The sequence below is a fragment of the Artibeus jamaicensis genome, unplaced genomic scaffold (genome assembly GCF_021234435.1).
Source record: "Artibeus jamaicensis isolate MK-2021 breed Jamaican fruit bat unplaced genomic scaffold, CSHL_Jam_final contig_391, whole genome shotgun sequence".
NCBI classification, from domain to species: domain Eukaryota; kingdom Metazoa; phylum Chordata; class Mammalia; order Chiroptera; family Phyllostomidae; genus Artibeus; species Artibeus jamaicensis.
The window spans coordinates 23,479,242-23,603,262 of record NW_026521814.1 but is presented as its reverse complement, the minus strand read 5'-3'; the positions used below and the strand labels follow the sequence as shown (position 1 = coordinate 23,603,262).

The following is a 124,021-nucleotide window of genomic DNA, read 5'->3' as shown; positions in this document are numbered from 1 at the left end:
ACACAGTAATATTTTTGCTGGTGTATCTGCTAGGGAAAGGGAAACAAAGGAAAAATAAACAAATGGGACTACATCAAATTAAGAAGCTTCTGCATGGCTAAAGAAACATAAACAAAATGAAAAGGGAACTGATTGTATGGGAAAACATACTTGCCAATGATACATTGGACAAAGTTTTATCTCCAAAATATATAAAGAACTCATACAACTCAACACCAGAAAGAGACAATCCAATTAAAAAATGGACAAAGGACCTGAATAGACACTTGCCCAAGGAGGACATACAGATGGGCCATAGACATATGAAAAATATGTTCAAAATGATTAGCCATTTCACACCTGCCAAAATGGCAATCATTAATAAATCAACAAACAAGTGCTGGCAAGGATGTGGAGAAAAGAGCCCTATTCTAAGATATTTAAGTAAAGATATTACATGGAAGGAAACTAACATTTAAACATCTTTTATTTCTTAGCACTTTATTCATTTAATATTCACCATAACTCATTGAGAAAGGTATTATATGAGCCTTATAGAGGAGAAAACTGAGTCTTAGAAAAGGTATCTTGTGCTCACACAGTTGTGAAGTGGTAGACAGATTCTCAAACCATTTCTGTCTTCTTTCCTCCAGACCAGACAATCTTAGCATGAGCTTTTTCTAATGGGCAGTTTCAGAAAATACTAAGGGCAGACTGCTTAATATCCTTAAGAGGTCTATTTGTTCATGGAAAACATTTCAACCTTATACGGTGAAATGGGCATACGTTTATTAACTGATTTGTTGAACACGAGGATTTCTAGTCATGTTTCCAGACAGCTATTTTTCCCAATATTTATAGATGTCACAAGTTTTAAATGTCTTGGCTGCTCCTTGTTCAGAATGTACAATACTTTGGTGTCTCCATAATGCTTGTGTGAGTTGGAAGAGGGAAATGGTTAGGAGGAGCAGAGAAACCTGGGTCCAAATGTTGATCTGGCCAATTACTAGCTTTTGTGCTCTTGGGCCAATTGTTTAGTTTTCTGGAATTTCTTCATTTGTGCAGTAGGAATATTAATACCTATCTCATAGGAGAATAGCATTCTTAGCCCAGTACTTGATATAAAGCCTCTAATAAAGTATTTTTAAAATTCGTATGAAGAAAAATTGAGGATATTACTTATTTTAACAATTTATTATGACCTATATTATGCTTATGCAAATGTGTTATGTTGAATGAATTAGTCAGTTGAATTTACCGATTAATTTTACCTGTTAAGTTTTTTAAAAAGTGACATATTCACTTTGATAATAGAAGTCAACAAAGAGACCTGTCCAGAAGAAAAAGGCAGTGAATTAAGTTTAGTTCCAGTTCTTTAGAAAACAAATAGCTGAGATTTCCATTGTGGACATAATAAAGAACCGCTATGAGAAGAAAAGGAGGAAAATTATCATCACCATTTTAAATTCTAATATCATTTCCTAGACTTCTATGTCTTTATCTAGAAGAGAAAAACAGAGGAGCAGAAGGATAGAGAGGGGAAAGGAGAGAGGAAGGAAGGAAGAGTATTGGGGAGAATAGAGAGGAAATTCACAAGTGTTCACTCATGTATAGTCAGCTGAGTACATACTTATCCATTCTTCCTCTTCAAACGCCACTGAAATGACAGAAAAAGAGTACCCAAAACCTCAGCTTGTTACTTTGAAAACAGGCTAGGGTAGAATCATTAACCAATCAAGGATAAATTTCTGGTATAAAGAAAGCAAATGATAACATATTTACATACAAGGCCTAGCACAAAAGGCTAGAGCACAGATGAGCTACTTTTCCTGGAAGAGCTCGGGCTCACAGGAATAGCTTGAGGACCAGTGAGGGAAGGGGGCAGAGGACAGCATGAAGAACAGCTGCTCCTTCCCACCCAAGCAGAGCATGTATACAGTGTTCATTAGTCCTGGAGAAGGCCAAGGCTTCAAGTGAGGGTGTGTGCTCCAGAAAAAAAGTCTTTGTGTTTTGATGTTGGGGGTGAAACCCTGATTACTTTGTTTTCTGCCCATGATTCTTAAAGATGACCACCAATTGATATGGCTTGCTCACTTTCCCAGACATCCTCCGAGTCAGAGTGACATCTTTTGGGAAAAAAACAATCTACCCAATGGTAGAGGAAATCCACATAATCTTCTTCAATTCATTAACTTAGTCTTTCTTTTATAAATATGAATAGGTAACTAATGATAACCAGATGCTAGGGAAAACCAACAGCACCAAGAAATAGGGCTCAGATGAATAAATAAAGTGATGGACCAAAAAGAACCCAGATAATTAAGGTAAGACACAATCGTTTTTAATTCTAGCTAATATCCTCAAAGATATTAGGAAAAAAGGAATATCTATAAAGTAACTACAAGAATTTATGCAAGAAAGGAACATGAGGAACTTTGATTCCTAAGTCATTTTTTCTGAGTGGCAAAGTTTTTCTTACATAGGATTACATTTCTTTTTCCCGAGGTCCAATCTTAATTCTTGACTCTGCAATGAATGGTATAAACTAATAATAATGTTTATATGTTATTTGTTTTTATTAAGCCATAAGCAAAGCTCAGAGTCTTTTAGTAAAGTTATAAAACAAGGATAAGGGGGGCCGTGAGGGTAAATGCTATAAATGCTAGTAATGGAAAAGTCCTGGTGCGGTTAACAGCTGGGAGCTGGGGGCAGTGAAGGGTAGTGGATGGTTCTTACTTCCTCATTTTATACAAAGAATTAAGATACTGTCTAAAATGATGTAACAATTAAGATAATTTAAACACAAAATTTGAAATTATATGAATTATATTATTTAAAAATATGTTAATTTATTAAATAGTTCATATGAATTATATAACCAATAAAAGAGCTAAAAACTATAGAGCAACCAACAAAACCTGGGAGAAGAATTGGGCAAAAAATAAGTAATGTGAAATGAATTACTGATCTGTCACAGTGAGTTACGAAGGGCTATAGTCGTAGGATGCTAAATCAAGAAAGAGAGAGACAGTAGTTGTACTGAGAATTAGGTGCGGCTGGCTTAACATCAGCCACTCTAGTAGATCCTAATATTTACCCAAGTCTTTTACCTACACATTTATTAACAAGCTCATTCTTCTCAAATACAATTCCAAATGAACTCAATGATTGAATTATTGGGAAAAATTACATTGTTCATTTGGAAATACAAGTTTAGAAAGTCAGGAGCAGACTTTATAAAAAATTATGATGATGATATTAATGGTCACTGACTTGACCAAATGTGGAGCAGATTGCCTTCTTTTGAAAGTAAAAGGTATATTTGTGTGAAGTGGAAGGGAAAGACTGTGTGGTCTTAGAATTCTAAGTTAATTGCAGTGTTTATAATGTAAATATATGTCACAAAGTAGTCTAAATTATTATATTATTTTCATCATATGCAATTGTGTTGACTATAGCTTGTAGCTTATTTGTATCTGGTGCTTCTTTTTACTCTCCCCATTTCTAATCATCTCTTCTTTAATTTTCACTCCCCCTTTTTTCCTGGCAGTTATTTTATTTATATTCTCAATGTCTTACATTTCTTAAAACTTTTGGACTGTTGATTTTAAGTAAGTGAATGCGTACAAGTCTTATAAACAGTTTCATGTTCAAAATGATGACACGTGCTTAATGTAACACATTGCAGAAATTCTAAGCTTAATTCCTAAAAGATTAAGTAAATAAACACTCTGAAAGACACTGACTGACCTTTCAGTGTCAATATTTACAAAGCAAGAGCCACAGCTTTCACGTGATTAGGGAAAGCTGGTGCTCTCATAGGCTGGAAGAGAGTGTAAAAATCACATCTGCCTAAACAGAGGCAGAGTCTAAGGATGAGTTTACTACCTAAAGAACCAAGAATAATGCAAAGTGATTATCTCTAGTTGGTGTAACAGTGGGTATAAATATAACTTTTCATTTGCTATCATTTTGTTCTGTTTAAATTTTTTAAAGATATATTTTATGGATTATACTATTACGGTTGCCCCAATTTTCCCCCTTTGCCCCCTCTGCTTGTTACCCCCTCTCCCTCCAAGAATTCTCCTCCTTAGTTCATGGACATGGGCTGTGCATATAAGTTCTTTGGCTTTTCCATTTCCTACACTGTCCTTAACCTCCCCCTGTCTATTTTGTAGCTACCAGTTATGCTTCTTAATCCCTTCACCTTTCCCCTCATTCTCCCCCCACCCCCTCCCAGCTGATAACCCTCCAAATGATCTCCATATCTATGATTTTGCTCCTGTTCTGGTTGTTTGCTTAGTTTGTGTTTTTAGATTCAGTTGTTGATAGTTGTAAATTTGTTGCCATTTTAATGTTCATAGTTTTGATCTTCTTCTTTTCCTTAAGTAAGTCCCTTAACATTTCATGTAATAATGGCTTGGTGATGATGAACTCCTTTAGTTTTACCTTGTCTGGGAAGCACTTTATCTGCCCTCCCATTCTAAATGATAGCTTTGCTGGATAGAGTAATCTAGGTTGTAAGTCCTTGCTTTTCATCACTTTGAATAGTTCTTGCCAGTCTGTTCTTGCATGCAAAGTTTCTTTTGAGAAATCAGTTGTCAGATTTATGGGAACTTTTTTGTAGGGAACTCTCTTGCTTTTCTCTTGCTGCTTTTAAGATTTGCTCTTTATTTTTAACCTGTGCCATTTTAATTATAATGTGTCTTGTTGTGGTCCTCTTTGGGTCCAACTTGTCTGGGACTCTGTACTTCCTGGATTTGTATGTCTATTTTCTTTGCCATATTAGGGAAGTTCTTTCATTATTTTTTCAAATACATTTTCAATTTCTGGCTCTTCCTCTTCTCCTTTTGGCAACCCTCTGATTTGGATGTTGGTACATTTGGAGATGTCACAGAGGGTCCTTATAGTATCCTCATTTTTAAAAATTCTTTTTTTCTTTCTGTTCTGGTTGAATGCTTACTTCTTCCTTATGTTCTAAATCATTGACCTGAATCCCAGCTTCCTCCCCTCCATTGATGGTTCTCTGGAGATTTGTCTTTATTTCATTTAGTGTAACCTTAATTTCTTCTTTTATGTCGTTGACGTACTCAATGAGTTCTTTGAGCATCCTGATCATCGGTGTTTTGAACTCTGCATCTGAAGTTGGTTATTTCTGTCTCATTTAGTTCTTTTTGGGGGTTTATTTTCTGCTCTTTCATTTGGGCCATATTTCTTTGTCTCTTCAATTTGGCAGCCTCCCTGTGTTTGTTTCTGTGTATTAGGTAGAGCTGCTTTGACTCCCTGTCTTAGTTGCATGGCCTATTGTAGAAAAGGCATCTGTAAATTGTGTGGGGTGGAGCCTTAGGTAATTGCCAGGGTAGGCAACCCACTTCACCCCTTTGTGGTTCTGTGTTGGGGGAGGGGACAGTTGCACTGCCTGGCTTCTGGAGGTTTGCCCAGCATTTGCTCCCTTTCTAGTCACTTCACCCACTTCCTGTATGTAACCTGATCTCCCAGCTATTGCCCTGGTGATGAATCCCAGGGTGACTGAGTTTGTATAGGTTCTAAGACCATGCAGGCCCTTTAAATGGCGTCTCCTGAAAATCTGGCAGTTTATTCCATTACCCCAACCCCCACTGGTTTTTACAGGCAGAATTATTGGGATTTATCTTCCTGGAACTGGAACCTTGGCTGTGCAGTCTGGTCTAGGACTGGGATCACTTGCTCCCAAGGTATCTCTCCCAATTTTTATCAACCACACCTGAATGTGAGACTGTTCGTTCCAATATTGCTGCTGTCTCTCCGCACCACAGCACATCTCCTTGCTCTCTGCCAGTCTCCATATCTCTACCTCTTCACCTGGATGAGTGTGGCTTCTTTACACTCTTGGTTATCAGACTTCCATATGGCTGGATTTTCTGACAGTTCTGATAGTTATTTGTTTTGAATTTAAGTTGTAAGTCACTCTCTGGTTGTGTGAGGAGGTGAAATGTATCTACCTACACCTCCATCTTAACCATAAGTCTTCTGTTTGAATTTTCATAAGCAGCTGTGTCACCGTCAACACCATAAAACCAACACCATCCTCTAGAGAATGTTTATGAACACATGTACAGTTTGGATATGTAATTTAAGTCTTTCAGATTTTAACTTATTTCAGTTAGAGGACTCTTTTTTACTTTGGGGCATCTGATATGTGATCCACTCCCCATTTCCTGTATTTTATATTTCATGTTAATATCTAATAATAGTTACTAGACAGAGAATAGATGTGAATTTCTACCTGAAATTCACATCTACTACTATAGTTCAAATGTACTAACCCCAGAATATAATTTGAAATATGGCTAACAGAAAACCTCACATAATGAAGTCAACAAAATGATAAGAGGAGCTTGTTGCAAAACATTTGTAAATGTAACTCAGTGCCAAAACATTGTTTTTCAAAGTCAAAGTAGAGGCAGACAGAGTTCACAGGAAATTGTGGGATTGAAACATGCCTGAAGCAAAGATCTAGAGCAAACATCATGAGCCATTCCTCATCACCACAGTCATTGGAGATAGATGCTTGTGGCTTGGGGAATTATTCTCATTTCCAGTTTGTGGGTGCAGGCAGTGAGAGTTCCAGAAAAGAAGACATGTTTTCATGACAAATCAGTGTCAGTCATTGTCAAGACTTACACAGCAGTCCTCACAAGAAGGATTCTGAAGTACATTAATTTATTGAGACCCTGTATCTTCCTTGAAGGTAGACAGAGATCTTCACTATCAAGTGGATTGCTGTGGTCGAGGTGCACACTGGGTGCCATGGGAGATCAGAGGGCAATGCTCATACCAACTGGAGTTAAGGGAGGCTTCCTGGTAAAGGTAATGTTTCACTTGTGTCTGTCCTATTTCTTTGTTTAGTGGCATTTGCTCATATAAAACTTCTGAATAACACATGAAGACATAAACAGAGTAACTCTCACCCAAATCTCTTTACCCTGAGATAATCACAATTGACATGTTGGTGAGTCCCCTTCCAGGTGTGTATGTATGTGTAGACATAATTTTATACAAATGTGGCCATATTCCATGTGTTATTTGGTATCTTGACTTGTTTTTTATTCAACATTATATTCTGGATATCTTTCCTGATCAATGAATGTAGAATTCTATCACTATTTCATGGCTACATAGTATTTCATTATATTTCATGCCTCAATTTGTTTAGCTAGTCCTTTATTAAAGTATAATTAAGTTGTTTCCAATTTTTTCACTGTTTTGAATAATGCCATACTTAATATCATTATACATACACCTACACCTTTGGATACTCAGGCAATTATTCCACAGATGATTCTCTGGAAGAATGGCTAGATCATGTCATGCACACTTGATATGTTCATTCACACAAATGCCAAACTGTTCTCCAGAAGAGTTTACCAATACAAATTCCATGTTTTCCTATGCCTTTGTCAACATTAAATTTTATCTATTATGTGTTTGCCAATCTAATAAATGAAAAGTTGTTTTTTATTCTAATGTGCATTTCATCAATTATTAATAAGTTTAAACATCTTTTTACTTTTTTGCCTACTTTATTTGTTTTTGTAAATTACATGTGTATGTTTTTTATTGGGACTTTTCTCAACATCTGGTTGATTTGTAAAAGATCTTTTCATTCTAGGGATGTTAATGTTTGCCTGTCATAGGTACTGCAATTATTATTTTTTGTATTTGACTTTAATTATGGTTTGAAAATATTTGAGTCAGGTCTATGAGTCTTTTCTATTTCCATTTTGACCTTTGTGTGGTGTGTGGGCTGTCAAAAGGCCTCTCCACATCACGATTTCTAAAAACCCATAGCTTCCTCTATTACTTTTAGAGTTTTGTTTTCATGTTTATATATTTATAAGCTATCTAGAATTAGCTGTGATATAAAATGTGAGATAGAGTCTGTTAGTCACCTATGTGAGTGATCTCTCTTCCTTAATTTAAAATGCTGTGTAGTAATATAGTGATTAAGAAAGTAGGTCTTGGAGTGAGGCTGTCTGGGTTCAAATTCTGGCTTCAGTGCTTACATTTTGGGGAAACCTGACTTCTCCTATACAGAATGGGGATAATAACAATACCTATCTTTTGGAATTGTCAGGGCTTCTTCATACGTTGGTATCTGTAAAGCACTTAGTAAAATACATGGCACATAATAAAACCTCACTAAATAGCTATTATTGGATATCGATTCACATGTTATGTGAGATAATGATACTAGACTGTTCTGTTATACTCAGTAAAGTCTAGAAATTTATAGGACAAGTTCTCTTATTCTTTTTCAGATTTTTCCTGATTCTTCTAACATTTTTATTTTTCTAGATGAGCTTTAGGATTAGTATTTCAATTCCCAACAAGCTTATTCAGGTTTTGATTGTCATTATAGAGAATAGTTCCTACTAGGAAAAAATGATTTCTTAACTTTCAGTTTTTCTTCCCATTAAAAATAGGTATGTTTTCTACTTATTCCAGTGTTTCTTTATGTTACTTATAAAAGTTTATGGTTTTATTCACACAGAGCCTTCTCATTTCTTGATACTGGATATTCTGAGCTCAGACTCAAAGGATGAACAGGAGTAGTATCTCATTAGGTACCAGGGGTCGTAGTTATGCTTAGAACACTCATAGAAATAATATTCGTTAGTCAATACACAGGAGATATGAGCAGTAAGCTCAGCTGGGAAAAAAATGTGGTCTTTCCTGCAAAGAAGTGGAGTGGGGCAGACTGCCAATGTAAGAAATATTTATGCAGCTGTTGCCTGAACTAGTGCAAGAAACTTCTGGAGACTGGCAACAATATGCATGTTCAGCTTCTTCTGAACCTACTGACTTGTTTAAAAAATATCAAAGTCCAATATGCTTTTAATCTGTCTGTATAAAAAGATTTCGAATATAGATTGATGCGTGTTTGTGGGTGTTTTGAACAGAGCAAGACCTAGGCAGGTTTGTGAAGTGGTTCCAGTTTTCCTTCCTTTGCCATTTGATCTCATTTTCAGCCCATCCTACCTCAATTTCAGAACCATGACCTTGAAATACCATCTCTAGGGTTTAATTCCCTGCCCAGGTACTCATATTCTGTGTCCCGTTCAGCCTAACACTAAACAGAACCCTCTCCCTCAAATGCCTCGACATAACTAGCTGGTTTTAGTCAACCTAGCCAAGTGAAGAAATAGGCAACATTATTCTTACTTCTTCTAACAGAATATACCACAAAACACTTTTAATCCAGAGTTGTCTATCAGATCTCATAATTTTAAACAGATTTATGATTGTTCATCATGTGACATATGATTACTGGTCTCTACACCACCTAGGACTAAAGGGTTGAATTCTCCCCTTCACCAAGCCCTTTGAAAATATTATGTATGTTTGGAGCAGGGCATGACTCCAGGGCATGAACACAGGCAGGAGTCTAGGTCAGGAGTCTAAGGGCCTGAGTCCAACCTACAACCCAACTGTTGAAAAAAACAGTAACTAGGCCATTGCTTTTCTCTGTCTAACCAGTTTAATCGATCTTAAACCTCCTATGAGACAGCCAGGAAGACAGAGTTCATCCAGTGCTGCCCTCGCATTAGTTAAAATTTATACACCTCTTCAACTGAAAAAAACCCTGGCGGTTCTGTTAATAAAGTGGTTTCCTCTATTATTCAACATGGCCTACAAGGACTGTAGAAAGAATTATTTTTTAAAAAAAGCAAATAAAGACAGAAAACTGTACCTGAATAATAATTAAAATAAAAATTTCATTAAAAAGCAAATAGAGTACAATAACTTTAAAGAGCGAACTAATTTATTGTGCAGAAAAACAGATAAAATGTTCTAAAATTAAATTGTGGGGATGGTTGGCAGTTCCGTGGATATACTAAAAACCCTTTCATTGTACACTTTAAATAGTATGATGTGTGAATTCTGTTCAAATAAAGCTGTTTTTAAAAAGCTATGGAAATCCAGATACTTTAAAACCAAAAAGTCACACACACACACACACATCAACACAATTATCAGTTATCTTAATTTGGCAGAGTAACTGACTGCTATAAATAATAACAGCTAAAGTAGCTGGAGTGGATTCTTTGGAGTTCATGTTAAGTCTCATCTAATGTTCACAATAAACATATGAGTACAGAAACACTATTATCACCTTCATTTCAAACATAAGAATTTGATGCTCAAAGGGGTTAAGTACCTTGGTTAAAGCTATGCAGTTAGAGATGAAGTTGGTATTTAAGCCTCAGCATCTGTCTCCAGAGCTCAGCTCTGAATCACTGAGCTACTCCAAGGACTCAGGGCTGGCTTGGTTTTGACTGCCCTTTGCTGTGTAAACGGCAATTATCCTGAATGCTAGTTTCATCTCCAGAAGACCTAAACAAGTTGTTTTATCTAACTTGGCCTAGTTGTGGCTTGATTTTTTTAAATAGTATATATAAAACAGTTATTTACATTTAATAAATTCTCAATGATCTTTACTTAGTTTAATAGACATTTTCTGAGAAAAAAGTCTATCAGATTTTGCAATGCGAATTATATTTCCAAGTACCCAGAGCTAGAGTAGCTTGCTGTGGAAAGGGATCCCCATGTGTCTTACATAAATAAACAAAAATGGCAAATATTTTCCATATCTCTAAACCCATATTTGTTTCTAGAAAGGTACTCTGAAAACAGTCATGGAGTCAGATTTCTCTGCATTTTTAGGAACTCCAACATCATTATCAATGAATATGTATCTCACTAGCTCAGAGGAAAGAAATGAAGGTTTATCACATTGGAGAAGAATGCATGAACTCATTCCTCTGTAAATGAACTCAGCCTCCAAATAAGTAAAAAATAGACTTGGATTTTACTGTTAGCTTACACAAAGAAGAATAACTTATTATTATTGAATGTTCAATTTAAGTATTCTAAAGGCAAAACCAAGCCTTTGTCTCTTGCAAGAAATCCTGTACTAAGAGCAAGAAGAATGGCTACTTATGAAAAGTTTGACATAGGTACATTCCTAAGACTAAAATTTGAGATTATTTCTCTCCCTTCACTTTCAACAGGGCTCAAGGGTGTGTGAAGTGTCCTTCTGCTATTCACAATCCCTCTCCTCCAATTCCCTGGCCATGAGCAGCCCATGGAACATCCGTGAAAGAGTTGCCATGATGTTCCAAATATAAAGCTACATAATCTAGTTATTATTATAAATTTAACAAAGTAGATATTTAGATAAAACAATAATTTCAACCTTCTGCTTGTTGATTGGCTGGGAAGTTTATAACACAATTTCTTGGTGTGGCAGGTTGATTTTATAGTACCATTTTTAGTTTAAAGAAGTAGGCTTTAATTGGTTGTCTATTCAAAGCCCCAAACAAACCACTGGAAGGAAGGTCATATAGCACACAGAGAGAGGAATAAAATAAAATCCTCTCATTCTAGGAACTTGCAGCCTGGTAGACAGGATAAGACAGGCATGTCAGTAACTCCAAAGCAAGGTGTACTCGGACCGGCAGTCAGTTATGATGTTTGTTAAGTGTATACAATGAGTCCATCACTTTGTTAGGGATTGTGTTAAGTGGGACAATAGAGATTTCAAATAAAACATCAGAGATCCTGTTGGGTTTCAGAAAATGACTTCATGGAGAACATGGAATAAGTAAGTCTTTGGACATATAAAATGCATAGTTTGGAAGAATCAATTTATGTCAAATCTATTTTTTTCCCAAAAGAAAGTAGTCTAGTGTGACCAAAAAGTGAGTACCTGTACAACACTGGCAGGTGGTGGGAAACCAGGAGAGTCCATCCATAGTGCAGAGGTCACAAATGCCAGTTTAGTAATTATGTCTTAGTTTAAAATTTATAGGTAATGAAAGAATCAATTATGTTTTTTGTCTTAACTTTTGGAAGTAGAAGAAGCAAGGTATACTTTGGAAGGGAGCATAAATAGGCTAAAATAACAACACGTGATTTAAATCACTAGGTTGAAAAAAAGACAATATAGAGAACAAATTAAGACATGTATGATGATCTCAAGTTTCAAAGCCTGGTTAAATGAAACAGTAATAAATTAACAAAGACGATGTAATAGAAAGAAGATGGCTCATGGAGGAAGATGACGTGATGTTTTCCATAGCAAAGTAGAGAAGTCAGGTGCCTGAAAGTGATCGCTGGAGCCACGGAGTGAGCACAGTCACGTGGATAGAGCAGGGACAGAGGAGAGAGTGGGAGGAGAAATGCACAGAAATGCTACATTTAGCGGCTGGAAAGAGAAGTGAGACACACTGAAAATGGTGAAGAGTAAGAAGAAGGCAGGAGAAAATTCAAAAATCAAGAGCTAGGTGTGGAAGTCAAGGAGTTTTAAGGAGGAAGGCCAAAAATGGCAAAAGACACATGATAGTAGGAGAGAAGCACTCTCAGATTGTGCAAAAACTACCCCTGAGCCAATTTCAGAAATAATTTTAACTTCCTTACCTGAAATCCTCTCATACTTTGATTTTAGCTCTTAGAATAAAGCCTAATAGTATTACTTTACCCATTTCCAGTTCTTGGAAATTTTCTCCAGTATAAATTTTCTCCATATAAAATCTAATTATAATGTGTAAATCTTTAATACAATTTTCCATATCTTTTATCCTGAGAAAGGCCTCTCATTCATAAATATGCATCCTTTTTTCCAGTGCTGAGAACAGAGAGGATGGCATATGTGCTACCTAAAAGAGAAAAGTTAAAGAAAAGCATCAGTGTACAACTCCTCCCTTTTTCTTTCGGTATGATTTTCTAGGAGATTGCTCCAATGGATACAGAATGTGGACTTGGTCCTGTTATGGTTCAATAATATCCCCTCAAAGTTTGTATGTTGTAGTCCCAACCCACAGTGGTTCAGAGTGTGGCCTTAGTTGGAAAGAGGGTTGTTGCAGACGTAATTAGTTAACTGAGGTCCTACTGGAGTAGGGTGGGCTCCCAGGGTAGACGCCCACAGGAGCAACACCATGTGAAGACGAAGGCAGAAATAGGGGTGATGCAGACAAACTCAAGGAATAATAAAAATTACAAGCAAACCATCAGAAGCTGGAAAGAGGCATGGAGTGGCCTCTCTTTCACAGCCCTCAGAAGAAACCAAGCTTGCTGACAATTTGATCTTGTAATCCCTGCTTCTAGAACTCTTAAAACAATGAATTTCTGTTGTTGAAGTCACCCAGTGAGTGGCACTTTGTAATGACAGTCCTCGCAAACCAATACAGGTCCACATACAGGTGAGTCAACAATGTGGTGGTGCACATTGAAATCATGTGCCACAGACAGAACAGAGTGACTTACTTCATTCTGAAGAAAAATGTTACTTGTTACTGTCAGTTTGTTTTGCATGGGCAGGGGAGTAAAGGGAGAAAGCAGGGGAACAGTCATCAAGGAACGTGATAAAGGACCCGTGGACAAAGACAATGGGGTGGGGGAGGGTTGGATGTGGGCAGTGGAGGTGGGTAGGGCAGGGGAGAGTCATGGGGGGGAGAGGGGAATGGGGACAACTGTAACTGAACAACAGTAAAAATGTATTTATATAAGATTCATTTAAAACTGCTTCATTTTCCAAATCCACTTTATTTCCCAGAGACAGCAGTTCTTTGAGTAGAGTTTACATTGGGAGAGAGCAGCCAGTTTTGGAGAATATAAATCTTTTCCACTATTTGAGACTGTGGACTCTTCTAAACCAATCTAATAATAGAACTGGCCTGCTCGAAATGATTGGCCATTGCACAGCTGAGCCATCAGAGGTGTTATAAAAATAAAGCCAGATGAGGTTGCCTGTTAACAAGTAAAAGCTCTGAATAGGTGTTTTTTAACATAGGCAATGGTTATAATTTCTGGAAATGTACTATTGGTGCTGTCATTTGATATTCAGTGTTATTGGAAAAAATACTGATCTCTATTTTATAAAGTAGCCTTTTGTATAACTTGAGACATTTACAGCTCATCATGGTTGCACCTGGTTTGGCAAAAGATTCTCACTATACAGTGGAAACACTTTTCAGTGGTCCAGTGGCTGAGTGGGTGGCTTCCCGGGCGGAGATTTGTTCTTACTTTTGGTGCCTGTTTATGTGCATCCCACATTATGGTTTATTTACAAGACCTTTAGAAATTGTCCAGTGGCCAAGGCCTTTCTTCCTAGAGGAAAGAAAATTACCCAGATTCTGGCTAACATCCATAGGATTTAAAATGTGATTTCATAAACCATGATACAAATACATCACTAGCCAACATTGCTGAAATCTGTTAGGCTCCTTGTCTTTCAAACTAAAGAAGAGCCAGGGCTTTCAAATGATCATAATCTGCAGAATGTATGTCCGTGATAGCTACAAGTCACCCATGAAATTAATTGTCAGAATAAACCTCTCCGAATCTAAGACCAAGAGGATAGATAAGGTGCCTCATTGCTGACGCCATGATGATCCTGTCTCTCCTTCCAACCTGCCTGTGGACATACTTCCCCCCTTTTTCTGATTCATTCCAATTCTCTGTCCAGTGCTTTTCAGAGATGAAGATAAAATTACAAGCAGAAGCTAGCACTGTCAGAAGGTTTTTATACTTTAAATGGCTATCCAGTTAGGCAATTGTTCAAGTCAGTAAAAAGTAGGGGAAGAAGGATCTGACCACCAACGTGACTGAGCATTGCGTGAAGTGGGTCAGCCATGATCACAATGGCCTACCCCCGATGATACTGATCTATCCCCGGTTCTCGGTCTCAGCATTTGGAGACACAGGGAAGGTAGAGATGAGGGATAATGGGGTCTATAGTTTGCCATACCCTCCTTCCCTGTGTTTCCCATCGTTGGAGAACTGGAGATTATTCTCCTTCTAAAAGACACAGCTGCTACTCAGCCGATTTCCGACATGGCAAGTGGGCCAACTTTGGACAGATTTCCTCATTTTCCAAGAGGGGCCAGGTAGACTTTTTAAAATGTCAAATCTTTTTTTTTAAATGTTGGAAACTGTGTTAGCTCCCTATTGCTGTTGTAATAAAATTTCCATGAGTCAGTGGCTTAATCAATATAAAGTAACGATCTTACAGTTTTGGAGGGCAGAAGTTTTCAGTGGGGTCCACTGGGTCAAAATCAGGGTGTTGGCAAGGCTCTGCTCCCTCTAGTAGCTTTAGAAAAGAATCCATTTCCTTATCTTTTCTGGTTCCCAGAGGCTGCCCACAGGCTTTGGTGTGTAGCCTCGTCCTCCATCTTCAAAGCTGAGAGCATAGCATCTGCTAAGCTCTCTCTGACTCTGACTTTTTCCTTTCTTCATCACATCTCCTTTTCTGACTCTGACTCTCCTGCTGCCCTCTTTCCCTTGTAAGAATCATTGTGATTATATTGAGCCTCCTTGAATAATCAAAGATGTCACCTCAAGATTCTTAACTTAATCACATCTGCAAAGTCCCTTTTGCCTTGGATGGTAACAAGTTCTGGGTATTAGGACATGGATATCTTGTGTGGGGGTGGGGAGGGGCATTATTCAGTCTACTCCAAAACTGACTCCTTTTTTTTAAGTGAAAGCCCAGATAAAACATTTCTGTGGCCACTGTTTGTAATTTCTAGTTAAACTCTGGCTCTCCCATCTCTGAGAGTGGTTGTTTGTCCATTAGAGATGTGTGTATTTGATCCAGCAGTATTCTCTGGATATCTGAAGAGAAAGGAACGTTTGTAGCTCACATTGATGGCAAGTTCTCTGAAGGGACCTGGACATGATAATTCACAACCACTTCAGACTGCTTTGCATGATGAAGAATTCTACACACTGCTCTGAACTACCCAGCTGCAGCACCTCAGGAATTTAGCCCAAAGGGAATAACTTCAGGGTGATGAGCAGCAAGAGAAAGGGAACCATTGCGGAACAAGAGTGGTTTTTCCCAGAGATGGAGATTTTCATGGCAGAGATGATAAGTAAAGTACAGAGATTACACCAGAAAAAGTGCAGGCAGGGCAGCAGGGTTAGGAGTTGGGGAGGAACTGCTGCGAGGGCTTACACTTGTTGGGTGCTTTGGCCCTGGACTATTCCTCTTGAAATAAATGACTCCTTTCTTGGTCCAGTTCTTTTTTCACCTTGGCGATTTAGAAAAGGCTGGCACATCATGCAGCTTAGTAGGGTGATGCTGTGGAAAACAAATGGGTCGAGCAGAAGAAACAATGGCTTGTCGTGTCTGCTGGTCTCACATGAAGGAGTGGCAGCCTTCCTCAAAAGAGGCATGGTTGCAGGGTCTATTCTGGATGGTTCTTCTCATTCAAAATGAGCTATGCTGGATGCCAGAGCTCAGGGAAGTGGCTATATAGTTCAGGATAGACATAGGATGCAGAGCCCATTCTAGAATCTACCCGAGGAAGCATCTCAGTGAGAGAAGTGGGCAGGCAGAGGCGTGAAGCTGGACAGAAGATGTAGCCATTTGTTACATTTTACAGGCTTGCTGGGATAACTCTCCTCTCATCCGACCATTAACTTTTGTCTTTTGGCCAACAATTTGAAAGTTTTATATTTGTTTTTCTGACAATATTTCAGTGAAATTTAAGGGACAACAGAGTGAGTACTAGTTCATGTCACTATATCTCATTTCAGATATCAACAGAATAATTTTTTATGTCTGAGCTATGGTCATCCATGTCCATCTCAGGGAACGATTTCCTCTGTGGTTATGCAACTTCCAGAGCCACTTTTCCCTGGGGAGGAGTTTGGGCACAGATGCAACCTGGCACAATAAATGTAACATTGTCCGTGGAACAACATCTGATGTTTCTGGTCGCTTTTCAACCTTGTTGGCAGCTTGTAAGGCTCTGGTAGAGAGAGAGTCGGCACAATGACTAAGCAATCTTCTTACCATGATTCACAATCTGTCCAGGTCAAAGCTGAAGCAGGACAGGTAGGTTAAATTGGAATCATTTCCAGCTGGAGATTTTTTTTTTGACTGCCGGAAAAAATCCAGCTTACTAGCTCATTCTAGAAAGTATTAGACATTTTACTGAGAACATGAGTGCACACACTTCAAACACAGGTGAAGAATGACTCAGCCTTATTCATTGTTGCAACCTGAGCACCTCACATAATACAGGCACCAGGTTTGTCTTCAGCAGAGGAATAAATACATAAATGGAGTTGACTTTGGTCATGTGGCATCTGTGTCACCTCAGGCAAGTTACTAATCTTGTTAAAGAAGAGAACAGCATTTGTCTCACAAGAATCTTATAAGGATTAAGTGGAGCAAATAAGGCACTCTGTAATTCTGAAGAATCACATAAATACACTGAGTTATTATTTGGGCAATTTGGATTGGATTTTATCTTTTTTGTGTGCTGTCTTCTTTAGGAGAAAACACAAATCATCTCACTGATTATCTGTTCTAGACACCTTCTAAATGATTATAGTCCTTACTTAAGGCCATCTCGACTAATTAAAATTTTTTTGGTGCAAACACTGTTAGTTTAAGTAAATTGTTTTTGAACTTTTTTTCTTGGGAAAAAAAGCCACAACTAAGTCCACATCCATTTCAAATAGAATGTGTCACATGAAGAAGGACAAGTTCATAAACATTGACTGGAGTCTCAATGAAAGGATGGGGACTTGGGGTCTTTTTATAAACGGAAGGATTACTCTTATTAATCTTATTGAAGAAACTTTGGACAAACTTCTTTTTATTGCAACAGAGTTAATTGGTTTGAAGAAAACGAGTTGATGAGATTTGTTAGAGACAGAAGCAAAACTGATTATTAACAAAATATTTCCTGTGCACAATGGCACCAGTCTACCAGTTGCTGAAAACAACTGGAACACTTCAAATTCTACCTTATTTACGAACTAGAACAGCAGAGCTGTATAAAACTCCTCCAACTGATCACAGAGCCGGTGAAACACTATCTGTCTGAGTCATGGGCTCTCCTTGAGTTTGGTAGAATTTAGAACATTGTTTCTTCACTCAATTTTGGTTTCTTTGTCAATGTTTTACAATTAATTTATGTTCTCTTCAGGTCACGCACCTCTCTACCTTTTGTTAAATTGGTCATTTGACTAATTCAATTGAATGATTTTTTTTACTCATCTTTTTCCCCTGTATTTTCTATTTCCTTAATTTTTTATTTTTCATTAAATGTCTTGGGGTGACTGGTTGATAAGGTCATATAGGTTTTAAGCACACATTTCAATGACAGATGATCATTATATTGCATTGTGTTTCCACCAGCTGCCGTCAAATTGTCTTCAGTCACCAAATACTTGGCCCCTTTTCCCTTTACTTCCACCTGCCCCCTTCCCTCTGGTAACCACCATACTGTTGTCTGTGTCTATGAGTTTCAGTTTTATATCCCACATACGAGTGAAATCAAATGGTTCTTAGGTTTTCCTAGACTGACTTATTTCACTGAGCATAATATTCTTAAGGTCCATCCACGTTGTGGCAAATGTCAGTATTTTGTTTTTCTTTATGGCTGAGTAGTATTCCATAATATGTACATACCCAGTCCTCTATCAAGGGACTCTTTGGTTGTCTGCATGTCTTGGCCACCATGAATAATGCTGCAACGAGCACAGGAGTGCTTATATCTTTGTAGATAAATGTTTTTGAGTTACTCAGGTAAATACCCAGAAGAGGGATTGCTGGCTCACCTAGTAACTCTATTCTAAATGTTTTGAGGAACCACCATAATGTTTTCCATAGTGGCTGTACCAGTTTACAGGCCTACCGTCAGCAAATGAGGGTTCCATTTTCTCTACAACTTCTCCAGCACTTTAATTGTCTCATTCTGTTGGTTGTCAGGGAAAAGTTAGCTTTGTAACCTGCTGGGGACAAAGAGGAAATAAACCTCTTTGTTGATTGCCTGACCTTCCCAGAATCCTTGATCTGCCTAAAGCACAGTCTCCTGCCAGGAGAGGTGCACTCTTCCTTAAGGACCCTCAGGTTAGGTGGAGACCACAGTTACTGCTGGAGTTCTGTCCCCAGTGTTAGAGAAAGCTCAATATTTGGCTAACAGAGAGTATGAATTGTGGAGTCCAGAAAAATGGTCTTGAATCCCAGTTTGCCATTTTCTTCCTGGTTAATACTGTCACATTTGTCACCTTATAATTTGTTAAGATTATAATAGACACTTGAAGTACTAAAAGGATAATCTTGAAATATGGGATCTTTAAATGTAAAAATCCTACTGGATGACCTTTGGAGAGCTACAATAGATCGGAGAGAGAGGTGAGGAAAGCCCACTCAAGTTGACACAGAGATGTTTGCTAATAATCCCATCTCGCTCACTGGTTAATTGCTTGCTCCACTGCTTCAGAGAACAACACCTTCAAGTAAATGCTGTGGAAAAATTACAAGTATTATACTTTTAGGGATACTGGCAAATAGTCAAAACATCCTTTGTTAAATCTTCAAATGACGAGAGTCTACTATAATAGCTATTTCTTAGGTTTGTTGTAACCATGAAAAAATGTAGCAGGTGAAAGAGTTAGAGTTAGGTAACTGAAGTGACTAAGAAAGAATTGGGGGCCATAAAGGTCGAGTTAGAAGATTTTATCTGAGATGGGACACTGCGATCAGGTGGGCTGTGTCTGAGCAGGCTGCAGCAGCCAGGGAGAGGACAGCAGGGTTTTAAAAGGTGTGTAGCAGACCCCCAGGGAGGGTGAGTCACCCTGCTGATCTGCCTCAGGTATCCTGGGTATAGGTGTTTGCAAAATAATGTCCTCTGATCAGATATGGCTGATCTGCTGACAGAAAGTCTGGGAGATTTACAGACCTTGTTTCTGGGAAAAGCTCAAGAGACAGAGGAGGGGCAGTGAGGATTTACCTGGTTTCCAACAGGATGCTGGTGGCTATGCCTCAGTTGCTTTTGCAACTGAGATAACAGGAAATCTCATGGTCAGGTATTTAGCATACATTCTTTGTTCCAGCATAGACAGTGGCTTACATCCTCCATGTCCCAGAAAGTTCTAATAGTTAGAATATGGCATGATTAATAAATGTGTGACTCCTTCCCTCCAAAACAATGTTTCTTACATGAGTGAATAAATTTGTTAAGAGAATTGCTGCTCTTTGGGTTGAAGTGTGATAAACATAGTTCATCTTTGCATATTTTTTTTCTAGAATTCTTTATGCTGATCCCCTTTTGGGAAATATTTATTTGCTGTGTCACAATTGGCTTTGTGCCCTTATGATGAGGAAGTCAGATCATAGGTGCTCAATCACTCTTCTTCCTTCTTTTCTGTTTTTTATGCGGTAGTAATTGTGCTGATTCATGGTGTATGGGGGAAAGTGGAAAGAAATAGGGTGGTATTTTGAAAAATGTACTTTCTTATTTTTCTGTGCATTTTGGTAAAATAAAAAGATTTTAGTGTGGCTTAAAAGATGTACTACAGAATTAACATAAATCTCAAAATTAAATTAAAAATAACAAAGAAAAGAGAACCAATAATCATATATTGATTATATTACAGTTCATGTGGAAAGGCAGACTTAGAGCAGGAAAGGATAAAGAAGCTGTCTACACAAATCATGTGTATCCTATAACTCCTTTCACTTAATACAAGTTAAATAAAACATTTTAATTTTGGTTTAAGATGGCAAACAAGGTGCAAGTTTTCATTTTAACATCTGAAATAAAAGTAGAGAAGCAGAAAGAGAACTAAACCAATAATATTAAATAAAATTAAATTAAGAGGAAACAACAAATAATTTTAACATATTTCTGGGAGGTTGAAAATGAACCAGAATGACCTGGTGAATGAAACAGGGTGAAAAAGCCACAGTTTTATAGATGATAAGAAGCTACAAGGAGGGCTCTGCAGAAATCCAGAAAGTCTCTGACTTCAGGGTCAACATCAAGAGAGAACTGAAGTTGAACTCAGAGGATTGACATGAGGCCTGATGAAGCCACTGCCCTCAGTGGGCACCTTACCACCCTCTTCCCCGAACCAACACGAAGGCAGATGGCATTTATACCCAGGCAAAAAAACACCAGAAGTCTCCTCTCTAAAAAAACCAAACAAACCCAAATAATGTTTGTGGGAAGCAAAGGCATCTAGCCTCAAGTCACCTATACAAAACACAGAAGGCTTTGCTGTGATTGCAGGATAATATATAAGTGTTAATTACTTTACAATGTGAAAATGTAAGAGTGTAGCCAATAGAAGGAAGAAGAGAACATGTAGAAGAACAGGTCAGAATGCTAATAACACAGACACCATTAGTGTAGTCATCTGTGCGTTCACTGCTGTTCTAGACACTTGGGATACAGAGAAAAGAGAAAACCAGACAGAACTGCTTATCTTCATGGATCTTACATGACACTATGCAATTAGTAAGTGAGGCTGCAAGAGATACTGCAGAAGCTGATGGAATTATAGAAGTTTAAATATAGTATTATTTAAAGATGTAAAGACAACTAATAGAAAAACTATATATACACTGAGAAGAATACAAATGAGTAAGTGACCTGAATTTTAAGCTTTCATAAATGGGATGCATTGAATACTATCTAAAGTGGATTAATCAAAACAGATAAAATCTCGACGTGTAGAACTGGGAAGGCAGCCATCAAAGCTGGAAACAGACACACCTGAGGCTTTGCCTCTGGGACGTGGCGCAGAGGGCGAGAAGGGCGAGAATGTTAATTTTGCTTTCATCCTGAGTCCCATTTGCTCTGCTACTTCCTGTGTGTATTATACTGATTAATGTATACACTTGAAATTAAGTGACTTCTTAGTGCAGTTATAATCAAAGAATGAGACTCATTTTTCATCTACCAAGTGTCATGGGATTAGGCACGAAATCATTAGAAACAGATTTTCCTTTCTGAATCTTTTAATAAGTGTTTAAAAATAGATACTCCATTATCTTCTCTTGGCTCTCATGAGTGGTGGAGTCCAAAGAACAGGTTTGTGAAGGTAAGTGCTGGAAATGAAAGATAACAAACAATTTGAAGAGTATTATTATTAGAACAGCTTGGGTGCAGTTCATTTGAACAAAATCACGCTTTTATTTCCCATTGTTTATTTGAGCTTAGCCAGCAGTGTTTGGGAAAGTGGAAGTAACATTTATTGAATGCTTGTTTGGTATAAAGCACTGTGGTATGGTAAATCACTTAACGCATTGAACAACCAGGTAACATTGGCATTAATTTTCTCATTTGATGGTTAATGAAAGTGAAGATTAGACACATGGTGAAGCTTGCTAATGGCAATTCAGTGTGCAAGTGGAGAGATGGACTTACAGACTAGGTCTGTCTGGCTCAAAAGTTGTACTTTTTCTTCTCTGACTCTTGGTCTTTCCAGGCATACTTAAAAAAGGCCAGATTTTGGTAAAATTCCACTGTAAATTATATTTTCTATTATAAGCTCTGGCTGGTATGGCTCAGTGAACTGAGTGGTGGCCTGCAAACCAAAACTAATTCTTTCTACAGATTTATGGGACAGATACTGCAATCAATATTTTGCAAATAGAAACAATAACCCAGAGGGTTTAAGAAACTTGCTCAAACTTGTCACAAATCAAGGAATTATAGAACTGGGATTGGAACACTAGGTTTAAGTGTATGCTTGTCATATTTCTAAAGTTGCCTGATCTGTAAATAATATTACAAATTCTCTCATGCTGTCCTTGGGAGACAAGGTGAAACACTGGATAGGAAAGTTGGACAGACTTAACTGTTTCTGCGACTGATTTGAACTGCATTTGACTCTAGCAATGCTGCTCTGAAGAATGGTCCCAAGTGGGGTACAAAGGACAACATTTTCTATCTTGTTTGGCTCCATGTTGTAATTAATGGATTAGTTAGAAATGTTCATGGCATGCTACTGTAATTGATATAATAATAATTATTATTATTACAGGATACAAAGCTGGAAAGAAAAGAGGGAAAATAAGTGATAATGAGAACCTCAAAAATTATAACAAGAGACAGCAATAATCTGATTCTCTAATAAAATGAAATTAGACAAGAATAAAATTATAATTGGGCTCTTTCCTCAAAAACAATCTGTGTGAATACAGAGGTGGAAAGATATGGCTCAGCTGAGACTCAAACAAAAATTCGGCCATCTCGTCAACCTTAAACCTTCATTGCCCTCTTTATAGCAAGAGCTCCCCAGTACTTGTGTCCAGCCCAGACCTTTACACGGCTTCAGTCCTGTACATCCAATAGCCTCCATCAATTCCTCTCCTTGGATTTGGATGTTTTGAAAGGCTCCTCAGACTCAGCAGGTCCAAGATTAAACTTTAAAATTGTCCCCTCTAAACCATATTCTCTCCCAATACTCCCTAATCAGTGATTATTACTACCACAAGTAATATGGTACATACTTCACTGATACCTCTCTCTTCCTTATCTCCTCCTTCTTATCTTAAACTCCTCAGAGACTCCCAGAATCTCAGAATTTGTTACTGTTTTATCTCTACCACTACCTTATTAGCCCATGGGACCAGCATTTCCCCCCCATCCATCTGGTCTCAATGTTTATACTGTGGCTCTCTCCAGTCCATTTAACACATCGGCCCAAGTGACATTTTAATCACACAAATATGACTAGGTTGTACACACATCTACCCCAGATTAAGTTCCTCTGTTAATGTATTTTTATTCTTCCGTGCAGATAAAAATCATGCCTCCTCAGCTGTTCTCAGCATTCTCCTCCTTGCTCTCTCTATTCCAGTCATATGAGCTTTCTTTCAGTTCCTTCAACACACTATAGAGCCTCCTGCCACAAGGCTTTGTGCACAGGTTGTTTCCCCTATCTGAAATACTTTTTCCTCCTCCTCATCTGGTTAATGTCTACCTGTCCCTCATGTCTCTCAGGAAGCCTTCCCTAGCTCTGCAGGCTGACATTCTTTTGTTTCATGTTCTTATAGTTACATGTTCTCCTCCTGCCTTTGGAGGTCTCATATCAATTTTTAATTTATTCAGTGGTTTGTGTAACACATATTTGTGTTATACAGGCTGTGGCCTAAGTGCTGAGTGGTGAATAAAATAGTTCCCTCCTAAGGATCTTTATTTGTTGATGGAGAAGGTAGACAATAATCAAATCAACAAGTAAATATAAATTATGTCCATTGGTGATAAGTGCCATGGAGAAAAAATACATCAGAGAAAGTGAATACAAAGTACCTGTATGTGTAAAGTGCATGCTATTTTTAAACAGTCAGGAAAGAACTGATGAGCCAACGTTTGAACCAAATGAGAGGGTGGAGCTTGTATTATACCTGAAGAAAGGCTTCTCCAGATGGAGGGAAGAGTAAAAGCAAAAGCCCCGAGATAGAAGTATGTTCCTCGTGAAGAGCACCAGGAAGGCCAGCACATTTGGAGCAGAGTAATTGGAAGTGAAAACTGCAGGAGATGAGGACAGAGAGTGGAGTCAAGTGGGGTAGAACCTGGAAGGTCAAAGTAAGAGCTTAGACTTTCAGTCTGAGTAAGTGGGAAATAATTTTGAAATTTAATAAAAAATGTGATCTGACATGTTTTTTAATTTAAAAAATTATTGTTGATACCATTACAGATATCTCTCATTTCCCCCCTGTTACCACTCCCATCAAGACCCTCCCCACTGGTCTTGACCACTCTGTTTTCTATGTCTATGGGCTTTTCATATATGCACATATGCTCTTTGGCTAACAGACATGTAGTCAAAAGATTGCATTGGCTATTGGGTGGGGAGTAAACTCTGTGTGGATAGGGGACAGTGGGGAGGGTGGAAGTAGGGATGTCAGTGAAGAACTTGCCTGCACTAATCCAGACAAGATATGATGGCTTGATCAAGGTGGCAATAGCAGGAGTAAGGGAAGCGGTCAGATTCTGGGTATATTTGAAGGCAAATCAACAGACTATGTTGACAGGTTGGGTATAGGTTATAAGAGAAAGAAAAAATCAAGGATTAAATTAAGGTCTATGGTATAAATAACTGGAAGAATGCTGTCACCATTTACTGAGATGGGCAAGTCCATGAGTAAAACAGATTTGAGGGGAAAGGTCAGGCGTCAGTCTATACATGTTAACTTCAAGATGACTACTACATATCCAAGTGCAGTTAGAAGGCAGTTAGTAGAATTTATAAATCTAGAATTTTGGGGAGAAGTCTGGGTAGGGTGACTACTTTCCTCATATGCATGGGACTGGGGTGGTCCTGGGACATGGGATTTCTGTAGCTAAAACCAAGACAGTCTCAGATGTTGGGATGAGTTGGTTATCCTAGGTCTGGGCTATAGAAATGAATGTGTGAGTCTTTGGCATATAAATGCTATTTAAGGTAAAAAGATTAGTTGAAATAATCCAAAGAGAGGTGAATTAGAAGAGATAATGGATCTGAGGTGACTGAAGCATTTAGAATGAGGAAGTTGAGAAAGAATTACCAGAAGATAGTAAGGACAGTTCAGTCAAGTAGAAGAAAAACCAGGGCAGTGTAATATTCTGGAAGTCGAATGAAAGAAACGTTTCATGTGGAAAATAGTGGTCAACTGTGCTAAATATTGATGATACATAAAATGAAATAAGGACTATGAACTGACCATTGGATTCAGCACTGTGTCAGTCATCAGTGATCCTGAAAAGGACTGCTATGAAGAAATGGGGGGTGGGAAAACCTTGATTGGAATTCAAGCAAGACAGAAGTTAGATGTATATACAGTGCAAAGGAGGATGGAGAATGAAGTAGCTAGAGCGGGAAGTAAGGTCAAGAGAGGAGTTTAAAGATGAGAAAAAGCATAGCAGTTTATAATTGCCACAAAATATCTTCAGAATAAATGCTTTAGGGAAGAAATGGAAGAATTGCTGGAGCAAAGTCCTTGAGAGGACACTTAAATAGTTTCAGATTAGAGCACAGTTCATTCACAGCGACAAGAATAAACTCAGTATACAAGTATGATTCAGATGTAATCAGGGAGGTAGATAGGAAGAACTTGTCTGAATTCTCTTCTGATTGCTCCCATTTTCTCAGTGAAAAGGGGAGTTAGGTCATCTGCCAAGTGGCAGTTGTTGGGCTGGTAAAGGTGTTGGAAGAAGTTGAAAGGGGGGAAGAAAAAGGGCAGATGAGCAAATGACTCCTACGGGGGAGGCAATGAACAGTCTGATGACAAAAGGTCCAAAGCTGGAGCAGGAGGGTAGGGCTTGTCGAGTGTAGAGGGAAAAACATTTAGAGAAGGAGCAAGGAGGAAACATTCCCCACCTCCAGACTCAGGGAGATAGAAGAGCCACCACCTGAGAGGCCTGGAGGGAGAGCAGAATCCTCAGGGACAGGCAGCTCCAGGCTGGAACCTAAGGGTAACAGGAACATTCTGGTAATGTGCAGGCCATTGGGGATTTTAATGACGAGGGAGTGGGCACTTGTGAGGAGAGTTTGAGGAGTTGGAGATGGGGTGGCGCTGAAGTCCCCACTTAAGGAGATTAGGGTTTGGGTTTGTGGGGGTGCCTGAGAGACCTGGGCCTTTTGTGCTGACTGAAGTAAATAGGAGTGAAGCGTAGATGGTGGTGAAGAGGCTGGGAGTCTCTCTTCGGGTGGAGCTCTGGAGCTCCCTTTCTTTTCCTGCCAATGAATGTGAGTGGTTCCTGGCCACCTCCTCACTGGCATATGATGAATGATACTGTCACAAGTGTGGTTATTTGCTCAGTGTTTGTCTCCCCCACTGTACAAGAGTTTGGTTGTCTTCTCAGCTTTAGGCTTTATGTTGACTTTGTACAGTTATTTCTCTACTTCATCTGTGGCTTTAGGAAAATGCTACATAAAGGTAGGGGACTGTGTCTGCTTTCGCTTTCTTTACTTCTCCAGTGCCTTGGACTGTGTGTAGCACATAACAGGAGCTCAATAAATGTCTTTGTGATGAGTAATAAATGACGAAGGAACTGGGCATTTTAATTGACAGAAAGGTGGATATAAGCAGTGTGATGAAGCTGCCAGTAAAAGAGAATGACATTGAAAGGAGAGAGGGTGAAATTTCGCTCTACTCCTCTCTGAACTGTATGGCCTACAGGTTTTCATTCATTTCCAGTTACTACACATAAGAAAGATGAGTTAATGCTCTACAAATGTTGGAGAGCTGTGTTAGGCAATTTTAGCTGCCAGATAAAAAGAGAAGAATATCATCTCAGACTACCCCAAATATTGAGGGGCTCATTATAAATATATTTTTTACAAAGAGGGCAATAGAAATTTCAAAAAAAAAAAAAAAAAAGAAACACAGGAAAAGCCCTATCATTGGGCCTCATGGGAGATGAAACACACTTTGGAAACTGGGTTATTCCATGGCTCCTTCAGTGCCAAAAGATTGAAAATCAATTCTCCTTAATGGTGATTCAACTCTTTTCTGTTTCTGCTCGTACTGATCTTGTCATTACCAATCAAGTATGGTATTTCTAACCCTATATTTTATACTTCATACTTGCCTGTAGTTTCTGCTTATTCATTGTTTTGACCTAGTCACCTAAAAGTTTTCTGAGCATCTTAGGTGAATTTTCCTCATCTTCTCCCATCATAGATGTCCTGATATTCTGTAAGCACTTGGTACACTTTTGTCAATATTAAAAAGTATCTAATTAATATTTTTTCCCTGTGGCTGTAAGAAGATACTTCTAGTTTCCTGCCCTCCCCAATTATGTCTCTTCTGTTTCAGGAGGTCACAATTTCTGATCTGATAGCAACTGACCCATCTTCCCCTGTTCTAAAACCCTTGAAAGAGTTGTTAGATGTGGAAACATTATTTCTTTTAAAGTTTCTCCTGGATCTCAAGACATTTTTTTCCATCTTCCTAGGCATCCACTAAGATAGATCTTTTGTCTCTGGAAATCTTTCTCATCCCCCAGGTTAATCAACATGCCCTCTCAATTTTGTTTCCAGTCTTCTTGTTTCTGTTTTGATAGTAACATGCAAACATGCTTTCTAAACCACCACGGTTCCTACTTGGTTTCTGTCCCTAGTAGAGGTAGAGAATGTCAGACAATTTTGGGGTTTCCTTCTTAACTTTACATGTTATATTGATCTCATTCAGTTATTTCTCTACTTTAACTGAAAAATCTGTATATGTGTCCAAGCACTTATTGGACAGCACCAAGTTAGTGTCCTGTAAGAACTTCATAGTGGCTTATTTCATTTAGCATAATGTCTTCAAGGTTCATCCATGTTTCCACATATTACAGAATTTCCTTCTTATTGAAGGCTGAATAATATTCCATTGTGTGTATATACTATGTTTTCTTTATCCATTCATCTGTCTGTGGATATTTAAGTTGTTTCCACCTTTTGACTATTGTGAATAATGCTACAATAGAGATAGGAGGGATAATATTTCTTCAAGATCTTGCTTCAATTAGTGTGTAGTTTTTATTTAAATGAAATATTCAAAATAGTCAAATGCATTGAATTAAAAAGTGAAATCATTGTTGTCAGGGGCTGGAAAGAGGGAGAAATGGGGAATTACTAATCAAAGAGCATAGAGTTTCTCTTAAGCAAGATGAATAAGCCCTAGAGATAAGCTTAATTATCTAGTATCTCTAATCAACAATAATATATTTTACACTTAAAATTTTATTAAGACATCAGCTCTCAGGTTATATTCTTACCACAACAAAACAAAAATAATATAAACTTTTTATAAGTTTAAAAGCTTAGAAGTTGGATCCATCAACATCCTCTCATGTTTCTACTTCAGCTAAAGCCCCAGAATCTAGTGTTCATCTTTCATTACTTCTCCCTTGCTTTCATTCTACACATTTAATTAGTTGGCTAATCTTAAATATTTTTGAAATATGCCTCCTCTCCTCCATTCCCATTGTCCTTCCTCCAGCTCAGGTTCCTACCATCACTCACATGAACCAATACTATGACTTTTGCACTAGAAATCTTACCCCTGCTCTCCACCCCCTTTAATCCTCCCTCCACACTGCTGAGGATGACCTTTCTAATGTTCTAATCTAGTTATTCACTTCCTGGATTAATGCCTTTCAATGGGTACCTATTACCTTCAGGATAAAGTTGAAAGTCATTATTGTGCCATATCAAACCCTTCATAATTTAGCCTCTGGATTTACCTCCCTAGTCCTACTCTATTGCATTGCACCCTCATTCCATCAGTAACAAACCATCAGCAAAGACCTAAATTTACCGGGTCGTTTTATCTTTCCCTGTGTTTGTTGTTACATCTGCCATTATGCTCTTTCCCTGTGATTACCTGGCAAAGTCCTGTTTCTTCATCTTAACTAACTCAAAACAGCTGTCATTCATGAATGTTTTCTTGATCTACCTCTAGGTAGAATGAACCTCTTTTAATCCACGCTCACCTCTTTCATTCAACTTGTTACACTGCAGTGCAAAGACTGGTTTTCATGATTCTCTTCCTACTACACTGAAAGTAACTCAGTCTAATTACTCTGTGTCTTATCTTTGTGTCCCATGTGTCCACTCTAGAACACCTGACCTACTTCAGGTATTAAATGACTAGTTGGAAAGTGAATAAAACTCATCTGTGTTTTCTAATTCCTTCATATTAGAGTTTCTTAAACAGAAAATGGGAGGAGGGGTTATAGAGGGTCTGGCAGAAATAATGCCCCCTTTTTATTACAGACTCTTTTATTACAAAGTCATAAGCATGTAATTCTGTAATATAACAAAATTTCACTCAAGCACACCATTTGACATTTTAGGTGAACTGTTCAAATTAAAACTATAAATTATTATACCAATATTATTACACTACCTACCACACTCAATCAGGCCTTACTTCTGCTACATCCTGCTCATAGAGGGTTTCATTTTTGACCTCATCTTGTAATATCAGGGCTTAGAACATGGTAGAATGGGAAATGTGAAGAGGAATAGTATGTGGTATGACTTTGGCAAGTAAAAATATTTTGAGACTTACTATCAAAAAGATGTGGAGAGCTTTGTTTACCTTTGTTTCTGCCTTTCTGTTTCAAAAGATAGAGAAGTTAGCAAATATTAGGGAAGGAAAGAAGCAGCAGTGAAACCAAGTTCAAATTCCTCATGTACACCCTGTTTATGGCTTCTTCTGCGAGAAACTCTGCTGTCTTCCTGGGGCAGTTGGAGTGAACCGAGTCATGTGAAGGTTTACAGAACTAGTCCCATGGCTACTTCAAGCAAATCTTTGTTTCTTTTTTTCCCTTTAAAGGCCACACAGTCAAAAAAAGTGCTTACTCTTCCTGTCTTACTATTTACATTGGAATGAACTCAAAATAATTTTCAGGCTACAGACATTAATAATTACAAGAGAACTTTATGGCTTTCCAGCCAGAGCATGTTTGTGTGTGTGTGTTTGAGAGAATAACACATTGCTTGACAGCTTCTTCCTCTACTTCACCTGTTTGAATTATCTTACCTTTGATTGCATTTACTTCTGAGACAGACACCACACCTGCCCCACTAATCCATCACATGTCCTTTTCTTATTAGCTAAAGACCCCACCAAGTCAAATCAGACTCTTGACCTTTGGTTTCTGAGCTATTGACTGACTAGTTTGTTATCAGCTTTCCAGGAATTAGCAAGTCAGTCTGAAATTGGAAAGACAGAGAATAAGTCTGTAAAATAGACTATTGTCCACTTCCAGATTCTCTGGGGTGTCTTGAGAGTAATTGTCTGGGTGTATATCATTGAATACACTCAACTTGTGTCTGTGGGGGTCTGTCCTGTATTCTTGTTAGAAGGAATAAAGAAAACAAAATTTAGGTGTCACCTCTGTGTCAAGCAATCTATTAATCATGTCCATATATACTAACTTATTTGAGCTTCAAAAGTCAGTAAGGCATTATTATTAGGTTTTACAGATACATAAAAGAATTTTGACTTATTGTACAACTAGTGAATGGCAGAATAAGGATATGAACCTGACTGGGCTTCTGTCAAAATCTATGACTTTTGCAATATGCATGTGTGGGCATGGGAAGGTTTACAGTTGTGAGAAAGAACCAGTTTATTCTTGTATTATTATTTATTAATTATTATTACATTGTTTACATGTATTACAACTGTAAACCTACTTTTGCCCACCCCGTGTGTGCCACGTTGTGAGTTCATGGTGATATGCACCAGGAGGGAAGAAATGTGTGGAGATGCAGGTACCACCACCTACCCTTTGTTCCTGTCTTAATTCTCAACCTTCAGTTTGTGGTCCACCATCAAAAAATGGTCATCTCTAATGACACTTTGGCATTTGATGACCTGTCCTCTTTCTGGTCTTTCACTCTTTGGTTGCCTCAGCCTTTTGTTTAACATTCAAGAAAGAAATATTCAATAGTGTCATAGTACCAGATGCTAAAACTTAGATTTGCTCTAGTCTTTGCTGCTTTTTCAAAGCATGAAATCAGATAAGTTATTGATCTCCTTGGGACTCAGTTCTCTTACATGTAGAATGAGTAGATTGGATAAGATTGTCTAAAACTCCTTTCTGCTTTGATAAATTTTAACCTTAATTGACAGTTTGTGATATTTTTATATTAAGATGTAGTTTTATGTAAATTCTCATTCAAAAAAGTTAAAAATAAAATCTCTCGCTGAAGAAATTAAACCCCTGAGAGTTTATGAAACTTGGCTGTCAGTCATAGAATTTGTAGATGGTTGAGCTTAGATTTGAACCCAGACAGTATAAAGTCAGATCTTCCTAACATGGTGCACAAACTCTACAAGAGCATGACCTGTCTTTGTCAACAGACTAAATTATTACATTTCAACTTTATATTCTAGTAGCTGATGTGTTTGAGCAAATCATGGGCAGTGTGTATTTAGAATTTTAATTGTGTTCACATTTCTGGGTCTTGGTTTATGTTCATAGTTCCCTCCATGGTATGTCTTTATTTCCTTTCCACACCCAGCTGATTCCTGTTTGTTCTTTCATAGTGTAGTTCATGTGTCTTCATTCCCAGAAAGTTTCTCCCATTGCCCAGTTGGAGTAAATGTTTCTCTTCCTTGCTCTCACAGTATACTTTTATCTTCAGATTTACTGCATTTGCTTGAATTTATATGTTTTATTCTGTCTCCTCCATTAAATCCTAAACTCTTAGTGAGAATGCATCTTGTCCTATTCATCTCTGTGTACCAGGATCTAGCATGTGCTCACTAAAAACTATTTGAACTTAACTAAATGGAATGCTGCCCAAAACAGGGCTTTAGCCTTGTATTTCTCAAGTTATTTTCTGAATATGATTATATTTCATGTCCTTGTTTTATAAATAGAGAAATGCAGGCCATGCAACCTCAAAATTCTGCTAATGATAAAGTTTCTAAAGTTATTTATGCACATTTCCTCATGCTTTCACTTCCCTTCCACTATCAAACTCTCGGGCCCACAATTCCACTCAAACTGTCCTGGCAAGATTGCAGTACTAGCCACATTGCTAAATTCAATGTATACCTTCAGTCCTTCCCTTAGTTAATTTTCCCAAATATTCAGCCCTCTCCATGTGAAATTCTCTTTCCTTGGTTTCTGTAATATACAACCTAGTGTAACACACCATCTAGTGTTCTTTCTAACCCATCTGCCCAACCCTTTTACTCACCTTTAGAAGTGCCTGTTCCTCTACTAAGCAACTGGAATCCTTCAAAGATCAGTCTTGAACTCTTACTTCTTTCTTATCCTCTATTCTTTTCTTACAACTTCTCATTCACTCCCACAGCTTATATCAAAATACTATGTATACACTAATGACTCAGAGATTGGTCTCTAACACAGATCTTCCTTCTGAGCTACAAACTCATAATAGAACATTTGCTTGGTTGCTTCTCACACATCTGCATTGAAATATATTTGAACCTGAACTAATTTATTCTCCACAAGTCTACTCCTCATCTAGTATTTTCAATCTCTCCGTCCCCATCCACCAATTTGTTCATGACAGAAATGTTGATGTTACCCTTGACCATTGTCTCTTTTTAAACTATCTGTCAACGCCACCTTATAAATGAGTCTCAAACCTGTCCTTTGCTCCGTATATGTGCTGCCACTCTTTTGGCTCAATGGCCACCATGTCTTAGCTGCACTACAGCAGTAGCCTTCCAACTTGCACATTTACTCTCACCCACTCTTGCTATAATCTTGGTTTGCTCATCTCCTCCAATCCCTTTTACTTATAGATCGCTAGAGTCTTTTTTTTCAAAATGAAAAAAATTAATCATGTTATATTCCTGCTCTAAACCTTAAAAAGTTTCCCACTTCTTTAGGATAAAACAGAAAATCCTAACCTAGTTTAAAAGGCCCTGCACAACAAGGTTTTATCTTTCTTTTTCTCCAAACTCTTTCCATTTGGGCCCTAATTACAACCATAACTGTATCACATAACTGTACTCATTTTTCACTTTTCTTTTTAAAATGTATTTACCCTAGAATGTAAATTCCATGAGATTTGTGTCCAACTCTGTTTTGTCGATCACCGAATCACAGAAACCTAGCACAATATCTACTATGCAAAGAGTCAATTCTTTATTTTTAAAAATTAGATACAGCCATATTCCATACCAAATTTTTCACCTTAATTTCTATCATTTATTTATTCAAGCAAAAAATTCAGCTATTTGCCAAACACCAAGGTAATAGAAGTAAAAGAACAGTAAAATATAGTTTAAAAAAACCATAACCATACCTAAAATAATTTTGAATGCTTTCAAACAAATATTTACTAATTTGAGTATCAGTGTACTGGGGTCTCCCTCTGAGATTTGAAGGGTGATTTGGGGGGCTAATGCAATAAAGGAAGGAGATGGGTCTGTCCAGGTTTTTCTGGTGTGCGCTCCAAAATGTTTTGGTTATGATGCTGTCTTGGTTTGCTCATGCCTTCAGTGACATTGATGAATGTTAGTCCACTATTATTGTGATGGCTCTAAGAAACACCCTTTTGGCAAAGTGTTACCATGTTGGTTATTGCCTTCAGCATTGGTATCTTGGCTATTTCTTACAAACTTTTTGCAATGCTGTAAGGCCTGGCCTAATATTTTAGAAAATCTGACCTATATTTGTGAAGCCAAATTGTTTCCCATATAGTCCTACAGAACTCAACTCAGGAATGGAGTGAAAGGTAGCCATTTAGTAGTGGACTAAATTCCACATTGGTCATCATTTAGCTAACCATCATTGAGCTGTCTCTATTAGATAATTCTAAGCAGGAGATTGCATAGTATCTTATATCATTTTGATTCAGCATTTTCAGTGGGCACCATTGCACTAAGTCAAGTGAGGAATGGCCAGGGTGATGATCTTAGGTATAAAAAAATGAAGAAATACATAATTAACTGAAAATGTTAATATGTCATAAATTTTAGAACTATCAGAGATTCCCAAGATTTGGTTATTATTTGTATGCTGTTGGTTTTTTTTTTTCTCCCCATAGAGAAATCCCAATACCTGGTACTCGAATAGTACAAGGAAGCTAGTAAATGACATGTGTGAAAAAATATATTGGGGACTCTGGTCAAGATGGTAGTATACACAGACATGGCTCACCTCTTTGTACAACCACATCAGAATTACAACTACAATATAGAACAACCATCACTCAGAACAGTCAGAAACTGAGTTGAATGGAAGTCTAGCAACTACAGAAGTAAATAAACCACATTCATCCAGACCAATAGGAGGGGTGCAGATGTGGAGTGGGCTGATCCCACACCCATGTGTACTAGATAACAATTTGGGAGGGATATCTTAGGAGCAAGGAGTCCCAAGCCTACACCAGGCCCTCTAGCCCAAGATTCTAGTGCCAAGAAGATAAGTCCCCACAACTTCAGGCTGCAAAAACCAGCAGGGACTGAGTTGGCGGAAAAAACTACTGGAGCCCCAAGCAGTTTCTATTAAAAAACCTACAAACAAACTCACCTACTCAGACTCATTCCCTTTGAGCTCTAACACTGGGGTAGCAGCTTGAAAGGCACAAGTGGCATGAAGGGAGAAACTGAAGGTTCTGGCATCAGGGAGAGCAGAGGCTATTGTCCTTTTTCTAAACCCTCCCCTCTCCCCATAGAGCCACAGAGCCATAGAGCAACAGAGCTGGCAAGCTGGTGCCATAATTGAGACTCCATTGACCTGGCTAACACTGTTTGACCCACTTTGGAGATCCCCAGAGACTCCACCCACCCAACTTACAGGCTTACCCAAGCTGCTTTTCCAAATGAATGGCTGGTCTTGGTTCATACTGCACAACTTCCTAGATCCTCTCAAACAAGCAACAGCTAGACTCAGTGAGCCCCAGGCCTGGCACTAGTAGCAGTCCACCTAGATTCAGAGCTTGGCATTGCCTGGGAATCTCCAGGGCCACCACAAGTAGCAGCCATCTCAGATTGCTTTACAACTCAGGCGGGGTGGCCCTGGATAAAACACAGATGGGGACTGACCTTGGCCTGCACCACCTAAGAAACCCTAAGGCCAGTGAATGCAGTGGAGAGCTAAAGACCATGTCAGATTACCACCAATCTGCCCCCGCACAGCTGATCCTCCACAGAGGGTAGAAGTTGGTGGTAAGTGGTCACAGCCAATAGTTGCAGCTTACTGGCCTGGGTAAGTTCTTTCCATTAATCTACCAACAGCAACCAAGACTCCACTACAAGAGGAGGCTCAAACACTTGAAGGGCACACCTCAAGCACCCAGCTTGGGTGTCAGGGGAGGTTGTACCACTGGACCCTATAGGACACCTATTTCATTAGACCATACTAACAAGACACGGTGTCAAAGCAGCTCTACCCAATACATAGAAACAAACATAGGGAGGCTGCCAAAATGAGAAAACAAAGAAACATGGCCCAAATGAAAGAATAGATCAATACTCCAAAAAAATATCTAAATGAAATGAAAAATATCTAAAAGCAATCTATCAGATACAGAGTTCAAAACACTTTATACACGGAGGGGGAGGGTGGGCTGGGATAGGAGTAAAAGACAGAATACTGTAATTGAAAAATAATTAAATAAAAAAACACTGTTTATAAGGATGCTCAAGGAACTTAGTGAGGATCTCAGCAGCAAAAAAAAAAAAGATCCAGTCAGAAACAAAGGATACACTAATTGAAATAAAAAACAATGTATAGGGAAACAACAGTAGAGTGGATGAAGTGGAGAATTGAATCAATAATTTGGAACATAAGGAAGAAAAAACAACCAACCAGAACAAGAAGAAGAAGAAAAAAGAACCCCTCAATATAAGGATAGTATAGGCAGCCTGTGGGGCAACTTCAAGAGGTCCAACATTCACATCCTAAGGGTGCCAGGAGAACAGAAAGAGCAATTTATTGGAAATCTATTTGAAAAAATGAAAGAAAACTTCCCTAATTCGATGAAGAAAATAGACATGCCAGTCCAGGAAGCACAGAGAGTCCCAAACGAGATGGATGCAAAGAGGCTCCAAGACACATAATAATTAAAATGCCAAAGGTCAAACATAAAGAGAAAATCTTAAAAGCAGCAAGTGAAAAGTAGTTACCTACAGGAAAGTTCCCATAAGATTGTCAGCTGTTTTCTAAAAAGATATTTTGCAGACTATAAGAGATTGGCAAGAAATATTTCAAGTCATGAAAAACAGGGACAAAATTTCTCTACCCAGCAAAGTTATCATTTAGAATTGAAGGGAAGATAAAAAGCTTCCCAAACAAGAAAAAAAAAGGAGTTCATCATCAATAAACCAGTATTGTACAAAATCTTAAAGGGACTTATTTAAGAAAAATAAGATGAAAACTATGCACAATAAAATGGCACAAATACATATCTATCAACAATTAAATCTAAAAAGCAAACTAAGCAAACAAGAAGAAAAGAAACAGAATCATGGGTATAGAGAGCATTTTGATGGTTGCCAGATGGGAGGGAGGTGTAGGGCAATGGGTGAAAAGGTGAGGGGATTAAGGAGTTCAAATAGGTAGTTACAGAATGGCCACGGGAATGAAAAGTACCACATAGGAAATGGAGTAGCCAAAAAACTTATACTCATGACCTGTGGACATGAACAATGGTGGTGGGATTGCCTGAGGGAGTAAGAGTTCTGGGTGGAGTGGGGCAAAGGGGGAGCAATCAGGACAACTATAATAGCATAATCAAGATAATATAATTAAAAATAAATAAAAGTCAGTGAAAACATAAAAAATACAGGACCAGAAATTTACCTATAATTCATTTATTTTAATACTAATTCTTTCGTACCCAAGAAATCAGCACAGTTTTTTTGAATATATAAAATGTTGTAAGTTTAGCGGAGTATACATGCTTCATTGTACTAAGAATATTTAGTGAGAAGTTGACTCTCATAGACTTTCATAAACATTGTTGGATTTTTGTAGTTTGAAAAATACATGTGGTGTTAAAGTACTACAAATTACTAGACTGAAATCTAGAGCAAAGTTCAAATTCTTTTCTCTTTTTTGGCAGACTTTCTGCATTTCTATTTAACTACAAGCTTTATTAAAATCTGACTTTAACTGTTAGAAGGGTTTTGGGGGAGAAAAATTAAGATATTGTAGCATTATAACATTTTCAAAAATTTCTTGAATCACTAATTTAGTGGTAATTAATCCAGAAAAAAACATGATAACTGAAATCTTTTTTATTGAGATAGTCTACTTAACTATACCTCTGTACAAACTTCTAAGTACTACAGTTCGTTGAACTTAAGCCTGCATTATTGAATCTTTGTAAAATGAAACCTCCCCCATTCCTACATTGCATGGGTAGAGCAGACACAGTCCAATCTTTATTGCACAGCTGAATTCCTGAAATCAATCTCAACTAACACTTCTGACCCGGGTTCTATGGTTGTGTGCATGTGTATAAACAGAGACCGCAAATGATGCCCATCCCCAGATAGCCTTTCTGCCTACCTCAGTCTGGCTTTAGAACTCCAAGTGCACTAAACCACAGTTCATGGGAGGAAAAACTTTGGTGCTTGTTTTTTTTGTGTGTTCCAGTGTCTACTCTGACAATATTTCCTACAATGGGGGAAAGTATTGCCCCCCAGGTTTGGCCCAGGGCCAATTGCCACAAATCTTCTCCCCTCCCATCTTTCTGGTTCACTCATGCCCAAGGGCTAGGTAAAAAGCCATTTTCAGCTTTTTCTTTTGGCTAAGGAATGGAAAGTTAGAGGAGAGAAGCCACTACATGAGATCATAACTGCTGGAAAGTGCTGAGTGTACTCAAAAGCAGCAGGAAAAGGTTCTGAGGAGCAGGGGAAGGGAGGACGACTGGAATGAGAGGGCGGAACTGGAAGGGGGCTGGGGAGCCCCAGAGTAGAGGTTGAGTTCTCCAAGGCTGAGACCCTTCACCAAGGTTGAAGAAGATGAGGAGAAATGGTACATGGAAGAACATTTAGAGAGAAAGGGAATAACTGGAAACTTTCCTGACACTCTGAGTCTTCCTTAGGAAGACATTCTCTGTGAGGAGACAGTCACCAGGAAGATAGCTGAGAAGAGAGCAAGGAACAGCTGAAGCTCAAAGACTAAGTGCTGGTGGAGAAGGATCAAAAGACAAAGAGGAGGGATATTAATGGCCTTGCAGTAGTTAGCAAGACATGATGCTAACCTAATAATGGGCCATACGCAGGAGTGGTCCACATCTCATATTTAAGAAAAAGAATATAAAATTAGCAATATAGAGTATATACAAAAGTAAATATTTAGAACAAAAAATAAATCACAACAATCCACAATTTGCATTTGCTATTTGACAAAAACATATAACCACAGGAACCTATTGCCAGGGTTTCTCTTAAGGCTTGGAAAGAACCTTTGCAAGAGAAGTGATTAAAGCTTCATTAGCTCATGGCGAATCCATCTCTGGTCATTAGGATATAAACGGCACTAGAGCAAACACAACACAACATTGATTTCAGACAGCATCTCAAAGGAGCTTTTGTGGAAGAAGAGGATGGATGCCTTTACAATACTGGCCTCAAAATATTCAGAATGTACTAGAACAGTTTTAATTTCTGTATTAGAACAGCCTTAATAAGAACAGTTTTTACTTAAGTTTTGCAAAATTTAAATAAGAACATGCATATAAATTTGCTTTAAAAACTTATAAATTTCTTCCCAAATGTTAAATTTTTCCCCTTACACTATGAAAAACTCATTATATCTCAATCATTTGTCAAATTTATTTAAGACTTCAATGAACCTTTTTGTTTTTACACTATATAAGCTCCTTAAAATTTTGTTTTATAATTGCTATGTAGAATTACGTTTTATTTTTCCTAAAATATCATTTGTTTGGCTATGTTTTCCATATTTGAGAAAACAATATTATTTTACTCATTATTTTAAAACGATTCACCTTCAGCTTTTATTTTTCTACACTGAAGCTTTACTTTTAATCTTTACTTTTATTTTCTTTTGGTAACTCCTAATTTCCTTAATAATGTATATATCCCATCTTTGTGCTTTTTTCTAGATTTACCCTTGTGTTTCTTAAGGTACCTGACTAGAACTACAGCCAATGTTGAATGAAAGAAAATGTCATAGTTTTATCAACTATTTGTGTGTGTGTATAATTTTTAATTCCCTTGTTTATATATGCTTAGCATTTGGTTAGTTGTTGGCAATAATTGTCAGATTTTTTTCAGTTTGGTATCTCTTTCGTTTTATTTTTAAAAATTTAATCTTTACTGTATTTTTTCCATTACCATTTAGTCCCCTTATATGACCCCCTCACCCTCTGGCAATCCATGTCCATGAGTCCTTTTTCCTTTTTGCTCAATCCCTCCACCCCCTAAAACCTCCTGTCTCCCAGTAGCTGTCATCTGCTCTCCATCTGAGTCAGTTAGATATCTCTTTTGTATTCCCTTTGAAAGCAGTTAGTTAGGATCATAGGAAAATTTAATTAGAATAATCCAGGATGTAGAGGAAGTTTGGAATAGTGGGAAAAGGTATTCAAAGTACTAGAGAGAATTGATGAATACAGCAGACAAAAGTTGATAAAAAGAAATAGGCTTACAAGTTGAAAGATGCATTTAAGAAACCACACAATGGTTAGTAAGATCCCAGAACATGGAGCATTGGAGCATTGGTTAATTGACAAGATAAGAAGTTATGGTTGTAGAAAAAGAAGCAGGAAGTTAGGACATCAGGTTAACATACATAATGGGGTGGAGCCGTACCTTGTAATTAGGTCCAAGGTTTTCTCATTTGATGAGTGACAAGTGTGGAAAGGAATGGGTCTGGTTGAGATCATCAACTAGAAAGAACTGGAGGAGCCGTTCCCACCCCTGTCTACACATTACAGTTACCTGGAGGGTTTTAAAACATGTTGCCACCCTGGTCTCCCAGGACAACTGAATCAGAATCTGGAGGTGGACCTAGGCATTGGTGGGTTTTGAAAAATTATCAGGTGATTTTTGCATGCATTCAGAATTGAGAATTATGAATAAGAGCGATGGTTCTAAACTGGAGAAGTTTTTTATAATCCTGGTGGTCCAAGTAACCTCTTTCCTTACCAATTAAATCTACTTGGGGGCAAGAGCTGCACATTATCAGTTGGTAAAATTTCTTAGGTGTTTACAATGTGCAAACAAGTTCAGGAGTCATTGGATGAGAGAGACCATGTCCTGTGATACACTATCCTTCACTCATAGAGTGAAATTGTGTTGTGTGATAGCCATTGTATATTAAAACCATACTTTCAGCCTTGAAGTTTAAATCACTGAAAGGAATCCAGATACTATTGTTTGTCTTTGTTCTGAAGTGCACACTTCTAATTTAACAAAATTAGAATAACAGAAGTTTGAAAACTGGAAGAGACTTTAGAGAGGAAGTAACCCATTTCCTCTTTTTATACCTGAGAAAAAAAGAGGTCTGGAAAGAACAGTGGAGTTTTTCGTGATCACTTGGGTAGTTAATCACAAAGAGAGTTTCTCTAACAAATTGTTTTTCATCTTTTGCTACAGTATTGGCTACATTAAGACTCTTCCTTTTAAGGTTCCAAGATGGCTGCAGAATGGGTGGAAGCTGCACTCACCTCCTGCCAGGGCCAGACCAGATTTACAACTAAATTACAGAGCAATCAACCTGGATAACCAATTTATGTCTAGCTGAACAGAAGTATTATAACCAATGATTTACAGAAGAAGCCACAAATAGACTGGTACAAAGGGTGGAGACACGAAAAATTCTGGCCTCCACAGCTGAAAAACCAGAGATATCTCAGGTGCAAAAGCCCCTCCCCCTAGGAGTGTGGGGCCTCAATCCCATGCTAGGATCCCCAACCCAGAGCAGCAGAGGACATACAGATGGCTTATAGACATATGAAAAAATGCTAACGTCACTAATCATCAGAGAAATGCAAATTAAAACCACAATGAGATACCACCTTCTACCTGTCAGAATGGCCCTTATCAGTAAATCCACCAATGACAAGTATATGTGAGGGTGTGGGGAAAAGGGCACCCTTGTGCATTGTTGTTGGGAATGCAGGTTGGTGTAGCCACTGTGGCAAACGATATGAGAGTTCCCTCAAAAAAGAAACTGCCTTATGACTCAGCAATTCTACTTCTGAGAATATGTCCATAGAAACTCAAAACACTAATTTGAAAGACAATATGCACCTTTTTGTTTGCTGCAGCATTATTTACAATAGCTAAGATTTGGAAGCAGCTCAAGTGCTCATCAGTAGATGAGTGGATAGAAAAGCTGTGGTAAATTCAAAGTGGATAAAAGACTTAAATATAAGTCATGACACTATAAAAATCCTAGAGGAAAACAGGCGGGAAAATCTCAGACATTTCACATAGCAATATTTTCACCAATATGTGGGGCATAAAAGAAAGAATAAACACATGCACCTCACCAAATTAAAAAGCTTCCGAATGGCTAAAGAAAACACCATTACAATGAAAAGAGAGCCAACTATATAGGAGAACATATTTGTCAATGATACCTTGGACAAGGGCTTGGTCTCCAAATATATATAAAGAACTCACACAACTCCACTCCAGGAAGACAAACAACACAATTAAAAAATGAGCAAAAGACTTGAACAGACACTTCTTCAAGGAGGACATACAGAGGGCCCAGAGACATATGAAAAGATGCTCAGCATCACTAGCCATCAGAAAGATGCAAATTAAAACCACAATGAGATACCACTACACACTAGTCAGAATGGCCATCATTAACAAATCAACAAACAACAAGTGTTAGAATATGGAGAAAAGGGAACCCTAGTGAACTGTTGGTGGGAATACAGACTGGTGCAGCCACTGTGGAAAGCAGTATGAAATTTCCTCAGAAAACTAAAAATGGATCTGCCTTTTGACCCAGCAATTCCTCTGCTGGAATTATATCCTAAGAACACTGAAACAGCAATCCAAAAGAACCTATGCACCTCAGTGTTCACAGCAGCACAATTTACAATAGCCAAGTGCTGGAAACAACCTAAATGCTCATCAGTAAATGAGTGGATCAAAAAACCATGGGACATTTACATAATGGAATACTACACAGCAAAAAGAATGAAGGAGCTCCTACCCTTTGTGACAGCATGGATGGTACTGGAGAACATCATGCTAAGTGAAATAAGCCGGGTGGTGAAAGACAAATACCATATGATCTCACCTTTAAGTGGAACCTAACCAACAAAACAAACAAGCAAGCAAAATATAATGAGAGACATTGAAATTAAGAACAATCTGACAGTAACCAAAGGGGAAGTGGGAGGAGATAATGGGGGGAAAGGAGGAAGGATTTTCAGGAACAACTATAAAGGATACATGGACAATACCAAGAGAGGCTGCATCAGGAGAGGGAGGTGGGGATGGCTGGGGTGGGGGGAATGATAGGGGGTAAATGCAGACAACTGTACTTGAACAACAATAAAATATAAAAAATAAAAAGGGAAAGACAAATGCCATATGATTTCACTTATCTGTGGAATCTAATGAACAAAATGAACTAACAGACATACTCATAGTTGTTGAGAACAGACTGACAGTTGTCAGAGGGGAGAGGGGTTGGGTGGCTAGGTGAAAAATGTGAAGTGATTAAAAAAAAGAAAACACAGACAACAGTAATAGTGATTTCCAGAGGAAAAAATGGGTGGGGGAAGGTGGAAGGGGTGAAAGGAGGGATAAATTGTGGCAGAAAGAGACTTGACTTTGGGTGGTGAGCACATGGTGCAGTGTGCAGATAATGTGCTATAGAGTTGCGCACTTGAAGCCTGCATGGTTTTGTTAACCGATGTCGCCCCAATGAATTCAGTAACAAAAAAAGAAAAAAACTCTTAGTTCTGAAATGATAAACACTATAAGAGATATGACTTAATTTATAAAATCTATAACCCATATGGACATGGTTAATGTGAACTTGCCCACAAAGCTCTAGAACACTAGATGCACAAGTTACCCTTGAGGCATGATAGAATTTATTTTAAAGCAGATAAATTAAACCATTTTTAAAGAAAAGGTTAATATCCAAAATGGCATTTGTAAAGTTACTGGCCATGAGAATTCTTCAAAGCAAGGACACAGCTATTCTGTTTAATTTAGAGCTGGGGATAGAGGATTAGACCTGAGAGAATACTTAGGTTTCATAAGGTCACAAGCTAAACTGTTGAGAGGAAGTTTTGCAATCAGTACTTAGACCCTCAATTATGTGGCTCTCACATGTTTTCATATCCTCTGAGTTGGTCAGTCCAACTTCTGACCTAACCCAACTTTGAAGAAATCAGAACAAAAGCAGGTCTCTTTGAGCAATGAAGTTAACTGCATATAATTATATTGTGTTGGTTAAATGTGCATACTTCCCTGTGTGTTCACAAACTTATGTTCCAGTATATGATTTTTAGAAAAAATATACTCCCCTCACCCCAATCCCAGGTGAGAATCTTTGGTTGGTACTCTGTTTCCAGCTGTTATCTGGCTAATATTTTTTACCAGTGGCTATGGTGAAAACACTGGAGCGTGTCGATCAAACAGAACAGTGACTTGAAGGAGGAAAAATGAATAGGTTAGATCATAAAATTGGGATTCAGAAATGTCTCCATGGGTTGAAATGAATGACCAAAATCTAAGCAGATGCAATTCAGAGAGGAGAGAAGAATGCAAGTCCTGTTCTTGGACAAAGGGCACAGATGGGAAGAACACTCCTCCCTTTAAAGCATTTGAATGGTTGTTATTGAAGAGGGTTTCTGAGTTTGAGGCCCAGACACCATTTGTAGGCCTTAGGGATCTCTAATGCTCCAGAAATTGATTGTAAGCCTTTTGTGCATGCCTACAGTCTACTTTGTTTTCCTGGTGATAGCGCCTGTAATATTTATTAGATTCTCAAAATAAGAAAAATCAGAGTAGACCTAAAGGTTGTAATTGGGCAAAATAAAAGAAGGCTTCAGACAGATTTTATCTTAATGTGAGTCTCAGTTAAAGCTGTCCAAAAATGGGGTGAACTCTCCTAGGAGGTTTCAAATTTCCAGACCTTTTGGCAAGAATATCATAGACTGGATTTAAGCAACAGATGGGTAGTTGAAATGTTTTGATGTTCCCATAAAACAAGGCACTGTGCACGTGGAGAGCGTGCCTGAGTACAACTGATGTGAATACTGCTGGAGTTAGGAGGTCTCAGCCTTGAGGTCTCAGACCATACAGGCTGTGAAAGGAATTGCAGGCAATGGGGGTACCTCCTCTAGGCAAATCCTCGGCCACAGATTATTAGATGAAAAGGCACCTTTGTGGGTTTGTTTTGCTTTTGAGTCTAGAGGAAGGACTTCTTGCACACAAAGTTGATTTACGGCGCTTGGTAGATGAAATGACCACTAAGTGTTACTACAAAAAAGAAGGCAGAGAAATAAAGGGTGAAAACATAGTGGTTAAAGCATGGACTGTGGAGTCCAAGACTGACTTTTTCTCCAGAGTCCACATTTACTAGTTGTGTGTGGCCTTAGAGAAATTACATAGCCAAACTGTCCTTAGTGTCCTTGTATATATAATGAAAATGACAGTAATACCTACATTATAGGTTATAGAATCAAGTAAACGTGAAAAGTCATGTAAAGAATGAAAAGCCATGATTTTTAAAAGTTAGCTATATGATTGTTGTTATTTCTATTTATTGGATGAAGGTATTTGAATGGTATTAAAAAACTGTCATTTAATCACAGCTTTTTTTATTCACTAATGGGCACTTGGGCTATTTACAGATCTTGGCTATGGTAAATAGCACTGCGATGAACATAGAGGTGCATAATGGAATACTACATGGCCATAAAAAGAAAGTAAACCTTTTGGGATGGCATGGATGGACCTGGAGATTATTATGCTGAGTGAAATCAGCCAATCAGAGAAAGACAAATACCATATGATCTCACTTATATGTGGAATCTAACAAACAAAATAGAAACAGAGACATGGATACATGGTTCAGACTGATAGCAGGCAGAGAGGAGTCTGGAGGGGAGGACTGAATGAAAGAAGGTGAAGGGATTAGCCAAAAACCATATACGCATAACCTATAGACAAAGACAATAGTGTGATGATGGCCAGAAGGAGAGGGGGGGCAGGGGCTGGTTGGGAGTGGGAAAGGGGGGTAACATGGGGACATTTGTAATAGTATCAACAATAAAAATAAAGTTGAGGAAACTGTCATTTATTCACTGTGTACTGTAAGAAAAATGCTTTAACCTCCTGCTTCATGCTTCCTAACTATAGGATGGTGACCACATTTACTTTAGATAAAGATAACATCCTGTCAAATACTGCCCTTGTGAACTAAAAGAGTCAAAGTACTCTGAAAGGTTTTACTTAGGAAGCAGAGTTCAACAATAATTTACAAATTCGAGGGTGTATTAGTATATGAGTTCTTCCTTTGGGAGCAATGCTTTAGATTGTCTCGCTGTCACTGGCAAAGTGTAATGACCTGCCACATCATCAGGCTTTGTTAGAGCCTCACCCACATTTTGAGCCTGCTGAGTCTAGAACTCCACCCAAAACATCAAACTCAGACTATGCAGGAAGTATTATCTTTTGTATCTGTAGTTTCAAGGACTTTATAATAATTCCCGATTTAGCCCCCGGCCAGAGTTGGGATACTAGAGAGGAGCTCTGCCTCCCACGCTTGCAGAGCCTTGAACACATCCTAACAGATGACAGATTCCTCTGCTGGGATGCTTTTCACCAGGGAGCACCCTGCCAGCTGGCTAGGGAGATTCATCGCGCATTATAGTCTATTTATAAAGTTTTCCTTCTGTCTTAAAAAGAGGCCTTGTGTGTATGTATTTAATGTGTAAGAATGTATATCCTTTAATTATAACTGATGAAGCCTCATATGAAAGGTAATGAGTATTTGCTTTTAAATGTAGCTTCAAATGCTAAATTAGAAGCATGGGCAAACACCCATCAGTGTAGCCACATTGGTTTGGACTCTACCACTGAGATGTTAGTGATCGTTGGTGCCAATGTGCACATGTGCAAACTAAGTCATCTTCTTCATAAAATAAATTAATTGGATACCCAACCACTTAAGAGGCTTAAACAAACTTGCTTTTAAGTACTTTTTAAACAACTAGCAAAATGCTCATTATAACTTAATCCTCTTATGTATTCATTGCATCTTTTTTTTTAATAGGGGAATCAAAGACTTAAAAAGTTGACAAGGACAACATTCAAATCTGAGTTACTGGCATTCTTTGAAAGCAATTTTAATCAGGCATATATCTTCAGCCCAGACTTCTGAGTTTGTTTTTTGTTGTTATTGTTGTTGTTCTGTTTTTGTTCTCTCCATTGCCTGCTATGTTTTGCTTGGGTGCTGTTTTAATTTATTATTCATGCAAAGTATTTGAACTTCATTTCTACTGGTTTGCCGATGTCAGATTTTCCTGAGGCAGTTCAACTGCTGGATGTCTGGGAAATCTGCCTTCTATTTTTGTGTTGTGTTGAAAGTGAAATAATCAGGAAGAAGATAGCCCTTTATATGATATGACTTTCCTTCATTACCAGGAAACTTCCCAAATCAGGAGCCCTCCCAAATCAGACTCAATAGTCAAGAGCTGTATGAGAAAGAAGTCAGAGAGAGTCCCAAACCCCATCTCTTCTCTCTGAACCTACGAGCTCATTGAACCTCTTCTTCTCTAGTGTATTTAGCAGTCCTTTCAGAAGAGCTCCATGCTTTAAATTCTTGCTCTTTCAACATGTCCTTTCCTAAAGTAAAAGAACTATTTAAAGACCATTTCTAGAACATTTTATGTTCGAGAACAGAGAGATGTGTCTTTAGTCGAACTTGTAGATACAAACTTTTTCCAATGTTGAAACAATTTAAATTTATGATTGAAGCCCAGTTTTCAGATAACTGTAAAACAGGGAGAATGAGCCCCTCCCCTTTTCCTGTGCCCCTGAAAATCTAAGAGTATTGACTATGTCCAACACTTTCAGCCAGATCACATCCCCATGCCTTTGCCCTCACAGATCCTAATTCCACATGGGAGGCACCTTCAAGGCCTTTTCAATGAACACTTTTCTTGAGCATCGCTTCTCATATACTGCCCCATGTAGGTGATTCCTTTACCATCACGTAATTAATTCATGTTCCTCTCATAAAGTCATCTTTGCATGCTGCATCTATTTCCCTGATTGGATCCTTCACCTGAATGTCTGCTCTAAAGCAGAGTGCATTTCTGTATTATCGCATCTAGCACAGTACCTGGCTAGAGAGAATGTGTCCCTAATGTATGATTTTAGCATGAAGAAAATTGTAGCCTGACCGAGAAAATTATAGGCAGCAGACCATTTTACAAAAGATGAACAGAATTAGTGCAGAGTCCAGAAATTAAAATTTTAAGAAGGTCATTGTTAATCAATCACTCTCAAATGAAAGAAGGGAAAGTGAAGCTTATTTCAAAATAGGTAAAATTTCATCAAACGAATATGCATGTCAATAAACAACTTATCAGATACCTACTCAGAATTAATGCAAAGTATAAATAGTAAAAATTTTGTTGCTTTTTAAAAGCAGTTGTGATTTCTTACTTTTAAGTAGACAGCATATCTCATACTAGGCTTTAAAAATGCTGCCTGGTAAAGATTCTTCCTCATTTTAATGTAGCAATTTGACAGGAACTGTCACAGCTTTTAAAAACTATTCCTTTTAAAACACTATTCATGATCTGAAACAAAAGAATAAATTACGTACTGACACTGGAATAATTATTTTTAGAAATTTCATAGGAATAAAGTGGTTTGTTATAATGGAAAAGCTAAAAGTAAAATAAACAAAATCAGAATAAAAGTCTAAATAATTATTATCATGACTGATTAAAATTTGTGAACTACCTGAATTAATAACATATTTAAATAGAATTTAATTTTATTACTTTCAGATAGGATCTGGACCGAGGCTAGCTGCCTTCACTAGACCCCCTGCCCTAAGGACTGCCTAAGAAGGTCAGCAGCTCAGTGAGTTCAGTAGTGTGGCACTGAGCTGCCTCACCATCAAAGTGTTTCCGCAGAGATCTACTAATTCCAAACTTTAACATAGTTTATACATTCAAATAAAGATTACCCCTGAAATCATTTACTCAATTCTCTTCTTAAAGATATGCAAACAGAAATTTTAAATTAGCCCATTTTTCTAAATAACCTAAATTTTCAATTAAAGATTGAATTAGTGAGAACTTGGCCGTTCAAAAAAAAATTTAAAGATTTTATTTATTTATTTTTAGACAGAGGGAAAGGAAGAAAGAGAGGGACAGAAACAACGATGTGTGGTTGCCTCTTGCACACGTCCTACTGCGGACCTGGCCTGCAACCAGGCATGTGCCTTGACTGGGAATCGAACCACCGGCCTTTGGTTTGCAGGCCAGCGCTCAATCCACTGGACCACACCAGTCAGGGCAGAAACTAGTCATTTGAAAAGTCGAATGTGTTTGGGGCTGAGGGAGAGGTACTTGAAACCATAACTTTTCATTTTATTTATAAATGCAAGATAATTCAAATGATTTTTAATGCATTTCTATAAAGATGGGAGTGCCAAGATATGGAATTTTAATGAATAAATTTCAAAATTGCAAGTTCTAATTAGTAACTCAGATCACAAAGTGCTCCCACGTTGTCAGCATCTCTACAGCAGGATTCTTCCCCTTCAGTTCTCAGAAGTGATTGCTGGGACTCGTGACCGGCTTGATACCAGCCACACTGACCTGAGACAGTGTGAAATAAAGATGAGAGATTCTCCAATCATATGATGTTTGGATTAGAACATGACACATATGCATCGTTCAACTGTGGTTTTTATAAATAGCACAACTTGAATAGGGCTTGCAAAAAATAAGTGTAGAAAAATAAAGGGCAAGTGAAGGATGTTCATCCTCTGGGAAGGAGTGGTAATGGCAGGTGGAGAGGGTAAAGATTCAGGGTGGACATTACTTTGTCTCACAGCTTAAGTCCTGCATCTAGTTTTGAAATTCCTGTGTTTCTTTAGTGTAGTTGAATTCACAGAGGGTAAACTTTCCATCTGGCCAATCTGTCCTGAGCCCACAGTGGGCAGAGAACTTGCTGACCTTGAGTTCTGTTGAGAAAATTGAGGAATTTAAGGTGATTCTCCACTGGAATGATCCCAAATATTTTCACTTTCTCTGCACATCTTTATTCTAGTCATCCTCTCATTCAAAGTGTATGACGTTATCTCCTAAGTCATAAAATAAAGCCCATTTATTTCCTTTCTCTATTCTTCCAGCATTAATAGCCTTAGCCAGCACTCCCTCCTCTCATCCTGTCTCCTTAGGATTTTGTTTCAGCCAGTGGTAGCTTCACATTCTATGCTTTGTCTCTTCCCTCTTAAAAAACAAACCAAAAAGACTAAACAAATTTTCCCTTGTTTCTGCCTCCACCTCTACTACTGCTTTATGTGTCTTCTAGCTTTTGGCACCAAAATTTATATAAGTGTATCTACATTTGCTCTCTTTAACTACACAATTTCTCTTTGTAAATTGACTTCTATCACCACAACTCCTTAGAAAATGGACTTATTGGGATTCCTAGTAACTACTATAGTTGACAAACCCAGAATCTCTTTGCTTTTAATCCTCACCTTCCTTGACTTCTTTGTAACAACAATACTATTATTGATCTTTTTTTTTTCAGTTCTCTTCCTACCTTTCTTACCCTTCCTTCTCAGCTTCTCTCATCCTTTCTGCTTCTGACCCTTGAATCTTTCTCTTCACCCAGGATTTCCTTGGCATGGCTTATCCTCAATATTCTCTCCCTGAGTTAGTTATTCCATCCAGTTTCACAGTGTCAACACTTACCAATATCAAATCTATTCCTCTTGCACTGACTCCTCTTGGAACTCCGTTTGTGTATTAGTGACAGCACCTTCGACATCTATGTGGCTGTGGACAATTTATCTAAGTTTTTGGACTTTCAGGGTTTTTTCATCTATAAAATGTTTCTGTAAGATTGAATAATATAACATTTCTTGTCATCTCCTAGGAATAATAGAAGCAAATGGAAATTATTCTGATTACCAATAAATCAGAAGGGTTCACCCTTCACCAATAAGTGAAGGGTAAAAAGTAGCTGTAGTAAGCATACTGGAGATGGTTGCTGAGGAAGCTGGAATAGAAGATGTCAAGGAGGGGAAGCACCCTATTTTGCTTAGAGATGAACTAATGCTATGGAAAAAAAATGCAGAATGTGACCATGCGGGTGACAAATGTGTAGACTGGCAAAGATGAGAAAGCACATCTAGCCCCAAACTAAGCAATGTAAAATGTTCGGTATACTTTTATTTAAATAGCAGTATTCTCCTAATAAAGACATTGCCTTGAATTTTCTTTTGGTGAATGAGTATTTTCCTTAAATGTATGCATTTAAAAGTAATAATCAAGCAACAAAGTTTATATTGTTTATAATCTAAATAGTACAGATTGAACTATATTGAAAACATACTTTGTGACTTTTTACATTGAACCTCGAGTATTATAAAAATTCACTCACTGATTTAACAAATTTTTTTTGCATATTGCATCATGCCACCACAGGTGCATGGTGGTGCCAATTATTATAACACACAGATGCTTGCCTAGAGAAGTTAAAAAAAAGAGCTGCATAACTAGAAAATACATATGATAGACACATGCAAGGTTAGGTAAGAAAGAAAATAATTTTACTCAAAGCAATAAGCAAAACCACCAGTGACTGGGGCTTGCTCTCCTTGGCCAAATTGCCTCAACAACTCAGGAGTAGTGATAAGGCATCTGTCCCAGATGTCTCTCTCTGGGTCAGTGTCCTCAAAGTCTGTGGTCAAGTTGCTTCAACATCCCAGAAATACTGATACAGCATCTGGCCCAGATGTCTCTCTCTGGGTCCGTGTCTTCAAAGTCTGTGGCCAGGTTGCTTCAACAACTCAGGAATACTGATACAGTTTCTGGCCCAGATGTCTCCCTCTGGGTCAGTGTCCTCAGATAGTCTGTGGCTTCACTCAAGACACAATCTGTCACATTTCCTTTCTCCTCACCACCAACACTTCCTCTTTCTACATCTCATCCCCATAGGCATGGTCTCACTGATTCACCAAACCATCCCTGACCCACTTCACTACACCAGCTCTTGAGTAAGGCACATTCTAGGACCTTACAACTGATCTGAGAATTCTAGAATCTGTGGTTTGAATGTTCTGATCTCAAGTGTCAGGATAACCTTTGAAGAGTTATAGATGTTGAAAAAGATTAATGTATTTGGTTGGGTGGTTTACTTGATTAATAATAAAACTATTTGAAAGATAATCTGGACTTTAAAAAATATTTTATTTAGTTATTTTTAGAGAGAGGGAAAAAAAGGAAGAAAGAAGGAGAGACCTGGCCTGCAACCCAGGTATGTGCCCTGACCAGGAATCAAACTGGAAACTTTTCGGTTTGCATGCCATCATTCAATCCACTGAGACACACCACCCAGGGCAGATAATCTGTACTTTTAAAGTTAGAAGCTAAAATGTTTATTTATTTTATTATGAAAAGGTTTAAGAATGAAACGACATACCTTCAAATGTTTGATTAATTGAATCAATGAATTAGATGTGATAAGTTCAAGAGAAAACTTGGAGAAAAAATTAGTATTCAATTCTTGAACAGGTCTAATAGAGAATGAATCAATGCTCCTTGTATTTCAGTCTGGACTTACTGCTTTCTGGGACTTGTTCCCATGAACGAACATCCTCTTGTGAAGGAAGAGCCAGTGTTTCCTTCCTTTCCAAGAGAACTGATTACAGTGACTGTTTCTATTTTGGTAAGAATGTAAACATATTTCAGTGAGAACAAGAAGGAAAGAAAGCAGAGCTTGGTTGGTGATTCAGCAAAAATGAGGATGCCTTTTGTCAGAGAAAAACAATTGAAACCTTCTTAGTGCCATCTTCACTGACTCTTGAAAACATTGCTTTTAAAGTTGGCTTTAAAAATCGACTGTTGGTAACAACCCTCTCAATTTTAAGCTTATGGTGGAACCATAACAAAAGTAACTGATGGGGAGAACATTTCCTGGGAATGAGATAATAATTCAGTACTTGGGCAGACACTGCCTTCCAGATAACACTGTCTGCCAAAGCTGAGGTTTCTGTGTTTTGAACTACAAACTGTCCAACCTACCATGGGCATGAGAACAAAGAATGGAATGGCTTTCAATTACCTTTTGGTTGAAGCCTGCATGCTTTGTGAATGTGGTGATGTATTTGTTACCTGAGCTTTCATCTGATTTCAGGAAATTAATTACTCAAAACCAAGGAACCGCATTTTACGCCTGTGTCAAAACAGGAAAGTCTAGCTGTGAGACTGATGTAGGGAGATAAGGTCAGGCTCCTCTGGCAGGGTAGGCTTTCCAAGTTCACCAAAGGGTGGAATTATATCGATAGTAACCAGCCTGAGTGGAAGTGAGACACTTCATTGGAGGGATTTATTAGAAAATTATAGTTTGGTCATTCATTCAACAAACATGTATTGACCATTTCCTATGTTGACACAGCCTCTGACCTCACAAAGCTGGCAGTCTAATGGTGGAGACCAACAAGCAAACAGGGGCAATCAGGGTAACATTTTGAAAATGCCAAACAGATTCTAAACATGATTTAATTTTAATTCCCATTAAATCATGATACTCTGTAGCCAAGAAATATATGCTGTCCTTTGTCACTGGTTTTTGTTTTGCAAAGTAGCAGATCACAAATAAATGTTCTTTCTCTGTGATTTTGCTTATATACAAGCAGAAAATATATTTATAGGGGAGTCATTTCTTTTTTGGGGAAGGGGCTAGAAATTGTTTAGAGGAATCTGGGGCAGGATTTTTTCTTATTGTTTTAGGTCTACTATATGAGTTATATTTGGGAATTTGAATTTAGATTCAAGCAATCAATTTACTTGAAGTAAAAAGACATCTGTGAAGTTTTTAAAATAGGGAACTAAACATTCCTGGGTCTTAAGTTATAAACAGAAACACAAATACATTAAGTAATCCTGCATGTGTCCTTTTGCTCGGTCTATTTCCTTCAAGTAGATTGTTTATCTCTTTGTAAAAAGACTTAAAATAAATAATGCTTAAAGTAGTATCATAAAGGTGATTTTATTATTAAATTGTTAGAGCCAAATAAATTCAAATTGGCTAAAATATATAACAAAATTCTAAAACTACAACTTTTAAGACAAATTATATTCAAATAGGGTAGGGGAAAAGAAATTATGTATATCTAGGCTAAAAATAGCAGTAAATAAGCAGAAAACTTAAATCTGAGTTTCTTGGTGGCTAGGGCCAAAATAAATCAGGTTGGGTCATAAATTTCTCATTATTTAATCTAGGATTATATCTTTGTCTCCAAATGGAAGTTATTATTTTCCTCAATGCTGTAAAAACAATTTATCAAAAACAATTACATATGAGACATTTAATAGTATGGTAGGCAATACATTCAATTCGTATTCGAAATGCAGAAATGGTATTCGTATGGCTATTTCTTTTTAACAACCCTTTCTAAAACAGAAGGAAAAAGGTTAAGTCAAATCTGTGAAAGTATGTCTGTATTAGAGCAAAGTACTAATGGGATTTTTTTATTCGATTTGACTGCTGCGGTGGTGAGCTCCTGAGAAGCTGGGGAAATGAGCCCCCCTCCATGAGTCAAAGGTCCCTGATGAGCTTATGAGAAGAGGAGCAAAGGAGAGAATTTAAAACCAAGTCTGCTCCTAAAATCCCAGAATTCTGGTTTGTAAATTGATATGAGCTCCTCATGCAGCTATTCCTTGTGTAGGAAGCAAAGTAAAAGCTCTGCTGAGCAAGTTAAACAGTCTTTTGCAAAATGCTGCCCAGATGGAAATTCCTACTTACATTTTCATAGAGGTGGATCACCACAAAAAACAAGGTTTGGGGAAATTAATAGTTGTGGCTTTCATATAGTGAATTGGTTACTTGGATACTATTTGAAAAGAATATGAAGTCTCCACTGACTATATGAATAAAAAGTGCTTCAACTCTCATTTTCCAGCTCTTGTGATAGAATGTCCTATTGACACAGCTGTCTTAATCTACATGTGGCAAAATATTTCCTTACTAGTGATCATTCCTCATCACTATTTTGCTTGGAGAAGTACTTTGGCAATAAATACTGGGCTAAGAAAATTTGCTTTTTTGTGCTTTTTTCCCCTTGAATTTCTTATTTATTGATAAAGTTGTAGATTTACATGCAGTTGTAAGAGGTAATATAGAGAGGTACTGTTGACACTTTTCCCAGTTTCTCTCAATGGTAACATTGTGCAAAGTAGTATATCATCTGGTGTATTGACATTAATACAACCCACTCATCTTATTCAGATGTCCGCCATTTTACTTGTACTCTTTGTGTATACGCGTGTGTGTTTAGTTCTACACAATTTTATACAGTTCCTGTGCCCGTCGCCAAAGTCAAGATATTGAACAATTCCATCACCACAGGAATCCTTTTTATTACCACACCCCCTCCTCTCTCTTCACTTCTTGCCCTCCCCACCCCAACAACCCTAACCCCTGGTGGCTACTAATCTGCCCTTCATTTCTAAAATTTTGTCATTTCAAAAATTTATGTAAATGGAATAATATATTATGTAATTTTTAGGACTGGCTTTTTTTCCCCACTCAGCATATATATCTGAAATCCATGTAAGTTGATGCAAATATTGGTAGTTTTAAAATTTTTATTATTGATCAACATCCTATGGTATGGTTGTTCCACAGTTGGTTAACCATTCATCTGTTGAAGGACATCTGAGCTGTTTCATGTTTTTGTCTATTACAAATAAAGCTGCTATCATACAGAACTGAAGGGCAGATAACATGTTTCCTGGACAAGGAAAAGCTAAAGGAGTGCATCACCATTAAGCCATTATTATATGAAATGTTAAAGAAGCTTATCTAAGAAAAAGAAGATCAAAACTATGAACAGTAAGATGACAACAAACTCTCAACTACCAAAAACAGAATCTAAAAAAACACAAAAACTAAGCAAACAACTAGAACAGGAACAGAATCATAGAAATGGAGATCACCTGGAGGATTATCAGTGGAAAGGGGGAAGGGAGAGAATGGGGGAAAAGGTACAGGGAATAAGAAGCATAATTAGTAGAGTAGGTACAGAATAGACAAGGGGAGGTTAAGACTAGTGTAGGAAATAGAGAAGTCAAGGAATCATATGTGCAACCCATGGACATGAACTAAGGGGGGGACTGCTGGAGGGAAGGGGGTATCAGGCAGAGGAGGGCCAGAGGGAAGAATGGAAAAACCGTCACAGCATAATCAGTAAAATAGACTTAATAAAAACAAATAAAGCTGCTATGAAAATACAGTACAGCTTTTGGTGTAGCTATATGGTAAGTTTTAATTCCTCTGGAATAAATGCCCCAAGACTGCAATTACTGGGTTAAAAAGTAATTGGATATTTAACTTGTGTAAGAAACCACCAAGCTGGTTTCCAGAGTATCTGCACCTTTTTATTTACTCCCAGCAATGTATATGTGGTATAGTTTTTGCATATACCCATCAACATTTTGTGTTGTCACTTTTTAATTTTAGCCATCTGATAGGTGTACTCATATAGTGACATTTCGTCGTGGCTTTACTCTCCATTTATCTGGTGGCTAATGAAGTTCTGTATCATTTTGTGTGTTTATTTACCACCCCTGTATTCTACTTTGTATTTTAAAGTGTGCAACTTTCTAAGTGCAGTTATGGGTTATTTTTAAATTGGAAAATCCATTGACAGCATGTAGAATTATTTGTCATTGTTTCATTTCAAACACAGGCACCAACACATTCCTCAAAGATATAAAACACCCTTATACATGAACTCAGGATTTGAGAGCTTAGCAACCGACAATCAGGGAAATGGCTTCTAAAACACTTTTTTTTCATAACATTTTAGAGATCTTTAGGGATTGTAATTGTTTCAGTTAATTACTGACCTAATAAATTAGGTCAGTAATGAAAAATAAATTTACATTTTTGAAATACATTTGGATACACCGCTCCCTATCAGCTGGTTTCAGCTAGAAGGAGGGTCTATAAGAACCCATGTTGGGGAGCTGGGCTCGGGAGAAACTGCAAGACGAGAACCAATCGCTAACCCTTGACCTGTGGTTTATTATCACTGAGTGGCAGTAGAGAACTCACGGACTGGCACGCGCGGCTGGGACCTAATCTCGTCAGCCACAGCACAGACCAGCATAACGCCCGTGGCTGTGTGCTCCATGCCAGTCTCTCTGCAGTGAGAGAAGGCGGAGTGAAGTGAGTCACGATCACTGACATAAAGAAAGTAGCGGAGACCCAGTGCAGAAATGGAAGTTTCCCAGTGAGTGAAGACAGAGGCGGTTGGGAGGGAATAGCCAGTGAACACAAGTGGTGTTAGGGGGGAACATGACATGGCTTTGCAGTTGTTTGGGGAAAGAAGTTTAAATAAGAGGGAAGCCCTGGACCTATGTGGAGAAATTTTACATGTGTTTTTTCATCTTTCTTTCTGGGACCATACTACTGAGACTGGCTTTTAGAAACTATAAACCTGGTATGGGACTTGTTGGTAGTGGGTAGTGAGTGAATAAATAATGCATTTTAAAAATTTGGGAATTTATATATTAGTACAATTTCCATTCTCCTACTCGAATACTCCCTAAGGCAATAGAACCACTTCATATTAAAGGGAGAGAAATTCTAGACCAACAGACTAAGCGATTGACTCTTATGACTTGAGGAATGAATAAATGTTCCCCAATATTTTCCTGCCTATCTTTCTCATTAGCCACCACACTCTTTTACTTCTAATTTTAAAACCAAATTTCTTAAACAGATCAGCCCATTCCCTTATTCCCTCTCTCTCTGACCAGACTTTTGTCCCTATCTCTCCTCCAATGTATTTCTTGCCAATGACCTCCAGGTCACTAAATGGGCATTTTTTTTCAATTTTCATCTCACTTGACCACTCAGCAGTACTTTTTTTTCTGTGACTCCTAATGTCCCTCTTACCTCACTAATTCTTCTTATTTAGACTTATCATCCTCTACTGAGACCTTAAAAGTTGGAGCCCCTGCCCTGACCAGTGTGTCTCAGTTGGTTGGGCGTTGCCCCATGAAGCAAAAGTTCACCAGTCTGATCCCGGCTAGGGGCACATTACCTGGGTTGCGAGTTCAGTAACTACTTGGGGTGTGTGCAAGAGGCAACTGATCAATTTTCTGTCCCTCTCTTTCTCCCTCCCTTATCTCCTCTCTAAAAATTAAAAAAATAAAAAATCTTCTTAAAGCAGTTGGAGCCTCTAAGACTGTTTCTAAACTTTTTCTTAATCGACACCCACAGATATGGGATGTCATCCATACTTCTTTGAAACTATCAAATTCTTTTCATTGACTCAAATTTACCATGCTATCAAACTTACTGTTACCCACACTTAACCCCCTGCTCCCAAATTCACTCTCTACTGTGTTATTGTTCAAAAGTAACCTCGTCACCTCTCTGCTCCTAAAGACCAGCTCATGCCTGTTCCTACTGCCAGCCTCATGCTCTCTCATCACATCTTTCTTTCAGTTCTCCCTGTCTCAAGGTTTCTGCTAAGGCAGTTCCCTCTGCCTAGAATATTTCTCCCATCCTCCCCACTTCAACTGGCTGTGTCCTGATCATTCTTCATGTTTTAGCCAAAATGCTACTTCCCCAGAAGAACTTCCTGACACCACCAAAATAGATCATGTCCATCCCTCACATGCTTCAGAGCCTTCTAAATTTTTTCTTTGAGGGGTTTTCACTGTTTTTATATATTTGGGTGAATATTTTATTAATTTGTGTCTCTCTTACTAGACTCTAAGCTCCAGAAGAGGTAGTACATTGGCAAACAGCCCTCTCTGCATCTCCAGAACCCAGTACAGAGAAGGAGTGAAGAAACCAACTAATTATGACTGTTCAAGAGCCTGAAGATTTCCTCTTGGCCTCCAGGTCTCCATGGAGTGGGTCTTCCACAGCTGCAGGGCATGGGTATCCTAAAATAGGTACATTGGGCATCAGAAGTGAGCATAGACTATGACTGTCTCGTACTCAATTGTGCCAAGTTCAATTTCTAGTGCTCTTCTTTCCTGAATATTTAAATAATTCCTCAAAGCCTTGCTCACCAGAAAGTTGTCTCAGATTTAAAAAAATTGTTTTCAAATAACATTCATACAGCGTCTTATATTTTACCAAGTGTATACATTTTCATATGTCTTTTGAACCCCAAACACCTCTGAAGTAGGTATTTTGAATCAACAGGTGTGGAAAATGAGGCTTAGAGGGATTAGGTGGCTAGCCAAGTTATCTCAGCTAACAGCAGACTAAACATCGATTTCACCTCAGATTTTGTGGTGCCAAGTTTTGTCTTATCCCACTATCAGATAATTGCTTGTGGCTTCTCTTCATTTGGTCAAGTCTGTATTTGGACCTTTGTGGTTAACAATACCCAAAGAATGATGTGGATTGCATCACAGCAACGTATATGGAGTATATAACATATGTCACAGCATTGGTGTATGTATGTGTTTATCTACTAATTTGGGGAAAGGCCTCCATCTGTGTTAGTTTTTCTTATACTGGGAAAGAGACATTTGATTTACATATTTGCCTTTGTCAGATGGCTAGGTGCAGCCTTTGCCTTTTGAACTGAGAAATTCAGTGAGTCAGAGAAACAGGTAATTGTGTTTAATCTTATATAAACCAGCTACCTGGAAACATTTGCTACTTATTCCGTAATTTATTCTCACGATTTCCCCAATACCCTCAATATTCCACCCATATAGTAAAGCTCATCTCAGAGAGAAAACACTGCCAGCAGCATTTACCTTTTGCTCAGAATGATAATATTTGTCTTTGTGCAGTGAATATGTCCACTTATAAGCAAACACATTAATACCCCAGGGGGAAGATGTGTCAATGAACCATTGTCCATATAATAAATACCGTTGCCTTTTCCTTACAAATAGGTTGTGAATGACTTGTTGACACTGGACTAAACCATGGAATTAATGTTTTGTTAGTGATGGTGAGTTTTCACAGATCCATCCACCTTTCCTTGCCTCTGCACCGGTGACCTTATATGCTGTTTTGAGAGGCAGTCAGCAGGGCTTAGGAATATAAGTCAGAACTGGGATCTTTATTTTGTCCAAGTACGTTCCTGCTTATGAGCTGATGTAAACTGGTAAACAGCAGCTGCAGTGTTATTGTTTTTAGGACAACTTCCTATAATGATTCTTAAATGCACCAGAATGAGCCCTAGCCAACTAGGCTGTAGGAACTGACAGCTGGCCTCACCAACATTGCCCGGATGACCTTCGCTATCTTTTCCATCTTAACGTCTTCCCACAGTCTTTTACCTTTACCTTGACAATACTGTGACGAGACTTAGGGAAGTCCGCATTTCTGCTTTTTGTTGCCCTAATGCTCCCTGAATATATGCCGCTAACTTTAGATAAAATGGTTGGGGTGGCTGGGTGAGAAAACCTGAAGTGTTTTGTAGGCTGACTTACTTTGGCTCAGCTCATTTAATTACTAAATACTGTCCCATCTGTTTCCACTTTGATTTTACTGTTATTTTCATTCTTCTTCTACCTTGAGATCCACTACACATAATTTTTCTGGGTAGTAAATGCCTACTGAATGTACAAAAACAGGAATACACTTGAGGACCAAAATTGCTTCAGACACAGGCAGTGGTCACTGAGACTGGTACCCAGCGACCCTTTTCTGACCCATGCTTCCCACTGAAGTTAAGAGAATTTTTTTGTTGCTGGTGTCTTACATCAGGACCTCATCAGCATTTTCTAAGCCATGCCTATTTTGTGTTGGTACAATGGAATAAGTATAATTGAAAAAAGGACCATCAGCATTATGCTTCAGGTAAATTATAAATAGTTTTCAGTGAGTTGGCCTGGAAGTCCAACCACTTTGTAATCTGACCCAAGAATATATTTCCCATTGAAACAGTCCTCTTAACACTCAGCTTAATGCTTTTTACGTTAGAATGAACAGGAACACATGTGTGAAAAAGAGAGGCTAGGGAAGGTCAAAATAAACCCAACACATGGGCAGACAGAATTTATATTATATAAACTTATTTCAGGGATCAGAAATGAGGACATGTATGTATGAGTTGGCAGAGTTTCCCAGGATATCGTGATTCCAGAAACACATTTTAGGGAGAATAAAAACTGTCTTCCAAGAGAAGGTGACTGCGCAGTAATTTGGAAAAGCCAGACAACTAATAAAGGAAGAATCGCTTTCCAGTGCCACAGAGTCCAAAGGCCTGGGCTCAAACTTGAAAAAAAATCATGCCCTTGGACCATTACCCAAAATGCCACAGGCAATTCAGAAATGACTTCCTGCTAAGAACCATGAACTTGGATCATCTTTATGTTTTCTTCCAGGTCGATAATATGAATTTTCCTTGAAAAGATACTATTCTACTTAAACAGCTAAGATTTATTAATTCTCTCTTCCTTTTCCAGCTGAAAACCTACTTTAGGGAGTGGGGTGACTATAGACAAACTATTCACCCATAGGTTTTTATTGGTTCAAAGAGGATTTTAGGCACTTTTACCACTACATTCTGGCAATAGGAACCACGTTGGGATGGCACCACAGCACCCTCTAGCCTGCCTGCCTGCACGGCCAGAGGCTGGGCTTCCTAGCGTTCTGTAGGAAACCACTGGGCTTTGGTACATTTTCTTCAGACAATATGTTTTCTTATCATTTGTTTATGTAAGTTACAGACTTCAAAAGTGTTACTCCCCCTTCAAGTTAAAGGAAACTGTTATTCATTTGGGGGAAATGAATAACACCCCACCCAACACCTCCTCTACTCCACTCATCTAACATTCCTTGGCAGTGTTAATTTTTTAAAAATATTTTACATAATTTTATTTTTTGAAATGTTTAATTTTTAATTTCTTACATGCACATGTGATAAAATTCAAATGATATAAAGAGATATATAATGAAAAGTAAGCCTCTTTCCTACCCCTGTCTCCCAGTGGCCAGTTTCTTTGTTTTCTAATATATTTTATTGATTATGCTATTGCAGTGGCCCCATGTTTTCCCCTTTGCCCCCTTCTGCCTGGTTACCCTCTTTACCCCCAGCAGTCCTGCCCTTAGTTCATGTCTGTGGGTCATGCATATAAGTTCTTTGGCATCTACACTTCCTATACTATCCTTAATATCCCCCTGTCTATTTTGTACCTGCAAATTATGCTTCTTAATCCCTGCACCTTTTCCCCCATTCTCCCCTGACCTCCTTCCAGCTGATAACCCTCCAAATGATCTCCATATCTATGATTCTGTTCCTGTTCTAGTTGTATGCTTAGTTTGTTTTTTTAGATTCAGTTGTTGATAGTTGTGGATTTGTTGCCATTTTAATGTTCATAGTTTTGATCCTTCTCTTAAATAAATCCCTTTAACATTTCATGTAATAATGGCTCAGTGGGGATGAACTCCTCTAGTCTCACCTTGTCTGGGAAACACTTTATCTGTCCTTCCTTTCTAAATGATAGCTTTGCTGGATAGAGTAATGTAGGTTGTAGGTACTTGCTTTTCATCATTTGGAATACTTCTTCCCAGTCCCATCTTGCTTGCAAGATGCACTGGTGACCTTATACCCTGTTTTAAGAGGCGTTTGAATTTTCTCTCTTTATCTTTAACCTTTGGCATTTTAATTATAATGTGTCTTGGTGTGGTGTTCTTTGGGTCCAATTTATCTGGGATTCTTGGTGCTTCCTGGACTTGTGTGTCTTTTTTCTTCACCAAATTAGGAAAGTTTTCTTTCATTAGTTTTTCAAATAAGTTTTCAATTTCTTGCTCTACTTCTCCTGGAGTCTTTAAGAGTCTAATGTTGGTACGTTTGGAGATGTCCCACAGTATCCTTATACTATCCTTGGTTTTTATTTATTTTTTTGAATTCTTGTTTCTTCTTGCTGTTCTGGTTGAATGTTTATTTCTTCCTTATGTTTGAAATTGTTGATTTGAATCTGGCTTCCTCCCCTCTACTGTTCGTGAATGGCACATGATCAGCTCATGAACAGCACAAGTCCTCTGGATTTTTCTTTATTTCACTCAATGTAACCTTCATTTCTTCCTTTATGTTGTTGCCATACTCACCGAGCTCTTTGAGCATCCTGATCATTGGTGTTTTGGACTCTGCATCTGATAGGTTGGTTATCTCTGTCTCATTTAGTTCTTTTGGGGGGGTTATTTTATGCTCTTTCATTTGGGCCATATTTCTTTGTCTCCTCAATTTGGCTGCTTTGCTGTGTTTGTTTCTGTGTATTAGATGGAGCTGCTTTGACTCCCTGTTTTAGTAGCATGGCTTGTTGTGGAAAAGGCACCTATAAATTGTGTGGGGTAGAGCCTTAGGGTAATCTCCACAGTAGGACAGCACGCTTCACTGCTTTGTGGCTCTCTGTCAGGGGGCGGGTTTGGAGAGGGGACAGTGCCACTGCCTGGGTTCTGCAGGTTTGCCCGGCACTTGCCTTGCTTCCAGTCACTTCACCCACTTCTTGTAAATGACTGGTGCCTTCCCAGCTGTTGCCCTGATGCTGAATCCTAGGGTGAGTGGGTTTGTGTGTGTTCTAAGGCTGTGCAGGCCCTTTAAACACCGTCTCCTGAGAATCTGGCAGTTTCTTCCATTACTCGAACCCCTCCCCCCATTGGTTTTTACAGGCAGAATTATTGGGATTTATGTTCCTGGTAGTGGAACCCTGGGCCATGAAGTTTGGCCTGGGCCAGGATTGCTGGCTCCCGAGATACCCCTCCAGATCGTTATCCACCATACGTGAATGCAGGACCATCCATGAATGTAGGACCATCCAGTCTGCCACTGCCACCATCTCTCCGTGCCACACTGCATCTCTGTGTCTTTCCACCTGCCTCCACGACTCCACCCCTCCTACCTGTCTGGATGAATGTGGCTTCTTTAAATCTTCAGTTGTTGGACCTTCATACACCTTGATTTTCTGACAGTTCTAAGTATTTTTTTGTTTTGAGATCTAGTTGTCTTTCTATGGTTTCTATGGTAATTCTTTCTATTTTCTAAGAAAAAATATGTGGTCATAAATTTTCCTAAACTCTGTTTTTTCCTCTTTCCACGTTTTCCCCCATGTTCTTTTTCCCTTCTCTGACAGAATTGTTTATTAAACTAGCTGATAATCTATTATTTTCAAACTTCTGGAAAATAACTTTTAGAAATATATCCTAAGGAAATTTATTGTCTGATTCTACAAGTATATATGTGCAAGGTTTTTATTGTTTTAAAATAGTGGAGAATTTAAACAACATAGATGGGAGGTTGTATGAATAAAATATGATGCATTCACCTATTAGCATTCCATGTAGGCACTGTTCTTTTTTTTTTACTGTTAGTATGCCTCATAATTTTTCAATAGCTGGACATAATATACTGGGTGGAAGGAACTACTGTAAATAGGCCTTTAGTGGTGGTAAAGTATGTGTGGAGGAGCATTCTACAGTCCTGTGATTAGGTCTCAGTCTTCTCAGTCTTTCAGAGACCCTGTGCCTCTGGCTTGTGAACTTTGCAAGTGTTTCTCAGGTTTTTTTTCTCCCCCTGTAGGTGGGACAGGATGGCTGGAGTGAGCTGTCATTTGGTATTCTCCCTCCCCCGTTGGAAGAGTAGTGCTGACTGGAGTGCATCTCTCCTTCCTACAGGTGAGTCAGGATCTAATAACACTCCAGGCAGGTTAGGCTCTGGTTAACTAGTTTCTCCTGTGGGCAGATCTTGTTAAGAACAGAGTACTCTGGCATATTTCAAACTGGTTTCCTTCTCGTTCACTCTGCTGAAAGCTGGAGGGGATATTTTTTCTTCAACATTTACTGCTGGAACCTGCTCAATCACTTGGAGGTAATTCACACAAAAGTGTGGGGGCCCCCTATGATTTTGGGTCCCCTGGAGTTTTTATACACTGAGCTGGCAGCATTTATGAATGCAGTTCAAGTTTTTATACCCCGGCACCCATTCCTGAGGTGATTTCTGCTAAGTGAGTTTCTGCTCTGATAAGCCATGACTTTCTGTATTTGCCTGTCGGTCTCGCCAATGTTGAGGGCAGAGATTCACCCTGTGTTCTCCTCTGTCTAATGAGTCCAAGAAGAGTTGTTGATTTTTCAGTGTGTTTAGCTTTTTACTTGTAAGGATGGAGTGACTACCACCAAGATTTTTAAATGCAGAGCAGGAAATGGCTTGAAATTAGTTTTTAGCAAGACACTGAAGTTCTTCCTAATGAATATGAAGGGATATTTATTATGAGAGAAATAGAAGAGTCTACAGGGCAAAAGGAGTCAACCCCTTGTGGATACCAACTGACAAAAATTGGGGGGAAGCCAAAAGTCATACGCAGATCTTCAACTGTTGCCATGAGTCATGCCCCTAACTCTGGTGTTATTCAAGGGTAAACTCAACTAACCTTCCATTTTTATTTTACTGAAATTACTTTCTTTGGAGGACAGCTTTTCTGTGTAAATTTCATAATGAAGATTTTTATTGATGATGGTATATTGTATTGGACCTTTATTTGGGCACACTATTACTATCAAATCTAATTTTCCCAGGCCAAATTTGCAAATCTAACATTTTCGAAGAGATTAAATTCTTCCACTAATTTTAGCCAAATTTTTATTATGTATAGTTTTAGAAATTTTCATTTTTTTTCTGGGTTAACAAGTTCAGCCAGGTTCCTAAGTGTTATTATAATGAAGTGAGGTCTGGACCACATGGAGAGACAGGAAGAAATCAGGTGCAGGAAGAGGAGGTAGGTTTGGTGGTGGGAGGATGAGAAAATATTTATCTAATAGCTTCTTTTTTCCCATGAGGTATGAGGCAAGTAAAACAACTAAGAGTGAAGGAGGGGGAGAAGATTATAAGCAAGTTTTTAGAGAGAGGAGAAAATGTGATGTAGTCATTTTGGAGAGAGGAGAAGTCATTGTATTAAGCAAATTTAGTAGGATTGTTGGTTTATACTAAATGCTCTTTTGAGATTTGTGGTCATGCATTTTAAGTGAGACCAGCTGTGTGTTTTTCTCCCACTATGTTCAACTGCTCACGTTGAGGAGCATGGCCGACGGTTGAGTTTCACCTGAGCTGGAGTTTGGCACGGCGTTGACAGTAGAGAGAAAGCACTGCTCCCACAATTATCTCTGCTTTCTTCCGCGTCATCAGACTGTTATTCAGTGAGTATTTTCTTTGCTCTGAACTGTGTCTACTACCTTTTGTCTTTAAACAACAGCAAATCTAAAGTGAAATGCAACCCAACAAAACCTTTCTATTACTCCAATCCTCTTAAAAGAACCAAGCTATTACCTATTTACTTTGGAGTTCAACTTCTTAAATGAGGTTTCCATAGTCTTGACTTTGTTTCTTGACTTCACATTTTCTCCTAACACATTCTAATCGGGCTTCTCTCCCATCACTCCACGGAGACTGTGTTTATCGCAGAACCAGTGACCACCCCTGTGCTGAATTAATCGTTCATTCTCAGTCCTTTTCTTCACCTGTCAGCACTTGGCCACTTACTTCTACCGGATACTTTGATATCACTCATCCCTCTTTTATAGACCAAACAAATGTTCTGAACAGCCAGAATCCCCAAGATAAAAAATATTTGTGCAATACAAATAATAACTTCAGAGACATATACACATACTTCTTATAGAACCATGCTTGGGGAAACTCCATTTGTTCGGTGCACTGCAGAAGTATTTTGCTCAAGTGCTGCTTTGGGTATTTTTATTCAGAAAATCTGTCCCCAGTAGGGTACAGCAATGTAGTGGTTGAGCACAAAAGAAAGAGAGGCTTGTGGCAACCATAAAGTTTTAATGTCTTTAAAGTTGTATTAAGTGTACCCTCAGAAATGCTTTAGGTCACAGAGCGGTTTGGCTTTCTCCAGTCTTGTCACATTATCTGTTGAGGTGACCAGGTGTGAATTTTACAAAAGATTCATGTTGTTCTGCTAGATTGAGGATTTGCTCGTACCTATCCCAAATTGGACCGTCCTAGTCTTTTAAGAGATGCTCACCTATTATTCCGACTTGTGGAGGGTGGGGGGGGGGGTTATGGGGGCGGGGAGGGGGCGGTCATTCTTTGTCTCGGAGGATCCTGGAGAGCTAGGTGCTGTGCGGTGCTGAGAGGTGAGGCTAACTTTCCGAAGTACAAGCTCCACTCCACCTCTACGTTGTTTTGTGTTCTCAAAAAATTTGCTCTGGAGTTGTTGGCACCCCGCGGTGCCGGGCAGCGACATGCAGTTGCGGAGTCAGGCGTGAGTTCTGGGTTGGGGCCCGGAGTGTGGCCAGGTCGCCTAGGGAGGCTGTGCTGCAGCGCTGCCGGGGCTGCTGCAAGGTTGCCAGGCCTCAGGTGCCGCCAAGTGGCCGGGGACCAGATGCCCAAGTGGCTGGAACTGCAACCCACCTTCTGGGTACTCAGCAGAGGTCTCAGACCAGTGGCGCCTCCCGAAATCCCACAGGAAGGGACACTAAGAATAATGGTCACCATTATCACTGGAATGTACTAACTCATTAGCAATTACAAAGTATTCTGTGAACATCAAATACGAATAAAGTAGTGGAATAACTGAAATCCTGTCTCAGATTTAAGGAAAAGGAAGCTACACCTACTGTTTTAGATTTTAATATTTTCCCTCTTAGTTTGTAATTTTGAATGAATTTTGAAATCCCACACCCACGATCCTGAGTTTCTCAAGTGTGAGGAACCCCTTTAACGAAGTATTTTACAGGTCTTTATGTCATTACATTTATAGCCAGTATCTTTTATTGGGAAAATACATTAGAAAAAAGCTATATTGATTCATTGATACTTGTGTATTTAAATAAACTTGTGTTTTGTTAGTCATGGGTTGCTTGTGCTGGTGAAAAGGGAAGCTCTAGCAGCATGTTGCCTGGTTTCTAATCCGCTGCATCACTTTCTAGGTAACCTCTAGGTATTTGAGTTTCCTAATATTTGAAATGGGGAACAGTAATACTTATTTAATAGAGTTGGTTTGATGGTTCATTGATATATGACATCATAAGCCCTTAGAAGATGACATGCATTTTTAAAATAACACACATGCTTGCATTGGACTCATTTTTTAGTCGACAGGTCATTTTCGGTGGGCTGTGTAGCACAGAGTGAGAGGACAGAGGCCGTGCTGCTGGTCTGCGTCCTCAGCACCGTGCCTGGCGAGCAGTGGATGCCTGAGTGAATGAAGAAATCAGGCAGATATGGGTTCCCGTCCTAGCCTTGCCATTTACAGTAGCTAGAAATCACTTACCTGTCAGCTGTAAAGTGAGAATAAACTGGATAAATTTGTTGTGAGGGTACAATAAGATAATGGATGCAAAGTCCTTAGCATAGTGCTGGGTGTGTACTGCATCAGAGATGTTGCTATTGGCGGGAATTCAGACTATGAAACAGAATTCGAGACGTTGTTTAGTCTACATCAGCATATTCAACTATACATCAATGTTGTAGCTGGAAAATCCTGCCCTAAAAGCAATTCGTAACTACTATTTCCTTACTTCCTCCTTTTCTTCCTGCTAACTAAACCAGAAAAAAATAAGCTTCCGAAGCTTCTTTTGATGACTACAGCATGGAAGACACTGTCGGATGGCTACCCAACAGCCCTTCTTTCTCTCTTGCAGTCAGAGCCCCATTTCTTTGGAATGAGGGACTGGGTTGGATTTTCATTCCCTATTCTTCATTATCTCTCTGTAATAGAATTATACATCTACACCTTTTGGCATGTGACTTTGTAGCACTTTCTACTGGAGTAGGCAGAGTATATATCCTGCCCAATTTGTGTTGAACTTGGCCAGGCAATTTGTTTGGCAAATGGAATGTTATTGGACATGACATAAACAGAGACTTTAAATTTGTTTGTGTGATTTTATCTGGCTTCTTGCACACCTACCATTTGCAATGAGAAAAATATGCCATGGGTAGTGAGTAATGCCAGAATAAGGAAATATATGGGTGAGACATGAAAACACACAGAGCCTAGATCCAAGGCCACCTGATGCCAGCCAAATGTGGCAGAGTCATAGGCAACCTACAGGCCCATGGCTGAGGAACAAATGCTTGCTTGTTCTCATAAACCACTAAGATTGGAAAGAGGGCGTTGCTTTTTATGGAATGTTATCTCAGTATTAGCTGACTAATATAGGCAGCAGTTTGCCCAGCTCCAGAGGATGATTCCAAATTGATCTAAGACAACCTACTGTTCTTTTTCATATACTTGATTTCTAGATTCTCGTGGAGCTAGGAGTGGCCATCTATATCTCATTCACATCTTTTCCGGAACCATATGCATTACCTGTAAATTTTAAATGGTCTGTATCACACTTCACACCTAAATACAAGGGTGGGCAAAAATCAGTTTACAAGTTGTTCATGTAGTAATGAATACAATAATTAATAAATAACAATACAAGAATAAATTGTTTCACGTACTCGCCACTGTAACCCTACTTCTGCCAACCCCCATATTTTATCATGTGTTTTCCAAGAACAAGGACATGGCTACATGACCACAACTCACCACCTTCAGGAAATTTAAAACTGATGTAATCCTGTATCTAAAATTTGTATACATTCAGTTTTCCCCAGGTAACCCAAAATGTCCTTTAGAGCTTCCCTGCCCTCCCACCCCCCTCTGTAATCCAGGATCCAAACAATGACCATACATTGCATTTAATTGTTGTCTTTTAGTCTCCTTCAATCTATAATGGTTTCCTAGCTTCATTGTCTTTTGAGATTGCCATTTATAGTTCAGACCAGTTGTTTTGCAGAATGTCCTTCAATTGGGACTTGTTTGTGTTATCATGATTAAACTTAGGTTAAACATTTTTTTTGCAGTGTCGTGTAAGTGCTACTGCAGATGATAAGCTTTACAGTAGGTCATGATGCACCAGGGAGCTACAAGCTTGCTGTGATTCTGCTTTTCATCTTGCATCTGTGTTTTGTAAAGAACAAATAGGAAGATTACTCAGTGACCCAGGCTGCGCTGAAAGCTGATTTAAACCTCCATTACATAAATTGGACTCACTCAAAATTCTACTTCACTCTGTGCTACATACAGCTCAGGAATCAGAGGGCTGGTACCTGCTACTGACAGTCGGATCTTTTCACTCTAGAGCTTATACTTTGCACTTTGTTTTGTCTTAAAGGAACTAATTAAAAAAACAGATACAATGTGTTTGGCAACATAAATATTTTAAGCGCAATATATAGTTGATTGTTGCTGGATTCATCCCCCAAGTACAATGGAAATACTTTCCCTGTTCAAGGGTCACATTTTAGCTAGGGTGACTAAATTTTCCAACTAACTTAAGCTTAACATTTATACAAAAAATTATACTTCTCTGAGGGGCTTTATCATACATGATTGTATTTAATGTTAATTGTAACCCTGTGAGGTTGTAAGATGACTGGAGCCCAGAGAGGAGAAGATTGGTCCTCATTCCAAGTGAGACACGAAGTTCATTGCTTGTTGAGACTGGTTTGCAACCATGCATACGTCACCTGCCCATCTTCCTGAGAATAGTGATTGTTACAGAATTGATGAATAGAACAATGAGGTTAGCAGAGCAAGCAGGTTAATTAAGACCTGCAATCCACAGTAACTTTATTAGAAAGAGGGTCAGTCTTAAAACAAAAATCTCACTTTGATTCATTTTTTAAATCACGTGTTACCTAATAAATTAAGACATTCATTTGTTCATTCAGTTCCCAAACTTTCATTTAGAACTTACTAAATACAGGATGACAAGTTGGATATGATACCTATTATGATATATGCGTATTTGTATGCCCCTATATTCAGATGTTTCAAAAAAAATTTAAGATAGCTTATAGAAATACATGTGATTTAACAAAGAACAAAATAAATAGAAAAAGCAAGCAATTAAGGTGAGAAAATGAAGCCAACAATGAGATTCATATACAACACAATGTGTAAGCTGTGAGATTTTATTGCAAAGTTTGAAGATATTTGAGTGTAAGCATGTTTCTGTTCTAAGTGGAATGGAGAAAGTGAAAATAAAAGAGAGAAGACTTGGAGTGAGGTCCCAAGCAGACTAGAAAGAATAGGGTCAAAACCATGAAAGTAGGAGTGAGAATTAGCCCCTCGTGAAACTTAAAGGATGTGCTTGTATACAAGGATAAAACAGCAATGGGTTTTAGGAGTCACTGTGGAACACAAAGCAACCCAGCCTTCCTTTCTGGAACAAAGTGGAGAGCAGCTTCAAATATCCAGTAATACTCTGTATTCTGAGACTAAAAATCACATACTCATTTTTTTTGGCTACCCAACTGCCTGACTAAAGTTCATGGACCATGCTGCCCACCGTGTTGTATGATGTGTACCTCCTCAGTAGTTTCTGAGAGTACTTCGATCCTGGAAGGTAGACTTGATTACATATGGCAAGCTTGGCCCTTCATTTTCACCTTGACTTTGAATATAAATGAAATCTGTAAACCTTAGTTCTCTTATTTTCTTTTCTCCTCCTTCATTCCACAAACATGAGTGCTTCTGGTGTGCCACACAGCCTGCCTCCTCATTCCACTTTTTACTTTTTCTCATAGTTGCTGGGGAAGTTGCTGATGAGGAGTTCTGACTCTGATCTGCTCTCCTGGGTAAAGTCTGCAAAGATTCAAGCTAAGGCATCTCGAGCCCAAGAAGGTGCAAGATCTTACTCTCTTATTCAGAAATGAAATCTTTTAAGCTTCTGGTTTCCTCTTCTCTCCAGCATCAAAGGAGGCTGCAGTTAACCAGTAAAGCCACACATATTTCTTTGAATAGGGCCAGTATAACTCTGGGCACATTGGAGAATCACAATTTGAGTCAAGAAAGAGCTTTAGAAAACCATCTAATGAAACACAGTTTCACTTATTTTAAAGATGGAAAAATTAATACCTAAAATAAACTTAATATAAGCATAAAGCTACTAAAAGGGGAGCTGGAGCTAGTGGTCTTCTGACTCCCAGACCAGAGGTCTTTCTGGCCGGAGTCATTGCTCACCAAACAACGCTGGGCTAATGGACTCAAATTTCACACCTGCAGACAGACATTTCTGAGGGAACAATAAGTTTAAATTTGTCTTCCTAAGTGAGATAGGATATAATAGCAGTATTTCCATTTAAAGTGCTTCTTTTCAGAGCACTTATATTCATCCTTCCGGTAAAGTAGGCAACCACTGAGTAACAAGGATGATCAAAACTTGACACAACAATGGGAGGAACTGGTGTGCTTTCATGTCTGATTATTTCTTTTTGTGAACTATGTGCTCTGATCTCCTGAAGTTTCCAAGCTAGAGGTGTGCCGTGCCTAGAGATGGGAAACTAAGATAAGCTAGAACTCTACATATATATACACTTACACATACATACATACATACATACATACATACATATATGAGGTCTGTCCAGAAAGTATCCATCCATGTTCTATGAAAAATAGACATTTATTGAAAAAGATACAAGATATAAGAAAAATTGTACATAGGACAGTGGTGCCTCAGTCTCCTTCCAAGTAGGCACCTTGGGACCTCACACAATTTTCCCAGCCTCTCTTCCAGTGTTCAAAACACTCTGCAAAATCCTACGTGGGAATTGTCATTAGCTACCTGATTATATTTTCCTGAATGTAGTCAATAGTCTGAAATCTCTTCCCTTTCAAAAGTGATTTTAGGACTTCTGGACATAATGGAGGCATAAATAGATACACTTTGCCTCCTCACAAAACCAAAAGAGGGACAACAAGTTTAAAAGTAAAAAATAATCAGAACTGCCAGAAAATTGAAGTGTATGGAAGTCTGACAACCAAGGAGTTAAAGAAGAAACATTCATTCAGACTGGTAGGCAAGGCAGAGACAGGCAGTTGGGGCAGAGAGGACTCGTGGCAAGGCAGTGGCTAGCAGACCAGGCAGTTCCACATTTGCATGAGTATAAACCAGGAGGAACAACTGGGTAGCGAGACAGACCATGCAACCCAGGGTTCCAGCCAGGGAAATAAAGCCTAAAATCTGTCTCTAACTGAAAAAATCTGTGGGGTTTGTAGCAGTGGGAGAAACTCCCACCCTCAAGGAGAGTTCATTAGAGAGACCCACAGGGTCCTAAAACATACACAAACCCACCCACCCAGGAATCAGCACCAGAAGGGCTCAATTCACTTGTGGGTAGCCAGGGAAGTGACTGAAAGCTGGAAGAGAGTGGAGCAAGCAGCATTGTTCTCTCTTGGACCCCTCTTCCACATACAGTGCCACAACGCAGCAATGCAGATTGCCCCACCCTTGCGAATACCTATGGCTCCACCCCTTACTATGTAACAGGTGCACTGAACAAAAAAATATGGTCCAAATGAAAGAACATATCAAAGCTCCAGAAGAAATACAACTAAGTGAGGAAGAGATAGCCAGCCTATCAGATGCAGAGTTCAAAACGTTGGTAATCAGGATGCTCACAGAAATGATTCAGTATGGTCACAAAATAGAGGAAAAACTAAAGGCTATGAAAAGTGAAATAAAGGAAAAAGTACAGAAACCAACAGTGACAGAAAGGAAACTGGGACTCATATCAATGGTTTGGAGCAGAAGGAACAAACATTCAACCAGAACAGAATGAAGAAACAAGAATTCAAAAAATTGAGGAGGGCTTAGGAACCTCTGGGACAACTTTAAATATTCCAACATCTGAATCACAGGGAGCTAGAAGGAGAAGGGGAAGAGCAAGATATGGAAAAGTTATTTGAAAAAATAATAAAGGAGAATTTACCTCATCTGGCAAAAGAAATAGACTTCCAGGAAGCTCAGAGAGTCCCAAAGAAGTTGGACCCCAGGAAGCACACACCAAAACACATCGGAATTACATTACCCAAGATGAAAGATAAGGAAAGAATCTTAAAAACAATAAGAGAAAAGGAGACAATTACCTACAAAGGAGTTCCCGTAAGACTAGCAGCTGATTTCTCAAAAGAAATCTTGCAGGCAAGAAGGGGCTGGAAAGAAGTATTTGAAGTCCTGAAAGGCCAGCCAGAACCTATATCTAAGATTACTCTATTCAGCAAAGCTATCATTTAGAATGGAAGAGCAGATAAAGTGCTTCCCAGATAAGGTCAAGTTCAAGGAGTTCATCATCACCTAGTGCTTATTATATGAAATGTTAAAGGGACTTATCTAAGAAAAAGAAGATAAAAAATATAAACAATAAAATGACAATAAATTCATAACTGTCAACAACTGAATCTAAAACAAAAACAAACCAATCAAACAACTAGAACAGGAACAGATTCACAGAAATTGAGATTAATCGAGGATTGTTAGAGGGGAGGAGAGTGGGGGGAAAGGGAAAAGGTACAGGGAATAAGAAGCATAATTGGTAGGTACAAAATAAATGGGAGGAGGTTAAGAATAGTATGGGAAATGGAGAGGCCAAAGAACTTATATGTATGACCCATGGACATGAACTAAGGTGGTAGAATGCTGGTGGGAGGTGGGTACAGGGTGGATGGGAATCAAGGGGAGAAAAAAAAATGGGACAACTGTGGTAGCATGATCAATAAAATATATTTTAAAAATAAAGAAAAAAACAAAGGTGATTTTAGTTTTAGGGAAAAACCAGAAGTTGCAGGGTACTAAATCTGGGCTGTATGGGGGGATTAAGTCACCTGGTTTATCCGATGTTTCACCAAAAATCTCTGCACAAGATGTGAAGCATGAGCAGGAGCAATTGTTGTGATGAAGCTGCCGATTACCAGTTGCCCATAAATGTGTCTGATTTTCATCATATTGCATTTCTCAACTGATGAAGAACATTGAGGTAGTACTCCTTATTAACTGTTTAACCTGGAGGGGTGTGCTCATGATGGACAACATCTTCCCAGTCAAACACAGTAACATGGTCTTCATTTTGCAATGACTTTGCTGCACCTTCTTTGGGTGTGGAGAACCAGGTGACTCTCATTGGGGTGACTGGCCTTCATTTCCAGATCATAGCCATGGACCCAGCATTCATCTCCAGTTATGACCTTCTTGAGGAAATCTGGTTCATTGGTAGCAGTTTAAATCAACTCATTAGCAACTGCAGCACAGTGTTCCTTCTGCTCTGGTAGCAGCAGCTGCAGAATGAATTTTGCCAGGACAGATTTCATGCTAAGATCCTCCATCAAAATCTCAGACATAGTAATTTTTTGAATCCCCAGATCAGATTCTAGTTCTCCCACTGTCAGTCACCTGTCTTTGTGGATTGCAGCCCATACATGTTCAATATTCTCAGGTGTTCTGTTTGCAGGCCTTCCAGAACATGGATCACTTTCAACAGATTCTCAACTATCTTTGAAGTGTTTTGTGCCACACTTTCATTTGCACTGCACTCATTGCATTGTCCTCGAAAGCCTTCTGAATCATCGGAATAGTTTCTGCAGAAAAATGTTTAAGCTTAATGCAAAATTTGGTGCAGATTTGTTGCTCTATTTGCTCAGTCATTTTGAATGCGTCAGCCACACAGTACACATGCTTGTCTACCACCCTCACTGACCGGTACAGTGAAGTTGTCATTGTTCACACATGCACATTCCAGTCCTCTCTCATTTGACTGCCAGGTTACATTGATGTTGCGTAAACTATTTTCATTATGTGAATGATGACTGGACTGTTTCCAAACAGACCTCATTGTATACAGGTACCACAAATTTAGTACTTGCAAGACCAGATTCTTGGCACATGGGGTATGGGGTGTGAGTGGGCGGCTATCATACAGCACTCTGACATCTCACTTCATTTTGTGGTCACAGAGTATCAGAGTTGGAAGAGACCATTTTGTCCAATCCTGCAATTTAGATGAAGCTACCAAAACTCAGAGATTAAGTTGTTTGCCCATGGTTTTAGAAAAACAAAAGCAACCTGAGCATTTTACTCTCTGACTATCTCTCTCTGGTTGATTCTATTTTACTCATATCCCCCTCCATCATATCCTACTATCAAATTCTAGTTACTTCACTTCTACTTCTCTTTTGTCTTGAAGGTAAACAATCTACCTGGGATCCTACATCCTTCCTGGGTCTTATCTTTACCAGTTTACTTAGGATTTTGTGGTGTTACAGAACCTGGTCTTTGATGTAAGAGAATGTTGCCATTTTCATGGCTATCGAGAAGGCTGAGAAGTAATAGAGGAAAACACAGTTTTCAGAAGTAGCAGTTCAGATAAAGCAGCCTCACAGAAAAATCAGTGCCATCAATCAGGACTTTATTAATTTAAACCAAATGGTTATGTTTAGCTTAATAGAGTTTTGTTAAAGGCTTCACTATAGTCATAGTACTAAGATCTGAAATTATTTAAGATGCACTATCCACAACATTAAAAACATTCTACAGCTTTTATACTGGGTGCTCATATAAGGAAAAAAATAAAGAAGAACATAATTGTAGCACATTAACAATGAGTCTATTCTAATTGATATACAGTCATTCAATTAGCCTGGATTTTCATTAAGTTTTTGCATATAATCAAATGAATAATCTCATACAATATTCACGTTGTATACACTTTTCCTAATTTTGAAATGTAATAGCACGAGGCAGATAACCAAAACCATTTACATGGGGAGGAAGAACTTTGTTTACAAACAAGGGTGCTGACACTCAGCCTGAAGCACTTCAGCTAAGTCACAGATTTCACCAGCTTTTGTCTGCAGTTGGCACCAGCCCTAAATTGGAGCTGGCTATTGTTTGTTGGTAACAGTTCCCCGCTAATTACCTTTGTAACACTAACCAGCTGTCTTAAGTGTCTGGGAGACAATGTGCCACTAAAAAGAGCACAGGATTTGGGATCTGACACAGGGTTTTGTGCCTCAGCCCCACTTCTGGAGAGCCCAGGGAGTCAGATGCTGCTTACTTGCTCCCTCTGGAGCCGGTTTCCTCATTTGTGCAGTTGGGGCAAGTACCTGACGTGTGGGGTTGTCGTAGAGAAAGTGTGATGTGCGTGAAATGCACAGCATCTAGGTGGTCAACATGTGATCCACCCCCCAGCGAGGTGGAGAGTGGATACTTCCTGAAGTACAGGCTGCTCTAGTGAGAGTGATGGGTTCAGGCCTCGACAGCTAAATTAGAAAAGTGAAGGAGTATAGAAATGGAGCAATGTTTATGGGTCCAATTACTATGGTGGGGTCAGTTTTCTGTGGAGAAAGAACAGAGACAGCATTGCAGATCTTCAGGACAGATATCCAGATTTTAAGGAATAGAGTGACTATTTCCTCTTTATCTATGTAGTTGTCTTTGGGAAATGTTTTTTATATCAGAGAAGGAATGAGGATAATTTTTCCTCACAAGGCTGTCATGTTTTAGTATGAGTGATCAACTCTTTAGAAACAGTAATTAAATCCACACTGAAAGCAAGTATTCAGATTATACAATAATCACTATTTTAAAAAGACATGTTTCAACATGGAAAGATGATCACGAAATTCATTTGTAATCAAGTCGATATGCCCCATCCTCTGGTGGAGTGGGCGGGCCGACAAAACCAAAATGAATGCCAGTACAACTGAAGTTTTATCGATAAAACACGACAAAACTTCGTGTTTTAACTGAAGTTTCTAAGTTAACGTAGCTTCTACATTTGTACCTTCCAAACTGGCAGCTACTGGCCACATGTAGCTTCTGAGCATTGGAAACGTGGTTAATCCAAACTGAAACGTGACTCAAGGGTAAAATATGCACACATTGGATTTTGAAGACTTAACATGAAAAAAAACTGTAATTAATATCATTAAATATCCTGAGAATCGAGTATACGTTCAAATAGTGTTTTTTATATATGGGGTTTAATAAAATAAGTCATTAATAATTTGGGAGCTTAATAAAATAGATTATATGGCATTGTTTTCATCTGATTTTTTCTTTGTATTTTAATTACTAGAACATTAAAATTATACAAGGACTTGCATTGGATTTCTATTGGATAGTGCTATTCTAGATACAATTACCGACACACAGGGAATACAGACAGCAGAGAAGTATGTTAAAGGCTGTCAAAGTAACCTATGACATCAGCAAGAAACTCTGTAGGACAAACAATTTTTTCCATAAACTGTACACAGAAAGAAAAAAGAGAGACACAGAAGAAAATATAGATTAAATGAGACTTAAGAGAATTCTACTTCTGGAATGGCAGTATGAGTTCTGTGGACACGTTCCTCATACCAACCGTAATTAGTAAAAAAAATGTTTTTTTAAAACAACCAACCATTTAAAGTCTCCAAAAATTGTTTTAAGGGTATATATATAGCAAATGAAGAAACATGTAATAAAAAAGTATGATAAATTGCAGCAAGAACAATGAGAATCTGTAGCACTCAAGCCACAAGAAGAGTGTAGCACTCTTCTCTCTACCCAGCGTGCTAAAAGCTCCACTCTGCGCAGTTTTGGCCAACAAGACAGGCCTACCCCTCCCTTACCCCTCAGCTCCTGGGGTGAGGGGGCATCAGCATTTCTCATGGCCCCAGCGTTTATCAACTGAAGAGGTTGATAAACCTTCAGCTTCAGTTCCCCAGCTGAAGAGGCGAAATGCCAGGCGAGTGTAGCTGAGAGGCTGGGGTGTCCCTTCCTCCAAGCCCACATAAAATGAAGCCTCTACTCCATGTTCAGTAGGCTGTGAATAGTGGAATCTTGGTCACCCTTGCCTAATAGGGCAGAGGTTCCAGGCCAGGCAAGACAAACAACAGTGTCCCTCGGTGAGAAGTGCCTGCCTCCAGAACTGCAGGCAGTTCTGCAGTGGCTGAAAGATTTTGCTCAGGGGCAACAGGCAGTCCATAAGAACAGAGAGCTCTGGCATTACCTGAAACAGAGTGCAGTTCAAGCCTACAGATATTCTTGAAAACAATGGAGAGTTTGATGGTAAAGTTAGTATTTACCATCCCTGGGAGCAATAAGCTGAACTACAAACCAGCTAGTTCACCAGAAAGAACCAGGAAAAGAGACAGCTGAGAATCTTTCCTTAGCATAAATCTTAAAGACTGGCCCCCAAAACTAACTCTGTAAAGGCACCTAAATTTAATAGATAAGACCGTGGAATAATTTATGCCCCATATAATGAAAATACTGTGAAATTGCACAGCTGATTTTTGTAAAAGTTGTGGTTCTTCAAAAGGTTAAATACAGAGTTACTTACCAAGTGACTCAGTGATTCTACTCCTAGGTAGAAAAGAAAACAATACTCAGGAGAAAAAACAATAAAATGGTTACATGCGACAGTATGGACACAAGTGAAAGAAACTAGTAAATAAAAGACCACATACTGAATGACTCCATTTACATGAAATGTCCAGGTTAGGCACATCTATAGAGACAGAAATATTGGTGGCTGCCTAGGGCATGAGGTTGGGTAGGTTGGGAGAAGTGGAGGGTGACTGTTGAGTTTTCGGATGATGAAAAGTTCTAAAGTTTGATTGTGGTGATGATGTACAACACTGTGAATATTCTTTAAAAAAAAAACGATGGTATTGTACATTTTAAATGGGTGACTTGTATAGTTTTGAGTTACATCTCAATTTAGCTGTAAATTGGATACAGCTTGGATGCTGACAGAAAACAGACTAAAAACCCCTTTGCAGCAATTTTAGAACATTTGTTGAGATGCGTCCTTGTGATTGGTATGATTTACTTTTTAACTTTTAAAAATTAACTTTTTGAATTAAAAAAATTATATTTGGCACACAGTGTTACATTACTGGTAGTATCAGGTGTCATAGTGATAAGGCCTTGATGTACCTTACAAAGTGATCACGGCAAGTCTAGGTGCCCATCTGGCATCACACAGTTGTTCCAATGTGACTGACTGTATTCCCTATGCTGTATTTTACATCCCCGTGACTAAATTTATAGCGGACAGTTTTTACTTCTGAATTCCCTTCACCTTTTCACCCATCCCCCACCTCCCTTCCACATGGCAATCATCAATTTATTCTCTGTATATATGAGTTTGTTTCAACTTTTATTTTTTGTTCATTTTTTTAGATTCCATGTGGAAGTGAAATATGGTATTTGTCCTTCTCTGACTTATTTCACTTAACATAGTGTACTTTCGGTCCATCCAATGTTGCCATAAATGATGAGATTTTATTCTTCTTTATGTATGGACAATACATTTATCCCATTGTATCGTCCATTCATCTACGGATGGACACTTAGGTGGCTTCCGTAAGTTGGCTATTGTAAATAATGCTGCAATGAGTGTAGAAGTGCATATATCTTTCTGAATTGGTGTTTTTTTTTTAAGATTTTATTTATTTATCTTTAGAGGGGAAGAAAAGGAGAGAGGGAGAGAAACATCAATGTATGGTTGCCTTTCATGCGTCCCCTGCTGGGAACTGGCCTGCAACCCAGGCATGTGTCCTGACTGGGAATTGAACCTCCATTGTCTGGTTCGCAGGCCGGAGCTCAATCCACTGAGCTACACCAGCCAGGGTGAATTGGTGTTTTTAATTTATTTGGATAAATGCCTAGAAGTGCTGGGTCATATGGTAGTTTTATTTTTTTGAGGAATCTTCCCACTGTTTTCCATAGCGGGTGCACTAATTTACAATCACACCAACAATGCACGAGGATTCCTTTTTCTGCAGATTCTGGCCAGAACTTATTTTGTTGTTTTTTGGTAACATCTGTTTTGACAGGTATGAGCAGATATTTCTTTGTGGCTTTGATTTGCATTTTCCCGATGATTAGTGATGTTGAGTCTTTTTTCCCCAACTAGTAATCAATGTGTCCTCTTTGGAGAAATGTCTATTGAAATCCACTGTCCATTTTTTAATTGGAATTTTTTTTTATGTTTAGTTGTGTGAATTCTTTATATATTTTGGATATTAACCCCTTATTAGATATATCATTTGAAAATATCTTCTCCCATTGAGTAGTTTGCCTTTTTGTTTTATTAATGGTTTCCTCTGAGATGCAAAAGGTTTTTAGTTTGATGTAGGTGCATTTGCCTGTTTTTGCTTTTGGAGTCTTTGACTTAGGAGACATAGCCAAAAAAATATTACTGAGACAGATGTCAAGAATTTATTGCCTACTTAGTCTTATGGTTTGGGGTTTTACATTAAAGTATATAATCCATTTTGAGTTTATTTTTGTACATGGTACACAAAAGTGGTCTACTTTCATTTTTGGCATGTACCTTTCTTGTTTTCCAAGACCATTTACTGAAGACTCTCTTTACCCCCATGTATATTCTTGCCGTCTTTGCCATAGATTCATTGACCATATAAGCATGGGCTTTTTTCTGGGCTCTTTATTCTGTTCCATTGATATATGTGTCTGTTTTTTGTGGTAGTACCCTATTGTTTTGATTACTACAGCCTTGTGGTTTAGCTTGAAATCAGGTCATTTTGTTCTCAGTATTCCTTCAGCTACTTGGGGTCTTTTGTATAATTTTTTGTTCTAGTTCTGTGAAAAATGCCACTAGTATATTTTGATTGGATTGCATTGAATCTATATATTGCTTCAGGCAAAATAAACATTTTAACATGATTAATTCTTCCAATTCGTGAGCATGGCATTTCTCTCAATTTTTGTGTCTTCAATTTTTGTTTTTTTCATCTATGTCTTATAGTTTTAGAGTACAGTTCTTGTATCTCCTTGGTTAAATCTATTCCTAGGTATTTTATTCTTTTTGATACACTCGTAAATGGGATTATCTTAATTTCTGTTTCTGATAGTTCATTATAAGAATACAACCAATTTTCTGAATATTTGTGTCCTATAATTTTAGTGAATTTATTTATTAGCTCTGATAGTTTTTTTTCAGTGGATTCCTTCAGATTTTCTATATATAGTATGATGTTATCTGCAAATAGTGAGAATTTTATTTCTTCCTTTCCAATTTAAATACCTTTTCTTTAAAAAATTTTTATTTACTTTTGGAGGGGAAGAGAGGAAGAGAAGGAGAGAAATATCAATGCGTGGTTGCTTCTCACGTGCCCCTTACCAGGGACCTGGCCCACAACCCAGGCATGTGCCCTAGATTGGAAATTGAACTGGGGACCCTTTAATTTGCAGGCCAGCACTTAATCCACTGAGCCACACCAGCCAGGGGCCTTTTACTTCTTATTCTTGTCTGATTGCTGTTGCTATTCTTCTTTCCAGGACAATGTTGAAAAATGGTGAGACTGGGCCTTCTTATTCCTGATCTTAGAGAACGAGCATATAGCTTTTCATCACTATGATGTTAGCCGTGAGTTGTTGTATATGGCCTATATTATGTTGAGGTATGTTCCCTCTATTCCCACTTTGCTGAGTTTTAAAAAAATCATAAATTAATATTAAACTTTGTCAAATGCTTTTTCTGTATTTGATAAAATCATATACCATATTTTGCTGTGTATAATGAGAACCCGCATTCTTGTACACACTATACACGAGATTATTATACCCATGGTATGTAATCATTATATCCATGTATAATGTGCATCCTTATTTTTCCCTAAAAAAATTTGGGCAAAGTATGCATTATCAACATCAAAATATGGTAATTTTTGTTAATGTTAATATTAATATGGCATATCATGTTGATTTGTGGATATGGAACCAAACCTGCGTCCCTGGAATGAACCCCTCTTGATCAGGTGTATGATCTTTTCAAGGTGTTGCTGAATAATTTGGTTTGCTAATACTTTGTTGAGAAATTTTACACTTATGTTCATCAGGAATATTAGTATGTGTATGTTTGTATACACAGACATATTTTATAGTGTCTTTGTCTGGTTTTGATATCAGGGAAATTATGACCTCATAGGATGAATTTGGGAGATTCCCCTCTTCAATTTTTTGGAATAGTTTGGGAAGTATAGGAATTAATTTTTTGAATGTTTGTTAGAATTCACCTGTGAAGTTGTCTGGGTCAGAACTTTTGTTGTGAAGTTTTGTGAACTATTTGTTTTGTTATTAGTAATCTGTTCAGATTTTCTGTTGTTTTCCTGATTCAGTTTTGGAGAAATGTGTTTCTAGGTATTTATCCATTTCTCCCAGGTTGTCCAAATCATCTGTAGGTAACTTCTTATAGTCCTTTGTATTTCTGTGGTTGGTGTCACTTTGCTTTCATTTCCAATTTCATTAATTTTACTTGATTCTGGATATAGGTTTACTGATTTTATCTTTTCAAGGAACCAGCTATTAGTTTCACTGCTCTTCTCTATTTTTTGTCTTTATTTACTTCCACTCTGATCTTTATTTCTACTAATTTAGGCTCCTTTCTTTCTAGCTCCTTAGCTGTAAGGTTAGGTTGTGTGACATTTCTTGTTTCTTGAGGGAAGCCTGTATTGCTATGCATTTCTCTCTTAGAACTGCTTTTGTTGTGTCCTATAGGTTTTGGTCATTGTATTATTTTCATTATCATCTTTTGACTTCATTAACTCATTGCTTACTAGTATGTTGTTTAGCCTCCATATGTTGGTCTTTTTTAGTTTTCTTCTCGCAATTGATTTCTAGTTTCTGTCGTGATTGGAGAGGATGTTTGGTGTAATTTCATTCTTAAAAACATGGAGACTTATTTTGTGGCTAGTGCACTGAGCTGTTGTACAGGTGGGGGTGACCCCAGGGAATGAGTGGCACAAAATAGGATGCTGGTGCCAGCCAATGCTGCCTGTTTGGTGTATTGGTTGTGGAGCTGTGTGCGTGGGGCTCTGGTGTGGCCTGAGGCTGGTTTTTCAGGTTTGAGGTTGCTTGGTAGGAGCTGCAATGCAGTGACAGAGATTGCAGTTTGTGCTGGGTTTGGGGCTGCTTGGTAGGAGCTAAATTGCAAGCCAAGACTGGATGACACTTGTACCAGGCTTAGGGTCACAGGCTGGCCCTGTGAGGTTATGGAGACTGCAGTACACTCTGAGGCTGGCTGACACTTGTGTGTAGGATCTGGAGACAGTGCAAGAGGCTCTGGCCAGGTGGGGCAGGACAAGCAGTTAGCTGGGTTAATGGAGAACAGACTTTATGCTTGTCTCTATCAGGTGAACTAGGTGGGAGGAGAGCTCACCAAAATAGTGATACTTACCAGTGCTTGAGTCCTGAGAGCTCCCCTGTTCCCCACCCCTTGTCTTCACCCTTGAGCTAATCAATTTAATTCTTCTGTGTATGACCCAGGTGCTTTTGGAGCTGTTGTCTCTGTGCTGGATCAAGTGAGTTTATCTAAGAATCCCCCTTTGTCTTTCTTGAATGTAATCGCTGCTGGTTTTAAAGACTGGATGCTATGGGGAATTTTTTTCCTGACATAGGTGCCCCACACCGGGACCCCTAACGATTTTCAGGGGTAGTTGGGCAGCCAAGTTATCCCTCCTGTTTGTTAATTACCACACTGTGGGTGTGGGACCTGCCTGGAGCATGTCTCCTCTGCTCCTCCCACCTGTCTCAATGCGACTTCTTTACACCCTTAATTATAGGAATGATGTGCAGCTAGTCATTCAGGTGGTTCTCAGCGATGGCTGTTCTATAATTTAGTTGTAATGCTGATGTGTTTATGGGAGGTGACTCCAGAATTTACCCATTCCACCTCCGTATGTTAACCTTTTTCTGTAATTTTTATAGAAGTCTTATCAGGGGACGGAAAAACTCCAAATGCTAAGGGTTAAAATGTAGCAATTTTAACACTTTTACATATGTAGAGATGGAATCTTTTCCATTAGCAATGGGACTTTGGCTAAACAGTAGTTGTTCTTGACTCAGAACAAGATAACTCGTTTTATTGTACTTCACAGATACTGTGTTTTCTACAAATTGAAAGCAAAACCTTCCACCAGCAAAAAGATTACTACCGGCCTTACTGCAATACTCATTTTACTGTGATGGTCTGGAAGCGAACCTGCAGTGTCTAGGAGGTATGCCTGTACTCACAGACACAACGCTGACAGAGTAACACCACTATATCTTATCTTCCAAGTGCGTCACGAAATTTGTTTTTAAAAGTACAGTGGATAATACCTTATCTGAAAGGCTTAAGGCCAGATGATTTGAATTCAGAATTTTTCAGATTTTTAGGCAACCCATATTACTACACAATTCCCTCAGTGGGCCTGTGCAGTACCATGTAATGAAATCACTTCTCTAAATTTCTCAAAAGAAATGAATACACCAAGGGAGGCGGATCAGCACCATAAAAACCTCCTGTTAGTTTGGATCACACTGGTCCCAAATGAATTTTTTGTCATGCTTAATAAAACAGTTTCAACAAGAACAACAACAAAATGAGATGTCCACACGAATGGAGCCGGTAACCAGAAAGCATGATGCAAATACACCAGTTATTTAAAAAGTAAGGCCTATCAACTTTTATTTTAAAAACAGAAATAACATTAAAACAGATGTTTCTGGAGTATCAACACGTAAAAAAAGTGCAAGAACCCTCCCTCACCTCCAAGGTTCACAGAGCAGTTATCCAGCTGTAATCTACTTTCCTCAATTTTCTCAGTTCCTTTTCTTCTGATTTTGACAACTGATGTACAATGTCTTCTCCCAAATCTGTGTTATTTACATCCTCGACCTTTTCAGTGGAATCCTTTTCTTCATCGGAACTGTGACTTTCTTTTTCTTCCTCCATATCTGCATCATCAGGAATTTCTTTAGCACTTAACAGTAATAGAATAAAATATAAACTTAATATTAAATATATTTCTAAATATACCTTTCAAATTTAAAATCTATGTAGAAATCATACAGACAAAATAAATAATTTTGTTATTGCATGCAGTTTAAAAATTATGGGGCTATTATAAAAGGACAGGTGAATTTACAAAATTTACAAAAAGTATAACTCTGACTTAAATATCACATCCTTAAAATCTACAGAGGATCTTTTCTAACACTTATTTTCCATGTATTTTATTTACTTGACTTAATAAACCTATGTCCTTTAACTACATGTTAAGTCTAAAATAAAATAAATACAGGGGAAGAATATTCTAAAAAAGGGCAACAAAAGCCATCCTGTTTCCCACGACAGGATGAGCACACGTTAAGAACTGCATTACCTCTTGGTCTCTGTAGAGAGCAGCAGTGAGTTCACAAACATGGAGCACAGGAAAGCAGCAGACGGCAGCACGTGGGCTGGAGTGTGAAGCAGCTAGAGGAAAAACAGAAAAACAGGGTTTCATCTAAAAAGATTAAATGCCAAAAGCCAAATACAATAGGCTTTCCCCACGGAAAAAGCAAACCAAGAAAAATCTATTCTTACCTACATTTATATAAACAACTTCCTCACCTAAAGTTTAATCTGAAATCCCAAGTGTATGCTATTTGGTTTGGGTATTAAGTTATACAGCATACAAATCATTACTCAAGTTATTTGTTACAGATTGTATAAAAGTCAGATTTATGGCCCTTTAGTGCATTTAACCTGTTTCACATTTCTTGCTTTAGTAATTTACTCACCTCACTAATGGCAGGTATGTTTTCTGTTAAGGGTAGCTGCACCAGTTCATTTTCCAAAGTTTCTTTTGATTTTTCATCTTGCTGTTGTCTGTGCTTTCCCAGTATGAAATAAAATGGGGTTGTCGGAAGACTTTCTTCTGCTAGTAGCTGTAAGGATGTAAGACAGAAGGACAGTACTTCAATAAAGAGGAGGAACTGCTTTAACTCAGTAAGAAGCACCACAGAGTCATAAAACGCCAGAGACGGAAGAACTTTAGAACTTTTTGGTATGTCTTTCCTTTTGTAGGTAAGGTAACTGAGGCTTTGCAGCCCAATTACTGTGAGACATGCTAACAGTGGACACCTGGATGACAGAGAGAAACACCTACTGCTAACTGCTTTCCCTGCAGATCCTACAAAGATGATAGCAAAGGGCTTTTCAAAAGGGCCCAGAGCCTCCATGAATGGGTGAAATGTGACAAGCTGGAAGCAGGAAAGTAGGCTGAAGGGTGGTAAGTAATGTAAGAGACCTGAGAAAGGAGGACTCTAAGCTGGCTGTGGGGTAAGCCAAGTACCCGGACTTATAAGGTAGAACCTTGCAGATGCTCAGGAACTGATGCTGAGATATACGGTGTATCAGTAAAGGGATGGAAAACCCAGGCAGTCTGGCTGGAAGTCTGTTGAGGGAGCACTCAGGACTGCAGCGTATCTGAAGACTGAAACAAAAGTGTGTCTTTAGACTGGACTGCACGGTGGGCGTGGGGGCAGTGCATTCCCAGCTGAAGGCAGCTGTACTTTATGGGGGTGTTTCCCAGAACACTGGTGGCCAGGCTGACTGACATCCTTCAGAGAGGAACTTAGAAGAATTTTATCTGGGCAATGTGACCAGCCTAAGAGCAGAAGCACTAAAAAATAATGACAGTGAAGATTTTCAATAGTAGAGGCCAGAGAATAAGTTTTATCTCGGCAGAACTTCCAAAGGGCTGTTTCCTCATGCTCACTTTCAAGTAAGAGCGGGCAGCTAAAGCTAAAGATCATGAGATTCTGAGAAAACCTCCCAAAACATAGTCCAAAATAGACTGGGGGAAAAAGAGAGAACAAACATCTGATGGAATGGACCATGTAAGAAAGAGGGAAAAAAACATTAGGTTATAAAAATGAGAAAATGTCCCAGTAAACAGAAAAATAAGACTATATGAGCACCCAGTTTAGAATCTGGTCCAACACTAAATAATATGATTCTGGAGAAAGAACAGGGAAAATGATGGCAAGGAATTCATTACTTGTTTTTTAGTTCTCTGATTAGAACCCTTGAAGAGACTCCACATTTCCTGGAAAAAAAAAGCCAAACTCTTTTCATGAACACTGATTCTTGGTCCTATTTAAACTGGCAAGCAGCACACCACTGGCCCTTCTACTTCTATCCCTCCCCTCATAATTCTTATCACTTAAATACTACGCACTAACTCATTTTATCCTTGGTATTTATTGTCTACACCTTTTGTTAAACTGTAAACACCACAAACTTGCTCACTGAAGTATCTCTAACATCTAGACCTAGCGAATGCTCAATAAAAAGATGCTGAATGAATTCAATGAGTAAAGGAGCAGGAATAAGAATGGTACTGGGCTGCCCTGGCTGGTATAGCTCAGTGGATTGAGCGCAGGCCTGCGAACCAAAGGACTGCAGTTCGATTCCCAGTCAGGGCACATGCCTGGGTTGCAGGCCAGTTCCCAGCAGGGGATGCACGAGAGGCAACCATATACTGATGTTTCTCTCCCTCTCTCTTTCCCTTCCCCTCTAAAGATAAATTAAAAAAAAAAAAAAAAAAAAAAAAGAATGGTACTGGGCTTCTAGTAACATTAGAACCTTTAACATAAGAGAAAAACACTTTCAAAGTTCTAAGAAAAAATGGTTTTCAACCTGGGACTCTGTATTCAACCAACTGATCAGGTGGGAGAAAATGAAAACTTTTCCAAACGTGGAAGGTCTTTACCTCCCACGCCTCAAGAAAATGTGCTTCACCAAAGCGAGGGAGTGACTGGAGAAAGAGGAAAAGTACGGGTTCTGTTACAGTAGAGGTGGAACGAAGCTGAAAGAGGATGAATGAAGATCTCAAGATGATTTCGGTGCATCAGGTGTACACAGCAATCAGTCCAGGCTGAAGCAGGTCAGAAGACCTGCTTTGTAAAAGTATTTATGTCTTCAAGACTCAAAAGAGTACCTAATGTGTCTGAAAGTACTAAGAAAACCTGCACAACTAGAATAGTCTGGGGTGAATTAGGTGAGAAAAAATAGAAAACTAAGCAAACAAAGGAAGAATTACTAACTCCAGAGGGAAAAAAAATGGTGACAAAGGAAGAAAGCCACCTACTACTACATAGCTTACCTGTCAATTTTATTTACTTGGTTAAAATGATGAATACCACCTGACCAGTTTTAAGATTTATCACATTGCGGAACTGGGAGAAAGGAAGGGTGGGTGTGTATATGTGTGATCTGTGTACTGTAGCTTCACCTTCGGGAGATCAGAGCCAACAGGTAGCACCTCAAGTCTGAAAAACCCAGAATTAGCAACATATAAATGTTTTTCAGAGATAAGGAACTAATGTGGGTAATGGAAGCAGGAGAGCAGTTTAATGTTGAAAAAGTTTTTCCTTGAAAAGTGTTGTCTTAACTACTTGACTCTAAATCACAAGCATATAATACTGATAATACAAACCAGAACTATACAAGAACAATGTAACTTTAAGAAAAGCAAGTAGTTTGAAAGTATGGCTTTTAATTCCATTTTAGGGCTAGGGAAAATACTTTTCCTCCCAGCTGAGTTCTGAAAGATAACCTCACCTCTGCAGGGAGGCAACGCACTCTGTGCCATGAGAGGCTAAACATACCTGTTTGCTTGTCGGTGTGAGTTTCTCTTCGGGAGACTTTGTGCTGAATGTCAATAAACTCTGAAAAAAGAGATCGATTAATGCTGCAAGAGATAAACTGCACAGCACAAACCTAAGTAAGATGTTAAAGTTAGGAAATGAGGTCAGCTTTTTGTTTTGCTCTATAAACATCTACTGAACGAGCCTCAAAGGTGAGGGTGATTAAAGCAGTGCTCAGACACACACACACCAGTGCTGCTGCTGCTGGCATGGAACATGTCAGTTTCTTCTGAGAAGTGACCCTTCAATAAAACTACTGCAGCTTCCATGGGCTATTACTCTCAAATATCGAAGCAATTGACAGTTACACATACGATACAAAGTGACGGCCTTATTTGAAGAAAGATGGTTACCTGTGATTTTGTTAGGAAGTAAAATTGTGATCTGTTCAGCCACTGGTAAGCTTCTGAGGTGAATGATTCAGGGACATCTCGAGGAACAAACACTCCCCACTGGACTTCCTCTCTACAGATATTCTTTTGAATATACAAAGGCCTTGGCTCACTAGGTTTAAATACAAACACTACAGGGAAAAACAAATAGACAATAACATTTTGCATGCAAAGGTTAGTTCTAACTTCATATTAGCAAACCACACTAATCCTGGGATTTACCCCACTGAGTAAATAAACCAGGTCATGATTATTTTAAGCTTTAATTCAACAAGTACCTATTGGGCACCTACTACGTGCCAAGCAGGTTAGGAGCAAGGGCTATTAAGATAAAAAGAGAAAGAAATCCTAGCTCTAGAGACCAAAGCATAATGCAGAAGACAGGGCACCAAAATATCAAAACAATATTTTGTCTTATGTACTAGAGCAGAAATATGCAGCAAGCGCTTCTAGAACACAGGAGGAACGATTAAAGCTTTACAGAGAAATGTGGGATACTTCAAAGAGGTGAAATCTTTTGGATTTTGATGGTTAAGTAGGAACTGGCATGTTGAAAAATGAGGAATGTGCTGAAACTCCTAGGACTGAGCATGAATGCTTAAGTAACAAAGTGCTGGATTAAGAACTCAAGAAAGGGCAGTGCCTCAGGCAAAATGGCTTTAAACACCTGATGTGAAGGTAAGTTTGACTCAAATTATAGAACATGTTAAAAAAGAAAATTCAGGTAACAGATTTCTTATGATCCAAATATGATCTGTACTTACAGTCTGAACCCACTGAAGACTTGGAGACTGCAGCAACATTCTCTGAATTGGGATCAGGTTCCATGACGCGAATATTTAATTTTGCACTCCACTCCACTGGGGAAGAAAGAAACAGTGATTGACTTCTGAGAGATTTACCAAAAGCTTTTCAAAGCTTGTTATTTAAAGTACGTAATCTTAATCTTCATTGGAACAATCAATTCTATTGTCTTTAGGAAAAGGGACTTTACACTTCCAAATGCACATGCGGACAGACCGGAATTGTCTATGGAAGGCTGCAGTAAAAAAAAAAAAAGAGGGCAGGAAACAGAACAATGTACTCCTTCTACACACTACAAAATGGTTATCATTCCATGCAACTACTGTCAGGTGCTTTTCTGCTACTAAACATGGGCAACATGTTGGCAATGGACACCGTAAAGAATATAAAGAAATGTCATCGCACACATTCATTACTAAGCAACCACTACGCCTTCCAAACACGTATTCGAATGAGTAAAATGACACTAAGTCCACGTCTGTTAGGAGGGTTGTGGTGGGCTGTGTTTAAATTTAAAGTGGTCAGGGATACTGCAGGTTGATGTGCATTACAAATTAGCAGACACAATCCTCAAACTGTTAGGAGGATGGAGAATATGGAGGACAACAGAAAGTCATACACACTGAAGACATTGGAAAAAGGTGAGAATCAATTCTATTTACTGACCTAAGGCCATTTACAAATAATGTACAGGTCCAAATTTTAGTGGTATACCATTAAAAAAATTATATATTCTCTGGGTAGAGACATGAAGATATAATCCAAAAGTCCTAAAATGCCTAACTTTAATTCCATCTTGCTTTGCCAAGTCGCTTTATGGTAAAAAATACCTTACATGCACAACTGAGCAGATTCCAACAGCAAAGAATTCCATTTTCAGTAGCACCAAGAAGGTACTTTGAACAAGTCAGTCTCCCAAAGCAAAGGTGCCTAGGTGGAAAAACCACAGGGGAGTTAATGAGCCAGTTCTATCAGACTTCCTGCACAGTACTGACTTCATGCAAACTAGAGTTTTAGATACGCACATATGTTTTTGTTCACAGTTATCTTGCAGAAAAAGGGACTAAGGAGTACAAAAGAAAAAGGCTTATTTAGATATACTGTTTCTTTGGAAAAACAGGTTTGATGACCAGTTCTTTTCTCTAATAAGCTGTGTGGTGTAATAGTTAAGACATACAGAAAGGGTATGCAAAATGTACAGTGATTTAAAAAAACCCTTTTTATGCACATTCACCTAAAGAGGACAGTTTACAGTATGAATTCTGAAGGAAGTTTTACGAAGTAAATTCAGAATCAGACATGCTGGGAATCAGGAACAATTATGTTAGCCGTCTCCCTGCTGCCCTCAATTGCTGTTGCATGAAGTGCAATGGAAGCTACTGCTGAGATAAGCACTGTTTGGATCCAGGGAGGCTTCTGTTGTCATGCAGCACAACCATGAAAAGTATTAGTACAAAGAAAAGGAATCTGTAGGCCAGCAATTAAATGTCAATCCTGATTTCAGAAATGGAAACATCACTGCACATGGTTCATATGCAAAAAATTTTTAGTTTTCCGCTCTGGTTAGCTGCTGGCCTGACTGATCCAAGGCTAATTTTAGAGAAAGCATAAATTATTACTAAAGTTTATGTAAAAAAACTTGTTTAAATTTTAAAAAGTTGTATTTCATATTTCCAAATTATTGACCTACCTTATATTCCCGGCTCGTTGACAAAACGTACATTTAAGTTCCCATGTCTCTGAATCCCATATTGTAACAATTTCCTCAAAACTAACGGCCAGTAAAGAGCCATCTTCAGAGAAACAACAGTTAGTTGCTTGGTATTTGTGATAACTACCCACAAAGTCACAGGTCCAGCCAGTAGCTTTTCCTGTGGAAATGCAGACCATAGAGTTCAGAAATGGTATAAATGCTAGATAACATTTTAGGGAAGTTATAAGCAATAAGGAGAGAGAAATAAACACAACAGAAAGCCTGTTCCCCAAAACTGTAGTTAGAAGTGCTATAAATCATTGAACGATTTGAAAGTTATGCCCCTTTCCTGGAGACCTTGAGCTCCCTCTAGTGGAATAGTGAAAAACTAAATGCAAAAGCCCCTTTTATTGTATCCTCACAAACTGGACTAGAATCATTAGCACGTGATTAATCATGCAATTAATAAAACAAAAGTATACATTTAGAGAAAAGGTATGTAACAAAATAGTAACTTGCATCTTTTAAAATTAGGCAGTATCCTACAGACTTAAGCAAGGTAGAAAATGCCCTCCCAGGATGAGTATAAATTCATGGGAGATAAATATATCACTTCTTAAAATTAGGTGCTCCTTAGGCAGACTGTATTTAACTTACTGTATATATCAGAATCATCTGTTAATATCCATACTTTGAAGTGACCATCTTTACTAGCTGTAACCAAGGTGGGGTTTTCAGATTTTTCTGCATTGCAGAAACACAGAGCTGTGATGTGGTCTTCATGTGGCATGTTAACCTTTGTATTAAGAACAAACCTAGCAGGAAGGAAACCACCAATTTACTCTCATACCAGACCATGATTTACTGTCATATGACAATTTCTTGCATATTGTACCTTTTACAACAGCATTTTTAAAAACAGACAACAGATACATTATCACTTAGAATGACAAACAGTTGAGTGCTCTCTCTTAACAGCTACGTGTAGACCACAGTCCTAACATATTATCTGTGTAACTTACACAACAGAGATGATTATGTATAATGTCAACTTAATGGTACAAAATAAGTATACAATAGGGGCCATCAAAAAATAATACTTAAAATCCTACTGTACTGAACTCTACAGGGAAACTGTATAGAACACAGGTGCCCCACTAGCTACTTTTGAAAATAAGCAAAGCATAGAATGACTATAAAAGACCCTACTTGTGGCAAGAAAATACAGAAAGCAAACTACCTAATCAAACTTTCCTGGTCAATATTTAATGTTTTTAATGACCCAAACTACCTTTCAAAGCTTGTTTCCAGACATGGCTGTAAACTATGCTAGCACTGTGAACATCAGGGCAAAATAATGTGTTTTTTAAAAGTTCAGGTTACAAGAGTGGTGACTAGAGACAGTTACTTCATCCCTCTGGGCCTGTTTCCTCACCTGTGAAAACATGGACAACAGGCTTATCTTACAGTGTTCTTGTGAAGATTACTAGGACAGTGGCTACAAAAGGCCAAAGCCTAGTTCTTGGCACACAGCGAGGACTTGATAAATAGCTATGACAGCCGTGGCATGAGAAACCGGTGGGCTCCTGATCTGATCAAAACACACATACCACACTACACCGTTCTTGTCTATTCTCGTCTACCACTGCCACTTCTCTAAAGAAGGTGGCATAATTTTTTTGGGGGGGGAGTATAATATTAAGAACTAAGACATTGAGATTCTAATCCTAGACTTGCCTGGAGTTAGGTATTATGTCCTTGGGGGTCTCACTTTCCCTTGTTTCCTCATTTATGCAATATGATGACATTGTAACTTGGACATCTGTGCTTTCTCGGAGCCAAAAGCTTGAAGGATTTGGAATACCCCCTTTGTTTAATCTCAATCTAAAACTTTTCACAATAAAATATCTAAAGATTAAGATCTCAAACCATGAACAGAAAGGAAAATATTTTCTGTTTTAAAATGCTATGGCCATATAAGTAGCATTACCCTTGTGTTTTCTTATTGTATGTCCACAGTTTCATTTGTAATTCAAGCTCAGTTTTCTTTTCTTGACGTTGTTCCACTGTTGCAAGCCAGTTACCATGGCAGCCAAATGCAGCCTTTGTAAGCTCAATTTGGATCAGACCATAATCATTGATATATTCTTGCTGCACAATATCTAACTGATGGGTTAAAAAAAATCCAAAATGTTTATTAATGTAAATACATAAATGTTAAAGCATTCAAGAAATGGTAATTAACCACCTGATATACAACTTCTAGAATCTATAGTAACTGACTTTTAATAAAGGGAGAAACAAACCAATAGTTATAGTCATCGAATTTGTCACCACTGAACTGGCACTACACAGTTCAGTGACAATTCTTCAATGTCAGCAAATATTAGTGATGAGCATGACTCATTTATATGATACAACAGAATCTTTAGCTTATAATAATACTTTTTACTTGTTTCTAAGAACAGATAGCTTTATATAAAATCTCAACGCTAGATTTTATATTACTAGAAACATGAGCAAAAATTAAATCGTAATTGTTAAGAAGCAAAAAAAAGTAACAATGTAAGTAGGCAGGCATTTTATTTAGGCTTGTTTCTTTTATTCCATCTCGTTGCCTATTTTACTAAACGTGTTAAATGCCTACCATTTCCAAGCACTGCAGTAGAAATGTGCAAAAATAAAGTAAGTTTCCGTTCTCCGAGGGTTTTAAAAGTGGGGGAAAGACTGAGAGCAAGTGTTACAGCTTCTATGATAGGAACCTGTGAAGGGTACTGAGGGGGCAAAGGAAAAAAGTGCGAAGCCAGGGTTGCATTTATCAGGATTAAAGGAAGCTATCCTCTTTAATTACACTGAAAATGTTATCTTTGATTAGAAGTTTTGGCCACAGCGATCAGGCAGGAAAAGGAAATAAAAGGCATCCAAATAGGAAAGGAGGAAACAAAACTGTCATTGTTTGCAGATGACATGATAGTGTACATGGAAAATCCTATAGACTCTACCCAAAAACTGCTCAAACTAATTAATGAATTTGGCAAAACAGCAGGATACAAAGTCAATATCCAGAAATCAAAGGCATTTTTGTATACAAACAATGAATCAGCAGAAGCAGAAATCAAGGAAAAAATCCCATTCGATATAGCAAAAAGAAAAATAAAATATCTGGGAATAAACCTAACCAAAGAGGTAAAAGACCTATATGCAGAAAACTACACAGCACTGAAGAAAGAAATCAGGGAAGACACAAACAAATGGAAACATATACCTTGTTCATGGATTGGAAGAATTAACATCATCAAAATGTCCATACTACCCAAAGCAATAAATATACAGATTCAATGCAATACCTATTAAAGTATCAATAGCGTATTTCACAGACATAGAACAAACACTTCAAAAATTTATATGGAATCATAAATGAGCCCGAATAGCAGCTGCTCTTTTGAGAAAGAAGAACAAAGTAGGAGGGATCACAATACCTGATATCAAACTGTATTACAAAGCCACTGTAATCAAAACAGCCTGGTACTGGCATAAAAACAGGCACATAGACCAATGGAACAGAACAGAGCCCAGAAATCAACCCAACCCTCTACAGTCAATTAATATTCGACAAAGGGGGCAGTAACATAAAATGGAGTAAAGATAGCCTCTTCAGCAAATGGTGTTGGGAGAACTGGACAGCTACGTGCAAAAAAATGAAACTTGAGCACCAACTTACACCATACACCAAAATAAATTCAAGGTGGATAAAAAACTTAAATATAAGCCGTGACACCATTAAAGTCCTAGAGGAGAACATTGGCAAGAAAATCTCAGATATTCCATGCAGCAACATTTTTACGGATATGTCCCCTAGAGCAAGGAATATAAAGGAAAGAATAAACAAATGGGATCTCATCAAAATAAAAAGCTTCTGCATGGCTAAAGGAAACAGTATTAAATTAAAAAGACAACCAACTGTATGGGAAAACATATTTGCCAATGATACCTCAGACAAAGGTTTAATCTCCAAAATATACGAAGAACTTACACGACTCCACTCTAGGAAGACATCGAACCCAATTAAAAAATGGGAAAAGGACTTGAACAGACACTTCTCTAAAGAGGATATACAGAATATCCAGAGACACATGAAGAGATGCTCAATATCGTTAGCTATCAGAGAGATGCAAATTAAAACCACAATGAGATACCACTTTACACCAGTCAGGATGGCTATAATAGACAAAGCAACAAACAACAAATGTTGGAGAGGGTGTGGGGAAAAGGGGACCTTAGTTCACTGTTGGTGGGATTGTAGACTGGTACAACCATTATGGAAAACAGTATGGAATTTTCTCAGAAAAATAAAAATTGACCTGCCTTTTGACCCAGCAATTCCACTGCTAGGATTATACCCCAAGAATCCTAAAACATCAATTTCAAAGAACCTATGCACCACAATGTTCATAGCAGCACAATTTACAATAGCCAAGAGTTGGAAGCAACCTAGGTGCCCATCAGTAAACGAATGGATCAAAAAATTGTGGTACATATACACAATGGAATTCTATGCAGCAGAGAGAAAGAAGGAGCTACTACCTTTTGCAACAACATGGATGGAACTGGAAAGCATTATGCTGAGTGACATAGGCCAGGCATTGAAGGACAAATACCATATGATCTCACCTTTGACAGGAAGCTAAAGAATAAAACAAACAAGCAAACAGAATAAAAACAAAGACACTGAAATAGAGAACAAGTGGGCAGCGACCAGAGGGGAGAGGGAAGGGAACTTAAGGGGAAAAAGGGGGAGGGATTTTGAGGAACAAGTATGAAAGACACAGAGATGAGGACTGGGCGGGGGGAAATGGGAGGGAGGGGGGAGACCAGGCGGGGGGTGGGGTGGGATGGGAGAAATAGATTAAAAAAAATGTACTTGAAAAGTAACTAAATAAAATTTAATATTAAAAAAAATGTTATCTTTGGTATGCACATATGACACTTTCCACCACAAAGCAGAGGCATATTTGTATCACCAAGCTACATACTCTCATTTCCTGCCTTTGTGACTCAAAGGCACAGATATGTGTGACGGTTAATTAGAGTGTAGTCTAAAACAAAATAAAACAGACAGAGGCTGCACGAGATTATCAACGGGCTCACATGTAGATTCCACTGGCAGCCGTGATGGAGAAAACAGTGGACTGGACTGACTGTGCTGAAGTAAACACAGGCACAGGACATGTGTTAGCAGCTACTAAGTAAGTTACAGGCCTTGGTGGTGCTGTAAAGGATTTTCATTGGTTTTAAAGATAGTCAATAGATCAAAATCTTACATTATATAACTGCTTATCACTCTGGAGAGAATAAAACTGCAAGTGGCCAGGCTTTCCATTCAAAACTAAAGCTTTAGTTCTTGGATCAATCATCAAACCAGTCAAGACACTGCTATCTGCAAAAAGTGACAAACAACAGTTGAAACCAGACAAATAATCACTTTTAAAATGTGCACAATCCCAAACCCACTGCGTTCAATACCTTTCACTAGGCCTTGAATTACTGCTGATGCCTCAAGGTTTCGGTGAATGACAATTATCTCTGTGGGGAAAAAAAAGTATTTAGAAAATAGTTAGAAAAAATTAATTTATATTATTCTGCAATATATCAGAATACAAAAACAACTGAGTATGTTCAATTTAGTTAGAGTGTTACTAAAAAAAAAAAAAAATCAAGAATATATTTGGTGGGGAGTTTCCGTCAGAGACTCTCAGTTTTCTCAGTTGTGCTTTTGGATACCTTTTAAGTATTAATCCAGAAACTTAAATATCCTGGAAGAGACTGATAATTTACTTTGAAATGAGTCACTGCACTAATGGATTGCTCACAGTTATGTTCTGTTTTGAAGGGAAAGGAGGCAATAAGCTAGGGGATCTACATCCAGGCTGGACAGTTAACAGGACGAGCAAAGGTTCTGGAGGAATACAAGACGGCCTCCGTTCCTCTCAGAATCCACTGAACTCCCACACTGATACAATGGCTATTTCAAAGGAGAATCTCAGTGTTCCTTTGGAAATGCCACTGTATCTATGAAAGCACAAACCCCTACTTCAAAACCCTTCCCTTACTTCTCCACATCATTCCACATGAAAAGGTTCTGAAATATAAGTGGCATGACAATACTCAAATATACTTAAGCCCTACACTTTCATAACAGTTCTGAGAATACTACATTCTGGGGGCATCCTGGGGCAGAAAGGAGCGATACTAAGGAGAGGAACAGAAGAAAAAATGCTTATTAAATCTGATGCTCCTTTGAGTTTGAGGTCTTGTATTTGCCGTTTCTTACAGATGCTAAGTAACTGAGGCATTGCACCAACTGTATTTCCTCCCAGTAACAAGTCACTCACTGTTATCGGAGTGAGAGGTACAGAATAAATCACCGGCCGGGGAGACCGAGATGTGTTCGATAGTGGCTCCTAAACGGGGAAGGAACTCCTTGTTCTTCTCGGCTGCGTCGCGCCACTCCACGAGCACGGACTCTCGGCCACCGCTCAGCAGGCTGGTGCCTTCCCATCCCCAGAAATGAAAGGAGTGTTTCAGGAGGAAAAAAAAAAAAATAGAAAAAGTAATCGGCATTTAAAATTTTCTAACCCTGTTAGAGAAATAAACTATTTTTTAAAAATATGCAAAGAAGTGTGTTAATATCTTTTAATCCCCTCCAAACAAAGATTTAAAGATCACTTTATTCAGGGATTTTCTTTTCCAATAATAGCTGATTAGTTTGCTGGTAATCAACTCTTCCTCCGATAACAAGAAAAACCCAAGGAAACAAACATCTTCTAGGCCCAGAGGGCTTTGCTGCTGAGTTTTTCCAAATATTTAAGGAAGAAATAAACCAACTTTCACTCTTCCAAGTAACAAAAGGGGAACACTTCCCAATTTGTTTCCTAAGACCAGCATAATCCCACAGCAAAACAAGTACATCATAAAAAAATTCCAAGCCCATTTCATGTCATGACTGATGAAAATTCCCCAACAGTACCATTAGCAAGCTGAATCCAACTATATAATGTGAGGAATGTGAGACTGTAATATTTGATGGGACTTTAGTATTTTCATTAAGGATACATGTCGTTTTAAGGGATAAAATACTGAAAACTTCCCCCCAGTGGTTGGGAACACTATTAGCACTTCAGTCAACATTATCTGAGGTCCTAAGAAAGGCTTAAGGATTAGAAAAAAGCAACAATTACTGAAATGTTCACACACAGCATGACTGGGTTCAAAGCATAGTTGAGACGATTTATATTGTTCCTATTTGCCTTAACTTATAAAGGTTTTCAAAACAGCCATAATTTATAGTTCTTTTTATAGAGAGAGCTATTTTTTCTTCTTCTATTAATTTATACCTATAGAAGGTCAATACTGACATCTTACTGACAGCTATGTACTATATGCAACCACTACTTCTCATTTATAAATACTCACACTTAAATTATAAACGCAAGAATTCAACTGTCTAACAGCCAAGATTATCTGCAGTAGCTCCTATACAAAAGCCTTGGCTTAGGGTAGAAGCATTTTGTATTCCTTCTTTTCCTTTAAGTGCCAAATAATCTGTTTATTTCCTCTTCTCTAACGCCACCTGAAAAGGCCAGTCCTGAATGTCTCAGGGCTAAGGCTGCCACAGAAGGCTGTGCCTGCCAACTGGTGTGAGAGGAGACGGAGAAGGGTAACACATGCAGGCCACACACACACTCGGATGTACTTCTGGAGCGGTGGCAGGAGGGCGGGGAAGGTAAGGTCTTTAATTGTAGAGTTAATATCCTTTCCATTCTCTTTTTATTCTAAGTTCTCACACATCACAACTGTACTCCTGATGTACTACTCTAGGCGTTAGGTTGGGTCCTGCCTCCATAGTGGTCACTGCTCCCCAAAGCAAAAGTACAGATAGGCTAAAGATACCTCCCTACTTCCTGGAGCTCCAGAGTTAAACCCAAGTAACCCTGTAAGAATCTAGGACATGTGATTAAGACTTGTCCTGGCATTCTCTAGAAGACTTGCAGAAAGAAAAATCACTTTCTCCAGATACACAATCTACTACAGCATCTAGCTCTCTTTTTATTCTCTTTATTTTTGTTGCTCTATTACAGTTCTTTTTAGAGGACCAGTAAAAAAAATGCTGATCTAACTTTTACCACATAGGTGTAAGGATGCTGAAAGTAACCAAAGGCACAGTGCACTTCTCCAAACTTCTGTTGAATTTCATACTATTTTTAAGGAGGTATTTGTAGTGCTCTCATGCAGGTTAAATGGAACAAAGGTCTGAATTAATTCAAAATAGTGAATGTGGATGAGGCAATTTAAACAGTTTAAACAAGCCTTTGGATTAGACCTACATCCAAATCCAACTACCAGGCACGTGACCTTAGGCAAGTTAGTTCTCAGTTACAAACTTTTCTTTCACCTGTGAAATGAGGATGATGATAACCTGTTTCATAGGGTCACAGATGAGACTTTACCACAGCTGTACACTTTGCTACTCTGAAGGGCTTTGAAAGTTGAAGTATATGGTACTGTGCCGAGCAATTTCCAAAACATAGGGTGACATACAAAATTTACAAGTCATTTGGCCCATGCAATTCTAGATATTTCAAATTATAAGTAAGCTAAGATACTTAATTCACATGCTTCAAAAATTCATTTTAATTATTAAACTTATACTTACCTGTCACTGAAAAAGCCAGATCCATAACCATATCATGGTGCCAATGCAGACATGTGTATGTGTATTTCTTATCATCATCAAAATTTCTCCTGTTGGAGAAAACCAGTATTTTTAATTTCATCAAAGGCTTAAGTCAGAAAAATAATGGCATGCCAAGTATAATGAACATACAAGGGGAGTTCCTCCTACTCGAAACTGGGATTATCTTCTGGAGGACAGACCCCTTGTAGTACAGGGTCCCTCTGCTAGGTGGGTGTTCTAGGAACCCGTCTTTGCCAGCTGGTGTTGTGACAGGCTGCATTTGGTTTAGTGAATTTTTTTTTTTAAAGACATTTTCAATTCATTTGCCCATTTCATGAAGACTGATTTGTGAGCGTACCTGCCCATGCCACAGAGTGTTCAGCAGTTTTTAACCTTTTAAAAATGGCATCACCTCTGTGCCCACCCTCCCAATTCACCTAATCTCACCTTGAGCAACTTTTTTTTTTACCCCCTGGATGAAAAAGTTCTACAAGGGAAACATTTTGCTGATGTGGAAGAGGTAGAACAGAAAACAGCAGGAGCACTAAGGGGCATCAAAACCGACAAGTTCAAAAACTGTTTTTGAACAGTGGAAAAAATCTCAATAGGTGTATTTCATCAAATGGTGAGTTCTTTGAAGGTGACTTAAGTTTAAACATTTTAAGCATACATAAATCTTTGTAAATAAATTCCAGTTTTTTGGGTCTGCCCTCATATATGCCCCAAATAATAAATTGTAATAGCAAGCTTATGGGTCTTAATGTACAAAGAGTACGTTTTCTATTTCTAACTGAAATCACTTTCTATTGGGTTGGCCAAAAAGTCCATTTATTTTTTTTTTCTGTAAAATAAAGACATTTAAATTTTTACTGATAACTGTATGGATTTGGGTATTATGGATTTGGGTATTTTGAGTATGTTGGCTATCTCCTGTGTAGTATAATGCTGATTATTCCCAATTAACGTTTTGATTTGATCGCTTTCTATTTCAACTGGTCTATCTGACCGTGGAGTACTGTCCAATGAGAAATCTCCAGCATGAAACTTCACAAACCACTTTTGACACATTTGATCAATCACAGCACCTTCTCCATACACTGCATAAATCTTTTTTTTTTGCATTGCAATTGCATTTTTACCTTTCTTAAAATAATAAAGCATTATATGCCATTATATGCCAAAAATGTTGCATAGTTTCTTCCATCTTCAAGATAGCGACACAAAAACTCACCCATTCTCGGTTTTTTTAATGTACGTTGATATGACAGCTGTCACAATACAATCTAACTAAATCGTTTCAAATGAAGTTAAAGACAACTAAGTGCTACTATAGCCATCTCACTGAAAAAACCAAATGAACTTTTTGGCCAAACTGATACAAACAACAGGCCACCTTTGTGTCCTGTTACGTAGATATTCCTTATTGTCCCTCTTTCCTTTTTACTTAAATGCTGACAAGAAGAGTTCGCTTCAATAAAACGACTATAGGCAAAATAGAAATTTTCACTGCCCCTAAAACAGTAAGCCTATTCAATGAAGACACTGTGATACGAGACAGGGAGGATGCCAGTAAAGCCTAATCTCTATCGTAAGCAGTGGCTTTTCAGTGCTACCCTTCATCCTGGACCCAGAGACAGCTCTCTGTTCTGCAGCACTAATATAACCCAGTACAGAAATCACCACCATGCTCCTCCTGAGTTAACTGACCAAAGGCGAATCTTGCCGTCCTTGTGACCAGTTGCTATGCAATCTTCCTTTGGGTGACATGCTACACATGTAAAATTGTTCTTCGCGTGTTTCCTATTTCTTGATGATGACAAGGTAAATCTAAAAGAAAATTAAATTTTCTTGATTATTAAAGACTTGGTAAGTGGTGATGCAGTTAAGTAAAAGGAATTTCTCACCCTTAATGAAAACGAGGGACCCCTCAGAATTCACTGAATATAAATGCATCATTTTAAAAACTGTGGTCAATAGTTTTGTAAAAATTAATATATAATGTATACTTCATGTGACTGACACTGTACCATTATAACTTGTTTACAGAGGCCACTGATGTTGATGAAGATGGTTTTTTTAGTGGCTTTTTGCCTGGACAAAGTTTGTTCAGCATCTTGAAGTTTTAGCACCTGATATGCACAGGCCTAAGAAATTATACCCAAGGTAAGTGGCTAGTATGTCTAAAGAGGATCCTCATTATCCTGCAAAGAAAACCAAATGCTAATACTGACATGGTAACGGGGAAAAGGGTACAGTGTCATCTGAAGGGTGACCACTAGTACTTAGTGCTAGTCTGTTACAGTATGCTGTCTCCTTCATCTTTACAACTCTTTTAAGATATTATCCTCATTTAAAATACGTTAATTTGAGGTACAGTGAAATTCATACGGATAATTCTGACTTGCTTTAAACCCAGGTGTCCCAAAGCTTCCATTCATTTCTGTATCTGTAATATGGCAGTGAGGATTATCTCCAGACGCCTTTTCAAACCAAATCCAATTCTGACACAAATGTGCACACCAGAGTCTTGGTGTAGAAAGATTTTTGGCTAGAAAAGCTCCCAAGGTTTTTGAGACTAAAGATCTCTCAACTCCATCCACTGTGGGTTAAAAACTGGAATCTAAAAAACAATATAAATGAACAAATGAAACAAAGACAAACTTATACGGAGAAGCAAACTGATGGTTGCCGGGTGGGTGGGTGGGGGGTCACATGTCTGGGCGAAGAACTGACCGGATCAGAAGTACCCACTGGCGGTTATGAAACAGGGTGAAATACAGCACAGGGACTAGTCGATGACACTGCAGTTAACTACCTGCGGTGTCAGGTGGGTACCAGACTCTGTAAGTTATATCAATGTCTAACCACTTTGCTGAACACCTGAAACTAATATATGTCAACTGTAATTGAAAATAAAAATTTAAAAAGTGGCAAACAAGCAACATTTGTCTTATGGGCCATGTGGTAGATCAAATAAAAAATGTATGTCAAAGCCTACCATAACCTATAAAGTTAAACACAAAATAGTGTTGTAATTAATAGTTCTGTTTACTAAATATTACTAGGTATCAGGCCCCAAAACCAAACCAAAAACCAAACCAAACCCCCCACAAAAGCCAACCAACCAAATACCTCCCCAGAACCCCCACACCCCTCAAAATAAAAGTACCTCTATATCTTATGATTTCAGTGATTTGTAAATATAAAACTTGTAATAGCTTTAGATTATAGGTGTGAGAATGATATAAAGAAGCTCGCAAGTAAATAAAGCTTTCAAAAAGGAATCCTTACCTTGAGGTTTTTTTCTTTTTGAAAAAATACACAGACAAGTAAAAGTCCCGCACTGCAGCTACATATTCTCCCTGGTAGTTCAAAATAGATAACATCCACAACAGTCAGACCTTTTTAAGAAGAAATATTCCTGCCACAAAAGTTAGTATAGTAAAAATAGTATTTTGCAGATTAAGAGTTATGTTAATATAAAACAGTATATTATAGTTTAGCTATGGATAGAATAATCCTACTTTAAAGATAATCACAGAAAATTGAAAGAACAACTTAGGTCCTAAATCCTAAAGCCACGCTATCTAGCTTCAGATGTAAACGTACCATGATTTCACTTATATGTGAAATCTAATGGACAAAACATAGAAACAGACTCATAGATACAGAGAACAGACTGACAGCTCTCAGAGGGGATGGGGTTGGGAGTTGAATGAAAAAGGTGAAGGGATTAAGCAAAGAAAAAAAAACCCCTCAGAGACAAAGACAACAGTATGATGAGTGGGTGGGGGGCAGGCAGAGGAAAGAAGGGATAAATGGTGAAGGCAGGAGACTTGACTTGGGGTGGTGAATGCACAATATACAGATGATTTATTCAAGACCTGATGCCTGAAACCTATATACTTTCATTAACCAATGTCATCTCAGTAAATTCAATAAAAATTAAAACAGATTTAATTTTTTCCCATTAAGGCATAATTTACAAACAATAAAATGCAACTTTTCACATATGCCTATATCCATGAAACCATCATTACAATCAAGATTCAGAACAGTTCCTTCACTTCTGGAATGTCCCCTGTTCCTCTTTCCAGTTTCTGCTCAGTGCCCTGACCCTTGCCAGCAACCAGTCATTTCTACAACCATTTACTTCTCTACCTGTTCTAGAAAGCCACACAAACGGAATGGTACGATCAATGTTTTGTCTGAGCTCTTTAACTCAACATCACTTTTCTGAGATTCACCTACACCCGCAGGTGTATCATTAGTTCCTTTTTATTATGAAGCAGCATTCCGATGAATGAACATATTGTATATATTCTCTTCTCGATGAACATTTGCTTATTTCCATTTTCGGGCTATTAATACTAATCATTGTTCCACATGTCACTTTGTGGTCCTGTTGTCATTCCTCTACCAAGGGGTGGGACTACTGGGTCACTATAAAGGTGTCTGTTTAACTTCGCTCTGTATCTTGTCAACACTCAGTACTGTCATTCTGTTAATTTTAGCTATTCTAGTGAATGTGAAATGGTGTCTGTGATTTTAACTTGCGCTTTATAATGTTAGAGTCTTCTCTACTCTAAAAAATCAACTCTTTTCAGAACAAAGCCAAAATGTTATAAAACTTAAGACTAAAAGAACATGCCACTGCAATAACATCACTAGGGCCTTTTGCTGGTACTTGATTTTAATAAAGGGATTATTAACAGGTGATGGCTAAATAAGTTGTAGTATGAACACCACACAGTCATTATGTCTGGTGAACATTTAAGCACCATTCATGCTATAATGTTAAGTAAAAAAAAGGATAGATACTAATTCCATTTGGGTAAAGTTCTATGTATGTTTAGGCAAAAGTTCAGAAAAAGACTTGTCATATATTATCACTGGTGAGATTTAATTTCCATATATTTGCCTGTAATTTCCAAATTTTCCCCAATGGGTATATTATTGTCAGGGAGGTCGTATTTTCTAAAGACACACAGTCTAAAATGAAAGGTTCAAGTGGCTTTTATGTGGGACACAGTAAGAAATCAATGCAAATGCCAAAAACACTGATTGTATTTTGGACAATTAGAGAGTTCAGAAGAGCAGGAAAACAGACTATACAGAATTAGAATAGTCTTAAAAATCGTTACCATGAACACAAGCTAAAGCAAAGAAACAGACCTCTCAGTTACTAACAAAAATACTGTAACTCAAGGCAATATTAAATCTTTGTAACAAAAAATGTTCAGGAGGAAGACTGTAGGAAAGAGATTTTATGTACAAAAACCAAAACCAATAAAAGGCATTTTACCTCGTTTCCAAAGGCAGTGCACTTGGGTGACTGGTTTATGTAATCCAAAACAAGGGAGCACTCCTCAGCTTCTACTTCCTGGCTTGTTGATTTGGGCAGTTTCACTGAAACCAGCTGAAATGCATCTAGCCAAAGGAAGCTATATTAATGTCAAGTTCTCTGGACAAGGTGAAGATGTGCATTCAGTCACATGAAACTGTTAACCAGTACTCTAGAATCCATATGATGCCAAGATGATAATTCTACGCCACCTTGAACAAAATGTACCCCAAAGATAGGCTCTTCCTTTGAATAAACAAATTTTAAATGAAAGTCTAGTTCCACAACTCATACGCATACATGCTCCATATATGTAGAAACAGAATAGAAAATAATTTGTTTTACTGGTACATTCTATGTTCCAAAGTACTAAGCTGAACTCTAAAATGGAGATGGAATGTGGTATGATTGGTGAACTTAACAGCCAAAAGCAATACACCATTTGAGTTTTTAGCAATGCTATGGGCTTGTCACACATTTGTCAAATAAACCTCCTTTTCTGTAGTGTTGGCATGCTTCTTCTCTTTACATCCCCTTTAAAAAAATTTCTCCCTGCTGGGCAACAGCTGTATCCTCTTATACTTTATAATGCATGTAAAATTTGGCAACACACTGATCTACCACCTTCCTGTTTCCCAGCCTTATTCTATGCTCTGAACTCTGGTTCTTCTAGCCTTCTCAAACTTGACAGGCCCAAACCTTGAACTCTTGATTTTACCTTTCTAAAATTCGCCTTCCCTTACAGTGCCCACTGCAGGGAATAGCACTACCATATACCTAGTTGCTTAAACTAAATCCTTGAATCATCTTTGACTTCTCTCTCATATCCCACATTAAACCCTGTTTGGCTGGATCTTTAAAAGATATCCCAAATACAATCGTATCTCACCACCTCGGCCACTATCGCCTAACCTAAAGCCATGATCATGTTTCATATTTTAAGTGTTTGAAGAAATGACAGTTGTCCCTACTTCTATTTTTGTCCTCCTTTAGTATTCTCAATGCAGAAAACACTGACTTTATTACCACTAAGTCAGAGGATGTCCTTCTGCTCAAAACCCTTCAAAGGCTTTTTACCTACTCAGAGTAAAAGCCAGTCCTTCCAATGGCCTACGAGGCTCTGTATTACCTCTTCTCCCTTGGCTCACTTCAATCCAGCCTCCCTGCTATTCCTCAAACATGCCAGGAATACCCTTCCAATTGAGAAATCATGGGCGGAGTATAAAGAGTGGCTACCAAACAGGAGCGATAGGCAGAACCACCTGGGGAGATACTAAATCTCAGACCTAGTGGATTAATTAGCTGTCAGTCAGGGAACTAGGAATCTGAATTTTAATAAGTATGAGGATAGACATTAAGAATCCATGTATTTATATAAAAAACAGAACCTAAATATTGAAGAGCATTATCTTTCAAGTAGCCATTTGGGAAGGCAACTTAATTATTTATAATACTGCCATTTCTAGAACATTTTTTTGGAATATCCTTTAGAGATGGTTTTATAGCTACATAAGAAAAACTGAACTGTTTATTTGTTCCTTAATGTGAAATTTTGATAAAGTATATGACATATAACTATTTGTGAATTTGTTCTAGCCACCCCCCACCCCCCAAAACACCCCAAACGAGCCAGCCGCCCCCCCACGATACATACAGAATCATGGAAAGGGTTCTCTTAGCTAATGACCTGTGAGCCAACCTAGCTGCCGGCCCAGCAACCATCTCAAAGCTGCTTTGAATTCTGAACACAGCATTATTCCATGAAGGACAACACGGCGTGCAGCGGCATTCTGGGATATGGTAAACTATAAAATGTAAAGAGCCACTCAATGCTATACAAAACAAAACAAATTAATTACACTATACCTGGTTTTTCTTTTTTTATTATAACAAAGACAGAATCCTCAGCATGGGCATGAGTGAAGAAGGCATGAAGTTTATGTCCAACTATGAAAGTCTGAAAGATGAAAAGCACCAAACTGTTAATTGTCCTCATCTACCTACCTCCTTTCCCCAAAACATAAGTTCCATGAAGGGTGGGATTTTTATCCTTTTTGCTCACTGGTGTACCCCCAGTTATCAGAAGGGTACCTGGCACGTGGAAGATACTCAGTATGTATTTGTTAAGTTAAATAACCTTTTAAGTTAACACATATAGATCCAGCTGTTTCTTTTTAATGGTTGTACAGTATCTTATTGACTAAATATCAAATTTTAACTGCTATCAAAGTTATAAACAATGCTTTACAAATTACATCTGTATGACATTATTTCATCAAGAAATCCTTAAAAGTGGGACTGTTGGAGCAAGGATGTTCATGTGCAGTTTTATTCTCATTGATTGTGTTCAAAAGTATGTTTCTCTACACTTTACCTATCACTAAATACTTTTTCAATTTGCAATTGAAAAATGCTGGGTCATCTATTTTAATTTACATTTCTTTAGTTATTGATTAATAAGGTTAAGTATCTTTTCGTATTTATTGGTAAAGTTTCTTCTAGTTTTATTGCTAGATTTTTGTTAGAAGTTTAAAATCTTTAAATTTGTCTTTTATGGTGTGTGAATTTCATAACTTGTTTAGGATTGCTCTAAGGATTAGGCTGTGTAGAAGGGAGTAATATATCTGTCATTTAAAAAATTATGTGGGCATATCTGTCACTAAAATATGTTGCCATTCCTTTTTATATACTAAAAATGGAAGATTAACCCACGTACCTTTATCAAAATGCCATCAATATAGTCCCACAGTTTAATTGTGCCATCAAAGGAACAAGAATACAGCTAAAAGGGTAAAAAGAGTACAAAATTGATTAAACAACAGAACTTATTAAGATATCAAATGAATTAAGTGCTAATACAGAAGGCATTTTGTTCATTAATTCATTATTCACCTTAGTGAGATTGAGTCATTTATATAATTTTTGCAAAATTTATATTGTTTATGACAATCTTATCACAGCTCCTTGGAGAAAGCAGATCCACTGATTTAGAGTTTTAATTAAAGTCCTGGCCTGGTAGCTTGGCTGGTGAGGGCATCATCCCAATGTGCCAAGGTTGAGGATTCAATCCCTGGTCAGGGCATATAACCAATGTTTCTCTCTCTCTCTTTTCTTTCTTTTCTCTAAAGATCGGTAAATTAAAAAAAAATTAAAGGTTAAAGTGAGGGGGGAAAAGCCAACCCTCTGTCCTCAAGAGGGAGATGGAAGGTATTGATATGAAAAGCACTAAGAGTTTGTTGCTATTTTCCTTTTTTATGAGCAGAACGGCTTTTACCTTACATGGGAATTAAAAGAGTGCTTTTCAAAAAATCTGAAAATGTCTGGTTCTGTCTTTTTAAAGGTTCCAACCCATCAAGGACCAATACTTTTGTAAAATACAGTAGAAGTTATTATGTACTTGGATGCTCTGAAGTTTGGGGACACTCAATTTCTCTCCTCGTCCTGCTGTAGACCCGTTACCAGCCACCTGTGGCACTGGTCTGTGGGCACTACATTTTTTTGTTACTGGTATTATAAAAAGACTTTGCTTATGTTTATAAAGAATTTTAACTTTTTTTAAAAATGAAAGTGGCAATTAAGGTTTCTACCAATGAGGACATGAAATTATAGAAATAAAAAACAAAAAAAAAATGTTATCTATTCAAGTAAATGATTTATATTGAGTTAAAAACATATCACAATTAGTATGTATAACCTGAGAATCATAAACATGGAAGACTAAAATATAATAAGGCAAATACATAATCACCATCAAAACACATACTTTGACACCAAAGTCCACAAAATCCCTGGCACCTACCATCTTACCTCAAACAAGCCCGTTGTTAAAGCTGTCTTTCTCTAATTTTATTAAAGTTTCAGTTCCATGAAATAGATCTTTCATGCAATGTGTGTATAGTTTTTCATTTTGCTATAAAGCTTAGTTATACAGACTTCACAAATTCCAATTTTAATGAAAGGGTTATTTCTGCTTCAAAAACAAACAAACATTCAAATACTATATATAACCATAAACTGTTTTCTCAAACTCTCAGAGGACACAAAGGATAAAATGTGCTTGAACCCTGCAGAAAAGCTACTTAACTGATCTTCAAAATTCAAGAGTAGCTCATTTAGTTTTGGGAAGAAAAGATCAATGTGAATTTATGTTCTCCTTCCCTTGTGATAATGCAGTGAATGACAAAGCAAATACATTTTTAAATCAACCAATAACTTTCAAGTTGGCTGTGACTAATCTAGAAAAGTAGAACTTGATCAAAACTAGAGCAAGGGTAAAGTTATTTGTGAGAAAACTCTTTAGTAGCTTTGCTGGAAGTTATGAACAGAATTAAAATGACCATTTCTTATTCTTGAATTCTGAGAAGAGCTGATTTATGGAGGGAACGGGAGATCCAAGCATATCCTAAAATTAACTGGTTGATCCATGGACTGAAGAAGCCCTTCTTTTGGTCCAGATGTTGGCCTTAAGGTTAGGTAACATCTGCATTAACACTAAGAAGCCTCCTCTTTAAAGGAGCAGATCTACAAAATCAGTATCTTCTGGTCAACATTTTTTAAAAAATGTGTTCCAGAAATAAGAGTTCAGATGTCACATAAATTTGAGGAAGGATAAACACTATATGCCCTTTTTAGAAATTCACAATGTATACACAGGAACAGAAGACCTACAATAAAAAAATTCACTTATGTGTCAAATCTAGAATTTCAGAAACTCATACAGCCAGAAACCCCTGCAGTCAAGTAACAGCTATTATCATTCTGTGTAACAACTGATTCACAGAATACACCATAGACAATGTAGTGGTGGGCTGTGACCCTAGTTTAATAATTCCATGATTCTGTTTAATAATTAAAAAGAAGTGAAAAATATGCTAATTCAGAAAATCAACATAGTTCTTTCCCTTATCATTACCTGGAAGGCTTCCCAGTCAAATTCAATTCAAATTTTTCTGGCAACAAGAAAGCCAATATTAAACTATGCAATTATAAATCGTTTAACACCTGTAGATGGTTGTTGGGGTTGAGTTGGATTCCTGTCACCAGATTTCTATGCCCTTGCAGGATGTGTACACATTCTTCTGTAGTTGTACTGTAAACTTTAACAAAGTCTCCAGAGACACAGAAGATATACCTGGAAATAAGAGAAAAGTAAGTCTCACATACTTTACAGATAGTAAAATCTTACTGTCCATGAAAAATACAACATGCAACAAAGGTTTCTTTCAAAACAATAGTTTAAAAACTGTACATTTAAATGTGTGTGCTGTTTAAGTTTATGGGGACACCTAAGGCTGATTAGTTCACTAACTCGGAAAAGTATATTAATGAGGACAGTTTTACCTATCACGAGTTCCATGGGCAGAGGCTCTATGGAACCACCCAGTAAAAACAAGTGACTTAACCGAGCCGTCTGCTCACTAATGGGGGCAGACACTGTGCCATGCATTCACTTACTATCAGTGCTTACTTTTTAGTGGTCCTGCTAACAGCAGCATAGTCCCTTGTCCCCCAAGTTTCCACTGTTCACTGGGGACACCAGCTTACAAACACTAAGTCAAAAGTTCTCTCTAGTCAGTGAGATCTACTGTACAGCAAAGTACAAGACATCAGGACAGTTCTTTTCTTGTTAAAATGCTAGTTTTGCTTTTGTCTTTCTCGATGTGTGGCTTTCTTCCACGTAACAGAGGCTACTTAATTATTAAGAGTAATAAAGTTGTGATAATACTTATGACTATTTTCCTGATATAACCATAGGACAATGCTCAGAAATGAAAATCTTCTAGTATCTATCAAATAAAAAAATGTTTGCTTTGTGCCAAATTACATTTAACACTGTGCATGTCAGACAGTGTTTTTCCATACGCTGTAGAAGGTACAGAACCCTTAGACTGGATCTTTCCTCTGTGATCCCAAAGTATCCTGTGCATGACTTGATTCTGGCATTTTCACATTGTGTTGAAATGACCTGTTTACATATCTATCTCCCTTACCTGCTTATAGGATCTTACAAGCCAGAGGTATTACTTTAATTCCCAATGTCCAATCCAGTTTGTTGAACAGAACTTGCCTGCACCTCAAAGGTTTTTTGTGAATTAACTGGATAAAATGAACCAATAAAAAATTATTATAAAATAATGAGTCAATATTCTGATGTTGAATGGTGTAACTACTATTTCTCAGTTCTATGACACTTGACTTTTCACATGTTCATCTCTCTGAAATCAGGATGCATCTTGTAAGCGCTGCAGTCAGGAGTCAGTCATGACATGGTTGTGTGCAACTGTTAAATAAGATCAGGAAAATAAGAACGCCAAAACATCTGGAGTACTTGGTCTCCCCACTGGCTAGAGCCTCCTCTCCATTTCCCTGAGTACCTTAGTTCAGAGTCTTAGCATCTCCAGCCTGGACTTCTCTTAAGGACTTCCTACAGTCTCCAGGTGTGGCCCTTCGATTCATCTTTCTTACTTGTATGAGACCAATTTCGCAAATCTGACCACATCACTTACTCACTGCCTTCAGGACGTGATCCAGACTTGTAAGGCCTTTGGTGGTTTGATCCTGGTCTGACTGGATCTACTTTTTCATTTAACAGTTTACAGTTTGTCAGGTGGTTCAGGACTCCAAACACCTTCTCCCCTCCCAAGACATACTCCATTAGTATCAACGAATAGGTCCTTTAGACAGCGCTTCCTGGAGAGGATAGTGGAGACTACCAAGAAAACTAGCTGTAATTGGTTCTGATATGATTCCCCAAAGGAAAGGAATTTTCTCTCTGCGATCCTCACTAGAGAATAATGGCTTTAACTATGTGAATACAAGCCCCCAAACGAAACTCTCCATGCCTTAGAATATTCTGCTATGTACCTACAACAATACTCTTTCCTTCTGACTATTCCTTTAAGATTCAGCCCAGGGATCTCACTTCAATCCTTCCATTGTCTTCTCATTCCAGATCAGCACCAGTCCCAATGTGATTCTACTGAATGGCAGGATTAGCTCTGTTGCAATATTCACCATTGGCATTATGAAAGACTTCGCTTAATGCATATTCCCGAGGAGAGGAATTATGTGCTTACTTATTATAAATAGTAACAAGTATGGTAAGGTACAAAAAGTGCATTTTTAAGAAGTCAAACACAAATGGATTTGAACGACAGCTTTACCATGTATTGGCTGAATGACATTGGAGAATTAATCTCTCTAAACCTCACTAGTACCCACTGTATAATTCAAATAACACTTTTTTGCAGTGTTATGAGGATTAAGTGAAACAATGCATGCAAATGCAAGCTTAGCCCACAGAGCAAACATTCAATAAATGCTTCTGTAAAATAAGGATAATATCCTAAACCTTGCAGACAGAAATGTGTAAAACACCCATCACAAATGCCTATCACACAGGACTCAATCATGTTTGATAATCAAGCAGAGAAGTAAGAAGTTAGGGATGTTCTTAAGCAGGAATCTGGATTTAAATGAAGCCCTGAAGGATGTGTGATTTAAGGGCTGGGAAAGAAAAAGAACAGCAATGTTAGGTAAAGCAGGAAAATACCATGGAACCGGCAAGCGCGAGAGAACACATACCTATGAGTTGAGCTAACTGGCCCTAAAAGCCAGATAGAAAAGCTATAATTAAGGCAACAGAAGACTGGTAACAGAGTTCTGAGCTAAGCCTAAAAATAAGGGTTAGGTTAATGTTATCACAGCAACTTTAGAAAAATTATTACAGCAGCAGTATCCAGAATGATCTTCAAGGTAGAACTATTTTGAGTAAGGAACACAGCTTTGTGATAATTTAGAAATTAAAAACGCAATTTTTAGATTAAGAAACTTGCAAAAGTCACAAAATGGAAAAACGGGTTTTGAACCCAGGGCTTATGTATGGTTTTATTCCGAAGACTTTAATACCACATTTTACGCAAAGCTCCAGAAGGTTGCCAAAATGTCTTTTTGGGGTGGAAGAGTGGGTGGTTGGGGAAGTGTGGAGAAAGAGAACTCATTAATAGCTCTGTAATTCAGAGTCACGGTTCGGTCGCCCCTTTCAGTGCTTGTACCATTTCTAACCGCCCAACGCGGAGCTGATTATGACTTGTGGGTCCGCCCCCCTGGGCCCCTCAACCCACTTGCGCAGGTAAAACGTCGGGGAGGAGGGAATCGCGTTCCTGCCTGTGTTGACACGGGACTAAAGGGTTTCTCACTCCTTTCTGCACGCAGTCACCAGCTCCGGTCCGCGAGCCCTGGGTCCCCCGCACGCGCACCCCTTCATTGAGACCAGATTTACCTAGACACCTGCCAGTTCTTACCCCGCCCCTCGGCCCTCGCTCACACCCCTCCGCCCGCACACAAAGCGCAGAGGCTCCGTACTTCGAATCCGCAGAGAACACGGCTCTTCTGAAATTCAACTCGCTGCCGCCACAACGAACCACGCGGACACTCTCCTCCTCCACCATCTTCACGCAGACGCAGGAACTCGCGATGATAGCCCCGCCCCGGATTTCCTTTACGGGACCCGGTGTTGGGATGGGGTCACGTGCGCTACGCTGAGCTCCTCTAGGTCGGCGTCTCTGTGGTGGAAGCCAGCGCTTGTGCTGCCATCTTTTGTTTGGGCAACCTCAGGTTGGAAATCAAGTAAAAGCGACACATAGGGACAATGAATATATATTGGTACCTCTAAACTCTTATTTAGAACAGATGAATTTCCCTCCCGCCTCGACAATCTGATTCTTAAGGCTTTTTCCGCTGGAAGAGAAAGGTGGGCAATAGCGAATCACGTGACTTCCAGTTCCACGTCTCCCCACGTGTTTCTTCCCTCCCGCTAACTACTTTGCAGGCGCTGAGAAATGACGCCAGTGTTGCGTGCCGATTTGTTTCTCGGCGGTGCAGTTGAGTTCGGGGTTTGAACGCTACTATTTCTATTTTTTGCGCAGTTGTTTGTTCCTCTCTTTAGCCGTCCTTTGTCCCGTTTCTCGGAGCATAGTACACTTTCCTATTTGAATGTACCTGCCACTTCTCGTGTGTTGAAAGTTACTACATCCCTTTAGTTTTTCTGAAGACTAATGGTTTACTGGGAGGCCTTGCATGTGAGACAATGCAAGATTCCCTATCCTGTTACTTTGCATGAAAGAAGGTAAAAAATGTTAACAAACAAAATAATCACAGATTGTGTGATGAAAGAAATGAAACAGTAAACAGTAATAGGAAGGACAATAGTTTTCTCTGAGGAGGTTTAGTTTAAACTGATGAATGTTTTAAAGTTTTGCCAGTAAAACTATATTTTCAAAATAGTTCAACATTAATGCAGATTTGAGATAAAATAAATGCATACAGAAATATAATTAGGGTGGCCTGAGTCCTTTTTACAAGCCATGAATATTTCTCCACCATTAAAAGTTCGGTTTATATGCTTCCTGATACTTTTCCAGGTGTCTAGGCAAACTTTTCAATGCAAAGCACTACGGAAGTTTTTCTCTCAAATGTGAAACCTTATATATATATATACACGTAGTGATCTTACTTTTTAATGACTGCATAGTATTTCGTAAATATGCCATAATTAAATCATTTTCTCAAATGTGCCCATTTTTCATTTTTTAAAAGTGGCAAATAGTGCTATAGGACATATAAGTTTGCTACAGTATTGCTGGAGGAGCGATTCATAGAATAGGTATTGCGAGGCTGAAGGATATCTGCATTTTTTATTTTAGAGTACAACAAAGAAGGTTTACTTTTTTAAATCTAAAGTTTGGGGAAAATCCATAAGGAGAGGGAGTATTATAAGAGAATATGATTTCTTAACAAATCAGGAGGGAAGAGGACTATGAAATGATGTAAGACAAAAAAATTGCTTATAAATACTGCTTCAAGGAGCAACAGTTGAAAGGTAGCAAGGGGGAGTGCATTGTTGAAAATGTAAATTGTAACATGGATCGTCACTTTGTCAAGAATTAAGTGTGATGAATTTGCTTCTTAAGTCCATGATCTCCTTTTATAAATTGGCATTTGATATCATGAATCAGTTTTTGTAGATTGGCCCTCAAACATTAAAATACAAGCAAAATTTTCTGAAGTTTTTGGAGGATTAGGAAGAATATAATATTGAAGAATATTATATAGAAGGTGGCTAGACACTCTCTACATCTGTTAAACTATCAGATACTTCCCTAGGCTTTTGATAGAGAAGAACAAGGAATGTTTGGCTCCTTTGTTGAGAAGGGCAGCTGCACATCTTTGACAGGTTCCTTATTTTCTCTAGTGTATTGCTTTTCTTTCTGAGTCCTAACCAGAGTCATTAGCTTTAAAAGTTCCTTAATGGCAATATTGACTTTTTTTGGCACACACTTAAAGTCCTCCAGCTTCTACCCTTACCTAGTGCTAAAACTGCTTCAATATTTTTAAGTATTTGTTAGTATAGCAGCATCCCGTTCTTGGTAACAAAATCTTTCTTAATACAGATCTCCAGAAAAACAGAACCAATAGGATTAATTAATTACAAGGATTTGGCACACTCAATTTTGGAGGCTGAAAAGTCCCATAATCTGTAATATTCGAGTTGGACATCTGGAAAGCAGATGCAGTATAATTCAGCCTGAGGGCCTGAGAACCACAGGCTACTGAGCTACTGAGAACCACAGTAGCTGATGGTGAAAATCCAGTCTCAGTGCACAAGACCAATGTGCCAAATCAGCAGTCAAGTAGAAAAGAAATGAATTCTCCATTTCTCTCCCTTCTGTTCTATTCAGGCCCTGAGTGATGCCCACCCGTGTTGGGGAGGGCAATCTGTTTTACTGAGTCTACAGATTAAAATGTGAATCTCGTCCAGAAATACCTGTCAATGTCTTATTGACAAACCTAGAAATAATCTTTATCCAAATATCTTTGTACTCCATGTTCCAGTTGAGCTGATACATAAAGTTAACCATCGTGCCAGGCAACTACTCTATATTTCTATAGTTTTGCCCCATCTAGAAAGCCATATAAAACTGTTACATTGTATGTGACCTTTTGAGTCTAGCTTCTTTCATTTAGCATAATGCATTTGAGATTCACGTTGTTGTGTAGATCAGTGGTTTCCTCCTTTTTTTTCTTTTTTAATTGCTAAGTGCTATTCTGTTGTATGGATAATCCACAATTCATTTATTCATCTTTTGTTGAAAGATGTTTGTTTTTTCCTCTCAGTTTTGGAAATTATGACTTATTGATCTAGACATTTGTAGGTTTTTGTGTGAGCATAATTTTATTTCTTTGGGATTGCTGGGTCAAATGATATGTTTAAATTTTTAAAAAACCACCAGTCTTTTTCCCCAGAGTTCTCTACCATTTTGCATTCTAATCAGTAATGTAAGAAAGTTCTAGTTGCTTCACATCCTTGTCGGCATTTGGTATTGTCACCATTTATATTTTAGCCATTATGACAAGTTTGTAGTGAGATTTCATTGTTTTAATTTTCACTTAACTAGTGATTGATGATGTTGGTCATCTTTTCATATGTTTATCTACCCCACCTATCCCAAATGACCCAATAGAAAAATAGACAAGGAATATTGGCGGAAGAGCAAACCCAATAGCCTACAAACATGTTTTCAGAAGACATAATCAAGAACAAGATACAGAGAGTTTGAAAATAAGGGCAGGAAAAATATGACAAAAATAATATAAATGAAATGTAGATTTAGCAATATATGTCCGTATAATTTAGAGAAAAGTCCTTTAAAGGATCAAAGAAATACATTTATATTTTAAAAGATACAATCTATTAAGAAGATATGAATCCTGAACATTTTATAATTTACCAACATAGCTTCAAACTACATAAAAGAAGACTGATAAAAATTAAAGGCAAAGTTGGTGATGACAAATCAACTGATCAAGTGGTCAGAAAGTAAAGATGTAGAATGAGTCAATAACACAATTAGCCAGATGGATCTAATTTACATACATAGCCAATAGACAACATACTTTCCTCTCCAAACAGCCACCATAATATACACAAACAGACTGCCATTTAAATAGTCGTAACGACTATTTAAATAATTCCCAAAGTATGGGACAACATGTGGCCAATATGGCCAAAGTATAGGCCATATTTATTGACTACAGTTCAACAGGATTAGAAATTTAAAGCAAAATAATTGCCAAGAGAACAAGGAAGAAAACAAAACCAAATTATCCCTTTGGAAATAAAAAAATTTCCCTTAATGACAAGTTAAAAAATAATCAAAATAGATCATAGCACTAATAAAATAAATGATAAAAACACTAACATAAAACTGCAAAGAAAACAATTTCAGAGGAAAATTTATATCTTTACATGGCATTTATTAAAGCACTAAATGATTGAAAGTTAATTACTAAGTTTTATCTTAAGAGGCCAGGATGGGAATAACAAGATAAATCTACTTTAGAGTTCTCTCTAATATGTTCCACTGAAGCTTCTATTTAATGGAAGAATATTATTCCCCTTTTTGGTTGATACCTAATTTTTAATCCTAATATTTGGATAGATACTCATATTGCTTTTTTATCATACAGAGGAAACCTTGCCTATGAATTTTACTTGTATATAAAATATACAAATTAAAGACAATATTTTAAAAACTAATGTTGCTGTGTCTTATTGCCAAGAGACTAGATGGAACATTTTTTTCGGCATCATTATGTCCCAGGAATCAGCTTGAGAGTTGGAGGAGATTAAAAGCAAACCATTGCTACTTTGCATGGTAATACAAAGAGCTATTTTTTAGTGAGCAGAAGCATCTGTGTATATTATGTTAAATTAAGCGAATGTTTTTATTAACAAGATGAAATGTCTTTGTATTTCTCTAAGGAAACATGAGAATTACCGTGTTTCTTTAGGAGGGCTGTGTGTAAGTCCTCATAATTTTGCACATGCGAAGACTGAGCAACTGTTACTCTTGAGGGCCTTCATTCTTCATCATGCACTGTGAATTCATTTTTATGAACAAATCAGTGCAGCATCCAATTATATGTGACCCACAATAAGCTTTTCTTAAAATTTTTACATCAACCATTTAAAGCAAATAGACTTGATGCTGGATTTACTTTTACCTGGTCATCCAATGTCCCACTTTGCAGTTGTCCTGGTCTGTCATTCCTTTGCCGGCTACCCCTCCCCCAATACACTATACTGTGAAAAGGGCCTGTGAGCCTCAATTTCTTCTTCTTTCTTCTTAGAATTCTTCTCCTTCCATACAATTTAAACCCATCCTCTGAGAACAGAAAATCTCAGTAAGTTACTAGGAAGAAGGTTTCACATCTCCTTAGGTTCAGTCATCATCCTTTTAAATATTTATTTGCTTATTTTTATCCCTGAGGATTTGGCAGTCATTTCCCGGTTGACTTTAATTTTAGGTCTCTGTTACCTTAACAGAGTACCTTAAATTATGTACTTAGGGTGAGGGATTAGAGGATCTAAGCTGCCAGACTATTCTCAGTTTAGGGAATAAATTATTTCATACAAACTCTAGACATTTATGTGTCAGAGGGATTATATCTAAAATGGGGTAAAAAATGCAGGATACACTGAATGAATGGCTTCCCATGCCCTGTAGCCTAAAATTCAGGCTTCTTGACCTGACAATAAAGGACTACCACTGTTTGTCCTGATTTACCTTTCTAATCTACTTTTTCTCTACTTCTATGAATCTCACTATGGGTATGGTCTCCTTAGCATTCCATGATGATTTTAGGGCCATACTTTTATTTAATGTTACTTGTATCTGAAATGCCCTTTTATTTTTATTCTAAAGACCCAAATCCTTTCTAAGAGCCTTAAAACTTCTCAACTGTTTTACACGAACATTCTCATATATTTTCCAGCTTTTTCGATTTGTCTTTGTTTTATGTTAAACAGATGTATGCGCTTTGTAGGCAAGATGATAAATTTTTCTTCTAGAGATCATCATGCACTATTCATTCCATATTGCATATTATAGGAAAGACCATATATTCTTAAAGTCTTTAATAGTATTTGCATACCAGAGATTGGAGCTTATGATGGTGACTTCAGAACTAAGCATGAACATTAGCATTCAAAAACTTAAACTACAACTGCAAAAATACTGGCATACCACATGGTGGCAGCAAAGGTACATCATTATTTTTGCAGGTTTTGTATACACTTCAATCTGCCAGAAACTGTAATTATCCTGTTAGCACATTGAAAAACCACTTTAAATGTATAAATAATAAGTAAGCTTAGTGGAATGTTATGGGATGTGAATTTTTTAATAAAAGGAAATTCAAAAAGATTTTTGGATTTTTTATTGTTTTTATTTACAAAGAAAGTCTCTTTAAATTCTAGAACTCCTCAATATTGTTTTGGAATCAGATTCTTCTTCCCTCCCTGTTTTACCCCTCTCTACTCGGAAAGTTTTATGAGCATTTGGAGCTGATCTTTGACATTTGGGTTTTGAGACCGGGGTCACTGGTGACTCACAGGCTGTGTAGAATGTGGACCTATACAAATTGCAGCTGTTGATGGTACACGTAGTTCTTTTGCAGACAGGCTTCTTAGGCATGTTGCCGAAGTTTAATTTCCATGTGTAAAGTCATACTTAAAGTATGTAAACTGAAACAGATGTTAGTACTCTGAGAATGCATTTGGTGCACGAAAGAACAGTTCCTTAGCCTCTGCTTCCACCCCCACTTTATTTTGAAAGCCCTTTTGAGTAGAAAAAGGCCTCTGGAGAACAAGAGAATCTAGTATCTTTGGCCCATAAATTAGTATGTAGCAATTCATTCCTGGGAAACAGTTGCCCCAAATAAATGTTAAATTCTGCTTTAAACTTCCTTAGTAATTGTATGATTTTTCTTTCCTTCCCTATAAACTTTGTTCTTTAATTAGGAAGCTATTCACTCTAGTAATGCACATGTTTTAAAAGCCAAACTATATCTTACTTACATTATCATTTAAATAATAACTTTGAACTTTCATTTCTGTAAAGATTAGCAGTCAAGGCCGATGTTCATCTACACCTATGCACCTTCTCACTGCTGTGGTGACAGATGTTAAAGCACTATATTTGAAAGTCTTCCAATTTCTGAATTATGTTGGTTGAGGTTAATAAATGGAGTACAAATGATCGTTTGTGCTGCCAATAATTTTCCAAAGAAAAAAGGTAGTTATGAGAAACAACATCTAATTACTTTCTTCCTCTGTCCTTTTCTCTTTTCAAAGATGCTTGTTAAAGGCTTACCTCAGGTACTATGCTAGGCTCAAAAAAGGAATTTTTTTGACAGATTCAGGTCCTAAAGAATAGTCAATATAACTTAGAGAAGGAGCATATATTAAAAATCTCTGACAGCACAGAAGAGCCAACCCAATATTGTGGAGAAGTTCAGAAGGCTTTGTAGAAGAGATTGTGTTGGAGTTAGGTACTGATGACGGAGGGGAATTTCTCCAGGCAATGGGGTGGGTGGGGAGCAGATTTTCCAGGCAGCAGAGTGGAATGAGCACTGGGTTTGTGGGACATGCATAACTCTGGTAGGTTTTCTTAATAGATACGTGGTGGTGGAGGTTTGGGTAATGAGAATAGAAAAAAGGGCCAGATTTAGTTATGTCCAGAGGTTTGGAGATATAAATGCAAAATCTTTCTTTAAACATTTGTGATTATAGTTTAAAGTTTTGATGTATGATAAAGTTTTAATTTATGTTACTTCAAGGTGAAATATATGATCTTTTTTCTGCATAGTAAAAATTAAGATAGATATCACAACAGCTGATGTTCTTAAAGTTAGTGAGTTACTGTCTACATGTATCAGTAAAATGCATCATTGACTAAAAAATTATGCAACTGTGTATATTAACATAATTTCTTGCTTTGTTATATAAGCATAAAAAGTCTCCTTGAATTTGTCTTTATATTTAATTGTTCAAGTCCATAGATAGTTAACTTCTAGATTAAGAAGCAGAGCTTTTAGCCCTGGCTGGGTAGCTCAGTTGGTTAGAGCCTCATCCCTGGTGTAACCTTGATCTACACCAAGGTTGTGTGTTAGATCTCTGGTCAGGGCACATATAAGGAGCAACCAATGAATGCATGAATGAATGGAACAACAAAACAATGTTTCTCTCTCTCTTCCCCTCCTTTCCTCTCTCTCTCTAAGAATCAGTAATTAAGAAAAAGAAGCAGAGCTTTTGTGAAAAATGTATATTGTGCACTTGTATAATTATAATACAGGTATATAATGTAATGTATTGTAATTCATAATTTGACCTTTATTTTATTTATTATTTATTTATTTAAAGAGTTCTATGTATTTGTGTTTTTTATTTTATTTTAATTTTTTAAAAGATTTTATTTATCTTTGAGAGAGGAAGGGAAGGGGAGGAGGTGAGAAACATCAATGTGTGGTTGCCTTTCGTGCGTCCCCTGCTGGGAACTGGCCTGCAGGGAACCGTCCTGCAGCCCAGGCATGTGCCCTGACTGGGAATCAAACCACGATTGTGTGGTTCGAAGGCCCATGCTCAGTCCACTGAGCTATGCCAGCCAGGGCTATAATTTGACCTTTATTAATGGCCAACTTGGCTAAATGATAGCTCTAGTATATATTAAGTGCAACAGGAATGATTTAATTGTCAATATAGTATTTTCCTCGAAAAGTAAAACCAAATTCAAAGTGTTTGTGGAGCAACTTATGTTCAAAAAATAAATTTCGTGGTATTTTGTCTAGCTTTTAGAATCACTGATTGAAGTGTTTCAGTAGCTGTTTTTAGACTTTATACATAATACTGTTTTACTCTTTTATAAAAATAGGTTAAGTCTTCTATTTCTGGTTTTAATATTTGCTTTATTCTCAAATCATACATCTTTTGATCTTGACATTATAGTCTTAGTTATATCAAAATAAGTGATGGTATTTGTTGGGACATATGTGGATGTCTTTAAAAATATTATTGGAAATTTGGCCTGAGAATATTTTATGTATCTTATTTTTCTGTTGGATCAGAAAAAAACATACTTCTACATTAAGAGGGAAACATTCATATTGCTGTCTTCCACTTAATTCCTAATATTGAACTCCGTCTTTATTTTTTTAGCCTGAATTGTAATTCTAAAACAAATGGATTCTAAATGCTCTACTTTCCATTTTAAAGTTTCCATCAAGCTGTGGTCATGGAGTGGATAGAAAATTATTATGACATTCTGTAGGTTTTTTTAGTCTGCTTGAGTGATTTCATAAGTAAACAGTGAAGCTTCAGTGATTCCATTTATGAAAGCCACTTGAAAAAATAATTGGCTAATACTATTGTCAGAAATAAATTCAGTCTTATAAAGGGGTGTTACAAAGACTGTCTTTTTATTTGTTACATTAAAATAATTCTATTTTTAGGATGTAGTGAATAGTTTTTAAAAAATTAATTGGTAGTGTTATAGTGAATCTTGCAATTACTTAAGGATTCCTCGCCTTCCAATTAGAAGTAGAATCTGTCATCTCTAGGACTTCTCAGAGACGGCTAAGGAGAAACTGAAGATAATTCCCTTGTTTTATTAGCCTCTTACATCACAGGTGGTAACCACAAGGTCCATGGGCTGAATCTCACCTTCCACCTCATTTTTTCTGGCTCAGCACCTTGTTTCTACCTGGTGGCAGCGCCAAGCTCCTTGCCCCTAGTTAAGGACATTTATATAGTTAGTTACATTTATATAGTTCTAGAATTACATTCGGGCCTTTGAAGGCAACCACGAGGCTGATGTGGCACCCAGTGAAAATGAGTTGGACACCCCTGCCTTACAGGATCCTATTGAACAGTGCTAATTGAGCAATTAACTGATTTACTGGGGCAGTGATTTTCAACTGGTGTGTTGCAAGAATTTTCAAAACATGCAATACCTGACTATTTAGTCAGGGACGCTGACCTCTTCTTTTCCCTTAGATTGTAAAATAAAAATGACAATAGCCAACATAACAATAATTGTGTGGTGTGGAATCAAAATTATATCTTTCTTTCAGATCAGCAAAATATATATTTTTGGTGTGCTGCAGAATTTTAGTAGTTTATGTGTGCCATGAGATGAAAAAGGTTGATAGTCACTGTACCAGGGCATATGTCCTACCATTTTGAGTGGATTTATAAAAATCAATAAAATATAAGGATGTTTCTGTAATTCTGTGAGTAGAGTCTATCCTATGTCATTTCGTGAGTATAATTTTATGTTGAAAAAAAAAGAAATAACAGTGACTTTCGGAAAGAAATATATCACTAAACAAGAATAAATGCTATGAGGTGAAAATTTTACACAACTTCAAATAAGGGAATGGATTCATGCTGATTTTCGGATAAGTAACTGTCACCATAAAGTTAAACGTGCAA

At 38.0% G+C, this 124,021-nt stretch overlaps 1 protein-coding gene and 2 long non-coding RNA genes across 5 annotated transcripts; 2 read left to right on the top strand and 1 right to left on the bottom strand.

The window, feature by feature from the left end:
• The first annotated feature begins 6,270 nt into the window (after positions 1–6,270).
• Positions 6,271–87,616, top strand: LOC119062096 (uncharacterized). Of its 3 annotated transcripts, none has more exons than XR_008391591.1 (6): positions 6,271–6,828; positions 58,196–58,383; positions 59,347–59,405; positions 63,981–64,075; positions 65,429–65,590; positions 70,998–71,809. It is a non-coding gene; the product is annotated as an uncharacterized LOC119062096 (long non-coding RNA). The 3 variants fall into 3 exon arrangements; XR_008391590.1 differs by lacking the exon at positions 70,998–71,809 and adding an exon at positions 86,097–87,616 and having other exon boundaries at positions 6,272–6,828; positions 58,196–58,330; XR_005084921.2 differs by having other exon boundaries at positions 6,275–6,828; positions 58,196–58,330.
• On the bottom strand, positions 84,697–114,172 carry WDR75 (WD repeat domain 75). Its single transcript, XM_037162931.2, has 21 exons — positions 114,055–114,172; positions 110,692–110,821; positions 108,407–108,472; positions 107,557–107,647; positions 105,652–105,776; positions 103,638–103,708; positions 102,054–102,173; positions 100,326–100,414; positions 98,005–98,163; positions 97,136–97,195; positions 96,934–97,049; positions 93,603–93,778; positions 92,270–92,427; positions 91,610–91,790; positions 90,755–90,849; positions 89,880–89,975; positions 89,077–89,246; positions 88,685–88,744; positions 85,811–85,957; positions 85,411–85,502; positions 84,697–85,008 (listed from the first exon to the last, which is right to left on the bottom strand). Exons 1-21 carry the CDS (start codon positions 114,138–114,140, stop codon positions 84,804–84,806), a joined length of 2,493 nt encoding a protein of 830 aa, XP_037018826.2. The 5' UTR covers positions 114,141–114,172; the 3' UTR covers positions 84,697–84,803.
• LOC119062097 (uncharacterized) lies at positions 89,972–107,541 on the top strand. The gene is made up of 5 exons (XR_005084922.2): positions 89,972–90,046; positions 99,251–99,395; positions 100,832–100,971; positions 102,393–102,509; positions 107,287–107,541. It is a non-coding gene; the product is annotated as an uncharacterized LOC119062097 (long non-coding RNA).
• Positions 114,173–124,021: the final 9,849 nt, after the last annotated feature.

Coding starts and splice junctions, on each gene's coding strand:
- WDR75 (XM_037162931.2), bottom strand. CDS start 114,140: ATGGTGGAGGAGGAGAGTGTCCGCGTGGTTCGTTGTGGCGGCAGCGAG. Junction 91,791..92,269: donor AGATGATTCTGATATATACA/GTAAGTTAAATA, acceptor GCATTTCCACAG/GAAAAGCTACTGGCTGGACC. Junction 85,958..88,684: donor TCACACCGACAAGCAAACAG/GTATGTTTAGCC, acceptor ACATCCTTACAG/CTACTAGCAGAAGAAAGTCT.